At 47.1% G+C, this 144,179-nt stretch overlaps 1 long non-coding RNA gene across 1 annotated transcript; it reads left to right on the forward strand.

The window, feature by feature from the left end:
• The first annotated feature begins 27,414 nt into the window (after positions 1-27,414).
• Positions 27,415-104,242, forward strand: LOC146798775 (uncharacterized). The gene is made up of 3 exons (XR_014968765.1): positions 27,415-27,471; positions 27,576-27,800; positions 103,594-104,242. It is a non-coding gene; the product is annotated as an uncharacterized LOC146798775 (long non-coding RNA).
• Positions 104,243-144,179: the final 39,937 nt, after the last annotated feature.

The raw sequence follows: 144,179 nt of genomic DNA on the forward strand, positions 1-144,179 counted from the left end.
GTTTTTGGCCCGGTGCTTGGCGGCCATCTAGGGAAACCTACCAAACCCACGCATTTCTGAAAACTTGACACCCGGCGGCTTCCAGGGAGGTATGGCTTGAGTGGATCCCCCAACGTTTCCTTACCCAGAATCCCCTGCAAATCTCAATTTTAGCTGAAAAAATCACTTTTTTCACACATTTTGGGGTGGGAAGGTTGTGGCATCACCGGGCTCACACAAATTTACCACCACCCAGCGTTCCCCCAGGTCTCCTGGTAAAAATGGTGCCTCACTTGTGTGGGAGGCCCAAGTACCCGCGGCAGGCAAGGGCCAAAACATTTTTTTGATAGGCAATGTGGATTTCGCCACACTACGTTTTGGGCACTTGCCTGCCGCGGGTACTTGGGCCTCCCACACAAGTGAGGCACCATTTTTACCGGGAGACCTGGGGGAACGCTGGGTGGTGATAATTTTGTGTGAGCCCGGTGATGCCACAACTTTCCCACACCAAAATGTGTGAAAAAAGTGATTTTTTTTCAGCTAAAATTGAGGTTTGCAGGGGATTCTGGGTAAGGAAACGTTGGGGGATCCACGCAAGCCATACCTCCCTGGAAGCCGCAGGGTGTCTAGTTTTCAGAAATGCGTGGGTTTGGTAGGTTTCCCTAGATGGCCGCCGAGCACAGGGCCAAAAACCCAAGTGACCCCCCCTTGCAAAACCAGGTGGTTTGCGATAGGCCATTTTGATGTCGCCTCACTACGTTTTGGGCCCTTGCCTGTCGCGGGTACTTGGGCCTCCCACACAAGTGAGGCACCATTTTTACCGGGAGACCTGGGTGAACGCTGGGTGGTGGTAAATTTGTGTGAGCCTGGTGATGCCACAACTTTCCCACCCCAAAATGTGTGAAAAAAGTGATTTTTTCAGCTAAAATTGAGGTTTGCAGGGGATTCTAGGTAAGGAAACGTTGGGGGATCCACGCAAGCCATACCTCCCTGGAAGCCGCCGGGTGTCTAGTTTTCAGAAATGCGTGGGTTTGGTAGGTTTCCCTAGATGGCCACCGAGCACCGGGCCAAAAGCCCGAGTGACCCCCCTTGCAAAACCAGATTATCTATTGTTCCTACAGCGTGAGAATTTTGGAATAATATTGCAAAGAAAATGTGCCAGACATTTTGAGGTTTGCAGGACATTGGGGATAAAAAAACTTTTTGAATTCACAAGAGAGACATCACCATGAACTCCCATGGGTTTTCGACAATATCTACAGTTGGTGGGTTATTCTTACATGGAAAGTGTACCTTGGCAGAGAAACTAAAGACAAAGATTCCTGCACAACCATCTATTCCTCAAACACACACACATACTGGTTGGATTTGGCACGAGGGCGAGTTATGGTTCAGTGTATTAAATTTTATTAACAAGAGATATCACAAAAATGAAATGCACTGTCAATAATTATATTCACAATAAACCAAACCAATGACTTGCAGCTCGTGAGCTGTAAAGCCACGTCAAGGCACCAACCACTTTATAGGCCATTCACACACCTTTCATACGTGATACAAACAAGACCATTCGCACCACCAGGCACAAGAGCAACACATTACAAAATTCTCAAAAAGGGACAAGGTACACCCTGCTTCAGAAAGTCAAATATTACTGCACAGCCATCTAATCCGCAAGCACACACACATACTGATTGGATTTGCCACGAGGGTGAGTGATGGTTCAGTAGATACAATTGTATTAGCAAGTGATTTCACAAAAATGAAATGCACTGGTAATAATTGAAAGGGCGAGAAACTGAACCATTGACTCACAGCTCGTGAGCTGTAAAGCCACGAAAAGTCACCAAACTCTTTACAGGCCATTCATACACCTTTCATACGTGTGAGACATACAAAACCATTCACACCGCCAGCCGCGGGCCCATCACATAACAAAACTCACACCAGCACACAGCGCCATTCAAGGGCCCATCACTTTCACACGCCCACAATCCAGACACAGCAACTACACAGGCTGATGGATTGCGTGGAGTGGCACTCAGCTAGCAGTGTGTGTAGTGACCAGCAGAAAGTCACTACTCACACACAGCCAGCCGAGCGCCAGTCCACACACACCGCTAGCAGAGCGCCAGTCCACGCACACCGCTAGCCAAGCGCCAGTCCACGCACACCGCTAGCCAAGCGCCAGTCCAGGCACACCGCCAGCCAATCGCCAGTCCAGGCACACCGGCAGCCAATCGCCAATCCACGCACACCGCCAGCCAAGCTCCAATCCACGGACACCACCAGCCAAGCACCAGTCTGCACACACCACCAGTCCACGCACACTGCCAGCCAAGTACCAGTCCACGCACACCGCCAGCCAAGCACCATTCCACGCACACCGCCAGCCAAGCTCCAGTCCACGCACACCACCAGCCACGCACCAGTCCACGCACACCGCCAGTCCACGCACACCGCCAGCCAAGCACCATTCCACGCACACCACCAACCAAGTGCCAGTCCACACACACCAACAGCCAAGCGCCAGCCTACACACACCGCCATCACATTTAGGATTTTTTTAGAAAAAAATAAAAACACAAACAAATCGCAAATAGATACAAATCTTCAAACACAAAACCAGCAACTAAATACATTGCACTAACACAACATCCTCCACCACTCCAACTCTAGGAACACTTGCCTGTTCCACTACAACAAGGCTGCCTATTACAGACTCCTGAAACTTAGCAAAAGTCATCTTTGACTCGGGGCAAGAATCCTGGAACACAACAAAAGCATTAAACATTGCCAAGTGGAAAAGATGGATAGCCAACTTCTTGTACCAAATGTAAGCCTTACGAAGAGCAGTGTAAGGTTCCAACCTCTGATCTACTCTGTCAACACCACCCATGTGCCTATTATAGTCTAAAATGCACACAGGTTTGCGCGCTTCAGCGACCTGACCCCAAACAGTCACAGGTGCAGTGCTTTCATCATGGATGGTAGTCCGCATGTAGACATCTCTCCTGTCTGAAAACGTCACAGCAAGAAGCTCCTGGCAACGCAACGCACTGCACTGTCCCCGCAAAAGCTTTTGACAAAGAAGTTCTTTCGGGAAACCTTTACGGTTAGAGCGGATTGTGCCACAAGCAAGAGTGTCCACTTTGGCCAATTCCCTGAACAACCGCACACCAGTGTAGAAGTTATCTACATATAAATTTATTTATTTATTTAGAAAGTTTTATAGAGCGCGAACAAGATCCTGGCGGATATCAGAGCGCTTTACATAACACTGGCTGTAAGAAGAACAAAACAGAAATATGCAGTGAACAATCATATAAAACCCTAATGAGATCAAATATAGTAGGAATTAAAGCATGGTGGCCTTTGTTAAAAAATCCTCTACCAAGTTCACAAACAATTTTCTCAGTCACTCCAAAAGTGGACGGACAACCAGGGAGGTTAATCCTGGATTCCTTACCGGTGTACACCCTGAAATTAGAGACATATCCAGTCCTACTGTCACACAGCATATACAGCTTTATTCCATAGCGTGCCCTCTTACTAGGAATGTATTGCCTAAAAACCAAGCGGCCCTTGAACAACACCAAAGACTCATCCACTGCAATTTCTTTCCCAGGAGCATAAATCTCAGAAAATCGATCAACAAAGTGATCAAGGACAGGCCTAATCTTAAAAAGACGGTCACACTCGGGGTGATCTCGTGGCAACGCTAAACCATTATCAACAAAATGCATAATCCGAAGCAGAAGCAATTACCTGTCACGACTCATGACTGCCGGAAAACTAGACGTTGCCATCAAGGGACTGCTAGACCAATATGAAGACATTGATGGCTTCCTTAGCAAGCCCATCAAAAAAGTTAAACCCAACAACTTCTTCATCTCTTCAAGATTTGTGGGAGTCCACCGGGTAGCTCTAGAGTGTGGCTTAAGACTGGCACTGTTGTCCCTCAAAAACTGTTCGGCATACAAATTAGTCTGCTCAACAATCTCTGCCAAAAACACATCGTCCATAAACAACTGAAAAAAATTTACCGGCAAAAAGTTTTTAGTATTCACTCTACACCCTGGAACACCAGTAAACTCTGGCAATGCCGGCTGCACCATGCCAGGGGCAACCCAGAGGTCATCACTTTCAAAGGGAAGCCTTGCAGCCCCAGCCTGCAGCCCAGATGCCTCTTGCCGCACTACACCAACGGGAAGCCTTGCAGCCGCAGGCTGCAGCCCAGAAGCCTCTTGCCGCACTACACCAACGGGAAGCCTTGCAGCCCCAGGCTGCAGCCCAGATGCCTCTTGCCGCACTATCGGCACATCAGTCTCCTCCTCTAACACAGGCACTTCATCCGCACTAAGAGTATCTTCATCATCCGATGACTCCATACGGAGAGAAAACTCACTGCCAGAATCGTCCCCTGCCTCCTCTCCCTCAGATGCAGAGTCAGTCTGAACCATGGTCAGAGGAAGACTCAAACAACAAACCAACAACCTGCTGAGCAGTAATCCTGCGGCTAGCCATTATACTTACTAAGATAGAAGACTGCACAAACAAGTCAACAACAACCAACAATGTGCAAACCAAGTAAGTAAAGAAATGTGTACCTTTATCACAAAGATCAATGTACTCAAAAACTATACAATTCAATTACAAGAGACAGCTGCACTCACCAGAAACCAACTCTGCAGTGACACAGCAAAAACCAACGATATCCAACTAGAAAGAAGAAAAAAAAACAAATTACTCACAAGACAACAAAATACACATCGAGCACCAATGCAAAACGTTTTTGACACTCAAAAACCAAACATACTGCTATTATTACACCATTTGCAAAAAAAATTAATGCAGAGAAATCAAACACATTTACATTGTACAAAAAAAGTCTCTTACCAAACTACACAAACAGCAGAACCACCAGTAACAAAACGGCAAACTGAAAAGAGCAAAAGCCTTCACCTAGAACAAAAAAAGTAAAAAAAAAAACATTACAATTGCAATTCACAAAAAATATAACAATAAACATTATAACATGCTATGTCACTACCCAAATGGTCAATCGGGTTGTGTGCCAGGTGGGGCAGAAAACAGCAGGAAAAAAAAAAGGCTACTCTGTCCCGGGGCGGGTGGGCCAAATACATATTATAAAAAATTGCACCCTGGAAGCGAGGGATCACTTCTATTTTTATTTAAACTAATTCCCTGGTGTCTAGTGGGCTTTTCTGCCCCCCCTGGGACCAGAAACGGCTACACAAAAGACCGATCTGCCGCCAGGGGGGGGGCAAAAAAGTCTTGAAAAAAATTTGGCCCCCCAGGAAGCGACCCTTGCCCAAGGGGTCGCTTCCCTTACGCAAAAAAATAACATCCCTGGTGTCTAGTGGGCTCTTCTGCCCCCCCTGGGACCAGAAACGGCTACACAAAAGATCGATCTGCCCCCAGGGGGGGCAGAAAAGTCTTGAAAAATATTTGGGCCCCCAGGAAGCGACCCTTGCCCAAGGGGTCGCTTCCTACAATAACAAACACATCCCTGGTGTCTACTGGGCTTTTCTGCCCCCCCGGGAACGGAAACGGCAAAAAAATTAGACCGATCCAAGCCGCATAGTTCGAAACAGCGGACTAGTGCAGACTCTAAAACAAAAAAAACAACGGCCCGATGCCTTCGGCGCCGACTGACAAGCCACTCTCTGAAGAACTTTTTACGCCTGATCCATTGCAAAAAACCGGACATTTGATGCTCAGCATCAAAAAGAGACAGCTGGACAAGCCTGCCCCAGCTCCACCTCCAAAGAGGAAAGACTTTGCTACCTCCCCTTTGAGAATACCTTCGCCACCTCCTCCACTCCCTCCACCTCCCCCTTCTCCCCCACCTCATCATTCCCCCACACCCTCTCCGAATGATGACAATGATGTCTAGGATGACATAGGGGACGAACCCCATGACCAACCTACAGGGGACCCCACTCCTACAGGCTCCCCAGACCCATGGGACTATAACATTCCTGACATTCCTAACGTCAGCAGGATGAACTCTACCCTTCGAGACCATCCACAACCAAAGACTCATTGGGGTTCAACCACCTACTTCAAAGGGCTGCACACTACCATGGTGTGGATCTCCATACCGACCCCTTGATACTTTCGACACCACACATAGGGCCACCTCCATACTGCCCATGCTCAAAGGAGTTATCAAACACGTGCCGGAGGTCTTTAAAGACCCAGTCAGAGCCAGGGTCATTAACCCTCGCATAGACAAAAAATATAAAGCCGCCCCTACAGATCCCGCCTACATCAGAGAACCAGCACCACTAGATTCCCTAGTAGTGTCTACAGCATGAAAGCGAGCAAACTCCCAAGCATCAGGCGAGGCACCACCACCTGATAGAGTCAAAACTCTTGGACGCATCGGGCAAGCGCACTGCATCCCAAGCTGCCAACATATGGCGCATCGCAAATATACAAGCGCTTCTGGCAAGATATGACAGGGCACATTATGTATGAACTAGAAGCCATAATGCAACACCTCCCTGACAAATATAAAAATAGAGCCAATGAGTTAATTCAGGAGGGCAAAACTATCACCAATACCTCCATCCGCTGTCCCTTAGATGCAGTTGACACCGCCTCTAGGGCAATTAACACCAGCATCCTCCTCCGTCGACATGCCTGGCTAAGGATTTCAGGTTTCAAACCAGAGGTGCAAGCTTCCATCCTAAACCACACTTTTGACCAGGAACATCTGTTCTGCCCAAAAGTAGATGAGGCCCTGGAAAAAATGAAGAAAGACACCGATACGGCGAAATCTATGGGAGCCTTACAATTGCACCCTCCCAGGCGCTCTTTTCGCCGCTCTTCCTTTCGAAGCACATCCAGAGGCTACTACTCTGACACCGCTTCCGCTTCCTATAAAGCCCCTACCCAATCCACCTTTACAAGGGGTTACCTAAGAGGGGGCTACAGGGGCAACAATAACAAAGGCAGAGGCAAGACAAACACCTCCCGCTCTGCCTCCACCCCTACCCAATGACTTCCCTCCACTCCCCCCAGACCATCCCATTCTGGTCGGGGGCAGACTCCAAAATTTCCTTCCTGTCTGGACTACTATCACCTCAGACAAATGGGTAATTCAAATAATTTGGTCAGGATACTGCCTCCAACTAACATCTACCCCCCCCCCCCCCCTCCCCCCCCCCCCCTCTCCAAACATTCCACCCAAGCAACGCCCCATCTCACGGGAACATTTAACATTACTAAAGCAGGAAGTAATCTCCCTCCTACAAAAGGGTGTGATAGAACCAGTACCTACCAATCAGCAAAAAATGGGAGTTTACTCCCTATATTTTCTCATACCAAAAAGGGACGACACTCTAAGGCCCATCTTAGACCTCAGACCCCTAAATCAATATATACACTCAGACCATTTCCACATGGTCACACTCCAGCAAGTACTTCCACTGCTCTCCCAAAACGACTTCCTGGCCACGGTAGACCTCAAAGACGCCTACTTCCACATTCCTGTTCACAACGCTCACAGGAAGTTTCTCAGATTTGTGGTGGACGGCCAACACTACCAATTCAAAGTGCTCCGCTTCGGAGTCACCACAGCACCACAGGTGTTTACCAAGTGCCTAGCGGTAGTGGCAGCACACCTGCGACGGCAACACATTCATGTCTTCCATACCTAGACGACTGGCTCATAAAAGCCAGCTCATACAACCAATGTGTATAACACACCCAAGCCACTATCCAATTATTTCACGACCTTGGTTTTACAATAAATCACATGAAGTCCCATCTGCAACCATCCCACGTAAAGCTATACCTCGGTGCCACCATAGCCACCGCAAAAGCGCTAGCCTACCCCTGTCCGGCCAGGATAGCAAGCATTTACGCTCTCCGTGCCAAATTTCAGCCACAACACTCTCTTCCAGCTCGAGTGTTCATGCAACTAATAGGAATGATGGCCTCTTGCATATTCATAGTACCCCACGCAAGACTCCAGATGCGTCCTCTCCAAGAGTGCTTAGCGCGCCAATGGAACCAGGCCCAGGGTCAATTGACAGATCTGGTGTTGGTTGACGGTCGGGCCCATCGCTCTCTGCAGTGGTGGACCACCACAAACCTTTCCAATGGGCGACCGTTCCTGGACCCGGTTCCTCAGATAGAACTGACAGCAGACGCATCGATCTCCGGCTGGGGAGCTCACCTATTACATCACACCATGCAGGGCAGGTGGACACCTCAACAAAAGTTACTCCACATCAACTATCTGGAGTTACTAGCCATATTCTTAGCACTAAAAGCCTTTCAAACTCATGTCTCAGGCAAGGCCGTCTTAGTCCGCACCGACAACATGACAGCCATGTACTATATACAGAAACAAGGCGGTACACGCTCTCCGCAGCTCTCTCAGCTAGCACAGAGCATATGGAGATGGGCCATACCCCCAAAAAATCTTTCTCCTAGCCCAACATGTCCCAGGAGTCCAAAACACTATGGCAGATCTGCTGAGTAGACAAACATAACAAATTCACGAGTGGGAACTCCATCCACAAGTTCTTCACCCGTACTTTCAAATGTGGGGGCATCCACAGATAGACCTCTTAGCCATCCACGAAAACACCAAAATGCCCAAGCTTCGCCGCCAGATATCCACACCCATTGTCCAAAGGCAATGTGATATGGATGAATTTGTCAGGCAAATTTGCGTACGCTTTTCCGCCTCTCCCTCTCATTCCATTAGTGGTGTGCAAACTACAACAGCACTCCCTCACTCTCATACTAGTAGCTCCAACTTGGGCCAGACAACGTGGTACACCACACTGCTGGAACTATCTGTAGTACCGCACCAAAAGCTACACCTCTCTCCACGCCTCTTAACCCAGAACCATGGAGAGATCAGGCACCAGGACCCAGCTCAGCTCAACCTTGCGATCTGGCTCCTGAAATCCTAGAATTCGGTTATCTAAATCTTCCCCCTGACTGCATGAACGTCATTAGAGAAGCTAGGCGTCCCACCACTAGAGCTTGCTACGCAGCCAAGTGGAAACGTTTTGTGGTCTATTGTCACAACAATAACTTCAATCCCCTAGATGTGTCCATTCAACACATCATAGGCTATTTACTACACCTACAAAGATGCAATCTAGCCTACACGTCTATTAGACTGCACCTTGCAGCCATAGCAGCTTATCTACAAAACAGGCAACATCTATCACTCTTTAGAGTACCTGCCATAAAAGCCTTCATGGAAGGCCTCAAAAGAATAACTCCCCCCAGAGTGCCACCCTCAACTGTGTGGAACCTAAACATCGTTCTCACCAGACTAATGGGGCCTCCCTTTGAACCTCTACACAAATGTGAACTTCTATTCCTAACATGGAAAACTGCCTTTCTTGTAGCCATCACATCCCTCAGAAGGGTCAGTGAGATACAAGCCCTTACAATTCAAGAACTTTTTCTCCAAATGCACCATAACAAGGTTGTTCTCTACTAATCCAAAATTCCTCCCTAAAGTCATTTCTCCCTTTCACCTAAACCAATCTGTTGAACTACCAGTTTTCTTCTCGCAACCACAGACCGTTGCAGAAAGAGCTCACCACACATTAGATGTCAAACGAGCCTTGCTCTACTACATTGAGAGAACACAACCCTTTCGTAAGACCAAACAACTGTTTGTGTCTTTCTCACCACCAAATAAAGGCAACCCCATCTCCAAATCAGGGATAGCTAGGTGGATTGTCAAATGCATTCAGATTTGCTACCACAAAGCAAAACGAACGCTATCTGTTCCCCCTAAAGCCCACTCTACACGGGCTTCCATGGCATTTTTAGGGAACAGTCCCTTAGATGATATCTGCAGAGCAGCTACATGGTCAACACCACACACTTTCACTAAACACTATTGTGTAAATATACAAACTAAGCAACAGGCTAGTGTGGGCCAGGCTGTACTCAAGACATTGTTTCAAACCACTGCAACAGATACTGGTGGTCGCCGCTAGGAGCGAGTACTGCTATATAATCTATGCACAGAGTGTAATCTGCAGCTCATATGCCTCGAACGGCAAATGCTACTTACCAGTATGCATCTGTTCTTGGCATGTAGAGCTGCAGATCTACACACCCCCACCCGCCTCCCCGGCTACCTTTATCTGTTCCAGTTTATCTTATTTAGATACAACACACATGGGCATCTTCACTGTTATTACTACGCTCCATCTTTCCCTGCTGGTGATAAACAATCTGAGGATGGAGCCGAAGCCCATGTGCAATACGATCCAAAGGAGGAGTCACAGACCTCGACACTTTCAAAGACTTTCCAACATGAAAAACAACTGCAAACATCCGGGCCCAACACCAGATGGCGATCTATGCACAGTGTGTAGATCTGCAGCTCTACATGCCAAGAACAGATGCATACTGGTAAGTAGCATTTGCCATTCATGGGGCAGCTATAGAATCAACAATCACCGGGGTAGAGGTGCCTCTGGAAAAGGAAGATCCGCACTTTAAGAACACTCACCCAAACCGACCCCTTCCCCATGTCATAGAACACTTGTGGAGGGGAAGATAATGGATTTCCATCCACAATGGGGGCTTGCAGTAGTCCTGCACAGCGACTGACACAAATTTCGGACCCCTTCCCGAATCAGCACTCCTCCATCTTTCAACGTCGGTTCTTCTACTTAAATAGGGAACTACTTAGGAGTGCCACCGCGCACAAGCCTGCAACTGATTTTCTTCATGGTACCTTATTAACATCGCCCTTGTCCCCTGTTCGCTTAGCAGTGATTTCACACTTGCCAGACGCTTCGCCTCATCTGTCCTTACAATACCTTCTGATTGATCTCTCTTGCCTGGACACTTGTCCTGTCCTGTGCCAAGTTCAGGTAATTGTCCACTACCTGGACCCTCTCTCTCTCCACTTGTCTTGGGCCACTTTTCTCCACTTACCCGACCTTTTTATCCCTTCCCTTTTACAGTACTCTTGAAATTATTTACCATTGTCCTGATGATGACCTGAAATCAATCGGGTTGAAACGCCGTTGACTCCCCAGCATAGAACTTTGGCACTGTTGTGGTCAATTTATGTTTCACATTCAAAATACCAGCATTTTTTGACCACATTGTTACTTTTCATACTACTTTCACCTTTCACGCTGTTTTTCACTCCTGTGTCACTGTGCCGTTCACTATCGCCAGCACGCCCAGCACTCACCTGAGTGATATGGTCACTTGTATATTGAATTGTACTGTAGTGCTGTTATAACTGCTTACAAATAAAATCTTTCCCGCTTACCCTTTCTATTGTGGTCTCCCTTCTTTTCCCCCATCCCATGTGATTTATTTCACTGTTTTAAAATTGCTCTGTTTTAATGATTTCCAGCTGAGACATTGTTTGTTACAAACCTTTGCCCGGTCTCACCTGGGTTAACAGGTCAACTCCTGTTTTTGCTTCTTCTTCTACACATACACCAAAAGGGACAGTCCATCTTGGGCCTCAGGCAGCTCAATCAAGCAATCTTGTATGAGCACTTTCATATGATCACCTCACAGGTTGTTATCCCTTTGTTTTGACGAGGAGATTTTATGATAGCATTAGACCTTAAAGATGCCTACTTCTACATCTCCATCCTACCAACCCATCAACGGTATCTGGTTTGTGGTAAGTGGCCAATCCTACCAGTTCACATGTCTCTACTTCAGGGTTACATCATCTCCAAGGGTTTTAAACAAACGTCTTGCTTTTGTGGCCCCCCATCTCTGAAGGGATGGCATCCACACTAAGAGGTGCCCAATAAAGAGCAACAGTGTGAGCTTCTACTCTGGCAAGTCAGTGGATTTCTTGTGGATTTTATACAAAACAGGGTACCCAGTGGCATTATGTATGTGAGTAATGAATAGTGGAAATCGGGACAAAAAAAGTGAAAACTATCTCCTGATGTATTTATATCTATTGGTTTGCAGCCGAAGCAGAGGGTGAAGAGACTACAACACTGAGGCTGCTCCCCTCCTGCGGGACAAGAAAGGAGGATCATTTTTTTAACAATACAGTATAAACGATTGAAAAATACTGGAGTACTTGGTTGCATATGTGTAACGGTTTCCCTGTGAAATGTGCATCCAAATTGGTGCTAGATTAGAGAGGGCAGGTTCTGATTGAAGCCCATTGCACGCATCCCCGCATATAAATAGGGCTGAAACATGTCGATCCCCAAAAAAGGCCAGAATAATTCTGCTATACTTCTTTTTTTTTTTGTGAGTTTAAGCCTATACACCAGAGACCTCAAATGAAAATCTGGTCCACCAGGAGGCAATTTTAACTTTCTTTTTTATTGTCCCTCTCTCCACTAAGTAGCTTGATCCCTTCCATGAAAGGTACAGGATGTCATCTCCAAAAGGCACTGCTAGCATATTCCCAGGGTAACTGGAATTATGCTGTAATGGAGGACCAAATTATGCAGCAGAGTTTACTAAATCATGCCGGTAGAAAATGCAAAGTATGCAGCATGGTGCAGCACATTTTGTTATATCAGTTAATTATTTTGTCATTTTCACACACGTTTTCACCTCATTAGTACTGATTTAACACCCAAATACAGTAATATCCAATTGAAAGGTGAACAGTCAACCTTTACAACATGTATTCTGCTGCACAGGAACAAGCGTTGCCACATTTTTAGCAACTTTTGATCGGTTTGAGCTAGAAACAAACTATTTTTTGTTCAAATCTGCAAACTATGCAGCAGATGGTGGATTATGTAACAAATCCCTAATAGCAGAATGCCAGTGGCCCTGCATGTACCTCTATAAACCTACACCTGGATCTGGCAGTGCTAGCCCTATACATGTGCAAGACAGAAAATTCATCCTGATTTTTTAAAAACACTATCATAAGTTTGAAGTGTCTCAAAAGGACCCTGTCCCCTAGAATCCTTTCAGGATGTGCCTGGAATTTGAATGTGGTTCTCATAAGACTCCTGGGACTACCCTTTAAAAGTATAAATGTAGCAGATTTTCAATTTTCTTTCTGTACTACTTGAGGTTCTTATCGAAGGTAATTTCTCCTTTCCGTTTGAATCAGACTATTGAGCCACCTGTCTTCTTCTCACAACCCAACTCGGCTGCCAAGAAAGCTTTTGCATACACATCAAAAGAGCACTCAGACGTGGGTCCCATTCCCACTTTGCCACCCCAGTTCAGACACAGCTATATGCTAACAGCCCTCATCAGCCAGGCTAGCTTAAATCCAATGGCAAAGTGAGCTCAAGAACGATGATGGATTCAACCCAGATCTGTGACTGGGGGGTGAGTGTCTGTAAAGATTCAGCGCTCTGTCCATCATCTCCTTGTGTTTTTTTTTTTTGCCCTAAGTTGTCAGGGTATTGCCAGACGTGGGTCCCTTGCTCACCGTGCCACTGGATTTAAGCTAGCCTGGCTGATGAGGGCTGTTAGCCCGAAACCGGTCACAGGATGCTTGTTTCCGGTCCAGGGAAGACATGGCTTGGCAGTTCGGGCTGGACTGTTTCCATGAGGCACAGGGTCAAGACTGATCTACATATAGCTGTGTTTGAACTGGGGTGGCGAAGTGAGCTAAAGAAGGATGATGGATTCAACCCAGATCTGTGACTGGGGGTGAGTGTCTGAAAAGTTTCAGCGCTCCGTCCATCATCTGCTTGTGTTTGCATCATACTACAGGCTCCTACAACAGAGAAACAATGGGTGTCCCTCTACAAAGATATCACCAAATATAATCGCTCTATGTTTTTGAGAGAAGCCCATTACAAAATTATGTATGAATGGTATCTCCACCTCCAGAAACTACACTCTATTTTTCCAAACACGTCTGATAAATGCTAGCGAGGTTGTGGTCTCTTGGGAGACTTCCGCCACCTTTGGTGGGACTGCCCCGCTATTCAACCCATCTGGAAAGAGATCCTCTCTCAAATGAAACAAATACTGGGCTACCAGATTCCTGCTTCTCTAGAATACACACTAAAACAGCAAACACAAGGAGACTGCTCAATTATGTGGCTATGCCTGGGGCGGCCAAGACGGCCATAGCAGCTGCCTGGAAAAAACCCGAAGCCCCCTCTCTGACCCAATGGCACGCCCATCTATGGCGAGCCCTAGCCCTTGAACGAATGACAGATCTCATTGGAGATTCCCGTAAAAGTTTTGACTATATTTGGAGTCCCTTGGTGAGCTACCTGTCGGAGGAATCGCCACTGTTTTCCTGCAGGCCTAGGTTGCGAGCCCTCCACCTATTCCTGGCATACTAGATAGGGCCCCTATTGGGGTCCATGGACCACCAAGCCCTCCAGGTCTTTTACCACTGGGCGCGAGGGGCCGCATACCCCACACTCCACATCATGACTGTGCAATCATGACACCTCGGAAATGTTCCTTTTTTTTGTATGTATGTGTTTTATGTTAGGTTTAAATTGTTAGCTCCCGAAATAGGGCGCAGAAGCAACATGAGACATGTAATGTTACAGTGGTACTTTGTACTGATGGGACTTTCTGCTTCTAGTTAAAACCTTCAGGCGTGCGGGTAACTTGTGATTAAGCTGTACATTCTCTTTAGCTAACTGATGATCTTGACTTGCATTCGTATCTCAGCCGAGCTCAAACAACAAAACAAAGATTGTATCCGTTTGTAAACTCAATAAAAAGATTTTTTTAAAAATAGGAAAATACCCTCCTTCTAAGGGGGATGACCCCTTTTTCATTAAATAAGGCTTCACTAAGCACTCTAAGAAGGCAGCTCAAAAAAAGGACACGGGGGAGGGGGCGGTTATTAGAGCTGGTCTTATAACCTAATGCACCTTCAGCCACTTCCTCACAGGAAAGAAAACTGGAGATTCTTCTGGAAAACATTATTATTTATATATAGGGCGCAACAGCTACCCAAAAATAGTTTCCCGGCGCCCGCCAGAACAGGAGCAAAAGAAAAAGAGGCACTACTTACTGATTGAAAAGCCAGGTTTTAAGTGACTTACGGAAGAATGTGTAGTTAGTTTCGGTGCGAAGAGACTAGGGAAGAGCATTCCACAAGATGGGGCCCGAGTGGTTAAAGGAGCGGCCGCCCATACGGGATAATCTAATCCTAGGCTCCTGGAATTTAGCCTGAGTAGTAGACCGAAGAGTGCGTGAAGGCAGATGGGGGTGAGCTAAGTTTTGCAAATACTTGGGAGCCGTGCCAAGCTTAATTCTGAACATGTAGCTCAGAGCCTTAAACTTAATCCGGTTCTCAACCCTGAGCCAATGGAGGTCTCTCAGGGAGCCAGAAATAGAGGCTGCTCTGGGAACCCGACAGAACAATCTGGCAGCGGAGTTCTGCACCCGCTGTAGCTTGCGTGTCACGTCTTTATTGGCTCCTAGGTAGAAACTGTTACCGTAGTCCAGTCTAGAAGTAACAAGAGCCTGGACTACGGTTCTCTGGGTATGGCTAGGTAGCATCCAAACAATTTTCTTCAGCCATTTCAAAATGGTGAAACAGGTTGCGGCCACCTTCATGGCTTGTTGACGCATAGATAGTAAGTCGTCAATGATATAGCCAAGGTTGCGGACATGGTGGGAAGGCTGCGGCAACGCACCCATTTCTATAGGCCATGTTGAGGACCCCAGAGATCTTTGTCTTTCCCCAAAATCAGGACCTCTGTTTTTTCACCATTGAGCTTGAGAAAATTGGCTTGCATCCAGGATGCAATTTTACTCAGACCGGAGAGCAGATGGCTCTGACACCTTCCCTGCAGAAAGAGAAAAAATAATCTGGGTGTCATCGGCGTATGAAAATAACAACCCAGCCTCCTCAACGATCGCTGCCAGGAGTCTAACATAGATATTAAACAACAGAGGACTAAGGAGAGGAGTGGATCTTTGAGTTGGCTGCAGGAGAAAAGACCTGGAATGTGCGATCAGTGATGAAGGAAGTTAGCCAGCTAAGTGCAGGACCAATGACCCCCAAAGATTGTAAGGCCGTTAGCAACACGGCGTGAGGCACTGTGTCAAAGGCCGCGCTTAGATCAAGTAATACAAGAGCTACCGTGCCGCCGGCATCCAGGCCCTGGCGTAGCATTTCTGTGACACCAAGGAGAGTAGTTTCAGTGGAATAGCCTGTTCTGAAACCAGATTGCGATGGATGAAGAAACTTATGAGTTTCGATGAAATGGGACAATTGACCGTTAATATGCTTCTCCAAAATCTTAGAAAATACTGGAAGTAAGGAGATTGGCCGGTAGTTCGAAGACAGCGTAGGGTCAGAGTTGGCCTTTTTTAGCAAAGGAATGACCATTGCATGCTTCCATTCAGAGGGAACGATGGACTCCTTTAAGGAGGCATTTAAAAGTTCCACGATAGTTGTAAGTGCTGGCAGTTCAAGCTGCTGCAGTACTGTGATGGGAAGGAGGTCACGGGGGGAGCCAGATTTAATACTACCTAGATGCTGTTTAAGGGTAGTGATGTCTAGTGGTGACCAATATTCCAGCTTATTGGTGGAGTCCGTAGTGCGAGTGGAGCGGAATTTGTTGGCTTATTAATGTCCAGAGTGGAATATATTGCTTCCACTTAGTTCGTAAAAAATTGAGCAAGGTCCTCGCATTGCACTTCATTCAGAATGGGGGGAATGGGCTGGGTTGCAGAGCCTGATAATTCTTTAACCATCTTAAATAATGATTTAGAGCAATTCTGTGCATCAGTTATAGTTGAGGAGACATAGTCTGCGTGGGCTGTCCTACAAAGAGAATTATACTTGCTTTTAGCACGTAAATAGGCAAGTTTGGCATCAGGCGCATAGACCCTCCTCCAGCGTCTTTCCATATTTTTGCATTTAGTTTTCTCAATTTTTAGCCTGTCAGAAAACCAGGGAGCGGTGATATTCACCTTCTTAATGGAGGGAGGAAGGCAGATGTCAGTGGCTTTCTGGATCCAATTTGGAAAAGCCACTAAGTCGGAAGTAAACATGTTTTTAAAGATAGGGACATTGATGGATAGAAATTTATTAAAGATAACTATATCCAACTTTCTCCAGTTCCTAATTAGTTTTTGAGTACCACAAGTTGCCACGTGTGAATTCTCTGGAATTACTAGCCTGAAACCAACCAAAAAGTGGTCAGACCAACACAGTGCAGTAGTTGTGGAGCAATCAATGTTGGATAAATTAGAAAAAATGGGGTCTAGTAGATGAGCAGCTTTGTGAGTGGGGCCTGAATTACAGAGCAGAATATTTATTGCTGCCAAATCAGAAATAAAGGAATACTAATAGTACATGCAGGATCCTCCAAATGAAGAGTAAGATCCCCCAGAATAGAAAAATTAGCAGAGCTAAGAAGGAAGGGTGTAACTAGATCCGGGAAAGTTGTGGCCCATGGGCCAGATGGCCCAGGGGGCGGTAGACCAGTTTCCCCGAAAAGGTGAAATGAGGAGTTAAGGTCAATTTAAATACTGCAGATTCGCAGCCAGTAATAAGCAAACGTTCAAATTTACAACTATATGCGCTTTTGTAAATTATAGCGATCCCTCCACCTATTTTGTCATCCCTGTCTTTCCTAACTATGGCATAATTGGGTGGCAGAGCTACGGCTACATCAGGGCCAGAGCTGGCATTGAGCCATGTCTCTGTAAGAAAGATAGTGTCAGGCTGTTTGTCTAATAAGAAATCGAAAATATCAGCTTGGTGCTTTGGAAGTGAGCGACAATTGATGCTGAAGAAAGAAAATTCCTTAATAAGTGGGGTCCCACATTTAGCGTGCAAATTTACTTGCTGTTTGGTAGAAATATTGGGTGCTAAGTCACTGGGTACCCTACATAATCCTATGTGCAATGTAAGGTTGCATCCCAAGCAGGAGTCAGTATCGTCCTCAGTATGGAGTAGCGTACAATTTGGGTACGGATTAGTGCGATACTCCAGCAACTGTTTTGAAGAGTATGTTATAATGCCCTTATTGATTGAACCAGAGGTCGTGGCCCCGGGTCCTGGCCAGGCGCAGACGGGCTTGCCTTTGGCACGCCTGTGGTGCGCCCACTGCACGCAAGTGCCATTGGCTCTTTTTGTAATGCCCGGCTTGGGTAGGGAACGGAAAAACTAGACCGTCCCTTTCCCAAAATGGCAGTTGCGTGTGGCCCAAGCAGGAAGTAGGTCGCTTTTGGTTACCCCGAGACCACCCTCCACTCAAACTGCCCGCTAATGACTGCGGTGGACCAGGGGGATCTCAAGGAGAAAGCGCTATTCCAAACAGTAAGCAGAATTAATAACAATTAGTGCAACATAAAGAAGGTGGAATACAATGTGACTCGATTAAAAGATTATTCAATGTTTAAAATTCAGTCACAAAACAAAAAATTAAATTCTCTTTAACCCTTCCTAGCTAGTAAGTAGCAGCAGTAATGTTCTCCTTGCTTAAACTAAAGCCGTTCTGTTTATAAAATCATCTGCGCACGAGTGCCGTAGCCTCTCTTTGTAGTGCCCGGCTTGGTTAGGGAACGGAAAAACTAGACCGTCCTTTTCCCAAAATGGCGGTTGCGTGTGGCCCAAGCAGAAAGTAGGTCGCTTTTGGTTACCTCGAGACCACCCTCCACTCAAACAGCCCGCTAATGACTGCGGTGGACTGGGGTGATCTCAAGTAGAAAGCGCTATTCCACACAGTAAGCAGAATTAATAGCAATTAGTGCAACATATACAAGGTAGAATACAATGTGACCCGATTAAAAGATTATTCAATGTTTAAAATTCAGTCACAAAACACAAATTTTAATTCTCTTTAACCCTTCCTAGCTAGTAAGTAGCAGCAGTAATGTTCTCTTTGCTAAAGCCATTCTGTTTATAAAATCAAACATTGGGATAAACATCAAACTGCGCAAAAAACAGCATGAAAATGTAGTTGCCTTGACGTCCTATCTGAACAGCTGTCCTCACTGGTGGCTTCTAAGTCATCCTCTTTGATGAAGATTTAAAAAAACACCATCGTCAATGACATTCCCATTGTCACACATGTTATGTTTTTTTTACTGACTTATAAAGCACATTGCTGCCCCGGAATGGGGCTTCCCAGTGCTTGCCTACTACTCAAAGTGATACATCACTGAGCCTACACAGAAAGGACCTATGCTGCGAACAGCCAGGTCTTCAGCTGCTTTCTAAAGCAATGTTGTTACATAACTGTAACAGCAGGTTGTTCCTTAAAACCAGAGACATCGCTCAAAAAGAGCAACCTCCCAGCCGGACTGTTGGTATGAGGTATCAAAGCCACATTCAAATCAGCTGTTTGGAGGGCCCTAGTGTGTATATACGGCTGCACCAGGGATGCCAAGCTAGGTGCCCCACCCCCTGATGGTTCATAATCCAATGAGCTGGGCACACAGCCTTAAACTGAATACATTTATCTATCGGGAGCCAATTAAGTTTACAGAGCAGCTTAGAAACAGCTGAATTTAGGCAGATGAAGGAGTAATCTCACTGCTGCATTGTGAACAATCTGCAGCCTGTTTTCTCTGGCAGTCATACATACACATACGGGACAAGCCTTTTCAACGACTGAATAGATCATTGATGACAAACATGCCCTCGTCAACAACAGCTCTTCAGCAGCAAGACCATTGTCGAAGATGACATTGTTGACCACCCCACCAAGGATGTCTCCTTCAGACAACGACCGAGTCAACCATGACTCATCTTTCACAGTCAATGAATTTTTAGATGCTAGCTACCTTTTCACACATAAGAGACTGCCAGCCTACCCACCCAGATTCTGGACTCTGCTTGAAGCAGATCATCGACCAGGATACCTCGGAGGCGGCCTACAGTCCTATGGAAGTGCGTTACATACCTGAGTTTGAGGAACAGGCTTTGGATGAAGAGGAAGCCTTCCAGGAGTAGGATTATCGTCCACAGACCGTCTCAGCTGACATCATACATCAGTCTTATGTACCTTGTTTTTACTGCAAAGTAGCACAGGTCATGCAAGTGCCTGTTGGCGTTTTCATCAACTTTGGAGCAGATGATGGACATCTTTTAAAAATTACTTCATCAGCCTGCCGGGCAACCTATGCCCAGTCTGCCTCTACCTACGCCACCTGCACCTCTTATGGACACACCTCCTAGAGCTGTCATACTACTGGTCCCGTCAACTCCTATGGGCATGGGGGACAAAGACTCCTCGGATTCCATGTATTCTGATTTGGAAGGAGGTAAATTCCAACAAGGCGATGAAGGAGGTAATGACATTTGGGATGACTATAATATATCACTGGGTGGAGATAGGGCAGGGGGTGGTTTTACAATCATTCTATAGGACAACTGGGAGATTGCCACTGTGAAGCTAGGCCAAATTGGTAACATTGAGGGCTTGACCTTCTGTGTCAAGATCTCACCATCGTCTTCCTTTGCCGGGCTGTTACTATATAGGCTACCAGACTGCCCCATTGTTTTTTTTGCCAGATCTTTGCGACACTAATGCTCAGCTGTCATTGTCACAAGATTTTGTTAAGCGCACACATCACCCGGGGGTCTCAAAGCACTAGCCTAAACCCCAGAGCATGAAGGAAAGAGAACGGAGAGTGCCAGCAGGAAAGATCAGAACAGCCAGGTTTTTAGAATTTTACGAAATTGTCTGTGATTGGTTTCCATACGTATCTGCAATGGGAGCGAATTCCACAGAGTAGGGGCAAGGTATGAAATGGATCTGCCGCCGTTCCTGGCGGTACGAATCTAGAAAGGAGTGAGAAGATATTTGGTTGAGGACCTGAGGGTTCTGGTAGGTTGATACCAGATGAGTTTTATGGCAAGATAGCAAGGTCCGTTCCCATAGATAGTTTTGTGGACCAGGCAATTGATCTTAAAATGGATGTGTTTCCTGATGGGAAGCCAGTGGAGAGCTCTCAGACTTGGTGCCAACAGGGACCATGAGGGTAGATTTAATACAAGCCTGGCGGATGTGTTTTGTAGCACCTGGAGTTTGGTAAGAAGCTCTGCATTGATGGAGGCCATCAGGGCGTTTCTGTAATCGGGCCGACTGATGATTAGTCCTTGAACCAACGGCATCCTGGATACAACTGGGATCCTTAGGAAGATCTTGCGAAGACTTAGCATTAGTCCATAGCAAATGCGCGTCACATGATTAACATGGTCTGTCATAGACAGGTTGTTATCAATCATCACCCCAAGGTTACGGACCACCGATTTTGGGAGATGGACAGGAGCCAAGATTGGGAGGCCACCAATCGTTGGACCACAAAGTTTGAGCTTTCCCAAAAAGAACGATCACTGTCTTACTGGCATTAAGTTGCAGGTGATTGGTTTGAATCCAGATGTTGAGGTCACTCATGCAATTGATAAATCGGAGTTTGGTGTCTGTTGGATCACGGCCGAGAGTAATCAGTAATTGCATGTCGTCTGCATACGACATGGTGTCGAAACCATGCAACCTGATCACTCTAGCTAGGGGTGCCACGTATAGGTTGAAAAGCGTGGGGTTTAGAATGGAACCCTGGGGTACTCCCTTGTCTATCACTTGACTGATCTTTGAAGAAACATATTGGTACCTTTGTCTCTCACAATCAGTTAGGTATCTCCTAAGCCAGTTCAAGGCAGTACTCCTGACTCCCATCTCCCACAGACGGTTCACAGGCGTCCCGTGGCAGATGGTGTCAAAGGCGGCCAATAGATCGAGTAGGACCAGCATGGCTGACTGACCGGAGTCCAGGGAGAGTCTGATGTTGTCAACTACCTCTATCAGTGATGTTTCCGTGCTGTGAGTTGCCCGAAATCCAGATTGGGAAGGGTCCAACAGTTTATTACTGTTAGAAATAGTGGTCTCTAGTTGGCTTGCTCCTTTGTCCAAGTAGGGACCCTTCTTCCTAGTCAGGATAAGGGAGTTACACTCCTAAAATAACCCCTGCTCACCCCCTTGGTAGCTTGGCACGAGCAGTCAGGCTTATCTTAGAGGCAGTGTGGAAAGCATTTACATATAACCAACAGTAATACAGTGTAAGCACTACAAAAGGACATCACAACAGTTTAGAAAATTACCCAATATTTTTATATACTTAAGACAAGACCAAAATTGATAAAAATCCACCATACAGTACTTGGAAATCTTCAATTATCAAAATAACCTTTAAAAACAGTTCCTTGAAGTCGATAGCGCCCTCTGGGCCTATCATGGTGTCATGAACAAACAATTCCAAACAGTTCTGGCTCACCGCGGCGTCGTGGGCCAGCTACTGTGTCGGGAAGACCCGCAAAACAGTACCTTTAGAAATGCAGGGCGTCGGCGACCTCTCCTTGAGCTTCCGAAAGCATGACGTCCGCAGGCGTCTGTTCCGGAGGTCAGTGCAGGAGTCGTTGGGCACTTGAACTCACAAGCGTTGCAGATCGAACTCCTTGCGGTTGAAGTCAGGAATGCTGGCGTCAGCAGGCATCAGGTGCTGCGGTGTGACGTGCAGCAATGCGGCGTGTGGTGCCCTCAGGTCACGGTGCGAGCAGCGGCTCTGTGGCGGCATCAAATGGCGGCCTCGGTGAGACCAGGGTCGTGGTGCGGAGCTCGTTGCGGTGCTGGCAGGTCACAGTGCAAGCAGCGGCGTCGTTGTTGCTGAAGCGCTGCCGTCGGCTGACGAACTGGAGACAATGGCGCCGGTGTCTGTAAGCCAAGGCTGCGGTGCGGGATGAGGGCAGTGCATCGTGTAACTTTACGAGCAGTGCCCTCGAACCATGGTGCAAGCAGTGCCTTCGATTTCGGTGTGGAGCGGCATTGTCGGGGATACCAAGGCGGAGGCGTGAATCCGGGAGATGCAGTGTGCGGTGCCCACAGGTCGCAGTGCGAGCAGCGGCTTATGGCGGCATCAGCAGGTGTCGTCGGTGAGACCAGATCTATCAAAGTGCAAGTCTGGCTCCCTTGCCTGTTTTTTTAGTATGCTGGCCCTATGGTTAGAGCCCACACTAAACCAGATCTGGCATCTATACTGCCGCATGGAAACAGGCGTTCCTGCTGCTATTACTAAAAAAAACGCATTCTGACCCTGGGGTGCTCAGCAATTTCGGACCTATCTCTTTGCTGCCAGTTCCTGCTAAAATCCTAGAGAAGGTGGTTCAGAAACAATTGGTGGGCTTTATAGAAGCTAATAGCCTTCTACATGATTCTCAATTGGGTTTCCGAGCTGGGTACAGCACGTAGACCGCTCTTTTAGAAATCTCCGAATCAGTGAGAGAGATTGTGGACCGGGGCTCATCTGCCATGTTGGTACTTTTAGACCTGTCTGCAGCATTCAACACAGTTGCACAACCGATCCTGCTTGGGAGATTAAGCCACTTGGGTGTGGATGGGATGGCTTCGGTCATTCCTGGAGGACCTCTCCCAATAGGTCTTTCTCGGTCCTTTCTCATCCTCATGGAAAGCAATGGTGTGAGGGGTGCCTCAGGGCTCGGCTCTGAGTCCGTTGCTTTTCAATCTTTACCAAGCCCCACTGGCCACCCTCATTGAATCTTGGGGTATGAAGGTAGTTTCCTATGCGGACAACCCACACTTGTTGTTATCTTTTAAAGAACACTCTGCGGTGGGCTTTCATAATTTTAAGGAATGCCTGAAAAATATTTCTGTCTGGATGAATGGGAACTGCCTGAAACTAAACCTGGAAAAGACCAAGGTCTTGTTCTTCAGTCAGGCATCACCCCCCCATTGAATGTCTGGTGGCCCACGGAGCTGAATCCGCACCCAACTCTGGCCGATTCAGCTAAACTTTTTTTAATTAGACTGGATAAGGATCTATCATTCATGGCACAGGTGTGTCACATCTTCTCTACCTGCTTTTTGAACCTGAGATTCATCAGGAAATGTATACGCTATCTGCCGGGGGAGGGACGTAAGATTACTGTCTATGCTCTGGTGACTTCACAGATGGACTATGCTAACAGCCTATGTTTGGGGCTACCTGCCTACCTGACTTGCAGGTTGCAAATAATTCTGAATACTGCTGCGTTACTTTTTACGATGCATGTGGGGAAACATCTATTACAACGCAGGCATTACATCGTAGTGCCTTTACAACGCATTCAGTACCACGACGCGACACTACCACAAGTTCCATTACAACGCAAGTCATTATAACGACTTTCTTTAGGAACTGTAGTGTTGGACTGGTCGTGGAATTTAAGTCCAACACCTTCTCTACTGATACCGACTGGAGTTGGAATAGTAATTTAAACTATTCCAAAAACCAGTGCTTCTCTAAAGCAAGTCATTGTAATGACTTGCGCTGTAATGGAACTCGTGGTAATGACACAGTCATGGTATTGACTGCGTTGTTAAGCCACGTGTAGTTTTGGCAGGCGTGGTAACGGATGCTATTCATGGATGTGTCCACGGAGGGCTGAGGAGCTCAAATGCAGGAATTCATGACTAGGGAACTCTGGTAATGTGAAGTAAAGATGCTTCATATCCATATCCTTGAGCTGCATATCATAAAATATGGAAGAGGATGTGGCTTAACCGCCAGAGCTGCAGGCTATGGAACTCAGCAACCAGGTCTGAGTCTCGGCCTCAGCTCAATATCCTTTGATTCTGGGCAAGTCACTTAATTGCCCCAAAACAAAATATGAATGTGTCCTTGTGATTTGTAACTGATGCTCATGTAAAGTGATCCAATACCTTTGAGTCGAGTTGGAACTATATAAAACTGAAAAGAAAAAAAAAAGATTATGACTGGGCCTATAATAGTTCTACCCTAGACTTGCAGGTCAAAAAGTCCACATCAGGATAGACAATACATCATCGATGTTTTATATCACCAAGTGGGAAGGAGCAATGTCCCGTCCTCTCTTGGAAGAAAGCCTGGTATTGAACTGGGCCATCTCCCACCAGGTCAACATCGCTGTGGAACATCTATCAGGATACAAAGCAATCAAGTAAAGAGACTCAGTCAAACACTAATGGACTGCCACAGGTGGGAGCTCCACTGGATCAAGTAGATTACATCTTCAACTAGTGGGGTCACCGCACACTGGACTTGTTCGCCACATGGAGCAACAAGAAAGGCTGTTGTTACGCCGGTGGGTTTTAGCAGCCTGGAACCAAGGGCAATGCTTTTTCAATCAAATGGTTGAACATCCTTGCATAAACCTTCCATTTGTTTCCCGCTGATCCCCAGGATGCTGAGGAAGGTAGAACACTGTACTCTGATTCTCACTGCCCTGGTGGAGGCCATGTCAGTACTAGTACACTGTGTTCCTGAAACTATTTGCTGTCCTGGGGATACCAATGAAAAAGCACTCCATTCTCCTTCAGACTCAACGGAGAAATACACCCCCATAACCTCAAGTTTCTGAACCTGACAGCATGGTACCTGATACTTAGAGTTTGGTAATTTGGATCTGTCGGCGGAATGCAAGAGCGTCCTGGCGCTATAATGAGCTCCAGCAACCACAAACACATATAACGCCAAGTGGAATTGTTTCTGTGTCTGGCGCAATGGATTCTATGCAATGTTTATGCAATCCCACCAAATATTTCTATACTTACAGGACGTTACCAAGAGTGGTGTTGAACACTCATCAGTGTGAGTCCATCTAGCGGTAATATATAGATTTATAAAAACGGAAGACACTTTATCCACTCTGGTCTCATAAAAAATCATAAAACCGTATATGAAAGGACTTTTCTGGTTTATATGTCTACCTGCAGACCCCTCACATTTGAATATCCCCAGGTGCCAGGCTGGTTCTGAAACATTTGCAACAGCTCTCCGGCTTTGGGAGAGGGTGCAGGATTTGTTACAGTGTCAGGCACAGGGTTGCAATGTCTTCGTCGCGGCCATAGAGTGCGAGGACCAGTGTCTTGGCATCAGTTAAATTTTTCCTTTTGAAGCCTCTGGAGCTTCATTCTCTTACACACTGTGCAAAACATTTTCTCTCAAAACGTAACTGTTCCTGCCCGATAGGGACATGTAACCTCAGAAGAGACCAGGTTATAAACCATATCATTGGTGCAATGGCCGAATGTCCACCACGGAACTGCACAACGATGGACTCTGGTGCCTTGGTACTAGCACGCGCACCTGAAGGTCATCAAAGAGACTAGGCCCAAGCTTTTTATGGCTTCAGTGCGGGGATTGACCGGAGCCGGAATGCTGGTGGAACAAGGCGGTGACATTTGAGCATTTTGAATAAGCACACCAACCTGGTTTTCCTTTACCAGCATAACTGCTACACACTTTAGACGTTTGTTCAGATCACAACAATCTCTTTGAAGCCCTAGAAATTATGGACTTCAACACAAGTATTGATTACTACCATTTTGTGTCTTGCATTTGCTGCTTGGGAGGTTGCATGCTTGATGCACATTTTAATCTGATGAATTCCTCTTGATGATACAGATATTTTATTGAAATCCTGTGGAGGCTCTAATATCTGATGTTTTGTCCTGATGATGACCCTTTAACTAACAACGGGTTGAAACGCCGTCGACGCCAATATGTGGCTCTAAATGAAGAGGATACATTTTTTGCTATGTGTCTCAGTTTTGTTTTGAACCTTGTTTTTGTAGTTTCCCTCAGCCACTTTTTGTCTGTTTACACGTCATGGTTTATATTTGTAACTCTGTTTGTGTAACTCTACGAGCGACCATTACTGTTGTGTGTATGACTCTTTGATAATACATTTTTCCTATTAAAAGTAATCATCTGTGCATGGGTTTTGGGTGTTTTGCCAGTTGGTTAAGCACTTTCATTTGTTTTTCCTTTGCTCTCATTTTCTAATCGAAGTCTTGTAAATAAAGAACTGAATGCTATTTCAAATTGTTTGTCATTTTTAATGATGCACTTGAAACACTGTTTGGATTCCAGTAGTAGTCTGAAGAGGGTCATTGGGGGCACCGCAGGACAAGTACACGGTCAAGGGCCTGGTCCAGGTCACCATCAAGGTCATTCTCACCTACCAGATTTTCAAAGAAGAATAAAAAGCACTCTTCTTTTCCTCAAAAGTCAGTTATGAATGTCCAACTCTCCTCTGTACCAGTCTGCAGAACTAGAGTGAGTGGAGATTGCCCTGGTGGCTTTGCCAGCACTCCTCAAGCCGGCCCCTTCATCGCCACTACCACCTTCCCCTTCTCCTCAACCCCCATGGGTCACCAATGTCTCAGAGTACCTGAGGGTGGATCTTGTAGGCCTTCGGGCAAGCCATGATTGATGTCTTCAGGAGCTGAACCATTCCACTCTGCAGAGCCATTGGTCCCAATGAGACTGGTCGCAAGCCCATATGGCTTCGTACCAGAAAAGCCCTTGGCAATATATGGATTCTATCGGGCACCGTCCCAGTCTTTTCGGCCTGTTTTACTCCAAATATGCGAGGCTAAAATGCTTTGATTGTACATTTGAGAGTCTACATTATTTGAACTTTTAGAAAAGTAGATGTCTAACATATTGTGCATTATCTCTTAGGTGGATAATCTAACCCTGAAAATCGAACCACAACCATTCTACAGTGGGAATGTTAAGGTAAGCAGTGGGGAAAAGAGAGGCTCGTTGGTAGGAGGAAGTAACAGCAAGAGAAGAGCAAATTGGTTTTCTGACATAACTTAAAATCCCTCCTTGTTTCCTAGCAGTATCAATGAGGCCCTAAAGCTGAAGTACTGACAATGTAACAACAGTGACTAGAGATGACTGCATGGACGAAGCAAGGCTGAGAGGTCTGAAGTTGACCCGCAACTGGAGTTCTTCCTCCCTTCTCATACCTTTCCCCTTTACCTTGTCGGGTTGGCATGATTCCAGTTACTTTCGGTGAAGGAGCTGGAAAGTGGCATCTGCAAAGCCATCTCACCCACTAGGTTAGTGTGCCCCATGCCTGACACTCTATGTACCAATGCAATCCTAAGGCGTTTCCTACATATCTTCCTGAAAGGGAACCCTAAGACTTGAAAGCCATAGGTAAAAATACTTCTTTGGCAGGTAGCTTAGCCCTTCACTCCCTTAACACCACCTGTTCCATTAGTAAGATGTACACATTATAAGAAATTGGGTTATTATTTGCGAAAGATGTGAGTCCTTCACAAGTAATTAGTCTGCAGTTGTCTTTGAGTTAGACTCAGTAGTGAGGCTCACTCACAGCAAAAGGCCACAAACTGGGTAGTCAAAAGCAAACAATCCATGGGAATTAAGTAGGTAGAACCCATTTTGCACCACCCATGCTCTCTCGTAGCCATGGGGATCCCAAATCTCCCAGACCATCTGAAGGATCACTTTTCAGAATCAGTGAGAGATGGGAAGGATGCCTCTCAATATATATTGGGCGAGCTGGCCTAAATATAGCAGACTGGGTGGACAAATCCCTTGGGCGCATCTGTGACCTTAAGAAGCCATGAATGGCTACAGTTCACAGGATTCTTGGATGTGTTTGGCATGCCCTTTGACAGAGACATGTCAAAAAGCAGATGTGGCACTGGAGTGCTTCAAAGAAGGTAGAGTGACAGAATGTTCATTAGGACTGCTGTTTTCTCTTGGTACTTATCATCCCTTCAAGATGCCAAGCTCCTTCTCTAGAGGTTTCCAATAGTAGTCATAAGTCTCCACACCAGGTCAGCAACATTTGAGGAACCCCTTTGAATGGCAAGCAGAGGGAAAAGTAAGGGCTGTGCCAGACAGCTCCCTTCCTCCCTCTTCCTCATCTTTCCCAGCTCCACCAGGGAAACAGGAGGAGTGGGCCTAGGAAGGGGCACAACATGCTGGTGGAAGGAAGTGTTACCCTTTTTGATACAGGCCTGGAAGGCAGTCACTTTGTCCTGCTGGGTCTGGGAACATCTTACCCTTCTGCCAGCATACCACTCGCTGTCCTTCTCATCCTTCTCAGGTTCCAGAAAAACACCTGAGAATCCTTCAGCAGGATGTAGAGATCCTGTTGCAGAAAGTGTCAATACAACTGGTTCCACAGCAAGAAATTGGACAGTGGTGCTACCCTATTTGCTTCCTTACTCCCGGAAATATGGCAGTCTGCAGCCGATCCTCTATCTCAGGTTCCTGAATTGGTTCTTCAGAAAGGACAAGTTCAGGATGCTCTGCCAGGCTCAGGTGTTATTAGCACTGAAACTAGAAGATTGAATGGTGTTTTTAGACTTGTAGGACGTTTACTTTAACATTCCAATCTTGCAATCCCACAGGAAGCACTTGCAGTTTGTGGTGGGTACTATCCATTACCAATTTACAGTACTTCCTTTTTTGATTTATATCAGCACCTTGATGTCTAAAAAGTTTGATAGCAGCTCATCTCAGATGATTAGGGATTGTAGTATTCCCATGCCTGGATGACTGACACAGCAATGTTGCCCAAGCTTGTGCTCCATCATTTGCAGTCGACAACTTCCCTGTTGTTTGACTTGGGGGTTTCAATCAATCCACACAAATCTTGCATTAAGCCCTCTCAGTGCCTCCTGTTCATCAGGGCAGTACTGAATATCAACGTGCTCAGAGTTTTTCCTCCTCCGCAGAAGACATGAGACAATCTTGACATGATTCCAATGACTCAGGTGGGGGCTCAAGATTCAGAATGGCAGGTCCTCCCTTGGCTCGGTCTGTTTGTTTCCTGCATCCTGTTGGTCAGTCATACACACTGGCACACAAGGGCTCTGCAGTGGGGCCTTCTCAATCAGTGGTTCCAACATCTAGGAGATCTGGAAAAACCCGAACTGCAGTGCAGTTGAGACGGTGGGAAAGAGATTTGAACTTCTTGAAAGAAAGACCAGGTCATTCTTATTGCCCCGGACTGACAAGTGGTGTGATATACATACCTTCGGCATCTGTTAATTGTGGCCCCTCTTCTTCGACCACTCAGAGTGAACCTTTTGTCCCAATCAGATCCTGCACCAAAATCTTCATAGCCTACACCTTCATGCGTGGCGAATGAGCAGAAATGGCGGACATGGTCCTTGCGACTTGTCACTGTTCTACAAAGTCAATTTACTCTGGGAGATGGGACAAGTTTGTTTCGTGATGTGCCGAGAGAAGGATTGATACATCAAGTGTCCCTTGCCAACGTTCTACAGTTTGCACTTTTCTTGATGCAACAAGGCTGCACTGTGGCTACAGTCAAGGGATACCTCTCAGTACTGTCTGTTTTTCTCTGTTTACCAGATCAACCCTCCCTGTTAAAGTCTCCAGTAATGATTTCACAAGGTCACACAAACATGTATCCACCAACCCCTTTTATAATGCCTCAGTAGGACATTAATTTGTTTTTGACTTTTTTTTATGGGGAATGCATTTGAGCCCATACATAGTTTCCAGTTGATGCTTTTGACATTTTGTGAGAAGTTGGCCTGGTATATGATGTTCACTAGTTAAAGTGACCACCTTGTACCATGCCAAGCAACCCTTATGGTGTGGTTGTAAGTCAACCTTTTCGGACCAGCTGCCCTAGTGGTAGCGTAGGCTAAGCAGTCTTTCAGGCTAAACTCGTTTTGGCATGTTAAGCAAGCTGTTTTACCATATGTAACCCCCTTTTATACCAATGAAAGGACACCACACAGATATATATTCAAAATATATATGTATTTATTACTCAAAGTATCCCCTAGACTCTTTATGAGCACAGGAGCACAAATCGTTAAACAAGAAAGTATCACAATATACAGAAGTTGCACTTTATATGGATAGGCCCTGGTGGCCGCTCAAACCATATACTAAAATAGTGGTATAAGTACCATGAACAGGAAAGGGAAAAGGCCTAGGGCCTCTAGAATCGCTGGGCCTACAAGGAGCCAACTTTAGTTAGTGACCAGGAGGTCCACGGGTCGCGTGTGCAGTGAGGAAAGTTACACGCGGGCGCCCATAGGTTTTCAATGGGTGCGTAAATGTTCAAAAGTTACTGCTAGAAGGGTCTTCTGGTTGGACTACGAACTTAAGACTTCAAACCTAGACATTAGAGATGTTACTCTACACTTGTGCACCGGAGTGCCAGCTTTACCTCACCCACAGGAAGCGGGTGCATAGGGCTCGAAGTGCGTCGGGTTTCGTCTATCTGTTCAATGGAGCCTGATGACAAAGATGCTGCAGGCGGTCGGTCCAGAAGAGATGCGGTGGATCCAAGGATGGATCGGAAGTGTAGAAGACCTGTAAGCAGAGGGGACAGTGTTCACAGTCACTAGCCAGTGACCGGCGTGGCACCAGGTAGGTACCAGGCGATGTTGGGTGCAAACAGGTGAAGAGGTGTAGCTTGTCTCTGCAGCCACGTGGTCCCTGAAGGTCGACGACGTCCAGGAGTCGGTTCACGAGCTGTCCCACGCAGGCTCTCGCTGTCGGCGGTGTCGGCGACTCAGAAGAAGAAAACAAGCCTTGGCAAAAGCAGGAGTCGCAGGAATCAAAGAAAGCTGTTATCTCTGACCAGCAAGGTCAGAGGGGCTGCTCCTTTGGAGGGAAGCAGGGGCCAGTCTGGAGCAACCAGACCAGCGTCGTAGTTTTTCAAGATGGTCGCCAAGATGGCCACTAGTCAACGGACCAGTAACCGGTTAGGCGCGTCGAGTCGCAAAGTGCAGAGGGGCCCCACGCAGATCGTGGAGATGCTGGAGGGCTCACCTTTGATGCAAATGCTGCTCGGGTGTTGGGCTTCTCAGGACCCAAAGCACAACTCGGAGGGAGCCTCTGTTGTCGCGCTTTCAGCTTAGTCAAGTGTCTTCCAAGGTGGCTGGCTCCACGTGTCTCGGTGCCTCCACGGGTTCCTTCTTTGCAGGGACTGTGGATTGGGCGGTGAGAGGTCTGGAGGTCCAGTCCTTGTCGGTCTCTGGGCTCGGGCTCCGGCGGGAGGCGGCGGCAAAGCAGACGTCGATGTGCTGGATGGTGCTTGCGTTAGCAAGATGGTCACTCCCTGACCATAGGGGAGATTTCCTTCAGTCTTCTGTGCAGCAGAACGTCGAAGTTCCCGTCTTCTTCTTAGTTTCAAGTTGATTCCAGGATGTCTGAAGTCTTAGGACACAGCTCCCACCTTTAAGCGGATTCTAGGGGCCGGACTACCTGCTAGGTCCCTCCCTAAGGGTGGGACCAGGAAGGGGGGTGGTTACACCCCCAATCCTTTGTCCAGCTCGCCCCAGGTCTGGGGCTGGTGTGCCCCAGGACCGGTTTGAACTGGCATATGCACCGAGGCTCCTTGTGAGCCTCAGGCATGTCTGTATTCTATTCAAGCCCTACCTGACCAATACACAAAATCCTGTCTGGGGTGGTGCTCGCACCTCCCCTGGCAGGAAACCCTTTGTCCACGTCTCCCAAGCTGGAAGGACTCCCAGCAGCAGGAGGGCAGACTTGTGTCTGTGGTGGCAGCGTCCATTTTGTGGAGCTGAGGCTATGTCTGATTTTACCCAGGTTTCAGGTTCTGTACATGTCGTGTCCCTCTAGAAGGGTGGAATGCTAACCCCGTCGCCAGAATTGGCGAGGGGTTAGTATTCCAATTCGTATGACACCTTACTCGACATGTTTTGATAAAGCCAAACCAAAGATAGCATTTAACCGCGAGGTTCATAATGCACTTAAGAGTATATGGTATGGCGATATCTGGAAACGGTAGAAGGAAGTTGTTCCGACCACTGCAGACAGGCTCAGCTCATGCTAGAGCACCATCTCACATGGAACCAAGCACTCTGCCTTCAGGATTGTTAAGGCCTGCCATAGGAGTGACTTATAGGTTAACATGTGTCCCATTTAAGATTAGGTATAGGTATACTACACCTAAGTAAGAGGTGGATACACCAACTTACCCCAGCTGAGTGATCAGCCAGTTGTGTCAAATTGCTAGGCCAGGCCAGGGGTGGCACAATACATGCTTCAGTCCCTGGTAGGCCTTAGATACACCAATGCCCTGGGTACCTAGTGTACACTGGTACAGGGGCTCACAGGGTGATCCAGTTCCAATGGGTTATGCACCTAAAGTGCATAGTGTCAATTTAGCAGAGAGAACAGCAGGCTGGGGGTCTGATTAGCAGGCCCACAGCCTCAATATGTCAAAAACCAGTGAAGCAAAAAGCAAAAATTTGGGGTGACCATAGGATAGCAGACCCTACTCTCCTACACATTTAAAACAGTTTCCTAGTTGCCATCACCTCAGCTCGCCGAGTCAGCAACTTGCAAGCCTTGTCTGTCCTACCCATGTTTAAATGTTTCTTCCCAGACAAGTTATTGTTAACTAAAGCCACTTTCCTTCCAAAGGTGGTTTCTCATTTCCATCTGGAACAATCCATCACCCTTCATCCTTTTACCTTCCACCACATTTCTCCAAGGAGGAGGAGAGGCATCACAGTATTGAACCAAAGCTTGCAGTAAATTTCTACCTCAGCCACACAAAAGATGTTTGCTCAGATGACCAGCTCTTTGTTGGATACATTGGCTGTAAAGAAAGAAAGACAGTACTGAACAGAACTTTATCTTGCTGGATCATTTTATGCCTCGAACTCTGCTATGTTCTAGCTAAGAAAGACCCACCTGAAGGAATCTGTGCTCATTCCACCAGGCAAAATCTTCTACGTCAGTCCGTTTTATTCCCCGCTAGAGGAATTCCAGCACATGATATCTTCAAGGTGACTATGTGGTACTCTCCCCCATACTTTTTCCAAACACTCCTGGTGGGATTCAGAAGTGAGGAGAGATGTTCACTTTGCCCAGTATGTCCTTCACTATTTTCTGATTTAATGATCCAGTCTCACCACCCAAGGAGAGTGTTGTTTGGAAGTCTATTCGAAGGTGAGGAATCTGTAAGCAGAATGATTGATCAGAAGAAAAAGTTACCTTAGGTAACAAGCTTACTGGTGGATACTTGATCTACCTGCAAATTCCTCACTGACTCTCCTCCCCATTCTGGAGAAGCCTCATTGCCTTTCCTAATAAGATGCCAAGTTTGTATTGTATTACAACAATGCTTGAATGTCAGTCTTCCATCTCTCTCTTTCTCTCTCTCTCTCTGTGTATATATATATATATATATATATATATATATATATATATATATATATATATATATATATATATAATTATTATTTTTTTTAATTAAATTTCACAAAAATGTATACAAACCAGAGCATGTGGCAGAATTTCACAGTGGTGAGAGACGGTCATAAACATATCTAAAATGCGAAACACAAGCATTTTGACATCTCAAGTTCAGCATGACTCACGAGCTACCAGATGCTGTATATATATTTATATATATATAGATATATATATAAAAATGACCCAACCCTCACTTATGAACCTGGGTTCCCCCTGACTCTCTGGTGGTTCATAATGTCCATAAACAGGCTTTTGCCAAAAACAGGTGATGCCCCGCCGCCTGATAAAGAGACCAAGATGATCGATGTGGCTGGCAAGAGGATAGCTAGTTGTTAAGACAGCCATATGTTGGTGGATAATCAACTCTGTTGGTTTCTTCACCAGATATGATGGGCTCTGGTGTGAGAAGGTGCAGGACCTTGTTGAACATCTCCCAGAGGAGTACATGAAGAGGGGGAGTAAATAGTGCCCTAAAAGCAAGGTCATCTCCAGCGCCAGTATCTACTGTACGCTTGATGCAGTAGACACAGCCTTTAAAGGCCTTAATATTAATGCCCTCCTCAGGCAATATGACTGCCTCTACATCTCTCAGTTCAAACCTGAGATCCAGCAGCATCTCCTCAATTTCCTGGTCAACAGGGAGCAACTCTTTTCCCCTAGTTAACGAAATACTCAAAAAGATTAAAAAGGACACAGAGATTTTGAAATAAATGGGTACCCTGCAAACCTCCTTACCCAAAGGTTCCTTTTGGAAGCAACAACCCAGAAGGCAGGGTTAAACCCAACTTGCCCGACCTGCCACAGTCTTACCAAAGACAGGAACAAACCTTCCATCAGCAGGCTGATAATGGCTGTTCCAGTGGTGGTTCTAGGGGAAGCAATAGAGTTACGGGCAGAAGTGGGTTTGGTAAAGGAACCTCCACCTCCAAGCATTGACTGGTCCTTCCTCCCCCTGATCACGTCACCTGTCAGGGGTAACTACACACTTTTCTTTTTCGCCGGTAGGAAATCACATCAGACTAATTGCTGTTAGCGGCGATTCGCTACAGCAGATACCTAGAACTTCTCACATCCCCTCCCTACATCTCACTCGGCCGATGTACTCAGCAGAGACCATCTTCGCCTTCTTGAAGCAGATATCCAAGCACTCCTCCAGAAAGGCACAATAGACAGACACATCACACCAACAATGGAGGGAGTTTACACCCTCTACTTTCTCATGCCCGAAAAGGAGGTTTACTTATGAATTAGCTCTCTCAATAATAACAGTTGAGACGTTGTTGTTCCACACTTCATTACCCAGATCTCAACCTGGTCTATGAGTTTACTCCTGTCGTTGTTTTCCTTCTAAGGATGATGGCATCCTGCATCTCCATTGTGCCTCATATTAGGTTACATATGTGCCCCTTTCAAGAGTGCCTTACGTGGTATTTGTCACAGGCAAAGGGTCACTGGGAAGATCTAGTGATGGTATAGGCCAGCACCCTTCGCTTTCTGTAATGGTGGAACAGCAACAATCTGTTGCAGGGCACACTTTTCACAGACCACATTCTGCAAGTGGCAATCAGCCTCTCTCACACGGTGGGGAGTGTACCTCAGCAACGTGACTATTCAGGGAGTGTGGTCCTTCACTAAAACAGTCATTACATGAAGTAACTAGAGCTAGTTGCCACAAACATAGCTCTTTAAGCATCCTGGCAGATCATTCAAGGGAATGTAGTCCTAATCAAGATTCCCAACACTACAAAGCACAGGCACAGGGGATTTGGCAAATGGCGATCTGTGGTGACTTACAACTCCAGTGGAATACCTTCTAGGGGTGGACAATGATTTTGCAGTCCTGTTGCAGCAAGTCCATGAGTGTGAACTTCACCCTCAAGTCCCACAAAGATACTTCCAGCACCCCAAATAAAAGACCTGTTTGCCACACCCAAAAAGGAAAAATGCCCAAACATCACCTCCAAGTAACCACAGTCTTGCTCTATGGATGAATTTATGAGGGATCTTTGCATACGCTTTTCTGCCTCTGCCACTCCTCCCATAAATAGTGGGGAAGATGAGACAACATCTCTGTCACTCATCCTGGTGGCTTCCACCTGGACCAGGCAGCCGTGGTATTTAAAGTTCCTGGAGATGTCTATCAGATCCCACAAGAATTTGCCCCTCAAGCAGGATCTTCTCATAGAGATCCAAGGCCAGATTAGGCATCCAGACCCCAGGCAGCTCAACCTAGTGATCTGATACCTTAGGTCTTAGAATTTGGCTATTTAACCCTTGCCCAGGAATGTTTCACCGTTCTATGATAAATGCGCAGATCCAACCAAACAGGACTATTATGCTGCAAAGTGAAAATAGTATGTTCAATACTGCATCAACAAACACCTGGGCCCCTTAAAGCCTAATGTCCAGCACATAGCCTGCTATCCTCGACATCTACAGTCAGACCATGCCGCTACCTCTATATTCTTACACTTAGCTTCTGTTGCAGCTTATATGAAAAACAGGAAGCATTTATCGGTATTCAGAAATACAGTAGTTAAGGCTTTCATGGATGGCCTCAAGAGGTTTATACCTTCCAGAATACATACTGCCCCTCTATGGAACCTAAATGTAGTGCTCACAAGACTCATGGGGTCAACCGTGGAACCTTTACATTCATGCCCCATCCAGTTACTTTCTTGGAAGATAGTTTTCCTTGTTACCATCATTTTCCTCGGGCAAATCAGCGAACTGTAGGTGCTTACTATGCAAAAGCCATTCATTCAGGTTAACAAAGACAGGATTTTTCTCAGGACCCATCCATTGTCCTTGCCGCATAGCATGGAGCCAGTTGGTCAGACCAATTGGATCCACTGTGCTCGCCGCACAGTCCTCCTCCTCTTTCAAGACATCGATCCCCATTGCTGGGTTTCTGTGTGATTTTTCCAGGTTACCCACCTGCCTTGCCCAATTATTACCTGCGGACCTTTCCCTCAGTATAGGCTACTCCTCTGCTGCCTTCTGGAGCCCTAGGAACAACCCTCCCCACCCTTTTCAGGCTGTTTAATTATCTGTATGCACCCACCTCGAGCTCAACGTTCTAAGGGGCATATTTAAAAAAAAATTCACGTAGTGCACTGCAGCAGCTGCAATGCTGTGCTGCACTACACAGAGAGGAGCAAAGCACCCTATTTACTAAAATGAGGCACTCTCCTCCCCTCTCACTAGCGCTGGTGCTGAAATCAGCTGCCGTGCACCACAGAGACACGCTAAACCCAATCGACTTTATTTCGTAAATTGGGTTTAGCTTGAGAAACCTTGGGTGGTTGCATGGGATCGACCCTGCACCACCCTAGGTACGCCCCCATGGGGCAAAGTAGTGCATAGCAGCGCTATGCGCAACTTCACATTTCTATTCCATTATTTTCAGCACTAAACAAGTTTGGCGCTGGAAAGCAATTTGGGGAAAAAAGATTTTGTGACTCCAACATGGCGCAAAATCTTAGTAATTCTGATGGATACTTCTGCCTGTGGATTCCTCACCTTATGAATACCCCCTGCACCAGCATTCCGCGGGAAATTCTTTCCTAGCTCTCCCACGTCGACGAGGACGTCACAATAACATGGCTCCGCTCGCCACACCGTCGGAGCCACAAGAGGACCTCGTCGGCGTGCTGACGTCAGTTCCCTTTTTTCCGTGCCGTAGACGCTGAACGGTTTTTCTTAGGGCTCTCCATTTTCTTTGAGAAAAACTTTGTATCTCTTGTTTGTTTCCTGATGACTACTTCCAGGAAGACCGGATTTAAACCCTAGAGGGGGTGTGGCGGGCATATATCAATCATGGACCCGCATGAAGATTGCCTCTAGTGTTTATCTTCGGACCATGATGTCGAGGAGTGTCGAAGCTGCAGGAAGATGAATCCTAAGGCCATTAAGGAGCGTGAGGCTAAGTTGTTCATGGCCAAAGCCAAAAGGAGAAGAGAGGTCGTAAGACAGCGAAGTCTTCGTCGTCCCATACATCGAAGTCAAGGAAGCATAAGAAGTCCAAGAGGAGGCATGGCTCTCGACACCGCTCTTCGAAGGCCAGGGCCTCGAGGTCGCCGACTCCGGCTGAACGGCCTCGAAGGAAGGACTTCGTTTCACTGTCTCCTTCTCCTCATGTGACGCCGGTTCCATCTCCGACGTTGAAGGGCTCTTTGCAACATGAAGACTCACCGGCTCCAGCGATGTCTCTGGTGCCTAGGGAGTCGTCTCCAGGCCGAGTGTCCTCTCCGGTGCGGGCACCGTCCCCGGCTCCACAGCCTCCAGCTCGACCTCAGGAAGGTACGGATCCATATCCTGCTTTTCCTGCTCCTGGATCAGACTCTTCGCATTTCCTTAATGCGATGTTTGGCATGTTTTCCAGGGCCTCTGCTCCATCCGGCGCGCCTTCGGGCCCCATGGGTCCTTTGGCCTTTAACTTGGGTGTTCCTCAATTTTATCCTCAGGCACCCTTTATGCCATTCTTGCTGTCGACTCCGGCTTGGCATTTCCCGGCGCCGAGGTCTTCCACTCCGGCTCCATGGACTCCTTCGGCTGTTGATTCGGCACCGCCTCGAGTTCGATCGGCGTCGAGGTCGATGCTCCTCCGTCGATGCCATTGATGGCTTCACCGACATCGCATGTGGCGCCGCCGACGTCGTTTCCTAAGCAGCACTCTAGGAGAGAGGCGCAGAGGATCCTTGAAGAGGAGGAGTGTGCACAGAATCAGGAGGAAAGGGAGATTGTTGATTCCATGGATGAGTTTGAGTGCCTCCGTGAGGCAAGTGGATTGGATACTTCTCCTGAGTATAATTTCTCATCTGCTACTGCTGGTGTTGTGCAAGACATTGCTCCTTATCATGTGGTCATAAGGAAGGCGGCTGATTTGCTTGGTTTACAGCTTCCCTCGGCTGAGGTGAAATCTAACATTCTTACAGAAGTTCTTAATACTTCTTCATCTTCTACTGAACCGTTGCTTCCATTTACGGATGCTTTGACAGAGCCAATATTGGAGGTGTGGCAGAAGCCTTTGTCTGCTCCTGCTGTTTCTCGCTCCATTGATAGGAGGTACAGGCCTGCTCCTGGTGATCCAGCTTTTTTATCCTCTCATTCTACGCCGGAAAGTCTTGTTGTCCAGGCTTCTTGTTCAAAGCAGTCTTCTGGTTCTTTCCCTACCATTCTCCGTGATAGGAGTTCTAAAAAGATGGAGCAGGCGGCAACGAAGGTGTTCTCTTCTTTGAGTATGGCTCTTAAATCCACTAATGCTACCTGTCTTCTCGGAAGATATATTCATGCTTTAATGGACTCAGTCATACAGCTAGCTCCTAAGTTGCCTGAGGAGGATCGGGCTAATTTCATGGAAGTCCTTTCTGATTCGCAGGCTGCTGCACGTCAGGTGATTCAATCAGGCCTGGACACTGCTGACTCTGTAGCTTGTGTGATGGGATCTTCTGTGGCTGCAAGGAGGCGGGCTTGGCTTCGTTCGTCTGGCTTCTCACCTGATGGTCAGGCGACTTTGCTGGATTTGCCCTTTGATGGGTCAAAGCTCTTTGGATCAAAGGCGGACTCAGCCTTAGAGCGTTGTAAGGACAGCAGGGCTACTGCAAGGTCTCTAGGCCTCCAGGTGCAGTCCAGAGGGTACGGCTACAAGCGGTATCATGGATTTGGGAGATCGGCTTCCTTTCGTGGCCGTCAGCAATCTCAACAGGGCCAGCAACAGCAGAATCCCTTGTACAAGTCTTACAGAGGCAGGAATAAAAGAGGCCTCGGGGTGCAGCTCCACAGAAATCCTCCTCCTCATCCTCTACTTCCCTTCCCGCCACCGTTGGTACATCGGGAAAGCAGTTCTAGATCCCCCATCTTAGAACATGTTGTTCCGGTAGGGGGTCAGGTGTCCCATTTTCTACAAGAGTGGAGACTGATCACGTCAGATCGTTGGGTCTTGAATCTTGTAGAGAATGGGTACGCCCTCCCTTTTTTGGAGTTTCCTCCTCCTTACCCTCCTCGCCAGGTTTGGTGCTCAGAGGACCACTTACTGCTTTTATAGCAGGAGGTTCTTACCTTGCTTCAGAAAGGTGTGATAGAGGTGGTTCCGGAGCAGGAAAGGGGTCAGGGTTGCTACTCCCGGTATTTCCTGATCCCCAAAAAGGATGGTCGATTTAAGCCCGATCTTGGACCTCAGGGTTTTGAACCTTTACCTCAGACAGGAGAAGTTAAAAATGTTGACCTTGGCTCAGGTTCTCCTTGCACTGCAACAGGGAGACTGGATGGTGTCCATCGATCTACAGGATGCGTATTTTCATCTTCCCATCCAGAGGTCGCATCGGAAGTATCTCCGGTTCACGGTAGGGTCGCAACATTATCAGTTTGCGGTTCTTCCGTTCGGTCTTACTTCCGCACCTCGAGTCTTTACAAAGGTGATGGCGGTGGTAGCGGCTCATCTCAGAAGCTCAGGGGTTCCTGTTTACCCCTACCTGGACAACTGGCTGTTGAAAGCGGAGTCTCCAGAGTTGGTTTGCAGGTAACAGCTCATCTGTTATTCAATTTGGGTTTTTCGATAAATGTACCCAAATCTCACCTAGTACCTTCTCAGCGCAGGCTGTTTATAGGGGCAGTACTGGACACTTCTGTGTGTCAGGCATACCCACCTCCGAAGAGGATTCTCGACATACAGGAAATGATTCCTTTATTTCACGATGGAGCAGTTGTTCCAGTCCTGAAGGTTCTTCGCCTGCTCGGTCTGTTCGCTTTCTGCATTCTGTTGGTCAACCATGCACGCTGGCACAAGAGGGCACTCCAATGGTGCCTCCGCAGGCAGTGGTATCAGCAAATCGGAGATCTCGGGGAGAAGGTCAAGATCTCCAGAGAAGCTGCAGCGGAGCTGATTTGGTGAAGTGTGCAGGGCAACCTGTCTCAAGGAAAGCCCTTTCAGCCTCCTCCACCGGTGGCCTCAGTGATCACGGATGCCTTCACTCTAGGGTGGGGTGCTCATCTGGGGGATCTGGGGGTCAAAGGTATTTGGTCTCCCGAGGAAAGGTTGCTTCATATCAACCTGCTAGAATTACGGGCGATTCATTTGGCACTAAAGGCCTTCCTCCCTTCCGTTCGCGGTCAGTCTGTTCAGATCCTGACAAACAACACTACCGCGATGTGGTATATCAACAAACAGGGAGGTGTAGGGTCGTTTCGTCTCTGTCGAGAGGCTCTGGTCCTGGGCTCAGAACCATCGGATTTGTGTGCTGGATGTTCATGCGGACAGTATCAGTCGGCGTTACTCGCCCGATCACGAGTGGCGGCTTCATCCGAAGGTGGTCCGACGCATCTTTCAGATGTGGGGATCTCCTCGGTTGGACCTGTTTGCCACTCACGAGAATGCACACTGCCTGTTGTTCTGCAGTCTCCAGTTTCCGATGGAGGGAGCGCTGGGGGACGCGCTTCAATTGGATTGGAGTTCACAACTCCTTTACGCGTTTCCTCCCATACCTTTGATTCCTCAGGTTCTGAGGAATATTCGCCAAGACCGGCCCCAAGTCATATTGATCGCCCCGGATTGGCCACAGATCTACTTCACCTCTCATCGCACCCTCCGCTCTGTCTCTCTCTCAGGGCAGACCTCCTCTCGCAGTCGCATGGGCAGGTTCTACACCCCCACCTCCAGAGCCTGCACCTTCATGCCTGGAGATTGAACGGGGCAACCTGAGTTTCTTCTCTCTGCCGCCGGATATAGTGGATGTTATATTATCGTCCAGGCGACACTCCACTAAGTCTGTTTACTCTTCCAGATGGTCCAGATTTGTTAAGTGGTGCGGAGAGAGAAACATTGACCCTTTGAAGGCCCGTTCGTCTAATATTCTGGAGTTTTCACTTTCTTTAGCACAGCAGGGTTATGCTGTAGCCACTGTTAAGTGCTATTTGTCGGCCTTGTCAGCTTTTCTATGTTTGCCGGACCAGCCGTCTTTATTTAAGTCCTCCATTGTCATGAGTTTCATTAAGGGCCTTACAAATAAGTTCCCTCCCACACCTTTCATTATGCCTCAGTGCGATTTGAATCTCGTTCTTACCTTCTTAATGGGTTCTCCGTTTGAGCCTCTTCATACTTGCCCATTGAGGCTTCTTTCTATTAAAACGGTTTTCTTGATGGCCATTACCTCGGCTAGGAGGGTAAGTGAGCTTCAGGCTTTTAGTTCGAAACCTCCTTTCTTGACCATTTATGCGGATAAGTTGGTGTTAAGGACCTGGGCTGCTTTACTTCCCAAGGTGGTTATCCCTTTTCATTTGAGACAATCCATTACTTTACCTACCTTCTATCCTCCCCCTCACCCTTCCAAGGAGGAGGAGAGACTGCATCGTTTGGACCCAAAGGGAGCTGTCAGCTATTACTTGGATCGGACAAGAGATCTGAGGCTGGATGATCAGCTCTTCGTGGGCTATGTTGGGAAGATGAAAGGCAAGGCTGTGCACAAGAGGACTCTCTCCAGGCGGATTCTCTTGTACATCAAGATTTGCTACGCCTTGGCCAAGAAGGACCCTCCTGAAGGTATCAGAGCTCATTCCACCAGAGCGAAGTCTACTTCTTCTGCTTTGGCTAGAGGTGTTCCTGTTGTTGACAATTGTAAGGCAGCAACTTGGGCCTCCCGCCACACCTTTGCGAAGCATTACTGCTTGGACTCTGAGGTGAGGAGGGATGGCCATTTTGCTCGTTCTGTTTTGCAAGATTTTTTGGTCTAGTCAGGTGGACACCCTCCTCTAAGAGGTGTACGGCTTTGGGAATCTATTCATAAGGTGAGGAATCCACAGGCAGAAGTATCCATCAAAAGAACAAGTTACTTACCTTCGGTAACGCTTTTTCTGGTGGATACAGTATCTGTCTGTGGATTCCTCACTGTCCCGCCCGCCTCCCCGTTGTCCACCTGTTTCTACCAAATTTTTTTTTTATCTTAATATGTCTTAATCATGTTGATATTTTAATAATGAGAAAGACTTATTCAGTTGCTATTTCTCTATGTCTTTATTGATTATGCAATTGTGAATTTATATATATCTATATATTTGGTATGCTATGTTTGCATTGGAATATGTGTCGGTCCGCCCGTTTGCCTCGGTGGCACGGAAAAAATGGGTGGAACTGACATCAGCACGCCGACGAGGTCCTCTTATGGCTCCGATGACGTCATACGGTGTTGCGAGCGGAGCCGTGCTATTGTGACGTCCTCGGCGATGTGGGAGAGCCAGGAAAGAATTTTCCGCGTAATGCTGGCGCAGGGGGTATTTATAAGGTGAGGAATCCACAGGCAAATACTGTATCCACCAGAAAAAGCGTTACCAAAGGTAAGTAACTTGTTCATCTCCCCCTTAGAGTCCAGATGATGATCTCCTCTCATTAAGGGATCAAAGCATCATTGAGTTATAAAACGGACCCTATTTTTATTATTGTGTTCGCATTAAATGGGCCGGTTTTGTTTACATGATGCACGTTGATCACTTTACTCACTAGTGTGTTTAGCACTAAAAAGAGCACCAAGCACTTTTTTTGTCACTGGCACATGTTGTATATTTAGATTTATATATATTTAATTAAATGAAGGTACTTGTTTATTACTTTGTCTTATGTATTAGAGACCCTAGTGATACTCAGGTTCTCCTTGGCTCATTTAACCACTGATGTACAATCTGTGCATAATCCCATCTGGCTTTAACTAGCATCAGTGATTCCGGTATTCTTTGCGAGAGCCCTAGATATGAGTAGATGTGTCATAGAATTGCAGACCAGACCAGACTGGAGAACCCGAGAAGTTGGAATCAATAATTATCCCAAGGCTTTTTACTTCAACTGAAACAATAGGTGGCTACCCATGTTCTCTGGGCCAAGAGTATATGTGTTTATAACATTGCCAAGATCCATAGTTCAGTTTGTCTGTTTTTAAGGAGGAGGTTTCATAGTTTTGCCAAGAACCATAGGTGAGTGCATCTGTTTTTGGGGCACTGTTTGATAAATTTCGCTAGCAGCCATAGTTCTACACCAAATAGGCATTGTCAAAATCTTGAGTGTTGAGTTTTGAGATGATCCGAGTGTCCTCAGCTTATTTGTAGCATGAAAGTTTGAAAGAGCTCAACAGTTCAAGGAGAAGAGTAAGGCTGCAATATGTGGGAGCCTGGGGATACCCACTGGACTGATCTAGGGTGCAAAACTGAATGGTGGTAGGGAGACAGTTTTAATCCTATCCTTGGGGAAGCATTTTTATCTAGTTGAAAACTGTACGCTGTTTCCCAGAGTCATGCAGCCTATGGCGAGCAGCCGGTGGTGTGCAAAGGCTGACCGTATGTCAACTTGTAGCAGGACGGTGACCCCATTCTTGTTCCTACCCAGTTTTTGAGGCTGTCCCAGATGGAGATTAATGAGGATTATGTGCTTCTTCCACTTCTGCATCCAAAGTCGGCTTTGAAAACGGCATTGACACCTGTGTTGATGTCAAGTGATCCGACACCCTCCCTAGGACTGGCGGATCAACATGATGTCACGTAGAGGAAAATGTACATTCACCTCTACACAGGGCGGAGCGTACAATGTTCCACATACCTTTAAAAAAAAGGCTTAGAGACTCCAGCCCTACACCTGCAGCGCAGTCACCAGCACACTCGCCTTCACAGCAAGCATCACTGACTCGGACACTGAGAATGAGCCAGATTTTCCTGCCTCCTATGAAGAGCCTATCTTAAATGATGACGGAGACGACCACTGAGTGCACTCCCTGGAAGACCCACTGCTAGAGCCCTATGCAGTGAAAGCTTCACCTCTGGGTGACTGACATGTTAACCCGTCCCCCAGAGGGCTGTGGATGAAAACAAGGTGAAACTGCACGTGTTTGAGGAGGAAGAGTTTCTCTCCAAGACTAGAATAGCTTCAATTATTCCTGATGGTGAAGAGCATGGTCCAATGTGTAGGTGAAAATGTCAAAGACCAGATAAAAGCAAGGGTTGTAACCCCAAGGTTCAAAAATAAGCACAAGGCGGCCTTGGGTGAAGCCTTCAACAAGGGAGTTCATGTACCATTGGACTCCCTGGTGGTCCACACTGCCAGTAAGAGGGTCTATGCCCAAAGCACCCAGGACGCCATGCTACCAGGCACGAAAAGATACAAAACTGATACAACTGGCAGGAGAGTGGGCGTAGGGTCAGCGACACAGATGTGCTTCACCTGCCCAATAAGCCTGGTGTCCAGGTGTGACTGGTACGACTGGGAAGAAATGGAACAGGTGGTAAAACTCCTGCCACAGTCTTACTGCAAAAGAGGCACGAAGTTAGTGCAGGAAATAATCTCCCACGCCAACATCTGATAAACTTCTCGTGCTGCCTATGGTGTATCACACAAAACCAACCCCATTGTCCTGCTTCAAAGACTCGCGTGGCTCAGGATCTCAGGCTTTGGCCTACTTGTCCTATAATGTCCCATTAGATGGCAAACACTTGTTTGGGCCTCAAGTAGACTCCATGCTTGAGAATATTAGGAAAGTGTCAGCCAGGGCTATGGAGGCCCTCCAAACTCAAACTGGCAAGAATGAGCTATTGCACCCAGAGGAAAAGCGTTGGCCAAGGCTGCAGTAACTACACAGCACCCTAGCTTTCAGGAACAGCAGCCCTTTCAAAAAGTACAAGCTCCTGAGACATCCCACAGCAACAGGTGTAACAGCTGCAGCAGAAACAGCTGCAGCAAGGGTTTTAGGAGCCCAATGGAACGTCCCTTCTCCTCCAAAAGAGTGACTTACATTCAATACCCCCTTATAAAACACCTGTCATTGAAAGAATATGTTTATACCTTCCATTTATGGGAGAAGATACCCTCAGACAAGTAGGTCCTATCCCTCGTCTAGCAAGGAAATAGCTTGGAGTTCCATACTACACCTACAAACAAGCCACCTTGCCGTCAAAATATCAGCCAAAAGTATCAAAGGCTGCTGCATAAGAAAGTACAGGCACTTCTACAGAAGGGCGCAATACTCCATATACTTTCTAATTCCCAAGAAGGATGGCACACTCAGGACAATCTTCTCCCCCAGGGCTTTGAACCGATATATTGTGTCAGAGTTCTTCTGAATGACAACTCTACAAGAAGTCATTCTTCTCTGTGTTGGGAAATAAGTTGAAACCCTCAAGCTCAAGGACGTCTATTTCCACATCCCCATCCACCCAGCAATACCACAAGTACCTTCAGGTTCGTGGTAAGTGGACATCAATACCAGTTCAAAGTACTACCCTTCAGAGTCACAACTGCCCCAAAGGTATTCACAAAATGTATTGTGGTATTTGCATCAATAAACCATTCATGCTTTTCCATACCTGGACGATGGACTGGTAAAGAGAAGCAGCCAACAGCATCGCCTTGCCCACGCACAGCAAGCAGTGTCACTCCTCCAAAAACTAAGTTTCACAATGAACGCTAAAAATATCACACCTCTGTCCCTAACAGACACAACTATTCTTGAGTGCTATATTAAACACAGTGACAGCAGTGCATACTCCAGTAGTGAGAGAGTGAAGGCCTAGAAAGGGGGCTTCCCTTTTACCAGACTTCACAACCTCTGAAAGTAAGAATGATTTGAGAACTGCTTGAATGGTGGCCTCTTTCACTGCAATAGTTCCAAACGCTCTCTGTCACATGCGCTGTCCGCAAGAGTGTCTAGCCAGGCGGTAGTCACAAGCGACTCGTCGATGGGAGGATCTAGTAGTGTTGAAACCCAGAGTTCAGCACTAACTAAAATGGTAGACAAAACAAGAAATTGCCATTAGGCAGGCAATCCTCAGCGGCAAGTGACCATTGCCACAGACTCCTTTCTCATGGACTGGAGTGGCATATCTGGACCAGTTCTCCATCCAGGGGAGCTGGTCCTTATCAGCAGCAGAGGTAGCATATTAATGTGGAACGGATAGCAGTGCAGATGCTATTATGTGCATTATACACAATGATTTACTACAAAATTGTGCACACATACTACATGACCACCATGTAGTACATCCAGAAACCTGGGAATGCTCTCACCCCAGATATCAAACGTAACACAAAAGACATGGCACTGGGACCATTCTGCAGGAAAAGGCTTCCTCATTGCCTTGGCCGCACTCAGCAGAGCACCAATGGGGGGTAAATAACAACTTGCAGATCTGCTCAGCAGGACGCATCAGCAGACACATGAGTGGGAGATTAATCCCCTAGTACTTTGCTAGTACTTTAAAAAATAGAAGACACACACAATCCATCTCTTCGCCACTGCTAAAAATACAAAATGCTCAAACTTCTCCTCCAGGTACCCACTCCTGGAATCCATGGGTAATGCTGGGAAGATGAACTGATCAGGGATATTTGCTTATGCTTTTCCTTCACTACAGCTGATTCCGTACATAGTGAGGAAAACTAGGCATGTGCCCAGGAAGCTCATCCTGATTGTACCTACTTGGGTGACGCAACCGTTGTACTCCATCATACTATACCTGTCTGTTCATCCACAGGAGAAGCTGCCACTGCGCAAAGACGGCTCAGCTGCACTACCCAAATGTCAAGACAATGAACCTTGCGGTTTACCACTTGAAGTCTATGGAGCCTATCCACAAACTGCATTTTGTAGTACGCTTATTAGTACTACAGTAGTACTACTAAAGTACTACAAAATACTATTCATGAACCTATGAGAGTAAATATCCACCTCTCTTATATTTTCTATGGGCAGATCCTCACACATGTTAGTTTACTACTTAGTAGTAAATGTGGGACAGACCCGGGGAGTGGCTGAGAAAACGAGCATATGCAGTAATAAATGGGAGGGATTTAAGGAAGGACATGCACCCACTCACAAAAGAGTAAATTATATTTATATAGCACTTAATATCCCTGACAAGCCATTGAAGTGCTTTGTGGCAAGTAGCACACCACTCCAAACAAAATGCAATAGGTAAACATGTAATAGGTTCATAATGCGTTTCATTTTCCTAGTAAGATTATTTGTGTTAAGGTTGTTAAATTTGTGCTCTTGATGCATTTACTCTAGTGTTTTGAGTAGGGATAGATTCATTGAAGTTGATTGATAAAAGGAAGATGTGAGATGTTATTGGGAGTGGCGAACATATGTACAAGTTACTTACCTTCGGTAACGATGTATCTGGTAGAGACAATTCTAGCCGCAGATTCCTTAACGTAGAATTATCCCCAGGCGTGAGACTGGACCCGGAAAACGTTCTTGCCCAGCATCTCTGCGCGCCGGGGGGTGGCACCACGCAACTCCGCCTGATGTCCTCCGCGGGCGTGACGTCAGCGAGGTCACATAAGCCCCACCCCGGCGCGCTGTCAGTTTGCTTCGGAGAACTTTTCCGTGCCACAACGCGGACCCATCACAACAAAACTGAGGAGAGCATGGGAACAGTGTGCGAAAAAACCAGAGAAACAAAAATAAAGAGAAACAAAAGGAGAGAAACATCACCAGGTGGCACCAAGGCACCAGAAGGCGACAACAGCAGGCCAGAGCAGGAAAAGAGCAGAGCACCACCCTGAGGAACAACAGTGCAAGCCAAGGCAAAAGCACCAGGCGGCAGTAAAGCATCAGGAGGCCAGAGTAGCGAGGCCATAGCAAGAACAGCGCAAAGCACCATACCGTGGAACCACCTGGCATGCCAAGGCAAGAGCCCTCCTCGAGGCACAAACACGTGAAAGCACCGTGACAGAGAGAGAGAGAGAGAGAGAGAGAAAGAGGGAGCCTGCAACCACGACCACAAGGGGAAGGGCCACAAGCCCGGAACAGAGGAGCAACAGCAATCCACCCCCCGGATTAAACTGCCAAGGATGGCCACACCTCCTGATGGCAAAGGACAGGCAATTCATCCGCAGACAACAGTGCCAAGGGGGGGGGGGGGTTCCATAACCTCCAAAAGGAGTAGGAAGTCAAAGGACAGGTAAAATAACCCCCAACGAAGAAGACCGGTTGGGGATAAGAAACATCAACATCAGAGGGAAAGAGCAAAAGTAAGCCCTCACACTGGAGAGAAACCAGCTAGAGGGATGCCTGACCGGACGAAAATGAAGAGGACACCCATAGAAGACAAGCCACCCAGAGGGAGGCGACTACAGAAACCCAAGCAGAGGATCCTCGCAGAACGGGGAGGAAGGGTGGGTTGTGAAGGAATCTTCGGCTAGAATCGTCTCTACCAGATACATCATTATTGAAGGTCAGTAACTTTTACATTTGATAGAGACTGCTAGCCGCAGATTCCTTAACGTAGAATAGATACCCTAGCCATACCCAGAAGGGAGGAGGGCCTGCCAGAGAGCCTCCCCACCAGGAGAGACACAGGGCCCCAGCAGGGAACCCGTCACAGGGCCAAGAAGGGAAAGGCCAGGAAATCCGGAGCCCAACCAAGGGAGAACCGCCCAACACCCCGCAGGGGCAGACAGCGCCCGAAAAGCCTCAAAGAACACAAGGACCACCGCAACCCTCAGGGTGAAGAGGTAAAACTGGAGGCAGGGCCCACTTGAAGAAACATATACACAGCGACAAAAAGAGCTGTACACACCCCAGCCGCAAGCAGCTGACAAGGCAAGTACGGCTGCACCGCCAAAAGTGCAGAACGAAGAAGAAAGGCACAAGAGAATACAGCAAAGGCCACAAGGGTGTAGTAGAACAAACAGGCCTGCACTGGCATACACGGCCAGCAGCAGACAACTTCACAGAACGGTGCACCCAGGACAAGCCAGGCGCCAGCCGAAGGCAGAGGCCAGGAAGGGCCAAGAAGTGCCAGGACATGCCCCAAGGGAGGGGCCGGCACACACTGGCCCACAAATGAAATGGAACCAGGCAGAAAGAAAGAGAGAGGGGGGGGACGGACCAAGCCGTACACCAGGACACAACAACCAGGGAAACCAGTGTCCCCCCCGGAACACCAGACAGAGGACCAAGGCGGACAGAAGTGTAAACCGCTACAACGCACTGCCGCAGACAGCAGGCCGGACTAGGCAAGCAACACAGCGATCCAGGAGAAGGATGGACCGGGGCACAACGCAAGCCACTCCAAAACCATCAGCCAGAAGATCGCGCCTGTGACATACCGTGACGCCACGGAGAGCAGAAGCCCAAAGGACAGCCACACCTCCCCAGCACATGATAGAGCTATATAATAGCTACCAGTACCCCACATAGGGCATGTTACGTCCCAGAACGTGGGAACCCTCCTAGGAAAAAATTTCTGCAGCAGAGGACAAACAGAAAAACCTGCGGAGAAAACTGCAGACGGCTTGTCAAGCAGCCAAGAAGGAATGCACAGAAGGCCTAATCTCAGGGCCTACACGGCTTACCAACAGCCCAAACTACAAGTCAAAAAAGGGCCGGACCAGCAGCCAACAGCACCAAAGGCCTAACAAAAGGACCTGAAGGCACATCAACTACACAGAACACACAACCGGGGTACTCGCTACAAGGCCCCAGGAAGACAACGGAAGAACACCTCCCAAAACACAGACCAACTGACAGGTCACTGAGGGGGAGGAGGAGGAGGACGACGACGAAGCCCCGCAAGAAACCTCTGAATGGCAGAATCCGCAGGGGCGTGGAACAAAAGAGTGCCATCAAAGGTAAGTCGACTAGCCGTTCCCTACCGTTCTCCGAGAACACACTATCCCATAGCCAGGCATGCAGATGAAGGGCCACTGAAGAAGCCATGGTACGACCAAGCACCTCCGAAATGTCCAGAGCCGTGCGAAGAATAAATGCCGCCAGCTCCCGGCCATCCAACACATGGTGCCTCAGATCAACACAGGCGCCCTCCTGAGAGGCGGCAGACATAAGGGACTCCACCGAGTCCCACAAGCAAGAGGTGGCCCTAGCCAAGACACAAAGAGTGTTAAGAGCCGGGAAAGCCGCACTGGTGGAAGCGAAGATATTGCGCCCCCAGGAATCTAACCAGCGTGCCTCCGGGAAGGGGGGGACAACACTGATGGCAGGGAGGGAAAGGCAGTCTGCAAAAGAGGCCCACTGGTAAAGGGGTGGAGGGAGAGACAGACAGGATCATGCGGCGCAGGACGGTGGCGGTGCAGAAGTGGCTGGGGCACCGGGTCCCCCGTGGCGGGCCGCCCCCAAAAGAGAAGTGTGGACCGAAGCCTCGAAGGGAAGAAACAGCTCCCGACCACCAGAACCCTGATGAAGGACCTCCAGAAGATGATCCATGGGGAAATGAGCAGCAGGATCGCCTATGCGCAAGATCCCCGCAGCCTTGGAAACAGCCCGAGCAAAGGCAGCACTCGCCTCCGTAGGGCCCCATGGCGGAGAAAGCAGTTCCTCTGTGGACGACGGCTGCCAGCTAAGGCGGCCATCCCCCAGCCCAACCGGAGAAGGAAAGGCCAAGCTCGAAAAGGGGGAGGGTGGAGCGATGAATAGGGGACCTGAGGTGACCCGTCTCCAGAGAAGATGAAACCATCCACCGCCGAACCTCTGGAGAAGAGGGGGCATCTGAGGACGAATTAACGACCCAACGCCGGCCCGGCGCCGTAGAGTCCGCGACCGGCGTCAGGTCAACGTCGACCGGCTCCGAAGGGGACGCCAGATCGACCTCTGCCACAACACGCGGCGCAGGAGACCGAGGCTGAGTCGGAGCCGGGCGGCTAAAGAACGGCGCCGAAAAGGCATCGACTCGACCTCCGATGTAGCAGCCGCCAGTGTGGAGGGACGTGGGGGCGGCCCCTGCGGCGCCGCAAGGGCCAGCAGCCGCCGGCGCCTGAGCGGCGTCACCTCGGACAAGGCCGCGGCCTGCCCAGAGAACCGAGGGGGACTCGAGGTCATGCCCCGAGCCCCGGCAACCTCTCGCGACACCACAGGGACCCCCACGGGGGTTTGCGGCGAGACAGATGTGCCATAGTCCGAAGGAGGGAACCCCGAAGGGCCGCAACCCGACGGCACCACATCCTCCAAACCTGGATCCGAACCAGTCGGTGCCGGGGCCGGAGCCACTGGCGACACCGCAGAAGTCCCTCGTGCGGCAAGGGATCCGCAGACGTCCCAGGTAGAGACAGAGAAGGAGGAAGAGCCAAAGAGGCCTGCAAGGCCGCCGCATAGGCCTCCATCAGGGCTCTGGTCGCCCCCGCGCCGGGAAACGGCAGATAGGGTGGCGACGCGCGGGGCTGCACCACCCGCGGAGAACCCACGCCCCCAACAGGCCGGGGACCGGGCCTCGGGGACAAACTGTGACACTTACCAACAGGTGAGCGACGCCCTTGCGGCCTGGGAGAAGGACGATGTCTTGAAGCCGTCCGCGGGGGACGGACGTGGCAACACCGCCGACCTGGACATGCGTGCCGAGAGGAGTTTCATCCGGCGCTCCCGCCGGGACTTCGGCTTCATTTGCTGAAACGCCTCGCATTCCGTGGAGTCGTGGTGCTCCCCCAAACACCACACGCAAATGGGGTGAGGATCCGTCACCGACATCTGGCGTGCGCAAGACTAGCACGTCTTAAAGCCCGAAGGCATTCGCACACTGTTCTCAAGAAAATAGTCTAAAAGTGGAAAAGAAGGCCTGAAACAGGCCAGGGACAAGATCCGGATCCGTGTTGCACGTGGAAAAGAAGAAAACTGACGTCAGCGCGTCGGGGTGGGGCTTATGTGACCTCGCTGACGTCAGTGCCGCGGAGGACGTCGGGCGGAGTCGCGTGGTGCCGCCCCCTGGCGCGCAGAGATGCTGGGCAAGAAAGATTTCCGGGCCCAGTTCTCACGCCTGGGGATAATTCTACGTTAAGGAATCTGCGGCTAGTAGTCTCTATCAGATGTGCCTGTTAGTGGTATGAATTGGATAGAAAAGATGGAAAAGTCTGGAAAACACGTTTGGAAGCCATGGCCGACAGAAAGGTTTGGGATGAGTTAGAGTGAAGGGAAATGAAGATGTAGAGGTTTTAAAAATAGATGTATACGTGTATATAGACATACACACACATATCTAAAATTATGCATAAATACAGACACATATGCACATTATAGTTAATCATATCACTATACAAGGCATGATCCTATATGTATCCACATGTTCATATGCATATTTGACAATCATGTAAATCCCAATTTTTCATGATTAAAGGGAAGAGCACACACACATTACTACTGTTTAGCAGGGGTAAAGTGCACAGAGTGCTTTGGTCAACAAAATACAGGTTCAGCAGCAGAAAGAAAAAATCTGGGGTGACCCTGCAGAAAGGGCAACGTTTGAATATGACTGCCCCCAGCCAAAAGCCAGAGTAGACTAAGCAATACCTGGATGGGCTTCCCTGCCAGGCGATAGAACGTGGATAGTTTGCCTCCTCTGCCGGGGCACTTGTCTGTTCTATGCCCTTCTGATCCTAAATGTATCTCTCTATCACCATCCCCCAGATCCACTGCACTGACCCATAATGAACCCTTCTCTTCCTCTGCGGACCCCATCTGTGAGACTGCTGACCTTAGCTTGCTCACAGATACATCTCAGTAGGCAGACAGTATCACAATGGCCAACAATGTGATGTGGCACATTCTGCCACTTGGACCAGACTTCTATTTTTCCCTAGCCCAGGAAAAACATTGACAACAACCAACGGAGACCGCTGACAGCTGTCCCTGTCAAGACCCAGGCCCCGGCCATCTACTGCCAGAGGTAGGCTCCAACCTGGGGCATTGGGCATGCCTCACTTCAGGTCCTTGGTCTGGCAAGAAGTTTCCCACTTGTTCTGCAGAGTATGGAAGGGCGCTGAGGGACCTGCACTGCTGTGCATAGCACTCGGCGTCCCTACATACTCAGAGTATATAAGCCTTACATACTCTGTATGTAAGTGCGCCAAAGGGTATACACAGCGTTGCAGTCAGTGTTTTTTAAATAGGGCCTGAAGAGGGAGTTGTCCTCAATGTTTAAAAATCACTGCAGATTAAAGTTTAAATGTGCAGTGTTTTTTAATCATGGAGGGATTGCTCCCTCTTCCAGTCCTGTGTAAAAACAAAACAGTGCAGATAAATTCTGCTGGTGGAGCTGTGACATTTATTAGTGATTTAGAGTTATAAGAGTAATGTGGAATTACTAAATTCCTCCAATTCCGCCAGCGGAATTAAAAAATTTCTCCCACTCCTACCCAAAACTCAAATTTTCCCATGAAATTTCCATAAGGCGTTTTGAACAGTGCTACAGTTCAAATGGTTTAAGCGTAATTAGACCACATTTAGCAGAAAGCTAGATCTTTACCTAGAAAGCATGCCTATGGCAAACCGCAGGCACCACGGGTTAGGAGTTTTAAAATAAAATGTGACAGGAGTGTACATGTATAACGTATGGGTTTACCCGGATTTTACTGTAGTTACCCCTGAAGAAGGGCAACAATTGCCCGAAATGCATTGGGATTTAATTTTCTATGTTGGACTATGTGAAACTTTGAATCTCTGTGTGTCACATGAGTAAAGCCTGGAAGGCACTCGTCGAACTGCAGTGAAGAATGGAAACACAAATGTTCATTAAACCATGGAATACTTTGAAATCATTGATTCATTAAATTGGAATAAATATGGACAAAAATGGAGACAAGTGTTTGAACTTCATTGGATGGCTTACAGTCATCATCGCTGTGCATTCTGGGCTCGGAGGCTTGACGAGGCTCCAGCTGTTTTGGGATATACTCGAACACACACTGACGGAGCGTGCTACACCACTCATCATTGCCTTCAGCAAAAAAGCAATATTGAATAATCACAAAGGATGGTGTGTATTCTACCATTGTTTATGTGTGATATGTACCTTTTCCGACCACCATGTAGTTTGCACCCTGGGTTTAAAGTGAATGGACACAAGGGTTTTGAGCGTCAAGAATAAAGTTACCGGACACTGGAGGTTCATCATTAGACTATAGTCTAATGTATCGATTACATAAACTGAGTTTACCGTCGTATTTTAACATTTGCTGCATTACCATCTTCATCTTTGTGAGCTGCTTGTCACATAGTTTAATTTTCATTTTTTATCTTTGCTTGAACCACATGGGCGTTTATTCTGTTATTTTGGTGCGGATTACACCAATGGCAGAACGTAACCAGGGGGAGCACCGCTGTGGTAGTGTTTCTTTGATTTTGACACTAGGGCCTGTGTCACGTGATATGGGTATGCACGTGACACTTCCAACAATTATCCGACACACCTGCGACGGGCAGAAGCAGAGTTCGCACGGGCTATTGGAACGCGCCTGTGTATGTTATTTGGTGGAGGTATGTCGTAGAGCGGTAGCACTTAATTGTTGAGTTTTGCAGCTTTGGCACGTGCAAAGATGTTTGTTGGGTACACGTTTTGGGGACTTGCATGGGGTTTCTGTTCACTTGAGCTGTTGGGGGAGGTAGAGTTTGGGTATAGCTAGTATGAAGCACATAGACATAGCACAGATCACGGTCGACAGGGCACGGTTGTTGCACAAGGAGTATGTAATGTATGCACACCTTGAGTACTGGTTACATGTTTGGGTAAAATAGTTTTGAAATCAAAACTACTTTTTTTTAGTATAGGACGCTTATGTTTAGGTATTGCACCATGGGTTTGGAGTTGAAATTTTTTTTTTAAATGTGACAGGAGTGTACATGTATAAAGTATGGTTTTACTCAGATTTTATTGTAGTTACCCCTGAAGAAGAGCAATAATTGCCCGAAATGCATTGGGATTTAATTCTCAATGTTGGACTATGTTAAACTTTGAATCTGTGTGTGTAACATGAGTAAAGCCTGGAAGGCACTCGTCGAACTGCAGTGAAGAATGGAAACACAAATGTTCATAAAACCATGGAATATTTTCAAATCATTGATTAATTAAATTGGATAGAATATGGACAAAAATGGAGAAAAGTGTTTGAACTACATTGGATGGCTTACAGTCATCATCTCTGTGCATCCTGGGCTAGGGAGCTTGACGAAACTCCAGCTGTTTTTTGAAACCTCAAGCTGTGCAAGGCCAAAGGCCACTCACGATTGAGGGTTGGCTGTGACCAACCCCACACTGCGCACAGCTAAAGGCTGTGTACCACAGGGGTTGCCACCCGTGGGGTTGGGCGCAGGGGCTGGCTGCAATCCAGTCCATCTGGCCAACCCCACGCTTCGCACCGCTTATGACATTACATCATTCATCAAATGTTCTGTGACCTCATTAATAACATTATTGATGACATCTGAAATTACATCATTGATGACAACACTGTGCATGGCGGGGTGTGAGTTATAGTTACTGAAATAACTAACTGGTGAAATTCATTTTTTTTACTTGAAAATGTTACGCTTAAACTGACATTTTCACCTAATTATAACGTCACTTTATCTTTAGTTTTTTTCACAGAATTTCGTAGTTTTTTTTTATGTGGTGTAGGATATTACCATACCTAACAGTAACGTCACTTTAACCTTTGTGCTTTTTCAGTGTGTGAGAAATGGGGTTGTTGATTGACCGGGGCAGAAGCCCTGGTAAAGCAACAACCACAATTCCCTGCAGGGTGAGCCACAAAAAGTCACTAAATTAACATGTGCTTAACTCTGGGTAGCTTGGCACAAACAGCAGTCAGGTTTAACTTTGAGGCAAAGTGTTAAATATTTATGCAGCAAACAAACCGTAATAAAGGGGAAAAGAAAAATCCCCAACCAATTTAGAAATAAATAGTACATTTTAATAAATATTTGACACCAAAATAACAAAAATCCAATCAGTAGAACCAGAGTTATGAAGTTTTAAAGCTTTTAGTAAAAACTAGTGCCTAAAAGATTAAAGCACCAACCACAGACATCTAGTCACGCAAGACTGGATCAAAGTCAAATAATATGGCTGACCACGATGGAGCATGGTTCGGATACAAGAAGTGGATTGGGCCCAGTAAGTGCTTACCTTTTAGTCTTAGAAGAAATTCTGAGAAAAAGTGTCTGAGAAGGTAAAGTTCATTGGCAAAGCTGCATGAGGTGTCCCAGGAGGGCGCGTCGTCGTTTGATGGTCTCGAGTTGAAGTCTACAAGAGATAGAACACTGTCTGAAAGGAACAACATATCCCAGCATGAACACAAGTTAACTCACCTGTGAAACCTACTAAAGGTCAATTAAAATGTGCTGAGAAGTTTTGCCTTAGAGTATGTCTGCGTGCACCCTGGTAGCCTGTGATCAAGGGGCTGTGCTCCGAAACGCGTAAGGCAAACAAAGAACTCTGAATTATAATTGCTTTATTCTTTTACCAGATCTGCTGTGGAGTGCGTCTTTGAAGTAGGGATGCATTGAGATAGATATATATATATATATATATATATATATATATATATATATATATATATATATATATATATATATTCACTTAAAAAACCATAGGTTTCACACATGTTATAGTTAGCTGGACATTTCACTCGTGAAAAACCATTGAAATTCCCCCGTTATAGTTAGTGCAGGCAACTATAACTCACGCGACCGCAATCCTCTGCTGATGACGTCAGATATTACATCACTGTATTTAGACACTTATTTACCCATGTCTTCTTCCATTAATTTTTAGCTATGCATATATTACAAATATTTTTTTTTCAGAAAGACACATATGTCATCAGTGATGTAATATCTGACGTCATCAGCAGAGGTTTGCGGTCGCGTGAGTTATAGTTGCCTGCACTAACTATAACGGGGGAATTTCAATGGTTTTTCACGAGTGAAATGTCCAGCTAACTATAACATGTGTGAAACCTATGGTTTTTTAAGTGAATTTGCAAGGTTTTTTAAATGCTAATTCCTAACTATAACGTGTGTGAAACCTATGGTTTTTTCAGTGAATTTGTACGGTTTTTTAAATGCTAAGTTATGTATTTTTTTTTTTTTAAGGTTTTTCACCGTGCGTGTACCGTACGCGCACGGTGCGCTTCGCGTACCGTACGCGCGCTGTGGGCGCGCGGTGCACTTCGCGCACCGCACGCCCACATTACGCAGTTCGCGGAATTTTTCCGTTTCTACCGTACGCGCACGCTACGCGTACTCCGCGATTTTTCGCAAAAAAATTAAAGGAAATTTTGGCCCTTGGGGGTCCTTCTGGGACCCCCTGACAAACGCTAGGGGGTCAGGAACTGTCCACCCTGCCCCCTTTTCACGTTCTCCACCTTTGTTTTTCACCCTCTCAGACTGCGAGAGACAAAATGGCGGCCGACACCTGGTTTCGACCGATTCGAATGTTCACTAAGATCTAACAACCAATCAGAATCGCACTCGCGCACGGTAGCGTGCGCGTACGGTAAGTTTTACCGTACGTGCACGGTGCGCGCTTATAGATATATGCTTTTAAATGCTATTTTCTCAGGAAATACTGAACAGATTTACACCAGACCTGCAAAAGGCACATCCCTGACCTCAGGACTACCTCTCTGCCAAATTCCAAGTAATTCTGTTCAGCCGTTCGGGCTGTAGCTTGGACTAAAGGTCCTATGGAAAAATGCATGGGGAAAACGCGTTTTGGGACCCCCCCTTTTTCTCAGCCCCCGCTTGACGAATCCCCCCGAGACTTTCAGGGAAGGAGCGGAGCGGAGCGCCCCACCTATTTTGAAAATTTCGCGAGGATTCGTCAATCGGCGCCAAAGTTATTCCAAATAGAATGTTGCGGATTTCCTATGGAAACACGATCCTAACTATAACTATCTACTGGCGACCGCCAGTAGATAAAATATATATATATATTGGAAATAGAAAATGTGTCCTGCTCTAGTTCTCAGTTCCCTGTTTCCCTCACAGCGAATAGTCCATATAGTACTTCATGTGCTGATAAATACATATATCAAAATTCAAATATCCGTATAAAGTCTTTTATTTCAAGTTTGTCTTCTCTTTATACACTTGAAAAAACTATTTCTTCAATTGGTGTTAAATTTGCGTACAAGCTTCCATAAACTTGATCAGAGTTCTTCATAAAATATTCTAACGTATACAGCCAAGACAACACGTGTTCAATGTTCCCTCTAATTGTTTTCCACTGTGTGCGGCAGTGTAAGATCTCTTTGCGCTGGAGCCAAGTCTATGTGCACCAAGGATCCAATGAGGCATGCGATTGTTGCACTCAGCAATGTAAATCTGTAGCAATCAGTTCTCCAAACTTTTTTTATAACAATAGCAAAAACAGGTACAGTACGCACATACAGCTACATTTAATAAGGTTTTGAGACAGTTTTGTAATGTCGATACACTTCATCATGGCATGTATTGTTTACTCTAGTGGCACCTGCACCCCAGGTTTAGAAAAGGATAGGACCATTATAAGATGTTGCCGAAGGTAAAGTGGTGGTCTGGTGACAATGACCTGAAAGGGTTAGAGCTAGTTAATGCAACCTTGATGGGCCCAGAAGAGTGTGTTGAGGTAGGTGGTATTTGTTTCAGCATATGATTAGAAAACATCCTCCAAAGCAATCCTAATGGTGAACAAGTCATAAGTGACTAACGAAGAGAGTGGTCGTCGTCTTACCTGCCAGAGTGTGAGCCACTCCTTGAAGATCTGAATCATGAGGGTGATCATGGCCCAGTAGGAGTATGGGGTCTTGGCAAGACGTCTGTTGTTTTTCTGCTGCTATATTTTCTCCTTCTTGCCTTGCAAACCCCCCCACCCCCTCCCCTACGAGTGTCTTTCCCTTCAGCTCCTGAGCTCCCCTTACCAGGCTCTCATTCATGGAATCCAGGACCTCCACGGTTGTTAGTCTGTGGACTTTGAAATTCACATTATCTACTCACTAAATCTGTCCAGCAACATTATCAGTGTCCCCTCACTCCTGGACAGACTCACTATACCACTCTACTTAGTGTCATTGCTATCTGCTGATCCACCAAGAAGCTGGAAGCGCAAGTGAAAGTATTTTTATGGCCATGCTGGTGAAATGCAAATAGGGCAAAGTGTGTCTGTGATTTTGAACAATTTTGAGAACTGTTTGACTCCGGCTATCAAAGTCGAGTTAAAACAGGTACTGGCCTAAAGCTGTAACATTGAGAGAATTTGCTCAGAATCCTTGAAGCTAAAATTGAGTGTCTCTAATTCAGTCTGCATAAGACACAGCCTCTACTTGTGAATTGATTGTGGGGTGAAATCCTACAAGATGAGGAGTAGGGGCAAAAGTCGCTATGTAATGCATGGATAGTCATGAGAAGTGCCATTTTAAACAAGGTGAAAGTAAATGCAGTCCTTGCAGGTGATTGTGACACTATAAAGACCACTACTCCTTCAACAAACACCAGTAACAGTTACACTTCTTTTTGCTGCGCCCCTTTTAGAGATTCCCCCACTTTTTCATCCAATTTAAAGCCATCCATGGTGACAAGTATGATTTCTCCTTTTGCTGGCAGCACACTTGACACATGAAACAGACTGAGGTGCGGATGCTCTGTGTCATAGCAGGGGATTAAGAACAAATGAACAACTTTCTGCAGTCCAATGCAGAGTGGGTAGTGAATAGAGGTTGGCGAGCCAACTAATTAAACAGGGAGAGCTGAGCCAAAGATTGGCTCTGGCTCTAAGAACCGCTGCACAAGCAGAGCCCTGAAAATATTTGCCATCTAAATCGCGCTACAAACATTACGTTAGGTTATAATAAGTTGGCTTTGAGATTCATGAAAGAGTATTTCTTCAAAACACAAGCATTTCACCTTAGCACATCAGTATATTTGTAAAGTATTTCTGAAAAGTGGGAGTTTTTAAACATGAACTGAAAAACTTTCCTACCTGGGCCCTGATGACCATGCTATAAGTGAACAAAGAGGCAAGTCAGTTATATGCAGGAAATATAGCCTAGATTCCTATTTTAGACAGAACAACTTTATAAGCTATTAAATCACACACAAGAAAAGATTTTTTGTACAGCACACATCCTGACTCAATTATTGGAAAATGGTCTTGTATGTGATAACGAACAAAAAAGTTGCTCAGTGAAATAATGTATTTGCCTAGAATCACACAATCTGGTCAAGCAGAAACTGATCTCAGGTTTTCCAGTTTCAGGCTGTGCACTTCAGCCACTAGATTAGTATCTCTTAGTGCCATCAAAGGCTAATGCTTTGGGCTTAATTCTTAAAGGATGTGATTAGATTTTGGTTCCAGGCAGAATCCACCTTTTATTTTGTGCAGTTTTACCCAGCGCTTTACAACAGATAACATGAATTAAGTTTTATCAGCGCTCTGCTGCATCAGGCTCCCAGAGGCCACTGTTGCTGCTGAATCCTTGCAGGCCCCCCACTCGACAATAATAAAAGAAATCAGCAATTTAACAACTGCCTGCTCCGAGTGCTGTCATCCACTGTAGCAAAACCCATGCACGTAAGAGAAAGGCTTTCAAGTCCTTCCACACGCGTTCTGGGCTTCAACCCGGCCTTGAAAATTCTGGGTCACTGCAGTTCAGCTGTCACTGCAGTTCAGCTCCAAGAAAGTGAGCTTTTTGTCGCACCGCTCCCAAACCATCTCTTAGTCTTGTATGGAGCAGTGAAGTGCGCGCTGTGGGAGAGTGTGGGCGCGCTGGTGAAAGGCAGTGTGCGCGCCTGCCAGGCGCGCATGCTACAGGAAACAATGCACGTGTTTCGCTTCTTTAGGGCTTCAATCAGTATAATCCTAACCTTTCCTTTCTGTTTTCAAATTCCACCGTTCTTATATTTAAACATCATTAATAATTTCTGGAAATTTCCTCTGATATCTTTCATCGGCTGTAGACATTATCAGTAGAGTCTTGCAATCGATGAGCGATTGTAAGACTACTGATAAGAAAGAAATATTTCAAGCGTATAAAGAGAAGACAAACTTGAAATAAAAGACTTTTTATGAATATTTGAATTTTGATGTGTGTTTCTCAGCATATGAACTAATATTTAAAATTCACTGAAAAAAACAACGGTTATAGGGGGGTGTTATAGTTAGGCTCCCCCGCAATGCAATACTTATGACCTCACATATTTAATCACTCATGACATGGTCAGTGACATCACTGATGACATCTCAAATGACATCATTGATGACCACATCCAGTGATTGTGAGTGCTTTCTAAAAGTTACTCAGTGTGTTAAACATATAGACTGTGGAACTACAAAGGTTAAATTAGTGTACTTTGTGTACTACTAATGAGTGATACTATTTCTAATGTATGGGTGTGTGAGTGGCTGTATGGGTGAATAAGTGGTGTGGGAGTAGCTGTATTGTTAATAATTTTGTGTGTGAGTGGCTCTATTTGTGAGTGAGTAGGTGTAACTATAACTTCCCTGTAACCTTTGTTTTTTTCAGTGAATTTCTAAGGTTTTTCACATTTTATTTTCTAACCTGTAACCTTTGAGAGTGGGTGTGTGAGTGACTGTATAGGTTGGAGTAGTGAGTGGCTGTATGGGTCAGTGACTGGGTGTGTAAGTGGCTGTATGAGTCTATGAGTGGGTGTGTGGTGGTATGGTTGTATGAGTAGTTTGAGGGTGTGTGAGTGGATTTGTGAGTCAGTGAATGGGTGTGTGAGTGGCTGTATGGATCTATAAGTGTGTGTGTGAATAAATGTGTGTGTGAGTGGTTTTGTGGGTGTGTGTGGCTCTATGGGTCTGTGAGTGGAAATGTAGGTGTGTGAGTGACTGGGTCTGTGAATGGGTATGTTAGTGGTTTTGTGGGTGTGTGAGTCACTGTATGGTTGTGTAAGCAGCTGGGTGAGTCTGTGAGTGGATGTGAGAGTGGCAGAATGGGTGTGTGAGTGGGGGGGTCTAAGTGTCTGTGGGTGTGTCAGTAGCTGTGTGAGTGAATGGGCCACAACGGAACCTCACCTGCCCCTTTATCCACCGTTTTGCACAAAATGTCCACCCAAATGGAGTACTTTCTACTGGTTAATTATTAAGTGGTACCTCGTTGGGTAAATGTACAGTGCGTACCTTACACTACATCTGCATAATGGACCATGAGGAAATGTCTTAATTGACCTTGTGTGTGTTTCAGCAATGTGATTGTTTCTTGTGCATCTTTATCCAGAAAACTGTAATAATGATCCAGCGCGAACCCAATAAATTGATCAGGGATAAATATTCAATAAATCACCTATCTTGGCCCATACTCATTCTCCAAAATCCCCGATGCGCTGGGGTCAAGTTTGTTAATCTTGTTTCAATTTTCTCTTGTTATTTAGACACACAATCTAAACATCCTGTACTTTGTGCATCTGAATAAAATAACAATTGACTTTTCATTTACTTGGTCGATGGACCAATTAGTTGAAGAGTTGATGGCAATGGAAATTCTAAGGAAAACATTTAAGTCAATAAACTAACTAAATAACCACAGACTCTCGGTGAGATTTAATAACATTTTATCTAGTAATAATAAATGCTCATATTGATTACTTCATAAATTCAAATACTGGAAACCTCATAAGAGAGAGCAAAAATTCAATCATAGCAAAAATTGAAATATCATTTCAAATATAAGTTGCAAAGAGTGGAAAGATGAAGAGACATTAGATGCAAGTAAAAATATATCATTTAAACTAGCAATTCGGAGGGATAGAAGAGACAAAAAGTACAGAAACAAGAAAAACAACTGCAAAATTAATTTCTGCAATACTAAATTAGATCAAATACAAACCCAAAGGATCTGTAAGGGGACCCCCCCCCCACACACCCAGGCCTAGGTAGCAGTAGGAGACCGATGGACCAAGAGTTAGGCATCAAAGACTCAGGAACCAGGACAGGGACAGCTAGGCCTCTCTGCAACGCGACGATCAGCGGCGCATACCTTACTCGGACACCTTTAGCCTAAGCGACCTGCAGCAGCTAAATCACACCCCTAAAGCACCTCTTCTTATATCCTAAAATTACATGTCCGTCCCACAACAGCTACAAAACTCATAATTTCTAGCTAAGGGATTGGTTACATTTTAGGGGTGGGATGGGATGTCATCCCACCATGAGATCATTTAATTTTGACTACCCCATTGTTCTAAATAATTTTTTATAGTCATCAATACAGCTTCTCTCTCATGGGTACATATGTAACAATTTATTGTACATTTAATAAATTCAACAACTTTGGGTTCCGTTTTCATGATGACACTGGTGTTGGCCGCTTGTCAAATGTTCTGTCCTTCACCAGGTCACGCTTTTCCAGCCTTGCACAATAGTTCAGTCATGTGGTCACATGGTTCCCGCGTGCTCCCAACTTCACCTGCCCTTTATGAGGCCAATTTAACAAAATGGAAGATTCATCCATTACTTAAAGAACGGAAAACAAACATTTATTAATTATGTGATAATGTATTTTCACTGTTTATTACCCACTTTAGCTCTACTTCATTTTATCGGTTAGCCTAGCATGGCATAAGCAAGAAAGCGGCATTAATTATTAGGATAAAGCAATACATGTCATGCTTTTTTACTACATACACATGCGGCCTTGCCATGCGAACCTTCTTAATTCATTCTATACACAAGATTATTACATTTCTGGTTATTTACGCATTAATATTTTGGTTAGTACATGCATTTTGCAAAGAAAACTTCCCACGTATAGTGGATTGTGCACATTAGTTGTCCTATAACTACTTACTGTTAGTAAGTATTATAGGGGTGTTCTATTGAGCAGGTTTCTTTTGCGAAATCCTGCTCCATCAATAACATGAATCATACTATAGGGAAGACAACGAAACTATAAAGAGATAAATCTCAACCAAACAAGGGTACTTCCTCTTAACTATATGAAGTAAGTGCTTCTTTGTTTGGTGGAGATATCCTCATATTCCTTGGCATCAAGAACGCATCCCCAAAACCGGCAAGAAGTGTGCTGAGGGGCCTTTTGGTAACTTGTTCATCAACGTGGGAAAAGGAAGGAAGACCTTGCTTACTACTAAGGAAAACAGGGCTTCACGTTTGTGAAGCCCAAGAAGTTAGAATAATTTGTGCTTTACAGAAGTGGAGCTTCAACTGGGGCACCTGTTGTGCTTATATTTGTAAGTGCTTCCCGTTGAGGTTTAATTTCTGTGAAAATGGATTAGGGCCATAATGGAACCTCATTTTTTCCAAGAAGAGTCCACAGTTTTACCTAAAATGTCTACTGAACTGGAGTACTTTCTACTGGTAGTCAGTGCTACCTCATTGGGTTAATGTCTAATCTAGTGCATATTTTACACTACTGCTGCCTAAAGGATAACTAGGTAACATCTCCAGTGACCTTGTGTGCATGTAATTTTGGCAATGTGATTTTTCCTCGAGCATCTTCACCCACACATTTGTGAGTACATGAATCCTTGTCAAGAGAAAAAGACGAGACTATAAAGAGGTGAATCTCCACTAAAGAGGGGTACTTCCTCTTAAATATATAAATTTGAGGGGAGCTGTGCGCCCCACCTCCCCAGGCCGTTTTCGGCCAAGGCCCCTTCCCCTGGGGCCGCGGTAAAAAATGTATGGCGGAGGGGATACGTAGTCCCCCCACCCTGGGCCGATTTTGTTCCCAGGGCGCCCAGCCTCTTGATACTGGGTGCACCAGGCACCCAGTGTGCAACGTTGGGGACCGTGCGGGGAGCCTCAGTGCCCCCACGATCCCGTCAGATCTCCGCCTCTAACAGGAGCCGGCATTGCTCCCTTATGCAGGGAGCAGCCAAAAATGCTGCTTCCTGCGTGTGGGAGCAATTTTTTCATCTGTTTTCCTGTCCGCTTGACAGTAGGCAGGTAAACAGATGAAAGTCCACTCCCTGCATCCGCTTGGAGCAGACTTACAGTTTGCTCTTGCTTGGTGGGAGCTTTCAAAGCTCTTGCCAAGCGAAAGAAAACTGCTGTCTCCAGAGGGTGGGCAACTCGTGAGATAGGGAGCTGGCCCGGTGTGTGGAGGTCCCAAGGGCCATTAATGGCTCCAGAAGGGGGTCTGCGTGGCCCCCCTTCTTCAGTTACCACTGGCCAGCCCTGGGGAGGTGGTGGTCCCCAGGGTTGTATATGACCCGGGAGGGGGGTGCATGGTCCCCTCCCCTTTATTTAGATTTGTTGCCCCAGGGAGGTGGTGGTCCCTTGGGCACTGCAGGAAGAAGGAGGGGGACCTGCGTGGCCCCTCTCAAATTTAGTTTCAAAGCCCTAGGGAGGTGGCGGTCCCTGGTGCTCCTCTGAGCCAGAGAATGGGATGTCTGCGCAGTCCCCCTCCATATTTCCCATTAATGCCTGGGAAGGTGTGGTCCCCGGGGCTCTTGCATGCACAAGGAAGGGGGTCCGAGTGACCCCACTCCGCTATTTAAATTAAAGCCCTGGGGAAGTGGTAGTCCCCGGGGCGCAAAACAGCCTTAGGAGGGGGTCCGCATGTACTGGTATTAAACATAATGCCCCGGGAACCTGGCCCACTTGGGGTCTAATCTTTAAACAAGCACGGAAGAAGGCGCTAGTTTTTTGTTTTGTTTTTTAAACCCACAGGGTTTTGCGCATCTTTGAGATTTTCCTCACGAAAATGTATCAAATAAATACTTTTTGGCCCTGGGGGACCCCACCACCAGGCCTAGGGGGTCAGGGTATCCCTACCCTGCCCCATTCTCTTTTTAAAAAATATTTTTGTTTGGGACTCAGCTTAGTCCGAGTCCAAAGATGGCTGCCAACACTTCCTGGTTGAAGTGTTGCCAGCCAATCAAATCTCCACCAGATCATTAGGATTCGTGGAGGGTCCGCCCCTCAAGATATACAAATTAGTTTTCTTCTAATATCTTCAAAACTGCTCAAACGGATTTTCACAAAATCACAAAAAGAGCTCTTTCTGGACCAAGAGCTACCTTTTTGCCAAATTAGTGTCATTCTGTCCAGCGGTTTGGGCTGTAGTCGTGTTCGAAATCTCAATGGGAAATTGCACGGGGGACCCCCTTTTTCTCGCCTCCCCCACCCTTGACCGATCACCACAAAACTTTGAATACAGCAGTTGAAGTGAGTGGCAAACTAGTTTTGAAAATGTTGTGAAGATCTGTCAAGGGGCAAGGAAACAGCAGCACAGCTCAGGTATCTAAATCCTTTTATTTCATTTTATATCACCATCAGGTGCGGACATGAGACCAACTTTTTTCAGCCATAGCCTTCAACAGGGTGATAGAGTTTTCAACGTGCAGAATGTATTTTTAAAGGGACAAACCCCTTAACCTCATCACCATTAAAAACAATGCCTAGACTGCTATATTTGGTTTTACTCTGCGCATTTACACCTGCATGTTGTTTCCCAATATGGAATTGTTTGTTTCTTTTTTAATAAATATTCTTAATACATAGTCAAGCATTATACAAACATTTTACAAAAAAGGAGATTCGAAAATATTGAAAAATGCATCTGTCTGAGAAAGGAGTGATAAATAGAAGATATCAGTAAAACAATAGCAATCGAAGATAGTGGAAAAAAAGGTAGTATGTTGTATACATAATTCATCCTGTGTATGGCTATTTCTTGCATTTTCAATAATCTAACCTATTACAGAGTAAATCAAACATGATATGTGATCTACATATACGAAGTATTCCAACCAATCAAGGTGCGAATGCAATTAAGTATATTTCATTACATTAAAACACACAAGATGATGGACGGAATGTTGCACATTGGCAAAACATTCACCCCCAGTCACAGAGCTGGGTTTAATCCATCGTTATTTTGCTCTCCACGCCACCCCAGTTCAGACATGGCCATATGCAAATCAGTCTTGACCCTGTGCCTCATGGGAACAGTCCAGCCCGAACTGCCAAGCCACGTCTTCCCTGGACCGGAATCAAGCAAAGCAATAGTTTACGCTGCTTTGTGTTACTTGTAGGGTACTTTTCAATGCAAAACAAGTTTTGTACTGGAAAGTAAATTGGTAAAAAACATTTTGTGCTGGCTAGCGTCATTTGTGACACTAACCCAGCACAAAATGTTTGAAAATCTACCCCTTGTTGTTCTCATGGATACTTCTAACCACAGATTCCTCACCTGTAGGATAGATAGCAAAGCAGTACCTCCCTGGTGGTGGGTGTGTGGAAAGGCTCAGACCAAAATGCCCAGCAGGACCAACCAGCCAACATGCTCTTCCTGACGGACCTGGCTGTCAATGCTTTAGTGCTTGGTGAATGTGTGCACTGACATCCACATTGCAGCCTGATAAATGTCCATGACTGGCATGCTGCATGTCAATGCAGTGGTAGCAGCCTTGGCCCTGGTGCAATGGGCCCTCAACCCTCTGGAAGCTGCTTTTGGCAATTGAGAAGCAGATCTTAGTGCAGAGGACTATCCATCTGGACAAAGTCATTTTCTACACTGGCTTGCCTTTCTTTGCCCCAGAGAACCCAACAAAGAGATGATCATCCACCTGAATGTCTTTGGTACAATTGATATCAAACCTCAGTTCTCTTTTGGGGTCCAAGCAATTGAGTATCTTCCTCTTTCAAGCAGGGGGGGGAAGTACGTTGGAAGAGTGATCTATTGCCTGACTTGTAAAGCAAAAGACACACACAATTGATGGACGGAATGCAGAACAAATCAAAACATTCACCCCCAGTCAAGAGATCTGGGTTAAATCCATCATTCTTTTGCTCACCATGCCACCCCAGTTTAGACCTGGCCATATGCAAATCAGTCTTGACCCTGTGCCTCATGGGTACAGTCCAGCCCGAACTGCCAAGCCAGGTCCTCCCTGGACCGGAAACAAGCATCCTAGGACCGGTTTCGGGGTTTCACCCTTCAGCCAGGATAGCTTGATTCCAGTGGCACAGTGAGCCCAGGACCTACGTCTGGGCATACCTGGCGCACTTAGGGCGAGAAAGCAAAAGACACACACAATTGATGGACTTGTAAAGCAATCACAACATTTGGGTGATGTACGGCAGCTGGACTGACAGAGCTTGAAGCTCACTTATACAACAAGCTGGGGATATTGCAATGAGCAAGTCCGTCTTCAGGTTCAAGAGACATAGGGAACAGCTATGTGGCTCAAAAGGAGTGCACATAAGAAAAGTAAAGACCAAATTAAGGCCCCACTGTGTCATCACAAAAGATTCAGGAGGAAACATGTGGACCAAGCCTTTAAAAAAACCATCACAACAGCTGATTTGAACAAGGACAGTTGGTGCCTTAAGTGCAAAAAAAGCTGAAAGGGCTGACAGATAACCATTAACAGTGCCCTTTGCAAGTCCTTGCTTGGCCAAAGACAGAACAAACAATTCCACGCCCAACAGTTTAGCTTGCCAAAGATCCATATTAAGGATGCCACACAAAGCAACTAACTTGTCCCATTGTCCGGTTAAACTGATTTTGTAGAAGGACACCTGGCTGCCAAAATGACATTCATTACTTTGGGAAGTAGACTGAATGCAGTCAACTGCTACCACTCAATCTCCATGCACAGAGGTGTAGATTGCTCAGGCTGGAGTGGAAGCCCCTGCTCTGCTGCTGTGACAGAGCCTCCCAAAGCACCAGCCTGATCAGAGGACAGATACTTATGCCCACATGTTCCAGATACCACTCTCTCCTGGCCCAATCTGGATCTACAAGGATTACTTGGGCCTAGTCATTCCTGATCTTCAGAACCCAGGGCCCATAAGTGCACCATATCAGGGATGGCTCAGATGAAAGTAAGCATTTGCGAAGGAATCCGGTGTGACTTCTGCACATTGATAGTAAACCCCAACAATGCAGGTTGGTTCGCTATCAACTGGAGGGGGGTCTGCGGCTGACAGTTGCAAGCCCAACTTCAATAGCCAGTCATCGAGGTAGAGGAAGACTAGTACCCCCAACCTTCGAATATATGCTGTGATAATTGCCATAACTTTCATGAACATCGGGGAGGCACTGGTGAAGTAAAAGAGAGCACGGTAACTTGAAGGTCCTTGTGGACCTCCTTCAAACGCAGTGTGGGCCTGCACGAAGGGGATAAGGAAATAGGCGTTCTGCGGGTCCAACACCACCATCCAGTCTCCTGTATCCAGGTCACACAGAACCTGAGCCAGTGTGAGAATCCTGAAAGTATCCTTCCAAAGGAAGAAGAAATTGAGGAGTCTAAAATAGAGGAAGACCTCTGTCCTTTTTTTGGCACTAGGAAATAACAATAATAAATCTTTCTGATAGTTCTGATCTCCAAGGCCAGGACTCTCTCTATGGCTCCTTGCTGCAGAAGAACCTAAACTTTCTGGTTCAGTTGCGGTCGAGCAGATCTTTTGCAGTCTCCTCTGAAACCTGGATGGAGTAAGAAATGTTCCCTTGGTGCTGGACCCACTGAGACTTCAGATCCCGCTGCAGAGCCTGCATCTGCCATATGACATGGTGAGCAGGCAGGATGCAGGAGTCCAGTAGCCCAAGAAGCTGCAAAGCAATCCTCATTGGACTGAAGCTTAAACATCAGGATCGTAGCTGATTGTCCTGGACTTGTTGTTCCGGAGGAAAAGCCTACAGGTGCACCATACCTGGGATTGCTCAGATGAAAGGGAATCTCTACAAAGGAATCCGGTGTGACTTCTTCACATTAATAGGTAACCCCAACAATGTAAATTGGTTCTCCGTCAACTGTATGTGGTCTCCGACTGGCTGTTGCGAGCCCACCTTCAACACCCAGTTTTCAAGGTAGGAAAAGACTAGTATCACCCGAAGGTAGTCTGTGACCAGTGCCATCAATTTCATGAACACCCAAAGGGCACTGGTGAGGCGTAAGGGAGCACTTCAAAGAAAGTGCTCCTTGACCATCTAGAACTGCAGGTAGCGCCTGTGGGCATGCTGGACGGAGATATAGAAACAGGCTTCCTGCAGGTCCAATGCCACTAGCTAGTCTTTTGAATCCAGGGCAGATAGAACTTGGGCCAATGTGAGCCTCTTGAATTTTTTCTTCTGTTGGAAGAAAAGAGGGGTCGAAGATCTAAAATATGTGGGAGGCCTCACCCTTTTTCGGCACTAGCAAATAACGATAATAACAATCATTATTGATCTCCAAGGCCAGGACTCCCTATAGCTCCTTTTGCCTGAAGTGCCTGAACTTCTTGCCACGTAATAGATAAATGGTCCTCTGAAAGCTGCTTTGATGTAGGTGAAATAGACATGGGGACAGAAAGGAATGGCAAGGCGTATACCTTTTGGACTATCTGCAAGACCCACCTGTCAAATATTATGGCTTGCAACCTGTCTAGAAATAAGTGATCTTGTCTCCCACAGGGTGGTCATGTGCCGCTAAGGATAAGCTAAAGCGGCTGCTTGAAGACTGCTGCTGAAGTGACTGGGGACTGGAAAGTTTTTTGCATCTGCTGGCCTATGCTCTGTCTGCCAGACCCACACCGACCACTATAAGACTGGAGTGGCTGGTGGGCCTTGATGTGTCTGAAGGCAGAGCCCCTACTCAAGCCTCGAAAGGGCCGAAAATGTTGGGGATACAACAGGTCCTCCCTGAACCGGAATACAAGTAACCCAGGACCAGTTTCACTCTAGCTAGAGGTCATCAGCCAGTGATAGCTTGGTTCCAGTGACATATTGTGCATAGCACCCACATCTGGGCTAACGTGACCCATTTAGGGTGACACACAAAAGTATATAAAAAAGTGATGGATGGAAAGCTTGAATTAATCTCCGCCACTGGCAATTACTTGGGGCCACATCCCAAAACATTGTTATTCTGCAAACCATTCCATCTTAGTTTGGACCCAGCCATATTCGAATCAGTTTTGACCCTGCTCCATTGGGAACAGTCCAGCCTGACCTGCCAGGCCCTCACTGAACCGGAACACAATAACCCAGGACCATCTAATAACCATGGCAATAGAAGCCCACGGGCCTCTTATCGGTCCATATGAAAATTGCCATTGTAATTTTGTGGGGCAAGTTAGTCCCCACAATCATTACCATCCTCACCAAGGTAGAGACGGATTTGGCTCGGAGTCAGAGAAAAGTATGAGCTTGATATCCTCTTCCTGCATCTGTGCCGGCATCCACATAGAAGGAACATGTTGCAGGATGTGGAAGTGGCTCAGCTGGTTCAGGAAGTACAGCCAGCACCGAGGACAGGCCCACTGGTGGTACCACAGCTGGAGTCCTCTGTGGATACATGGACCCAAAGAAGCCCCAGATGGAGCCCGGAGGGTGCTAAAAATACAGTGTGGCCTCCTAAAACACCTCAATGGTTTTGTCGTCACCAGTGGACCCAGGCACACCTCGTGGGGTTCTGTCACAGACATTTGTTTGTGACAGTATCTACAATGCATAAACTCTGTAGTTTTAAGAGGGGACATACTCTCTTGCACACTGCAAAAGAATATGGGCAAAAAAGGTTATCAACTGGCAAGAACAAAGTAGGAGCTAGCTTAGGATCCATGTACAAAGGTGCAGAAAGAAGGGAACGGATGTCAACGGCTTGGGTATCGTCTTTATGTGGCTCTAGATGTCACTTCTGGGGCAGAGTGAAATTGGCGTGGATCCCTACGATGCCACGTACTGGCATGCAGGGGTTGTGCTGAAGATCTTTCAGATCCAGTCTGCCGCCAGGTGATAAACTACTGGCGAGGAATCTGTGTACAGGTTCTTACGATCTATAGTGAAGTCAGCTATTGAGTCTAGAAGGGCTTCTGTGAAAGAAACATTGTGTGGAGGAAAATCAATACAATGGGAAGAATGAGGCTGCGGAGGTTGCAAAATAAGAGCAACAATTAGTATTGATTTGTATTTTGAGACTGAAGTTTTTTGTGTCTTCCAATGAGGTTCTGAAGAGAGAGAGGTATCTTTCAGGTTTTGCTTTTCGTATTATGGAACCTGTATTTTCGCCAGGACATGTTTCAGTGATAATAAGGAGGTCTAGTTTGAAGCCCCATAGGTCTTATATGTGACTTTTTTAAGGAACTTTGCATTGATTAGCATGCATGATTGCTGATACAAGTCCTGCTTGGGCATGATTACGGCTTGTGGCTGGTAGAATCCTTCTGAGTTTTGGACATCCAGCAAGAAGCAGTTATTTATCTAATTATTGGCGTTTTTATATGGCAGTTTGTGGGCATGTCATCTGCTGTCTGCAGGAGGTTTCTCCAATTGATGTGATTGCAGTGTTTCGGTGAGAGATGGGTCACAGTTATGCGGTGAAGGAGTAGATGTTTTCGTTTTCAGCCCCTCGTGTCAGTTTCTGTTTCAGCTCTGACTGGTGTGACAGCAGTGGCGTGAGCATAACCTATTGCACTGATCACCCAGTTGCCCCTGTCTGCCAATTAGTGACTTCATTCGTTCTGTTGTTTTTTTGTAAACGTTTTATTAAATATTTGGCACACATCAATACAGTTGCAGTATAATAACATCTATTCAGTGGCATATCCCAGCAATAATCAAGGCATACATATACATGGCATCCCACAATACACTTGACAATACCTCCAGCTACCCGCCCGTGCCCCTTGGGTGTAATGTAATGTGGCAAGCCCTGTCTCGCCCCTCCGTATTGGGCAGTCGCTATCGTCAGATACCTGCTCGAGTGGGGGAGGTTCGCATATGTCACCCCAATAGTGATTCAACTTTCACCAAATCCGTGTCCATTTCTTAGGGCATCCTCTGTGTATGTATATAGATTTCTCTGTTACCATTGTGTGGTCCATGTCTCGACACCATTGCCGTGACGTCGGGGGTTGCTCCGAACCCCAGCGCTGTGCTATATTGCGTTTGGCCAATGTCATCCCTAATGTCACCTAGTCTCGATCTGCATGATTCAAGTCTGTGGCCTCTCAGATATTAAGTAGACAACATTTTGGAGTGAGCAGGATGACTATGTTGGTGACCTGGGACATGGTGCGTACCACCGAGGTCCAGTAAGATGCGACCCGTGGGCAGACCCGAAGTGTGTGCAGAAAGTACCCTCGGCATCGCACTGTCGGAGGCAAAGTGGAGTGTGCGCCTTACCTATCTTGTGAAGCAGGGTCCTTGTATAATAGATTTGGTGTAGGATTTTTAATTGGAGTAATCTAAGGGTGGAGGATATCACCACCTCCCTCGGGGACATCAGGGCCGTCTGCCAGTCCTCCTCATCTAGGTCGCCGATCTCCGCCTTCCATTTCCCCTTTAAGGACTGCTGTTGGATCAGGTTGGTTGTTTATTATTTTTCGATACGTCAAGGAGATGGCTTTTGTTTGGAGGTGGTCTGTGAGAAGGCTGTCCTCTAATGGGGAGGATTCGAGTAGTTGTGTGTCTGGTGGGATCGCTGCCTGTAAGGTGTGTCTTATTTGGGCGTATCTATAGCGTTCGGTTTGTGCCAGTTTATATGTGTCCTGTAGTTGAGCAAAAGGGACGACCCCGCCCTTCTGCCACAAGTCTCCCACCCTGGAGATCCTGATTAGGTCCCATTGTTGGAATTCCTTTGTGTTTCTCAGCCTCCCGAGTTTTCGAGTGTCCCACAGTGGTGTCGCCTGTGTAAGAATCGCTTCCCACCCCATCGCCCTCTGTGTCTCATGCCAAACTTGTGGTGTATGGGCCGTGGGGCCGTGTAATGTTGTTTCTTGGTGTTGTTATACAGGGCTCCCATTATTCCTTCTGCGTCAAGGAGGTGGCAATCCATACGGAATGCGGGATCGCCTTGCGGTGCGTGTAGCCACTGGTTTATTGCCGTGAGTTGCGATGCCCTGTAATAAGTATGTATATTTGGGAGAGCAATCCCTCCATCATACCATCCCCTAATGAGTTTGGTCATGGTGATGCGAGCTGTTCCGCCGTCCCAGAGGAGTTTGGTTACTTTGGCGTTTATCAAAGTGAAAAAGGAAGGGGAGATGTGGAAGGGGGTATTTTGTAGGACGTACAGAATCTGGGCAATGTCATCATTTTGAAAAGCACAGCTCTGCCCAGCAATGTAAGTGGGAGAGAGTGCCAGTGCTTCACATCGCGGCGGAGGCGTGTCAGCAGTTTCATGATATTTTCTTCAATGAAGTGTGACTCCTGGGGGGGTTATATATATGCCGATGTACTTAAAACCTCATTCCGCTATCTGAATGTCACAATTCCGCGGCAGTTTAGGAGGGGGGCCATGGAGGAGAAAAAGCAATGATTTCGACCAGTTCATGGTGTAGCCCGAGGCTCTGCCATAGGCCGCACAGATGTCAAGGAGACAGTTCAGTGATCTGGTGGGAGACGCCATATAGAGTAAGATGTCATCCGTATACAGTGATATGGGGTCCTCCCATCCCATCGCCCACTTGAGTCCCCTGATGACAGGGTCTTGGCGGATCCACGCCGCCAGCAGTTCAAGTACTATAGCAAACAGGAGAGGGGAGAGCGGGCATCCCTGTGTCGTTCCTTTGCCCAGAGGGAAGTTCTCTGAAGTGCGACCATTGGCCACCTGTGCAATGGGTTTGGTGTAGGGAAGATGTATCCAGGCGCAGAACTAGGGGCCAAATCCCATGTGCCGGAGCACAGCAAAAAGGAAGGGCCATTCCACCATGTTGAACGCCATGCGGGTGTCCAATGAGAGGATGACCGCATCCTCCGCAATTGTGGGAATGCGAGCTATGACTCCCTGAAGTCTACGAAGATTCAGGGCCATGTTACGGTGGGGCATGAAGCCCGACTGATCAGGATGGATCAAGGTAGTGAGGTATGGCTGGAGGCGCAGTGACAGCACCTTGGCCAGAATTTTTGCCTCAGCATTAATAAGGGAGATTGGCCTGTAGGAGGCACATTTCCCAGTCTTGTGAATTGCGACTATTGTCGCTGTGCTCAGGTCCTCTGGGAGCTCGCCCTTTTCTAGACTGGCTTTGTACATATTGAGGAGATGGGGCGTAAGGTGTGTTGCCATTTTTTTATAGAGTTCGACCGGCATGCCATTTGGGCCCAATGCCTTCCCAGGATGGAGTGTCGCAATGGCAGATGCTAGTTCGTCCTCCGTTAGCTCGGCTTTAAGCGCCGAAACCGCATCGTCTGGCAAAGAGGGCATGCGAATATCTTTTAGGAACGCAAGGTTATCTTCTAGTGTGTTAGTGGCTGTCGGTGTGTATACCTCCCTATAATAAGAGGCGAGTGAGTCCACTATTTGCTGCGGGTCCCTAGTTATCTCTCCGTTCTCCCTACGGAGCTGAGCCATCCACCCACTGGCTCGATCCTTTTTGGCCAGCCAGGCCAGTAACTTTACCTGCCTTGTCCCCTGCTTCATATAGAGTATGTCTTGTGGCCGTGAGTTTTGCTTTCGCTACCTCCTGTGCAAATGTTTTAAATTTCTGCTGTGCGAGATTCAGCGCATGTAGGGAGTCCGTTGTCAAGTCTAGTGCATGATTTGCCTCTGCGTCTGCCACTTCCCTCTCAAGATCTTCCATTTGCTGTCTCTGTGTTTTCTTGTGCCCGGCTATCAATGAAATCGCCTGTCCGCGCTGTACTGTTTTATAGGCTTCCCAGAGTATTTCTGGGGAGGACACGGATTGCGCATTTTTGGCAAAATAGTGTTTTGTTGTTGCACAGAGTACCTTGCTTATCGTGGGGTTTTGGAGGTAACCCGGGTGTATGGGGAATACTCTCCGTCGCAGAATATGAGGAGAGGAGAACGTCATGTATAGTGGTGAGTGGTCCAATATTCCGTGGGGTAGGTGTTGGACCTCCGCTACGTGATTCATCCCCGCCGCGAGCATGAATATGTAATCAATCCTGGAGAGGCTACTGTGTACACCCGAGTGAAATGTGTATTCCTTATTATCTGGGTGGGTAGTTCTCCATACGTCTATTAAACCAATGGCCTCTGTACATTCCGTCAACTTTACATGAGCGTGACAGGAGTCTCTAGTGGGATGTTTGTCAAGAGAGACATCCATCACTGCATTGAACTCTCCCCCTATAATAGTGTCGCCCGCCGGTAAGGATAATAGAAATGTACCGGGGGCTGTGTGGTGTAACGCTGGCGGTACATACACCGAGAATAGGTTATATGGCCTCCCTTCCCATTGGCATGTTAGTCCCGCAAAGCGCCCTTGGTCGTCTGTCTTGGAGTCAGTTAGTATAAGCGGAAAGCGTTCATTAAGTAGAATCCCCACCCCTCGGGAGCCTGAGGTGATTTCCGAGTGGACCGCCATGGTGTATCCCCATCTATCAAGGGCCTTGGTGGCAGAGCCCGTTAGGTGCGTCTCTTGCATCAGGACTATTGCTGGACCTTTGCGCTTGATATACTGAAGGACGAGTCCTCTTTTGATCTCATCTCCCAGGTCATTCACGTTCCATTAGAGCACTGTTAGGGGGGCCAGGGCCCGTTGGGCTGTGGGGCTGGCTATCCGAGGCGACTTTCCGCAGGTTAGTGTGTGCCATTTATGGTTTAGCAGTACTGGGGATGGGAATTGCATGAGATGTCTGCCATAGTCTATCGATTTGTGTGTCATTGTAGAAATCAATTTAAAAATAATAAACCAGAAACCAAGAACTGTCCCTTTCTTCCCCCCTCCTTCCTCCCTGCCTCCCTGCCCGGCGGATCCCAAACTACCCGCCTCCCCAACTGAGCAGAGTGCTTTGATCCCATAACAAGAACTTGCATGGGGGGTGAGAGATTGTCCAAGAGCAGCTGCAGACCCCTCACTTGACGTCGTAGTAGCGGCTTAAGTCTTCCCCTAAGTCTCAATTCTTGCCCACAGATTCATGGTGTTGTCCATCGGCACACTGCGTGCGCGAGTTGCGTACTGGCGAAAAGGTCAGTGCGGCCCCCTCTGGGGGCGACCATATAATCCGCGAGTCAACAAAGAGTCTCGAACCGCCGTTTCGTGATTGTTTAGTCCCCCTTGTCACTGGATGCCGCCGATCCGGATCTCTGCGATTCCTGGCATTGGTGCTGTTGCTGGGTTCTGATCTTTGCAGGTTTCACCGCTGGGCGACATCCGTCCAGCCAGTCTCAGGCCTACTCCCACTTTCCCTTAAGACTGAGTCCTGTCTTCTGCCTTTTAGGAAATCCCTGAAAACCCTGCTCTTCTCACACTCCCGTTAAGTTTCTTCTGTCCTACCTTGGTAGTCTATCAGCGCCAGGAAACCTATGGTGACAGTGCGCTCAATAAATTCCCCTTAACATTAACATTAACATTAACGTTAGGCAAAACCAAGCCTTCCCCTCCGCTTCCACTCTTAGTTTTGCAGGAAAGAGCATGGAGTATTTGAGGTCTCTGGCTCTTAGTTCCTTTTTAACATCCATAAACCCTCGATGTTGCTTGGATACTGCCGCTCTGTAATCCGGGTACATCGTGATCACTTTGTTGTCCAAATGAATCGGCGGGGTGATTCTGGCCACCTGCAGGATCACGTCTCGGTCGCGGAAATTAAAGATGCGTGCCAGGATAGGTCTGGGGGGGCCCCAGGCCTGGGCCTCCCACCGGGTACTCTGTGTGCCCTCTCAACCGAGAAGAAGCTCGATAGACCTCACGGTTGCAGTTGATTTTTGACCAGGTCTTTGACGAAAAGGTCTAGGGCCAGACCACCTGCAGTTTCTGGCACTCCAATGATGCATACATTGTTACGCCTTGAACGGCCTTCCTGATCGTCCAGCTTAGCGGGGATATGTTTATCTATTTCCAGCTGGCGTACCTGGCGCTGGAGTTGTGCTGTGTCAGTGGTCAGCACCTTTGTCGTGGACTCCACTTCCGTCAGTCTCCCTGAAAGCTTGGAGAAGTCAGCGCGGATCAGAGAGATATCAGTGGAGAACGTGCCTATAGAAGACTGGACTAGCTGTAGGGCAGCCATGATGTCCATGAGTGTGACCGAGTCTGCGGCTTGCTGTGGTAAGGTCTCTGTCTGGGCAGGAGTTGCCTGCTGCCTTTCGCCCTGGTCTTTAGTGTAGGCAAATTTGTCCAGCTTTCCAGCCGGTGCCCCTCGTGGGCCTCGTCCCGCCATCTTACTCGCCGTTCGGTTGATCCTCCAGGTCTTGTAGGAGAGGGGGAGGGGCGGTAGTCACCGCTGCCTGCCGCACTGTCGTGTGCAACGCGCGGCCTTTCGGGTTTTTTGCCCCTCAACCCCCTGCAGCGTATGGCAATGAGGAAGAAGTACGTTAAGTCTTCACACTACTGGATGTCCTTGCGCCCACAGTTTGCCAGCGGATTGTGCCGGTTGGTGCGTAGCGCCAACCCGGTGAAGCAGGCTGAGAGAGACAGGCATCTCGGCACTCCTGTTGCGCATCTATGGAATTATGGAACCCCAGCTCCAGCCACTTGCCTCAAATCGCCGTCACCGGCGCTACCTACAACGTGCAACCGGCTGCACCCGGCCTGCCTGTAGATATGGCCTCTAAGGATGGTGAGGATCCTGGCATCACGCAGTCTTTCTGCTGGTCTGCCGTGTCTTGTTCGTGTCTTTGCGCCAACACGGCTGCACTGTCTTTCCCTTCGGTGGGCCTCGGCCCTGGCCAGAGCGATTCCCCCAGGCACCACGGCTCACTCCGCGACCCCTGGCGCTCCGATCGAGTCAGCGGTGTTCCGTTTGCAGTCGCGGACACCGATGATGTGTCTGTGGTGCAGGCGCCGTCACCCACGTCAGCTACGTCGGAGGGCCGACGCTCTCGAGGTCCCGGCGCCGATGCGGTCACTAGGCCGCCAGGTCTCCCATGCCGATTCCTCCGGAGCTACACGTCTCAGAAGACCGCGGGACGCTGATCTGTGCCGCTAGAGTTCCGATTGCTGTGCTCTGCAGGTACGCCGTTCTAGGTCAGGATAAATGTGCGGATTAGTAACGGGGGCCTTCTCGCCCTCGGAGCTTCTTTAGGTTGCGGCCATCTTGCCGGCTGCTAGCCACGCCCCCCCAACTTCATTAGTTTTGTGGGCAAGGAGAGAGTTCCATTAAAAGTACTATGTGAAGAGTGGATAGAAGGGAGATTGTGAGCAACGCTTAAGGTAGCAGGTAGGCAGGCAAAAGGTGGAGGAGTATGGAGTGATTGGTGAAGAGAGAAGGGTGAGCTAGATTTTTCTTAAAGACCCAGGAGGTTCTGTCAGTGGTCTGGATCAGCGTCTTGCATGATGTTTATTGTGGATGGTGGCATGCGTGAGTGGAGGTGGAGAGAGGTATTGAAGAGGTACTTTTGGGGTCTGAGCACAGGAGAGCAGGGGGAGAGATGTCTGGGGTGGCGGGGTGGTTGCAAGGCGGGTATGCAGTGGGGGATTGCTAGATTAGGTTGAAGAGCTGAGAGTGTTTATCGGTAGAGTTGTCTGAGGCATAGAATCAACAAGGCGCCTTTATGGAGGTCTAAAGATGTACAGTGAGAGCAGATCTGAAAGAGACACGTTGGTGATAGATTCCTTATCTTAGAATATCCCCAGGCGTCAGACTGGATCCGGAAAGTTTTCGTCAGCAGTACCCCTGCGCATCGGTGGGCGTCGTCGTACGGCTCTGAGCACGCCGCTGGCGTCGTAGATGCCAAGATGACGTCGTCGGAGCTACTTGGACGCGCCCACATGTGCTGACGTCAGTTCTTTCTTTTTCTGCGCAGATCCGAGAGAGAGCGGTACCCCTAGTTAAAAGTTTTAACTTGGTTTCTGACAACTTGGTGCAGGAGGGATGCCCGGGTTTAAGTCCTGTAGGGCCTGCCATCGGAACATGTCGGTAGCCGACCCACACAACGTGTGTCTCTTCTGCTTGGGGCTCGCCCATGACCCCGAGGCGTGCCCCGATTGTCGGGCCATAGCGGCGAAAGCTTTGCAGGAGCGTTCCCGAACGTTGTTGGGAGGTCCAGCAATCGGTTCCGCGCCGATAGAGGTCCCGCTCCTGTGGGAGGTCGAGGGACCGGTCGCGGAGTCATCGGCATCACTCGCCGGAATCAGAGATAGGTTAGTCTAGGCGCCATAAAAAGTCGAAGAAGCGAAGTCGCTCTTCCTCTACCCCTCACCGGTCACGGGACGCAGTGGAGGGGGCGGGCGGTCACTCCCCCGTGACTCCGTTGGAGCCTCCGTTGTTGCCTGCAGCCTACCCACCCTTTCCGGGACCGCACGTGACTTCGGACGAGGTACAGGCCTTCGTGTCGGCCTTGCGCCATTTGTTTGCCCCATCGGGTCCCTCCGGAACGCCTTCGGGCTCTGTGGACCCGTTGGGTGGGTCTGCCCCCGTGCCGCCTCCTTTGGCCTCGGCTACGCCGGCACCATGCCCTGCTGCACCGCCGGCTCTGGCCTCGGCGCTGGCGCCACCGCTGACGCCTGACGCCGCCGAACCGGGACTGGTATCTTACCCCCCAATTCCATTTCTTGGTGGGGAGTTTGTCCCATTTCCCCGGGCACCTCGTCCTTACCGGCCTCCTCACCAACCGGTTGATGAAGGGGAGTACTGGGAGGGGTCCGAGGACCCTCTTGCAGCTCACTGCCAGGATGAGCCTGAATGGGAAGGCGACATGGAGGCTCCAGTGGATCTGAATTTCTCTCCACACCCTGGTACACTGTCTCCTCCTTCCGTGGCTACGGAGGAGGTTGGGACTTTTTCAGTGGGGTTGCGTCAGGCGGCTGAGGCTCTTAACCTCGAGCTCCCTTCTGTACCTTTCAGGACCAATCTCCTACCCGAGGTGCTGCAGCCACAGTCCTCCTCTGTGGAGCCGTTGCTGCCCTTCAATGAGGCGCTCACTGATATGCTGTTGAGCACCTGGAATAAACCTAACACAGGGGTTCATGTAGACAAGGGTGTGGCACACCGCCATCGCCCGGCACCAGGTGATCCCAGCTTTCTCACACAACACCCGACACCTGAGAGTCTGGTTGTCCAGACTTCTGCCTCGCCAAGCGCATTCCCTTCTGCTCCTCCGGACAAGTAATCTAGGAAACTGGAGCAATTTGGGAAAAAGATTTTCACTTCTGCCAGTTCCGGGTTGCGAACGGTGAATACTGCGTGCCTGTTGGGCCGCTATTCCCATTCTGTGTGGGATACTGTGGCACAGGTGCTGCCTCAGTGCCCTGTGGAGGCACAGCGGTTCCAGGCCATTACAGAGGGACGACATGCTGCTAAATTTACCATCCGTTGTGGGCTTGACACGGCCTATTCTCTCGGCAGGGCACTTTCCACAATGGTGGCGTTATGCTTGGCTTAGAACTACTGGCTTCTCTGGGGATGTCCAGAACACCTTGCTAGACATGCCCTTTGATGGCACATGCCTTTTTGGTGGCGGATGGCACCCTGGAACGCTTTAAGAACTCTCGGGCTACGGCCCAGTCCTTGGGTCTCGCCACCACGCGTACTCACTCGGGATCTGCTTTTCGCTCCTTTCGAGGTCAGGGTCGAGGCGCCCAAGCGTGTTCCATTCAGACCCGCCAGCTTGCGTAGCCGCAGTCTCAGCGCAGCCGCGGACTTGGGACCTGAGGACATCGGGCGGGTCAGTCCACCACCGCCCCTGCCGCCGCTGCCTCAAAACCTTCCTAGTCTGGTGTTTCAGGCCCACCAGACGCCAGTGGGTGGCAGGATTCGCTATCACCTTCCCCACTGGCGCACCATCACCTCGGTATAGGTGGGTTCTGCAAATAGTCCGAAGGGTCTGCTCCCTTCCCTTCGAGTCTTCCCCTCCAGCCATGCCACCTTAGTACCACTGCATGTCGGGCAGTCACTTGTCACTTCTCCAGCAGGAAGTGGCAGCCCTCTTGGCCAAGGGGGCCATCGAGCGTGTTCCGACACCAGAAGTAGGTTGTGGTTGTTATTCCCACTACTTTGTGGTTCCAAAGGGCCTGCGTCCTATCTTAGACCTCCGGAACGTCAATCGCTTCCTCTAGAAGGAGAAGTTCCAGATGCTCACACTTGCTCAGGTCTTGTCTGCCCTAGACCCGCAAGACTGGCTGGTAGCGTTGGACTTGCATGATGCTTATTTTCACATACCCATCCTGCCAGCCCACCGGCATTACCTGTGGTTCACGGTAGGCCACGAACACTTTCAATTCACCGTGCTCCCTTTCGGCCTTGGGTGTTCACGAAAGTGATGGTGGTGGTCGCAGCTCATCTGCGCAGATCAGGGGTTTCAGTCTTCCCCTATCTCGATGACTGGCTGTTGAAGGCGGGCTCGCCCCTGGCAGTCTCCATGCCAGGGCGGACGAACTCAGCCACAGGTGCATGTTGGATCACGAGTGGCATCTTCACTCAGAGGTGGCGCAAGGTCTCTTTCAGCAGTGGGGAGAACCTTGGTTAGATCTATTCGCCACCGAAGAGAAGCGCAATGTCAGCACTTCTGCGCGATGGAGTTTCCAAGGCAGCACTCGCTCGGAGACTCTTTTCGACGCGAGTGGAGTTGCGGTCTATTGTACGCCTTTCCGCCAATACCACTTCTGCCCAGAGTGCTGAAGAAGATCAGACGTAACCGGGCCCAAGTCATTCTTGTGGCACCGGACTGGACTTGAAGAGTTTGGTATCCGAAGCTATTCAGTATGAGCGTGGGTCCCCCGATCAGACTGCCTCTTCGGGAGGATTTCCCGCCGCAGCAACAGGGGACGGTCCTCCACCCGAACCTGTCCAGCATCCACCTCCTTGCGTGGAGATTGAGCTGCGACAACTGATGCCATGTGATTCTGGCAGCCAGGCGTCCCTCCACTAAAACGGTATACGCCTGTCGGTGGAAAACATTTGTGGCATGGTGCACAGCGAAATCTAGATCCTCTTGCTGCCCCTCTTTCTGAGGTCCTTTTATTCCTTCTCTCTTTGGCCCGGCAGGGCTCTGCTCTGGGCACTATCAAGGGCTACCTTTCTGCTCTTTCAGCCTTTCTTAGGCTGCCTGATCAGCCCTCTATTTTCAAGTCCCCGGTTGTTAATAGATTTCTCAAAGGCATTAGTCACCTTTTTCTTCCTATTCCTTTTGTGATGCCTCAATGGGACTTGAACCTGGTTCTCACATACTTGATGTGCGCTCCCTTTGAGCCTCTTCGTAACTGTCCTTTGCGGTTATTATCTTTGAAAACTGTCTTCCTGGTGGCCATCACCTCCGCTCGGCGGGTGAGGGAGCTCCAAGCTCTTTCCTGCAAACCCCCTTTTCTGGCGATTCATCCGGACAAGGTTGTGCTTCGACCTCGCCCATCCTTTCTACCAAAAGTAGTCTCTGCCTTTTATCTCGGGCAAACTGTCACTCTGCCCACCTTCTTTCTGCCTCCGCACCCTTCGAGAGAATAAGAGAGGCTCCACCGTCTGGACCCAAAACGTGCACTTTCGTTCTATCTCAACCGCACACAACAGTTCCGGGTGGATGACCAGCTCTTTGTTGACTACGTCAGCGCCAAGTAAGGCGGGGCTGTGGACAAGCGAACTCTTTCCCGATGGGTTGTCTTGTGCATTAAAGCCTGTTACTCTCTGGCTAAAAAGGAACCTCCGGTTGGGCTCCACGCCCATTCTACCAGGGCGACGGCAGCTACTACAGCGTTGGGACGTGGTGTCCCCCTGCAAGACATCTGTCAGGCGGCCACTTGGGCCTCGTTGCATATTTTCACTAAGCACTATTGCTTTGACAGTCTGGTCCGGAGAGACGGCTTCTTTGGCCGTTCAGTTCTCTGTGACTTTCTGGTGTAATTTCACTTCGCAGACCCACCACCGGGGTTGGTATTGCTTGGGTATGTATTCTAAGGTAAGGAATCTATCACTAACGTGTCTCTTTCAGATGCACAAGGTACTTACTTGTGTAACAATATATCTGTAAGAGACATTAGTTAGTGATAGATTCCTTACCGCCCGGCCATCCTCCCCGTTCTGCGAACTGTTCTCTAGGGTTCAGGTCATCCCTTTCAGGGCCCTAGTTCTATTGCACTAGTAGTCGGTCTCTGGCATGGCTCTGTGCTTCTGGGGCGGAAAAGTTGTGTACAGAAATAACGTCAGCGTGCGTGGGCGCGTCTAAGTAGTTCCGACATCGTCATCCCGGCGGCTACGATGCCAGCGACGTATGCAGAGCCGTACGACGATGCCTACCGATGCGCTGGGGTACTGCTGACGAAAACTTTCCGGATCCAGTTTGACGCCTGGGGATATTCTAAGGTAAGGAATCTATCACTAACTAATGTCTCTTACAGCTATATAGTTACACAAGTAAGTGACTTGTGCATCAGCAAGAGAGGGGAGGGTTGGATAGGCGGGAAAAGGAGATTAGATTTGGTCAAGAAAAACATTTGAGGGACAAAGGTATGAGTGAGGTAAAGTTGGGAGGTTGGTGGGCTGGCAGATGAGGTTAAAGAGTTGAAAGTGAGGAGCCAAGATGGCGACCGGAGCAGACGCTTGAGCGCCCGGCTCCGCCGGCCCTTGGCCTCGGACTATCATCCTGATTCCTATCCTCGCCGATTTTCGAGGTGCAACGTGCGCGACGACGCGCTGACCGCGCCGCCGCTTTCCCGGAGTCTGAGCCCGCCCGGATGCCGGAGCTCTTGGTGCCTTTGTTCTCCGCGCTGGACCCCTGCTCCATTGTGGCCTTGGTCGGCCCCCTGGAAGCTCCGCAGTCACTGGACCCCCGGCGCAAATCAGAGCCCCGCGGCCCCGATCCCGCCTCACACCACGGACTGTCGCCAGACGAGCCGGGGGAGAGACGCCCGGACACCTCCTTCACCTTTCACCTGACGGGCTGGAGCTATAGGGTAAGCCCCGGTGTGGCGGGTCTCCTGCCCCGCTCTGTGGCCCGCGCTGTGGAAGGCTGCAGACCCCCTTCTTCTATTGCCTAGTCGGCTGCAAAGAGAGTCCGAGAGAGGGGAAGCGACTGTTGGCTTTCACCTGTTGCGGCGCAGACCTGCGGGGAATTGCCTCCTTGTTACGACCCCCCCCCCTGGCCACTGTACCGTTCAGCGGTAAAACATGGCGTTGATTGCCTGCTCGCTGCTGGGGGGTGATGCTCCGGTATCGCCCGCTGCCTGCTTCGCCCTCCCTCTACCAGACTCCAGCTCCACAGTGCCGTCCCGGATTGCTGCCGATGTGGGGGCGCAGCTTCCGCTGACATGCGGCTCCGTTCTGGCTGCCCTGCGGGACTTTCGTCTGCAATTGTGTGTTGGCTTGCAAACGCTGAGTGAGCGGTTCGACTCCATACTGTCGGCTGCGGGTCGTGAGCGCCCCGCTTGTTCTCAACAAGACGTGGGTCTGCCAGTGCTTCTGTCCTCTTGCGGGGACGCAACGACTGGGTATAACCGTGCTGCACTGGTGTCTGCATCTGGCTTTCCCGGCACCCAGGATCAATCGATCTCCTGCTCAATTGTGGACACTTTGTTTCCCCGTTCATTGCTGCCTGCTTTGTTGTTGCCTGCCTCACCGCGCCCGCAAGAGTATCCAGCTGAGCGACACCTGACGTCCTCGAGGAACTGTTCACGGTGGCCTACGGCTTCTTTTATGTGGAACTCCTGTACTTTACAGGCCAGGTCTGGATTTTATATGGTGCACAAGGGGACCTCAATAGATGATCGGCGGCCATTTTGTGACTCTACTTCTCCATCTTCTCCCAAGCGGCCATATTGTCTTTGTTTGCACGGGCTGCGGGGCCTTCATGTGGGGGCTAGTCTAATCTTACGCCCGCGATCGGGCCAGGGCTAGATTGCTTTCTATCACCATGGTTTCACGGATGGGCTGGACTGGGACTGGAACTGTCTGCATAGGTTGTGCGCACTCGTCGCGATTTGTCTGCCTTCCTTATATTGTTGTGACACGTTATCTTCACACGACCGCCTTTGGGTGTAGTGGGTTCTCAGTGTGTGGAGACGTAGTTGGCCGGTGGTTTCGGGCGCTCCGAGGTTACGGGGGCTCCTCCCCGCTTTCTTCTTTGTTTTCTTATTTTCTTCCTTTATTCCTACTTTCTCTCTTGTCTATATTTCGGGTTCATTGGGCGACAGGCACTATGCTGGGGGGGGGGGGGGCAGGCCGTAGCCTCCGCATTGGTGTAGGGTGGGGGGGTAATTAACTGTTTCTTTTTAGTTCTATGGGCCTTTTTCTTCTATGTCTCTGCGCTATCCTTGTTTCCGATTCGGGGTCCGGGTGTGGGGTGGATTGAGTGGGGGCGGCTTTGGAGGGGTGCGTATTTACTCATGTGACTATCCTGTTATATAACTGCAACGCCTCACTGTCTGAGATTTTCTATGGCCGTTTCTAATGATGCTGCTGCTCTCCTGTGTGATGAAGCCATCTTGCGGACTCGAATCTCCTTGGTTCTATCCTCTACTGACTTTTTTCCTCGATAAAATTATTTTGAAAACCTTAAAATTAACCTTTACTTCTCCTTCCCCTGGTGTCAAGGATCTCTCCAGTGTATAACTCCTGAATCGTTGCTAATCTTGACCATTGATACACAGGGGATGTAATGTTTGTCTCAGTGCTTAACCGTTTTGTGGCCGGCCTGATGGTTGTAGGCCCGTATTTGTTCTTTTAATATGCACAAATAAAGGTTTTTAAAAAAAAAAAAAATAAATAAAAAAAAAAATAAAGAGTTGAAAGTGGTTTGAGCTGAGAGAGAGAGAACAAGGTCAATGAGTCGCCTGTAGTTAAGCGTAAAGATAACGGGTGAGAGGTAGTTGGCAAGGGAGGGAAAGGTTGATAAATATATTATGGTTGAGAGGCAGGGATTTAGGTTAAGGTATGAGAGGGGGACAGAGGGGGGGCTTTGGAGAATTAGGATTACATTTTGGTGTAGATGCATGTAACTTGGAGCACTCTCATTTGCGAGAATTGAGATGCTTCTGTTCGAGGCATATGAGCTGCAGATTATACACTGTGCATAGATCGCCATCTGGTGTTGGGCCCGGATGTTTGCAGTTTGTTTTTCCTCTTGGAAAGTCTTTGGAAGTCACGAGGTCGGTGACTCCTCCTCTGGTTAGTATTGCGCATGGGCTTCGGCTCCGTCCTCAGATTGGTTTTTTCCGCCATCGGGCTCGGATGTAATACTTCGCGCTCCGGTTCCGAACTCCCCAGTTCACCGATCGACGCACAAATCCTCGCTCATCGAGCTTCTTCAAAGATATAAATCATCTTACTCATCTTCTCTTCGGCACTTCTTCGATTCCGGTGGTCGACGGCGGCCTTCGGGCATTCGGGCCTATTCCGGCTCCGGTTTCGGCTTATGGAAAGAACTCCCTTCAAGAAGTGCCCTCGATGTGGGTCCAAGTTTCCCCACACCGATCTCCATGAGGTGTGCAACCTCTGCCTCTCCCCAGAACACGAGGCCCGAGACTGTCCCGCCTGCAAGTCTTTTTGCTCAAAAAAGACCATTCAAGATCGACGGGCTAGACGCAACATGGCGCACTCCTCGACCTCCGCTCCAGTCGACATCTTCAGGGACGACGTCGAAGCTCCGGGACAGCAGGACATCGAACAGGAGGACGACGACCTCGTCAGCGCTTCCGAGGCCGACGACTCAGATGTGGAGGACATCACCCCGGCGCAGCGGGTTGTGAGTACAATTCCCCCTCCCACGCCGATACCGAAAAAGGCTTCGGTCACACCTTCGCCTCCGGGCCTAGGCAAGACCAAGGACACTGCTTCTCACACCCCACCTTCGGGCCCGGTAAAGAAGCCTATTAAGCCTTCCGGCAGCTCGGGCTAGAGCCAGCCGACCACCGGTGCCGAGAAACACCCTTCGGCACCGAAGAAAAAATCGGCCTCCACCTCCACACCGAACCTGGCACCGAAGTCTTCGGTGTCGAAACCTGCTCCTCCGGCGCCGACCAAACATCACAAGACCCTCGGCACCTACACTCCCGTGCCGAGACCTTCTTCGGCACCGACCAAAAAAACGGAGGTTCCAAGGAAGCACGGCTTCGACAAACCTAAAACGCCGTCGGCCCCTAAACCTTCGGCGCCGACCGAACAACCAGTGTCACAGGAGCTTTTCACACCGGATCCTTTGCAAAAAACCCTCACCAAGGATCCAAAGACTGGACACTTGACATTGTCTTAAAAAAAGAGACACTTGGACAAGCCAGCTCCACCTCCACCTCCAAAGAGAAAGGACACTGCTACCTCTCCTTTCAGGGTGCCTTCCCCACCTCCTCCACCCTCTCCACCTCCACCCCCTCCACCTCATCGTTCCCCCACCTTGTCTCCTGTCCCAGACGATTTGGGGGACCTTTACTATGATCCAGCAGATGTGCCACAAGATCCCACCCCTACTGGATCTCCAGACCCATGGGATGATTATAACAATCCGGACATCCCAGATGTCCCACAGGATGACCTTTATCCATCTAGGCCATCCCCTCCTGAAGATTCCTTGGGTTTTCACCATTTGTTACAACGGGCGGCACACTACCACGGGGTGGAGTTACATACCGACCCAGTGGAGGAGGATTTTCTCCTAGACACCTTTGACGAAACACATAGGTCCACTGCCATTCCACCTATGTTAAAGGGCGTAATTAAACATGCCCCTGAGGTTTTTAAAGACCTAGTCAGGGCCAGGGTCCTAAACCCTCGGATAGAGAAGAAATACAAAGCTGCCCCCACAGACCCTTCTTACATTAAAGGCCCTGCACCATTAGATTCCCTAGTGGTATCTACAGCTAGGAAGCGCTCAAATTCTCAGGCGTCAGGCGAGGCGCCCCCACCTGACAAAGAGTCCAAGCTCCTAGATGCGTCAGGGAAGCACACTGCGTCACAAGCGGCCAATATATGGCGTATTGCCAATACGCAAGCACTGTTGGCCCGATACGACAGGGCGCATTATGATGAGCTAGAGACCATCATGCACCATCTCCCTGAAAAGTACAAGACTAGGGCTAATGAACTTATTCAAGAGGGAAAGACAATAACCAATACCTCGATACGATGTGCCCTAGATGCAGCAGATACAGCCTCCAGGGCCATAAACACCAGTGTCCTTCTCCGTCGCCATGCCTGGCTCAGGGTTTAAACCAGAGGTTCAAGCCTCTATATTAAATCACCCATTCGACCAAGATCATCTATTTGGCCCTAAAGTAGACGAAGCCCTCGAAAAAATGAAAAAAGATACAGACACGGCGAAATCTATGGGAGCCCTACAAACACAGACTCCCAGGCGCTCCTTTCGCCGTTATTCCTTTCGGGGCACGGGCAGAGGCTACTCCTCGGACAGTGCATCCACGTCCTATAAATCCCCTCCTCAATCTACCTTCACGAAGGGTTATCAAAGAGGTGGATACAGAGGCAATAATAATAAGGGCAGAGGCAAAACAAATACCACCCGCTCTGCCACACCTCCTGCCCAATGACTTTCCCCCGCTCCCTCCAGACCATTCCACTCCGGTCGGAGGCAGACTACAACATTTCCTTCACGTCTGGGAGACAATCACCTCAGACAGATGGGTGACACAAATTATTCAGTCAGGGTATTGCCTAGAATTAACATCTACACCCCCCAACATTCCACCCAGGCACCGCCCTATGTCGCAAGAACATACTGCGCTGCTAACACAGGAGGTGATCTCCCTCCTGCAAAAAGGAGCAATAGAGCAAGTCCCCATAAATCAACAAAATTTAGGAGTCTACTCCCTGTATTTTCTAATTCCAAAGACGGACGAGACCCTACGACCCATCTTAGATCTCAGACCTCTAAACACCTACATTCATTCAGACCATTTTCACATGGTAACCCTCCAACAGGTTCTTCCACTTCTCTCCCAGAACGATTTTCTCACCACTCTAGACTTAAAAGACGCGTACTTTCACATCCCAGTACACCAGTCTCACAGAAAGTACCTCAGGTTTGTGGTAGACGGACAACACTACCAGTTCAAGGTGCTCCCGTTCGGGGTAACAGCACCAAGGGTTTTCACCAAGTGCCTGGCAGTAGTGGCTGCACACCTCAGAAGACAGCATATTCACGTCTTCCCCTATCTGGACGATTGGCTGATAAAAGCCACGTCCTACCAACAATGTGTGCAACATACCGCCGCTACGGTCCAACTACTTCACCAGCTAGGTTTCACGGTGAACCATCAAAAATCCCACCTGGTACCATCACACACAAAACAATATCTCGGTGCCACCATAGACACCTCAAAAGCCATTGCCTATCCCAATCCTGCCAGGATTGCAAAAATACAGGCGCTGCGTAAAAAAATCCTATGTCAACACTCTCTCCCAGCAAGAGTGTTTATGCAGCTCATAGGGATGATGGCCTCTTGCATCTTTATAGTGCCCCATGCAAGACTCCAAATGCGTCCACTCCAAGAGTGCTTGGCGCGCCAGTGGAACCAGGCCCAGGGACAACTGACAGATCTGGTGTTGGTAGACGGTCGCACCCATCGCTCTCTGCAGTGGTGGAACACCACAAACCTTTCCAGAGGTCGACCGTTCCTGGACCCGGTCCCACAAATAATCCTAACGGCAGATGCATCGCTCTCCGGCTGGGGAGCTCATCTGTTACATCTCAAAGCACAGGCCACGTGGACGCCGCAACAGAAGTTACTCCACATCATCCATCTGGAGTTACTGGCGATCTTCCTCGCCCTAAAATCCTTCCAGGCGCAGATTTCAGGCAAGGCAGTCCTCATTCGCACAGACAACATGACTGCCATGTACTACATTCAAAAACAGGGGGGCACACACTCTCCACAGCTCTCTCAGTTAGCACAGAGCATATGGAGATGGGCAATTCCACAAAAGATTTTTCTCCTAGCCCAACACATCCCAGGAGTACAAAACACCGTGACAGAACTGCTGAGCAGACAGACACAGCAGATCCACGAGTGGGAACTTCACCCACAGGTTCTTCACCCGTTCTTTCAGAAGTGGGGGCATCCACACATAGACCTGTTCGCCACCCACGAAAACAAAAAATGCCCAAGCTTCGCCGCCAGATATCCACACCCATTGTCCGAAGGCAATGCGATATGGATGAACTGGTCAAACAAATTTGCATACGCTTTTCCACCTCTCCCACTAATTCCATTAGTGGTGCGAAAGCTACAGCAGCATTCCCTAACTCTGATCCTAGTAGCTCCAACATGGACCAGACAACCGTGGTACACCACACTGCTGGAACTCTCAGTAGTACCACACCAAAAGCTACGCCTCTCGCCATGCCTCCTAACCCAGAACCATGGAGAGATCAGGCACCCGGACCCAGCTCAACTCAACCTTGCGATCTGGCTCCTGAGGTCCTAGAATTTGGATACCTTAACCTTCCCCCTGATTGCATGAACATTATCAGGGAAGCTAGACGCCCTACCACTAGGGCGTGCTATGCAGCAAAGTGGAAAAGATTTGTTGTTTACTGCCACAACAACGCAATCAATCCTTTTAAATGTATCCATACAGCACATTATATGTTATTTACTCCATTTACAAAGGTGTAATCTAGAATATACTTCCATTCGGTTACACCTCGCTGCAATTGCTGCCTATTTACAAAATAGGCAGCACCTCTCACTTTTCAAAGTGCCTGCCATCAAAGCCTTTATGGGAGGCCTCAAAAGAGTAATTCCACCTAGAGTGCCACCCTCACCTGTTTGGAACTTGAATATAGTCCTCACACGGTTAATGGAACCCCCTTTCGAACCATTGCATAAGTGCGAGCTGCAATTTCTCACATGGAAAACAGCTTTTCTAGTGGCCATCACTTCCCTCAGAAGAGTTAGTGAAATACAGGCACTCACTATACAGGAACCCTTTCTTCAGATGCATCACAACAAGGTTGTACTCCGCACCAATCCCAAATTTCTACCCAAAGTCATTTCTCCATTCCATCTAAACCAGTCGGTAGAATTACCAGTCTTTTTCTCGCAACCCCAAACAGTTGCGGAAAGAGCCTTACGCACACTGGATGTTAAAAGGGCTTTACTTTACTACATCCAGAGAACACAACCTTTCAGAAAAACCAAACAGCTATTTGTTTCCTTCTCCCCACCACACAAAGGCAACCCTATTTCCAAATCAGGGATAGCTAGGTGGATTGTAAAATGCATACAGATTTGCTACCACAAAGCAAAACGAATGCTATTGGTTCCCCCTAAAGCCCACTCTACAAGGAAGATAGGGGCTTCTATGGCTTTCCTAGGGAACATACAACTAGATGACATCTGCAAGGCAGCGACATGGTCAACACCGCACACCTTCACAAAACATTACTGTGTAGATGTGCAAACCAAGCAACAAGCTAGTGTGGGCCAAGCTGTACTAAAAACACTGTTTCAAACGACTGCAACGGATGCCGGTGGTCACCGCTAGGGTTGGGTACTGCTATATAATCTATGCACAGTGTATAATCTGCAGCTCATATGCCTCGAACGGAATATGCTACTTACCAGTATGCATCTGTTCTTGGCATGTAGAGCTGCAGATCTATACACGCCCACCCGCCTCCCCGGCTACCTGTATCCGTTCCAGTCTTATCTTATTTAGATACAATACACATGGGTTTCTTTACTGTTACTACTACGCTCCATCTTTCCCTGCTGGCGAAAAACAATCTGAGGATGGAGCAGAAGCCCATGCGCAATACTAACCAGAGGAGGAGTCACCGACCTCGTGACTTCCAAAGACTTTCCAAGAGGAAAAACAAACTGCAAACATCCGGGCCCAACACCAGATGGCGATCTATGCACAGTGTATAGATCTGCAGCTCTACATGCCAAGAACAGATGCATACTGGTAAGTAGCATATTCCTTTTTATCAAGTGACGTTTACCATTGTAGTATGATCACAGATAACACCCAAGCTGGATACAGTGAGGGTAGACTGATTGGTGATTTATTGATCAGGTTATTAAAGAAATAGTAAACAATTGTGAACTTGGGAAACAACCAAGCACCTCAGAGGTAATTGACTTTTGTCTAGATCTGGAGTAGGGAGACCTATATACAATAGCAGTGGGTCTGTGAAATCTACCCAAGAGTGGAGTTAGGGTGACCAAGGCACAATGGGAATAGGTGTGTGAGGACTAATCAAGAGTGAAGTTAGGTGGTCTTGCAGGGATTAAGACACAATGGTAGAAGGTCTGCGAGGTCCTCCAAAGAGGGTATTTAGGATGACCCATAAGAGCACCATGTCAAAACTGTGGAGTTAGGTGATCTAGTGGATTTCCGATATTCTGAGACGCCTAATCAAAAGTGGAGTTAGGTGATGGAGTTGTTGACCAAGACACTACGGTAGTTGGTCTGGGGAGACTAACCAAGAGTGGAGTTATGTGACCTAGAGAGGGATCTCAATAAAATAGAAAGCTAGTGGTACCACCTTAGGTACTTCATCCTAGCGGCATCAGCAAAGCTTAGGTGATAGGAAGGATCATGCATTTGAACTTTTTATGAAGACAGACATTTGGTTAGCTCTGGCTTCCTGCTTTAACCACCAGACTTGTGTAAATACTGGCCCCTTTGAGCCAGTAACTGCATTTGATTGTACTTTGCAGAGAACTCCAGTGTTCACTGAAGAACAAACTGGCCTTCACAGTTGGCCTAAGCCTGGGATCTTGCACGGCGTCTTGACTGCAGTGACCTCAGTACAAATGTGGATTTAGAAGTGTTTGAAGGAGATCTCAATGGAATCCAAGCAAGATGAAATCCCATTATCTGTCATCAACTGAGCTGAGGAACTGCATCGTCCCCTATGTGTATCAAGCTGGTGAGCCTGCACAGTGTCTTACCCACACATAGCCTTAGGTTGCCCGTTGCTCCTCTAGTCTCAGAGGGACTAGGAGGTAGCCCACCTTTACAGCCGTAGCTTTGGGTACAGTTTGTGTGACTAAAGTAGGTTGTCTTAGTACTAAAATTATTTGAACCATCATTCTAGGCTGTATAGTTCCAGAGAAACTGACATTTGAAGTTGTGGTACAGACCATAACCCCAGAATCCAGTTGCCTTTGGTTTATGTGGCGGTCCCTTCTGCTGGAATATTTTGTTGCAACTGGTCGAATTTGTGGTTAAGGGGTCTAAAGTACGACAGAGTCAAAGAAGTACAATGTAAATCTAGGAGTTGGATTCATGCCAGGTTGTCGGGAGAAAACTATGGAAATCAGTTCCACAAATATTCACTGTATGTACATTTATTCGTAAATCGTGAAAATTATGGCTGGTTCTGGACATCCCTAAATTATGGCTTCCTATGGAGTTAAATTATCTTAATTTCTAGCAGTTACATTTAAAATGTCCAAGTTGCACTAAACAGTATAACTTTGCATTCAAGTGATCTCTCGCTCCCACAAGGAAACACATAAGCTTCCAAAGTTTAGGTATAATCTGGCGAGGGAGCCAGATCTATATCTGGCTCCCTAATCTTTCCTAATCTTTTCTCCATGGGAGCGATCGCTTTAAACCCTTAATGCAAAGAGTACCCACATACTACCTTGAAGACCAGAGTCCAATTTTTTCACCCATGTTATTGGCAATTGTAAGAAGTTAATAATTTGTTGTGGAATTGCAGAAAATGATTTCGTTGTCTGTTGATGTTTTGTTTTTTATTACAAGAGAATCTAGAAGTCATTTATGCATGTTAAATGAGCTTAATTTTGTAGTACCTTATGTAGGTCTGTGAGGATAAGATGTGGAAGTCAATTACTTTTCTTTTTTTTTTTTTTTGCATCCGGTAATTTGTTGTCCACTGCTCGGCTGGAGTAAAGTACTTCACAAGTCAGGGATGTAATTGTGATGTGATGTTTTGCACATGAGGGTCTGGTATATTAATGCTGGTTGTATCAGAGTTGTTGTTGGGCATATATTGCCATACCTGACTGCGCTGTTGGTTTGTCAGCACTTTCACAACTATTTGACTTTTGTGCCATATTGCATGTCTAGGATCTGTTGTTTGAGGACGACCATTTGATGGTGTTGATTAGAGAATGGAGTTGGATGTCCAGTAAAACTCAGGCGATGATGCATATAGTGTGTTGATGGCGTGTCTTTAGCAATGTCCAGAAAATACTGATAGGGAGAATGCGTGGTCTTTTCTTTATTTTTGACGGATTATGCATCCCAAAGAAATGCATTTTATAAGCCAAAGCTGCTTTAAATGCTTTTGATGCCATGATCTGAAGGGTGAATAGGAGAGGGGCAAAGTACGTATGTCAGGCAAATAAAGTAAAACATTGCAGTTTTAGAATCCCCACTACTGTGTTAGAAGAGGTAGAGCAGAAAATATGAATAAAACATTGTGTTAACGTCTGAGTGAAGTTGATGCTCTACATACTAAATGCAGTGAGAGTCACTGAATTCAGAAGGAGAAGCAATCCAGGTCCACATGATAAGAGTATGACAGCTGGCATTGCCCCTTTTCTAGTCCCTCCAAGCCAGCACCTTTCTTCCAATCCTGGTTGGAAGTGGTAAGGGAAGACCCGACGCCATGGGTAACTTGCCCTAACCATTGGAGATCATCAGCACTCAGAACTGCTCTCAAACAGATCTACTACCATCCCCGCTATGTGTCACCCTGAGAGGACCATAGTAAGCCATCCTGCTCTGGTGGCACATCCACCCTCTTCAGACCTACACAGGGGACTAATGCCAATGCTTGTAGGGCAGGGATATATTTTTTAATCTTGGCAAGAAGGATAAGCAAAATTGCGTATGCCATAAGGGCAGAGGAAGAGTTAGCTACCTAGCAGTCCTGAAGATTGTCCCATCTGTGTCCCCGTATCAAGGTGCAAAGTTCAGTCATCCACAGTCTATTCCTCTTTCACAGATCTTAGCGGCTCATCTCTCATGCAGGCCCAGATAATGCTATATCTACAAAGATTGGCCTTTTCGTAGTGCCATCTCTTGCTCTGATGCTTAATTGAGGCTGCCTTATGTGACATACAGACTTGCACTGTGGTGCAGAGGTGAGGGTGCGCTATCTAGTATACGATTTGTACTGGAGGCGTCAACACATTTCTGTTTGCTGGCACCACCTTCAAGTATACATTAGTTTATGATGCAAAGCCTGAAGTGGCTGTCTAAGTAGATGAGGCTTTGTGTCAAAACTATGCATGTCCTAGTAGGGCCTCCTTCAAGCAAAGCATTTTTTGCGCTGTGAAAACATCACCTTTTCAGTCCAAAACACCTTTTGTGCTGGAGAGTAAATAGTGTGCACTAATTTGCATCACACTAGAGCTGACGCAAAGCCTTAGTAAATCTGAACCAGAATGTAGTTGGCATGCCTGGACAATAGGAATCAGGATAACATTATGGAAAGGATACATTCGGTCGGTCTCCCTCCCCCTCCCTCCAGCAAAAGAGGAATAGCCTCCATTAAGTCACTCTTTAAAATGCTCTTATGAAGAAGTGTTTGAGGAAAACTGCAGTAGCTACCATATCCTTAGGGCTCTTCGTTTGTCAAAACAAAGGCATTTTGGAATTATAAAAGGCCTAAAACTTGGTAACTACTCAGGATTCCGCAGCACCATCCTAAGGATTTAAGGGTCCCCGGGCAAGACATATTTTGGGGTTCCCTCTTCTGTAGAACCGCAAAATGTATTACTCATTTTCTGCTTCGTCTAGCCCAATTGATGCCATACAATACTGAACTATAGTTAAACTTTCATTAACATGGTTGCACAAAAACAGTTGCAATATGTCTTGCCCAGTGGACAGAGGTGAAATAGAGTGAAAGTGTGCTTTCCCATGAGGCCCCTTGGAAGGTGGGAGCCCGGGGCAATTGACCATTTTGCCCATGCCTTAAAACGTCTCTGGTGTTCTCTGCTCTTTTTTTTTTTTTTTTTTTTTTAAACCGTTTATTGCAGTCTGTAAAAACTTACAGGTATGGGCCTACAACCACCCGGCCGGCCGCTAGAGTAACAAAAGCATATTGCATACATACAGTAAGAGTCTCTTGGCAGTGCAGAGTAGCGAAACAGGAGATAGCAAAGTTGCAGGCCACATAGCTCCATGCCCACAGTACGGTTCCCTTTTCTCAAAACAAAACAACACGAAAAACCCACACCCGCAAGGCAACCCGCGATCCAAATGACAGCATGTGCTCCATAAGTGGGGGATCCAAACCAGCAGCAGAACTCTGACGAGGGGAATGGGAGTAGATCAGGGACTGGGGGACCGCGTGCCCACGGCCGAGGGAGGGGGGCCATCTAGGGAGACGGAGCAGGCGAGGCAGCCGGTAGCAGTGGCGGCTCACAAATACCCCCGCGGTAAGCGTTCCAGGGGCCCCAGATTTTCACCCACGCCCCAGGCTTACCCCTCGCCACATACACCACCTTTTCACGAAACATACACCAATCCATATGTTCTTTCCAAGCCAACACCGCAGGGGGCCTCTGGGATCCCCACAATTGAGCAATATCACGCTTAGCTATCATGTATCCCAGAGTCACCCACCGCGTCTGCGGGACCGAATAGTCATTTGGTTCCCACACATTCAGCAGGCATCTCCTCGCTTCAGGCAACAGCGCGACACGCGTAACCACACGCAGGACCTCATGCACACCACGCCAGAATCGCTCCACCTTTGGGCACTCCCACAGTATATGCATGAAAGTTGCCAACGCACCACAGCCACGCTTACACAGTCCGTCACCAGCAAAGCCCATACGTAGAAGCCTTGGCCCCGTCACGTAAACCCGGTGAAGGATCTTAAGCTGGACAAAACGAAGGCGAGCCGGGATGGCCACCTCTTTTGGAGAGGCCACCGCGGAAATCCAATCCTCGTCGTCCAGCTCTAGCCCGTCGGCGACCCAGGCCTCGCGGAGACTAGTCAGCAGGCACGATCTGTCGTTGATCAGTTTTTTATATACGAGGGAGATCGTGCTGTCTGGGACATGGCCATCCAGCACTCTGTCCTCCAGGGGGGAAGACTCCGGAATGGACGCGACATCCGGGAAGACGGAGCCCAGCGCATGGCGGACTTGTAGGTACCGAAAGTACTCACTGCCCTGCAGCTGAAACTCCGCCTGCAGCGCCGCAAAAGTCTTGAATCCCCCCCTCGTCCAGAGATCTCCCACCGTGCTGATTCCGATCGTGTCCCACTTCTCAAAGCCCTTCGACGTCCTCTCTGCTCTTTTTTGCATAATTTATGCAACACTCTAAACTTGAAAGGCTTTCTTTTAACATATACTGGTTGCTCCCCTGTGTTTGGACAAAGCAATGCATCTGCCCAGCACTAATAAGAGCAAAACACATCAGCAGTTGCTTTTATGCGTTCTGATTTAGCTTGGATGGTATTTTAGCGATCCAAAGCTGTAATACTGTGCCTGGAATGTTGAAAGGCTTTTTGTCATTTTTCAGCTCAGAGTGGATGGCACTGTGCTAATTCTATGCTTAAAAACGTTGCTAGGAAAACGGATATTTGAGGTGAGCAGATATGGTGTCATTGGTGTTGTAGAGTGTTCAATATAAATGAGCTGCTTTCAGCCTGAAACTTGAGAGCTACCTAGGATTCCCTGCTCCTTTTTGCACAACTAGCAGGGATGTGCCACAGCTTTACACTCTATGCACAGCATGTAACCTGGAACTGCATGTACTGCAAACACAAAAATGCTATTTATCTGTAAAACTTGGGTTGCGCTATTAATGTTACAGCTTCACATGGGCCCGCCCACCTTTGCTGGGAGGTTCTCGAAGAAAGTGGCTTTGTTTTTTAACTTTAATCACAGTATTCTCCGTGCCAATTGTGCGTACACTGTCTTCCCAAGGAGAACTTTCCTAATCTAAAGTTGTCTGTGTCCTTGTGGTTTTCAGAGAAGCGATTATTGGTCATTTGCCACATAGAAACCAAACGCATTACTCTAGGTTTCGTCTGGTACGATTTAAGACCTACATCAAACCTACCATCCCCCCCCCCCCTCACCCATGGCAAACTCTACCTGACACTAGCGGGGGGATGCCCTAGCTGCAGACAGGCTGCTGCTGACCTACTTCATATGCTAGAGACCTGCCCGGTAGTGGTGGACTACAGGACTAAGGTGATACCCCAGTTGAGAGTGGAATGCTACTTGAAACACTGTGTACGAAGTCTTCACCCAATTTACAAAAAAAGGGAAAATACAGAGCCAGTTTGCATCATCGATGTTGCTGCTGGCAAAACGCAGAATCATGATCCACTGGACACAGCCTTGTGGTTCTTCTATAGAACGGTGGTTTGGAGATGGCCGGGAATGGCTGCTGGCCGAGCAGATATGGATCACCATGGTAGGAATGGGCAAAAGGGTCCAAGAGGATATTGAAGACTGGTGCACAACGGCTAACACCCAATTGGAGAATGATCCTAACCGCCCAGCACTAGCCCCCTGAGTGCAGTGTCCCATCCTCTGGACTGAGCAGCCTACCGGAGGTGTATGTGGGAGGGATTCTAGTCGGTACTTTCTAGAGCAGGGCACCCTTTAAATTGAAAAGATTTGTGATGTATCGCAAGTATGTTGCACTGTCCTGGGGATCTTTAGATGAGAGCACTGTCATTGTTGTTTTGATGTTACACAAAATGAATAAATAAATATTAACAAAAAGGCATTACTGCATAAAACGACTAGGGTGCATACCTTATTAATCTACTTCAGCCACAATTCGAGTGTGATGGGAAGGTAGAAGGTTTCTTTTTCTTTGATCCATACAGAACATCAAAGAAAACATTGCGCAAAGGCTTAGCTACATGAAAGAGTGCTGTCTTTTCAAGATGTATTCTATGATCAGATTTTTGTCTCAACATGGTATGCAGAATTTAATTGAACGAAAGAACGATTTTGTATCTGGACTTCCTTTCTATTAAAAAAGAGCTGCACTCTAGAAGAGAGTTCTTGTTCCTACACTGCAGTTATTAGGGTGCTATGCAGAAAAAACATCAATTAAAGTACATTAAGCAGATACTCTTAGATGGGAGACTTCGAATACGCAGTAAGGTTCTGTGCAGCCCTATGAAAACAGCACATCCGGGCAGAGAAATGTTATACTTAAGTCGGGCTATCTCTAATCATCTTTATTGTGTGTCTGAAAAGAAACACAATCCGCTAATGAATAAAAAGCATTTTTCTTGAAGAAGGACAAAGAAAGCATGGGATCTAATGGTCAGATTTACTCCATGGTTTGCGCCAGAGCAAAGTCATGTAATGTGAGCAAAGTACCACAAACTCTTGTACTCTGTAAGGATTGTGGTGTTTTATATTGGGGTGCAACCTTACAGTTTAATACACCAAAAAAATGTCTTGGGCCCTTTCAGGCGCATTTGTAAACCCTTTAGCTCAACCCTGGGAAGGTGTTGCTTCGAGCAGCAAGTCTTAAACAAAGGAAGTATTGTAAACCATTTAGAAACACCAAACAACGAAATACGTACGTGTCACAACACGAAAAAAAAACGCCATGAATTTATAAAAATAGATTATATTTTTATGAATTTTTAGAGACCAACCTGAGCAAAATCCACCAGAATGTTCTAGAGATGTAGATTTTGGAGTAAAATATAAATCTCAGCTTTTTAGTTCAAATCACAAACAAGCATTGTTAACTGTAAAGTTTTAAAACTTTTGAAAAGTTTTAGAGTTGTGTTTGGCTACTCTGGCCTGAGTGGGGTCACAAATTCTGGCTTGGAGAAGGTCAGGGGTTCCACAAAGGAGTATTTTGGACAGTTACCTGGCCACCAAAGCAGTCTCAAGTCCAGTTCCACTCTCTACATCAAATCCACCATAGACTTTAATAGAGTGGTCCTGATGCTGGGAATGCTGGATTAGTGTCCTAGGTTGCCCAGCGGCAGTCCGTGGCAATTCCAAGAATGGGTGGGCTACTTCAACTTTGATGGCCCTGGTGCTGGTTCCAGGTGTTCAGCCGACTAATCCTTGGAGTCACTTCTGTGGTCTGGGGATTAAGAGCAACTTTTCCATGAGCCAGGAGCCACAGATACAATCCTCTGTTTTCTATTCCACGTGCGACAGGTGTAGTCCAGCAGTCAGTGCAGCCTCTCTTGCCAGAACCAGGGGTCAGCAGGGCAGTCCTTCTTCGGTCTTTTCTCCAGTTCTGTTGCAATCTGAGGTTCAGGGTGCCATATTTATGACCAGAAAAGGCCTTTGTGGGGGATGATGCGGTCACTAGCTAATGGGCTATTTTGATCCCTCCTGTCCTGTGATGACCACTGGCTGTGTGGCATCTAGCAATCTCAGAGTGCACTATTCTGCCCACTTTCAAGATATCCGAACCCGTCCTTGGATGGTAGGAGCTTTGTAGCCCACCCTAGAGGTGTGACTAATTGTGGGCTACAGGCCCACAGGAAAAATAGTTTGGCCCTTAGTTTGCCATCTCTGTTCCCGCCACCAGCCTGTCTAACTGAACAAAGGGGCAAGCCTTCAGGAGTGTGATTGCCATTGCCCACAAAAGGCTGCTATGCATTTGAAGCTTGCCCCCTGGGCCAATACCCTGAGTTGCTTTCTGCAAGAGGGAGTTAACACCTCTCCCTGTAGCAGGCTTTTATTGTTCCTGAGCCTGGGAGTTGTTCTCACTTCTTTCCAGGACAGCAGAAAGCTCTCTGGTGGCCAGCAACTGTGTGAGGATACTGGACAAACTGGGCAATAGTGTGGCAACTTTCTAAAAGTTGCCCTTCCTTAAAAGCGATGGAAAATTTGACTTGAGCATCAAGTTGGGTTTAATGGCACTATTCATTTGATACCTTGCAGTACCCATTGTAGTAGCCCCATTCAGAAGATAGACAGAGAGCAGTCTGTTATCCAATGGGGTACTCACTTTTCAACAGACAGCAAAAACAACAATTTGGAAGTTTTGATGTTAGGACATATTAAAAGTATATGTCCTACTAAATAATAGATAGCTCCCTGCATTGGGGATCCATACGCCTTCCTTAGGAGGTACTATTTATATATTTTAAGGGAAGTGGGAGCTTTGCCATTGTTTTGAATGACAAAGTCGAACTACCAGTTTAAAACTGCAGTAGCAAGCTGGAAGCCTATTTGTACTTTGTCACACACAGGGTGGCACAACTAGCGCTAGAGCCCTGGGGGACACTCTGTCTTGCATGCCCTGGGTACACTTGGTACCATATACTTGGGACATATAAGTAAGCCAGCAAAAGCCATTTGGGGTAGCCAATTCAACATATAGGTTGTAAGGAGTTAGAACACTGGCATTGCCGTCTGGTTAGCAGGCCTCAGTGCTTTCTCAGAGTCGATCAACCAGCAGCATCAGTCCAAACCGTTGGGCATGATCATGTAAAAAGAGGCATTTTCCTACATGCCCCCCCCCACCTCCAGATGAAAGGTGATGGGCAACTAACCCTTATCCTGGTAGTATTCATCAGCTAAGTGGAAGAACCTAGAAAGGCCATATGCACCAGCATGGCCAGTCCCAGGTCTGTGTTACACTTTAAAGTCCATACCCTGTAGGGAAAAGGATCACCTCAACAGTTTGGGGTTCTCGCCTCTCATCTGCATCAACCACCTGAGAGGTCTGTGGCCAGTTTGATCTCTGAAGTGAGTCCCAAACAGGTAGGATCTCCGCTTCTTCAGGTACCAAATCACAACAAAGGCTTCCCTCTCAATTGTACTCCAACACTGCTCTCTGTGGAGGAGCTGCTGGAGCAGAATTTTCTGTTGAAAATCTATTGGGTTTTTAAGCTCTGGTTTGTCTATTTGTCAAAAATAAAAATATTAATTCATAATTACTAATTATTTGTTTTGTGTAAATGTTCTGACTAACCAATACGAATTAACAAGAAAAAACGACACGTGGGAATGCGTTCGTATTGCTTATTAATAATGTGCATGTTTTATTAAATAAACGTTGCTGAGTGCTGTTTGTTTTAAAGCACAAAATGCTTTTGAATTGTCGTGTGCTAATGCTTTTCTGTGTTGCAAAGGCTAGATAATTACATACACATAAGGGTATTAGTGGGGTTAACACTGTTTAGTCACTATGCTGTGGTAACGTTGTTTTTGTCTCTTTTAATTAAGATGGTACGTTTTGGCCTAGTATAAAATGGCTGCCGTTTGCAGCCTGGGCTCGAGTGAATGATTTGTGATGAGAAGGCCTTGCTGAACATGGTCGAGAGTCATCTGACCACAGTCTTCGCCTGGTTTGAAAGTTTTCCGTGAGGACAGCAGCTCTGGGCGAACATCCAAGTACATCTGAGTAACCTTGGAGGACAAAGGAGCCATAATGAATGAACTCTGAGATCATAATGCTGGTTCTGAGGAAATATGAACATGAGGAGATACATTCGAAAGTTTAGTTCCGTCTTCCGTCTTTTTATTTTTGTGATTTTTCTGAGCGGAGATTTTCCAAATGTAGCGATGCTACATCCTTTCCTGCTCGCTCTGCTCGGCGGTTCAGCGGATATCTAAAACATTTTATGTTGCTTTCTTTTGTTAAAATTATTATAAATATTGTTAGCCTAGAGAGGGTTTTTGCCACTTTGCCATTTTCTTCCCAAACCTGCGTTGGTGAGGATCTATGCTGTGAGGACGGCGACTCGGGAGACTTCTACTGAGAGACCTGTCGTGACCCATTCTGACATTTAGCTAGAATAGGTAATTATGAGAAAAATGATTTACTCTGATTGATTTTCATTGACTAATTTTAGATAAAGTACCATAATTTTAAATACAGTGTTGGTGGTTATTTCTTGTCAATTATTGAGTACTCTATTTTTGATTATTGTTGTATAGATTGTTTAGATCATGACTCAGGACAGTTACAATTAGGTCTTATCGACCTCAGTGTAGATGCAGGGTGTTTAGGAGTTTTTCTTTCCACAGGTTCAGTACTGATAGAGTATTCGAGCGTATGTTAGTAAAATGGGCCCAAGCGTATGATGAGTGTATGTGCGCGTATCTGTGAAATTACTCTATCCGTGGAAGTAGGGAGAATTTGTACACCCCGATCTGCACCAATTTCCTGGTAGCAGAATGTGATGGTTATTGATGATTGTCTTGATCTGATTAGATTGCTTGTACATTGGCTTATTGATTATTGATTGATGTTGGTATATGCACTAATACTATATGTTGGAGTCGTCGTGTTGAGTTATATGTAGTGCTTCTGGAACTTGGGAGCTAGTAGCAGTTCCGTAGTAGGGCAGAGGGAAGTATATACTGCTCTCGGGAAAGACGGGATTCTTGGTCCTGTATGTATGCAGTAAAAACGTGTGACAATTGAAGTTGCGCGTCACATTGTCTGGGTTCGGAATCAGTGACATTGTCGTATGTTACTATTAGAATATATTTCTGGTATAAAAGGAGTGCGAATGGTAGCGAAGGTTATCTGTGAAACTCTGGTCTTAAGTCCCAGGGATCCGTAAGGTTTACCGTTAAAGCTTATTGCGGTAGAAGTAATAGGTATTCTCTGAGCTTGTTTGAAGGACTGGGCAGAGGTAAGCTGCTTGGTTAACGTGTGTTATAATTCTGTAGGGGGACAGATTGTTCGCTGTTCTCGGGAAGCAGGATTCTGTGTGTATGTACTATATTTTTCTTGTATGAATGTGCGTGAATGTATGAGCATTTAGTTGATTGTAAAACTCTTTGGATAAGTCCTAGAGGAAGCAGTTAATGAATGCATGTTAGAAGGGCAGAGTAGAGGGATGTGCTACTGTGTCAACGAGAGTATTAATTCCGTACTGAAACTGAAGTGAGTGAAAGACGGGATTCTTGTGAAATAGATTTTTTCTTTATTATTCTATGGTTAGCGAAGCAGACAATGGAGATGATTATATGTTGTAACTAATAGATTTTGTAGGAATTTGACACGAAGTCTACTGAGAAATTTTGTAAAGGAGGGGTAGACGAGTGACAGGAGACAGAAGCGACTGCAGCGACTGCTGACGTCAAACAGACCGCGCTCTGATTGGATATTGGATCAGAATAGTGTTCGCGCTGGGATTGGTGCGTTGGTGTGAGCCGCGCAAGGATTGGAAGAGGTATTCTAGTGACGTAGACGCTCCAGGATTGGTGCGTTAGTGTGAGTCGCGCTGTTATTGGTTGAAAAATCGTATTGTATAATTGTAATACGGAAGGGATTAGAAAGTTTTGGTAAACGTTAAAATGTATTACCAAGAAGAGAAAAAGAAAAAATCTTTGTTCGGAAAAAATAAAGCGCTGGTTTGACAAGGATAAAGATGTTAAAACAAGAGAGGGTGAATTGTTACCTCCAGCGAAAACGCCTGCATCCTTCATGGCTGCGAGATATGGGTATCCTACCTGTATATGGTTGGAGAATTGGGTTAGGTATACAAAGGAAGATGGTGTTCTAGCATTTCCAGAACATGGTTCATTTAATCTGGCCGTGTTGAGAAATTTACGGGAAAAGATGTTATGTCTTGACCCAAGACCAAGGCCGACACAGTTTGAGGCTTTAGTGGAATGGGAAGAGGAAGTACATGAGCGAGAAAAGCAGAGGTCTGGAGGCAACTATAGGTATATGTTCGGGAGGAGACATGATCGTGAAACTCATCATGATCGAATGAAAAGATGGCGAGATGCTAGCATGTCAGAGGGATTATATCCTATGAGAACAGTTGAAGAGAGAGAAGAAAGGAAGGGAGCAGAAAGGGTTCCTGAGGCAGAAGTGAGAAGATATGGAGTTAATGAGTATGAGGATGAGGTCTTGAATGACATGATTTACAAGAGACCACCTCCATATAGACCAGAACCAGACGAGAGTACACCAGTTGTTTCTCCAATAAGAGATACATTGCGTATTATTGAGACAGAAAATGTGACACCTGAGTTAAGAAGTGGTAATCCTTTCAGGGAGAGAGAGAATCGATGTGGTGACGAGAATACAAGAGAATTAGCCAGAACTACATCAGAACTGACTGAAAAGATTAGAGAGCTGACAAAGAATCTGGAAGCTGTTACGGTGCCTGTAACCATAGGTCCAGTTATGCCTGTTTTTGATAAGCAGAGGACAGGTGAAAATGGTATGGTGATTCCATATGTTGGGAATAAGATAACAAGTTTAGCTGGTCCCTCAGGAGATTCAGGAAGAAGGACAGAAAATAGTGATCTGAGACAATCCAGACATGACACATGTAGTGAAGGATTAGAGGTACAGTCTAATTCGAGATTGGATGCTAGTGAAGCTAGTTGTTCAGGGATGCCGATTATAGAACCGCAGAAGAAAGTGGTTCCAGTGAGAGAAACTACTGAAATAACAGCTGAAGATTTGAATGATTGGATGAAAGTTCTTCAAAAGAGGGATAAAGATTCACAGGCAATTGATGTGGCTAGGTTACGTGTAGAATTAGAAGAGCTTGTTGCAGGAACAGTTCCTACAGAAATTCTAAAAAACCATCATGATGGTGAACTGTTGTTTATGTGCAAAAATATCACCTGTATAGCGAATGAACAGGGAGTTGACATTGATAAGGTGAAAGCTCTGCAGAAGTCTTACAGGATGGATTTTACAGACAAAGACATTGAAAATTTGAATGGTACTGGTAGAACAGGACAGATTAAGGAAATGGTTGCATTGTTGCGAAGATGGGGTGATGTAGAGAAGTGGAAGGATAGGTGGTACAAGAAAAGAGAAGAATCAGGGGACAGGACTTATTCAGCATTTCCTGTGAGATAAAAAGAGAAAGCATCCACTGCTGCTTATCCTATGAGAGAAATACCTGGAGGAGGATATGTACATGTTCCATGGACCAGACAGGATATTTTATCATTTACGAATGATTTCCCTCGACTGAGAGAAAAGCCCGTCGAGTGGTATAGGCAGGTAGACAGGTTTGTGAAATTGTCAAAAGTGCTGTGGATTGACCTGAATAGTCTGTTTGATATAATTGTTCCAGCAGACTTGTGGACTGAGTGTAAAATAGTTGTGAGTTGGCCTACTGAGGAATATCCAAGAGATCAGAGAACAGGAGCACCAGATCCAGAGGTAATGAGAAAGTATGATCAGGTGATGGTATACCTGAAAAGTAAAGTACCTGCAAAAGAGACAGACTGGGTTAAAATAGATCGAACACAACAGGAAGCAAAAGAATCAGTTCATGCATTTTATGAGAGGCTGATACTGGCTTTTAAACAATTCAGTGGGGATGAACACCTGGGTGACAAAGATTTGAGTCATTTTGTATACAGATTTGTATATGGCCTGAGACCTGAAATTAGTGAGAGAATTCGTGAGCACACAGTGGACTGGCAGAGTAAGAAAATAGATGAGATTCTGAGACATGCAAAATACTTCAGTGATGAAATTGAAGCAAAACAGAGAAAGCTGAAAGAAAAAGCAATGTGGGCACAAGTGAAAGTTGCGGAAAGACAGGAAGCACAGTTGGTGGAACAGGCGAATAGTGCAGGAAATAATGCAGGGAATAGGCCCAGGTATGCAGGGAAAGGAAAGGGGAATCTTGAGGAAGCCAAAAAGAAATTCCCATGTCACAACTGTGGCCAACTGGGACATTGGAGATCTGAATGTACCAATCCACCATTAGTGAATAATGAGGGTAAACCCTTAAATCAACAGGTGCAGAACGAAGGGAATAATCGACAGCAGCAACAACCTTCTGTTGTGAGACAGCAGAGTCAAGAGCCAAAACCGCCCTTGCCGCAGAATAGAGGGTCACAAAAGTACAATCAGGATTCAGGATTCTACAATGATGAGCAGGTAAACACACAAAGGCGTTCTAACCAGGTACAACAGTACTTGTTAAAGAATGAAGGGAGGGGAGGAGCCAAGATGGCGACCGGAGCAGACGCTTGAGCGCCCGGCTCCGTCGGTCCGTGGCCTCGGACTACTATCCTGATGCCCATCCTCGCCGATTTTCGAGGTGAAACGTGTGCGAAGACGCGCTGACCGTGCTGCCGCTTTCCCGGAGTCTCAGCCCGCCCGGATGCCCGAGTTCTGGGTGCTTTTGTCTTCGGCACTGAAATCCTGCGCCATTGCGGCCTTTGCTGGCCCCCTGGAAGCTCCGCAGTTACCGGACCAGCGAGCGCTAACCTGAGCCCCGCGGTCCCGATCTCCCCTCGCACCACGGATCGCTGCCGGATGAGCCCGGAGAGGGACGGCCGGACACCTTCTGCACCCTGTGCCGGCCGGGCTGGAGCTGTGGGGTGGGCCCCGGTGCGGCGTGTCTCCTGCCCCGCTCTGATGACCGCGCTGTGGGATGCTGCTGTCCCCTTCACCTATTGCCTAGCCAGCGGCGAAGGGAACCTGCGAGAAGAGAAGCGACTGTCGGCCGTTCCCGTTGCGGCGTAGACCTGAGGGGAATTGACTCCTTGCCACGACTCCCCCCCCCCCCTCGGCCATTGCAACGTATAGCGGCACAACATGGCGCTGAGTGCCTGCTCGAGGCTGGGGGGTGCTACTCCGGTCTCGCCCGCTGCCCACTTCGCCCTCCCTCTTACGGACACCAGCTCCACGGTGCCGTCCCGGATTGCTGCCGCTGTGGGGGCCCAGCCTCCGCCGACATGCGGCTCCGTTCTGGCTGCCCTGCGGGACTTCCAAATACAGATGTGCGCTGGCCTGCAAGCGCTGAGTGAGCGGCTTGACCCCATACTGTCGGCTGCGGGTCGTGAGCGCACTGTTTGTCATCTACAGGGCGTGGGTCTCCCGGTGCTTTTGTCCACTTGCGGGGACGCAACGGCGGTGTATGACTGTGCTACACTGATGCTTTCACCTGGCGCTCCCGGCGCTCAGGGTACACCGCTCTACACCTCAACTGCGGACACTTTGTCCCCCTGGTCATGGCTGCCTGTCTCATTGTTGCCTGCCTCGCCGCGTCCGCTGGACTATCCTGTTGAGCGATACCTAACGGCGTCGAGGAACCGTCCGTGGTGGTCCACGGCTTACTTTTTGTGGAACTCCTGTACCTTAATTGCCAGGTTTGGATTTTATGTGGTGCAAAGAGGGACCTCAACCGATGGATGGCGGCCATTTCGTGATCCTACTTCACCATCCTTTCACGAGCGGCCATCTTGTCTTTGTCTGCTCGGGACACGGGGCCTTCATGCAGGGGCTGGTTTAATCCCACGCCCGCGATCGGGCCAGGGCTAGACTGACTTCTATTGCCAGGGTTTATGGACGGGCTGGCCTGGGACTGGAACTGTATGTCTGTTTTGCGCGCACTCATCGCGACTTGTATCCATTCGCTTACACTGTGGTGCCATGGTATCTTCGCATGCCGTTTTTTGGATTAGTGGGCTCTCAGTGTGTGGGGGCCATGACTGGCTGATGGTTCGGGGCGCTCTGGTGTCCCGTGGGCTCCTCCCCGCCTTCTTTTCTGTTTTCTTATTTTCTTTACTCTATTCCCACTTTCTCTCTTCTCTATATTTCGGGTTCATTGGGCGACAGGCACTATGTCGGGGGGGGGGTAGGCCGTAGCCTCCGCATTGGTGTAGGGTGGGGGGACAATACTCTGTTCTTAATTAGTTCTATGGGCCTTTTTTCTTCTATGTCTCTGCGCTCTACTTTCTTCGATTCGGGGTCCGGGTGTGGGGTGGATCAAGTGGGGGCGGCTCCGGAGGGGTGCGTACTTGCTCATGTGACTATCCTGTTATATTTCGGCACCGCCTCACTGTTTGAGTTTTTTTACTTCCATTGTTGTTCTTACTGATGTTGCTGCTCTCCCGTGTGGTGAGGCTATCTTGCGGACTCGAATCTCCTTTGTTCTTATCCTTCATTGACTTTTTTCCTTTGATAAAATACTCTAAAAACTTAAAATTAACCTTCACTTCTCCTTCCCCGGGTGTCAAAGATATCTCCAGTATGTGACTCATAACTCGTTGTTAATCCTGACCATTGACGCACGGGGGATGTAATGTGGGTATCAGTGCTTCATTGTATCGTGGCCGGCCTGACGGTTGTAGGCCCGTATTTGTTCTTTTAAGATGCACAAATAAAGGTTTTAAAAAAAAAAAAAAAAAAAAAAAAAAAAAAGAATGAAGGGAGTGAGTCTGAGGGTGATTATTGACGGTGCCGAAGGGAGGAAGAAGAGTGCATACTTGGTGCAACTCTAGAAATAGACCAGGCAGGACCATTTGTAGATGGGAAAATAAATGAAGAAAGTGTTACTTTTTTAGTAGACACAGGAGCGACAAGATCAACTGTCAGGTCAATAGATATTAGAAATCTTCCTCTCTCGGATGAAGCAATCCAAGTAGTTGGTGTAGCCAATACACAAATAAGGACACGTCTTACTGAACCAGTAAGGGTACAAATAGGGAAATTTTCAGACATGCACAGATTTATTGTCTGTGACACTAGTCCAGTGAACCTGTTAGGCAGGGATCTGTTATGTAAGATGAACTGTACAATTTTTTGTACACCGGATGGAATAGCTTTTGAGACACCAGATGAGGATGTTTTGTACCGAATGACTCTAGGAAATAGAGAGAGTGAAATGGTTGGTGCATTTGCTGTGTTTGATCCGGAGGATTTACCTCGAGAGCTGAGAGATACAGTGAAAAGGACAGTTTGGGATTTTACTGGAGAGGATGTGGGATTGAGGAATAATGTAGATCCTGTGAAAATTTCAGTGAAAGAGGGAATTACGTATCCTAACATTCCTCAGTACAAAATGACACCAGAAATAATTGAAGGAATAACTCCTATAACTGAGAAAATGATTCAGCAAGGAGTTCTGAGAGAACTACTGAGTAGCCCATGTAATTCACCGATAATGGGGCTAAAGAAACCTAATGGGAAGTTCAGGATTGTACAAGATTTGAGAAAAATTAACCAAATTGTGGTGGTATGTTGTCCCATTGTGCCAAATCCGTCAGTGATTTTGTATCAGATTCCACATGATGCTGAGTGGTACACAGTGATTGATTTGTGTCATGCTTTCTTTTCAATTCCATTGCATCATGACAGCCAGCCGATTTTTGCATTTAGGTTTGGCCAGCGTATTTTAGCATGGTGTCGTATCCCACAGGGGTATACAGAGAGTCCTTCGATATTCAATCAGTTATTGAAAAAATCATTGGAGAGCTTGATTATGCCTGAAAACTCAGTACTAGTGCAGTATATTGATGACCTACTTGTGGCATCAAAGACACGTGAAGCTTGTGAAGTAGATACTATAGCTTTACTGAATCATCTGGCAGATGGAGGGTTAAAAGTATCTCCAGCCAAATTGCAATTTTGCAAGAAAGAGGTGCATTATCTTGGACACAATATTGAGAAAGGTCTGAGAAAGGTGACTGATGACAGGATCAAAATCATCAGGGGAATGAAGGCCCCAAAGACCCAGAGGGAAGTGAGAATGTTCCTGGGTATGGTGGGTTATTGTCGTCAGTGGATAATTAATTTTTCTCTGATAGCAAAGCCACTGATTAAGCTGACAAAAAGTGAGATGACAGACCCATTGCAACTAGATGGAGAACAAATGGCAGCATTTGAGGAGCTGAAGAGCAGAATGTGTGAAGCCCCTGCTTTGGGTATGCCAGATTATGAAAAGGAGTTTGAGTTGTGCTGCAGTGAGAGAAATGGATGTGCACTTTCAGTGTTAATCCAGAAGCATGGACAGCTGAGAAGGCCTATTGCGTACTTCTCATCGACACTTGACCCTGTAGCTGTAGGTTTACCAGGTTGTTTGAAATCTGTGGCTGCAACATGCAGAAGCCTGGAACAGAGTGAGGGAATCATAATGGGATATCCTGTAAGGGTATTCGTACCTCATAATGTGGCAATTCTTTTGACAAGAAGCAGAACCCAGTACATGTCACATAGTCGGCTGACTAAATATGAGAAAGTCATTCTGGGAGCATCAAATGTAACTCTTGAGAGATGTGTGAATGTGAATCCAGCGACATTATTGCCGGATATTGAAAATGTGGGTGTGAAAACAGAAGATGATCACAATTGTTTGGATGTGCTTGATTACTGTACAAAACCGAGACCAGACATAAGGGATCTTCCCTTGCTTGAGAGTGATCATGTGTTGTTTGTGGATGGATCATGTCTAAGGAATGATGAGGGTGTGCTGTGTGCAGCATATGCAGTGTGCAAGGTTTCAGAGGTTATGGAAGCATCACCATTGAAAGGAGTGAAATCTGCACAAGTTGCTGAATTGGTGGCATTGACAAAAGCTTGTGAAATTGGGAAAGATTTGAGAACGACTGTGATAACTGATAGTCAGTATGGATTTGGAGTTGTGCATGATTTTGGCCAGCTTTGGCTGCAGAGAGGTTTCTTGACGTCGAGTGGGACTCCAATAAAGAATGCTGAAGTGATTGGAAAATTACTTGAGGCGATACAGCTGCCTAAAGAGTTAGCAGTTGTGAAATGTGCTGCTCATGGACAAGGAGATGATTTTATAACTGTTGGCAATAGATATGCAAATGACATTGCTCAGTATTGTGCAAAGAATAACCAGTCAATTAATCGGGAAAGTGAAATGTCTTTTTGTTCTGTGATGTTTACTAATGTCCTAGAGACGTGGGATGAAGGGAAACAGTTGCAGGATGAGGCAGGAAAGGAAGAAAAGAAAGACTGGATCAAGGCAGGTTGTGCCCCAAGAGAAACAGACCATGTTTGGGTCTATAGAGATGGCAGACCAGTCATGCCGAACTCTATGCTGTCGACAATGGCAAGGATGTATCATGGCCAGGGACATTTGGGAAGGGATGCGATGATCAGGTCTTTTAAGCAGACTTGGTACAATGCAAAGTTCAGGACAATTGCAGAAAGTATCTGTCAAAGATGTTTGATTTGCCAGCAATTTAACACTGGGAAAAAGACAGTGGTGAGTCTGGGAACAATAGGCAGAGAAGGTGGTCCTTTTACGAGAATGCAGATTGATGTCATTGAAATGCCCCAAGTGAACAGACTGAGATATGTTCTAGTGGTGGTCTGCTTGTTCTCAAGATGGGTGGAGGCCTATCCGACTAGGAGAAATGATGGAGTAACAGTGGCAAAGTTACTGTTAAGAGAGTTGATTCCTAGGTACGGGTTTCCAGTAACGATTGAGTCTGATAGAGGTGGACACTTCTATAATGAACTCATGAGTTTGATTTGTGAAGCATTGAGCATACAGCAGAAGCTACATTGTGCATACAGACCAGAGGCTTCTGGTGTTGTTGAGCAGATAAATGGCACGATCAAAAACAGGATTGGTAAGATGTGTTTAGCCACTGGAATGAAATGGCCTGATGTCTTGCCTCTAGTGCTAATGACTATTAGATCTACTCCAGATAGAACTACTGGTTTAAGTCCGCATGAAATCTTAATGGGACGTGCAATGCGGCATGCATATGTGCCTGTCAATAAGTTGATGACAATAACTGATGACATGATTTTGGATTACTGTAAAGGCCTGGCTGACGCAATTCATTCTGTGTTTCACCAGGTTGGAGAAGAAGCTACCACACTTGAGAAGAAGCAAGCTCATGATCTGAGTCCAGGGGACTGGGTGAGGATTAAAGTGCACAGAAGAAGAAATTGCTTGGTTCCAAGGTGGGGAAGGCCGAGACAAGTCATTCTGACTACGACAACTGCAGTGAAGTGTGCTGGTGTGAAAAACTGGGTACATGCGAGTCATACTCTGAGAGTTCCAAACCCAAAGGATGGGACTGGTAAGGAGTATTTTGAAGAGTCAGATTCCAGTGATGATGAAGACACAGAACCAGTGAGAAAAGAAGCAGAAAAGGCTTCAAGAGAACCATTGAGAGTCTCAGAGAGGAGATCAGATTCTGTAAGAGAGCCTGAAGTTCCGAAAAGCAGTGAAGGGAAAAGAAGAGAAAAGAGCAATTCCACAGAGACTACTCCTGAATCAGAAGAGGAGGAGATCGAAGAACCACTTGAGATTGTACCTGAAGAAGCAGGGTCAGAAGAAGATAGAGAGGGACAGATTACGGAAGACCCCCGAGGAGGTGTAGGGAACATTCCTGATAAGTTAGGTGAAGGGACAAGTAGACAGCAAGAAGATTGCGTGTCGGAGACCCGAGGAGGGACAGAAGTAGGGGAGTCTCAAACAGTGGTGAAAAAGACTGTGGAGCGAAAGAAAACTGCTGAAGAACAAGAGGCATTTGAAACAGAATCGGATGAAAGTGAGAATGAGAAATCAGAGGGTCGAGTTCTGAGAAAGAGAACTTGGATTGGAGAAAGAAATAATACAGAAACAAGGCCGAAAAAGGTTATAAGAGGAGATCTTTGGCCTAACAACAGAATAAAGAGGCTGAGATACAGACTGATAAGAGCAAATACCTCGAAAGCTGAACAAGTGAATGAGGTGTCGAGTCAGAATCCAGCAAGAGGTGAAAAGAGAAAAGAGTCAAAAGAACCAGAGGAGATCAAAAGGATAAGAAAACCTAACCAGAAGTATAGGTCGCCGGAATGGACGTACGTGGCACTGTCAAGGAAATCCAGAGGAGACCGTACGAGAAGTGGTTGAGGAAGATACAGGTGAAATCCTGAAAGTAATCTTGACTGACATTGATGAAAAGTCGGATACTGAGGATATTGTTGGAGATTTAATACAGTTTGATGTTGAAGAAAATGAAGTAAAGAGTGATGAGTATCCAAATTGAGTGAACAGAAGAAATCACTTGGAGAAAGTGAAAAGAAGAAGAACTGAAATTAATTGTTTGAAGTAATCCAGAATTTAAGAGACTCAAGTAGTGGAGTAGTAGAGGCTAAGTCAAAAGACACGGTCAAAGTAGTAAAATGGCTAACATAGAGAATAACCAAAGTAGATGTGCCTTCTTAAGAAGATGGTGTAAAATGTGCTGCTGCTGTACTGGATTATTAATGCTACTATGGGGTGTTTTAGCTTTATTAGTTACTTTTAGAGTTACAATAGGTACATTTGAGATGCATACAGAGAATGTGACAAATGCAGAGAAGAGTTCACAAAAAGTAGTTCCGACTAGAATTAGTAATACTCACATACATAAAGATAGGTCAATTAATGATTTTTCTAGTAATGTTTTTTCAAAGTTGTTGTACGAATATGTGAAGACAATGGAAGTTAGGGATTGCTACGTTTGTATGCAATTACCTGCATCCGTTTCAGAGGGTGTTACTTATCACCATTTACCAGCTACGTATGGAATTTCTTGTAGTGTATTAAGTAGTGTTTTTTATTTGTTAGGGAAAATAGATTATGAGATGTCTAACAAAGATAGTATTTTTGGGCAATTGCCAATGAACAAAAAGCTGAATCCAGCTAAAGAAGCTAACATTTTTGGTGAGATTTTTATTGAAAAAGAAGAATTAACTTTAGATTACATTTTTAAGAACAATTTAACTTGCAGTCTGAAAGAAGAGGAGAAAGCTTTCCTAAATATGGTGGAGGAAAGGAGATTGAGCATGCATGAGAAAGCAGGGAAATATAAAGTGAGTGAGACAATTTGGGACATTGAGATGGGAAAAGAATTGAGAAATGGGGCTAGTCCAACTTTAGCTCTAGATGCACCACAGAAGGGTAAGCTGTGCATTACAAGAAGAAAATCCCAATATGATACATATTTTGTTGGGACTAGTGAGTGTCATGATACATACTTCATTGCAACAGGATGGGGTTTCAGAGGTGGAGAAGATACAATTTTTCCAGGAGTGTATTATGTTTGTGGGAACAAGGCTTATTACAAGTTGCCTGACCATTGGTATGGCACGTGTTATGTGGGCCTGGTCTTTCCAAAGATCTTTCATATAGATAGAATAGAAGATGTAGAACATATTAATTTACTAACGCGTTTTAAAAGAGAAACTTGGTCTGAAATAGTGGGTGACATTTTTGGAGCTTTAATTCCTGCAGTGGGAATTTCTTTGAATGCTTATGGAATTCGGAAACTGTGAACAGTGGTGGATCGCTTATCGACAAATACCGCTGGAGGGTTTCTTTTGGTGAATACGGAATTGATTGCCGTACTTGCCATGTCTATGCAAAATCGACTTGCCCTTGATATTCTATTAGCTAAGGAGGGTGGAGTTTGTGGAATGCTGAAAGTTCAACATTGTTGCACTTACATTCCAGACGAAAGCAAAGACCTGAAGGTCTATATCAAAAATATTACTGATTTGCATGAAGAATTAGTACCACTAGAAGCTGAGAGTATTTGGACTAAAATAGCTAATAAAATAGTTGTTGTTAAGAGTTTTATTGCAAAAATAGGTAGTACTATTATAGGTAAGATATTGTTTCCTTTGACCTGTATAATTGTTGCTTTATTGATACTAAGATTGGTGTGTTTGTGTTGTAAAAACAGGGGAGGGAAAAAGAAATTAATCAAAAGAAATAATGAAAAGAGAAATAAAAGGTTGAAAAGAGAACCACAAGAAATAGAATTAGAAGAATTGAGGGAGAGTGTTTACTTGGAAACAAAGAGGGATGATGAAAGGGTGTCTGGTGTGTAGTGTTGTGTAAGGAGAAAAAGACATTTCCAATTTCTCCTAAAATGGGATTAAATTTCACTAAAATTTTTTTTTTTGGGTTGTTTATTTGGTGATAATATCACCAAAGGGGGGATTGCTGGAGCAGAATTTTCTGTTGAAAATCTATTGGGTTTTTAAGCTCTGGTTTGTCTATTTGTCAAAAATAAAAATATTAATTCATAATTACTAATTATTTGTTTTGTGTAAATGTTCTGACTAACCAATACGAATTAACAAGAAAAAACGACACGTGGGAATGCATTCGTATTGCTTATTAATAATGTGCATGTTTTATTAAATAAACGTTGCTGAGTGCTGTTTGTTTTAAAGCACAAAATGCTTTTGAATTGTCGTGTGCTAATGCTTTTCTGTGTTGCAAAGGCTAGATAATTACATACACATAAGGGTATTAGTGGGGTTAACACTGTTTAGTCACTATGCTGTGGTAACGTTGTTTTTGTCTCTTTTAATTAAGATGGTACGTTTTGGCCTAGTATAAAATGGCTGCCGTTTGCAGCCTGGGCTCGAGTGAATGATTTGTGATGAGAAGGCCTTGCTGAACATGGTCGAGAGTCATCTGACCACAGTCTTCGCCTGGTTTGAAAGTTTTCCGTGAGGACAGCAGCTCTGGGCGAACATCCAAGTACATCTGAGTAACCTTGGAGGACAAAGGAGCCATAATGAATGAACTCTGAGATCATAATGCTGGTTCTGAGGAAATATGAACAGGAGGAGATACATTCGAAAGTTTAGTTCCGTCTTCCGTCTTTTTATTTTTGTGATTTTTCTGAGCGGAGATTTTCCAAATGTAGCGATGCTACATCCTTTCCTGCTCGCTCTGCTCAGCGGTTCAGCGGATATCTAAAACATTTTATGTTGCTTTCTTTTGTTAAAATTATTATAAATATTGTTAGCCTAGAGAGGGTTTTTGCCACTTTGCCATTTTCTTCCCAAACCTGCGTTGGTGAGGATCTATGCTGTGAGGACGGCGACTCGGGAGACTTCTACTGAGAGACCTGTCCTGACCCATTCTGACATTTAGCTAGAATAGGTAATTATGAGAAAAATGATTTACTCTGATTGATTTTCTTTGACTAATTTTAGATAAAGTACCATAATTTTAAATACAGTGTTGGTGGTTATTTCTTGTCAATTATTGAGTACTCTATTTTTGATTATTGAGGTATAGATTGTTTAGATCATGACTCAGGACAGTTGCAATTAGGTCTTATCGACCTCAGTGTAGATGCAGGGTGTTTAGGAGTTTTTCTTTCCACAGGTTCAGTACTGATAGAGTATTCGAGCGTATGTTAGTAAAATGGGCCCAAGCGTATGTATGTATGTGCGTGTATCTGTGAAATTACTCTATCCGTGGAAGTAGGGAGAATTTGTACACCCCGATCTGCACCAGAGCCACCTACTAATAAAGGTAACTAGTTGATCCTGACCCTGGTCATTCAACTGTCACAACACTGCTTCTATCCTATGTTCTGAAGTATCAGTCTGGACAACAAACTCTTTGCTAAAATTGGGTGCCTTTAGGCAGGTGCTGAGCACAAAGCTTATTTTAAGGTGTGAAAGGCCTTTTGACACTGGTCAGTTCAGATGACTTTTCTTTGCTGTTTCTTGGATGTTAGCTTCGTCAAAGGTGCCACTATGGTCCCATAAACCGACCAATCTTCTGTAATACCCATTCAGGCCAAGGTAGGCTCTGACTTGGGTCTGTGTCTTAGGAGCTTCCCAGGCCAGAATTGTCTGGATTTTGGGCTGGAGAAGCTGTACATGGCCTCCACTTACTTGGTGGCCCAGGTACACAACAGAACCTTGCCCTATCTGGAATTTGCTTGCTTTGATAGTCAACCTTGACCAGGTGTAATTAAATAAATCAATATGATCCTCCCAGGTATAACTAAATACAGCAATATCATCCAGATTAGCTATATTTAAGTCTTCCAAAACTGTGAGTACTCTTTTCACCAACCTCTGGAAGGTGGGAAGTGCATTTTTTAGCCCAAAGGGCATCATTTTGAATTGAAAGTGGCTTTCAGGAGTTGAAAAAGCAGACCTCTCCTTGACTCCTGGTGTGAGGACAATCTGCCAATAACCTGACGTCAGGTCAATGGTGCTCAGATATTTTGCAGGCCCCATCTTGTCATGAGCTCATTACCTCGTGGTATGGCATAGGCGTCCATCTTAGTGACTTCCTTTAGGTCCTTGTAGTCCACACAAAATCTCATCTAAGGTTTTCCACCCTTAGAGTAGGGCTTGGGCACCAAACGTTCTGGGGAAGCCCATGGAATACTAGAGGGCTCAATCACCCCAACTCAAGCATCTTTGTAACTTCAGCTTTAATGTTTGCTTTGACCTGGTCTGACAGTCTGTAAATTGTATATTTGACAGTCAAGCTGTCACCTGTGCCCGCATCATGGGTACACCATGTTTTCATACCTGGGATCAATTCAAAAAAAGACGAGCAAACTACTGAGCAGGTTATAACTGTCCGTCTGCTGTTGCTCTATTAAAGTGGAAGAGAGGTCTATTCCCTCCACTGAACCATCTTTGACATTGCTAGACAGGAGGCCAGGAAGAGTCACTTTCATCCTCTTCTCTCCCATCTGCCACTGTGAGCATTTTGATATCTGCTCTGTCATGATGGAGCTTCAGCCTATTAACATGCATCACCCTTGTGAGGGTGTTTGGGGGTCCCTAAGTCCACCACATATGTGACTTCACCCTTCTTTTCCAAGAAACGGTAAGGCCTAGTCCATTTTTCTTGGAGGGGCTTAGGGGCCACAGGCTCTAAGACCCACACCTGTTGTCCAGGTTGGTACTCGACCACGGAGTACTTCTGGTCATACCACTGCTTAACAAGCTCCTGTTTGCTTTCTTCATGTACTCAGCCATTTTAGAGTGAAGACCTAGCACATAGTTCAAGAAATCTTGTTTGGGTTCTTTGAGAGGTCTCTCCCAACCTTCTCTCACCAAACTCAAGAGACCTTTTACAGGGTGCCCAAAGAGTAATACAAAAGGACAAAACCCTACTCCCCTTGTAGAATCTCCCTGTATGCAAACAATAGGTATGGTAGGGCAACATCCCATCTCCTTCTGAGTTTCTCATGTAAACTCATAATCATGCCCTTAATGGTCTTACTGAATTGCGCTACAAGAAACTTTCCTTGGGGATTGCAGGGGGTAGTGAGCTTATAAGTCATTCCACACACATCCCACAAGGCTTTCAGATAGGCAGACATGAAATTCATGCCCCTCTCTCAAATTACCTCCTTATGGAATCAAACCATGATGAAGATGTGAAATAGGACTCTAGCTACTGCAAAAGCAGTAACTATCCTAAGGGGAATAGTTTCAGGGTATCTGGTGGCATTGTCCACTACCACCAAGATGAACCTTTTGCCAGAGGCAGTAGGTGGGTCTAGGCGACCAACAATATCAATCCTTATCCTCTCAAATGGGTCCCCACCACAGGCAGTGGTATAAGGGGAGCCTTTGGCTTGCCACTGCCTTGACAAGTGACAGACGAGCGACAAACCTTCTTCACCTTTTCTGGCATTTTGGGCCAGTAGAAGTGATTGACCAGCCTTTCCCAGGTCTTTGGCTTCCCCAGATGTCCAGCTAAGGGGATGTCATGGGCCAGGTTAAGGTGGAGCCCTCTGTACTGTTGGGGGGCTGCCACTCTCCTGGTATCCCTTCGCTTGGGGTCCATTGTCTTACTGTAAGAAATTCCTTCCTCCCCGTATGCATTATGGGTTTCAGTGACATCTCCTCCTTCCTGTCTGACAGCCACCTGTCACAGGCCATCTAGAATGGAACAAGTCTTCAGGCCCTGGGTAAAGTAATCTCTGGATGGTCCACCTGCTCCTCAGAGTTCTGTCAGGTCAGGCAAACCTCTCAAAGAAGCAGCCTCCTGTTCAGACATCAGACCTTCCCCCTTAGGGTTAGGCTCCTTCTGGGCCTGTGGACTTTAGGAAGTGGCCTTGCCAGATTTCCTACCCTTCCTCCTGGAACTAGGGCCTTTTTTCCAGGTTCCAAGGTCCCTCCGCTTTTCATTTTGGCTTTCGGTGCTCTAGTGGAAATACATACCCACTGAGAGAGATCCAGAACTGCTGCATGAGTCCTTGTCTCCATCTTTGCCTAGGCAGATGTTTCAAAGTCATTGCCTAGCAGACACTCCACTGAGATGGCAGGAGACACAGCTACTTTCTTAGAGTCCGTAACCTCTCCCCACTCTACCATAGCTGAGATGAGACTTTATAACATTGTCAGAGTTAACTATCTGGTGCACCTTATCAGGTATGATCTGCCCTGGGGACACCAGCTTGAGCATACCCATGGTGATGCTGGCACCTGTATCCCTTAGGGCCTGGACCGCAACCCCACACATTTTTGGCCACTGCCTGTATTTCACCATACTGGCAGGCATGTGGGCCAAGGGTTCAACTTCCTCCCCAACCAGGAAAATTAAGTGGCCTCAGTGTATGCCTTGTAATCCCCAGGGACAACTTCTACCTCCATCGCTACACTTGCAATGTCTTTGGGATGGTCACCAGTGGGTGACTTCTTGGTACACATAGTATCTCTTCTCTTGTGCCCTGGCTGTTTACAGTCATAGCACACCCCAGCCTTTGCAGGGTCAAAATTCTTTCCCAGGTATCCCCTTCATTTTGAATGGGACGTGGCTATGGGCTCCTTCCCTTGAACATCTTTTGTGGACTCTTTGGGAGCATCTGGATGTTTGTGTGGCCTCATCTTTACCCTCATTTGTGGCCTGTCTTCCGTTCTTGCGATCACCATCTTAGGATATCTTGGGGCTTTTTGGGAACCCTAATGAGTACCCATTCATCAGCGATCTTCCTCAGCTCTTTAGAGGTAGATAGCTTAGAATGTACCAGCTGCTGGTGCAACTTCTCTGAGGTACAATTTGTAAGTATCTCTTTTACCACCAAATTGTAGATCCCCTCAGAGGTATCTACCCAATACCTTTGATCCAGCCTTCTAGTGACTTCACAGAAGCATCTACAAAGTCTAGCTATTTCTGAGTTGACCCCTTGTGAGTATTCATAAATGTTTGCCTATATTCTTCAGGTCTTAGACCAAACAGCTTAATGAGTGCCCCCTTCATGTGTGAATATAACTCTGCCACATCACTTTCTAGTGTCATTAGCCTATCCCTCCCTCATGTTAGAATCCGTTCCCACAACAGGGATCCCCAACGGCAGGTACCCACCCTTCTGATCCGGAGAGCCCTCTCATTGGAAGCTAGCCATTTGTCTATATCATCCCTCTCAATATAATTTGGCATAATAGCTTTGGGCAACCTAGGGTCATAGGCACCCCCAGCATTTACCTCTGTGCGTCTGTTGCTGGCACCATGTCCTTAAGACTTCAGTACCAGGTTGACCCTTCTCTCCTCCAAGGCCTATTTTCTGTCTTCTAGGGCCTGCTACCTCTCTTGGATCTCTAAGAGATCTCTAGGTCCCTGGGCCCCCTCACTGAACTGGAACTCTTCTCACTCCCAGTTGTGAAGGAATGTCTTGAATGAACTACTCTCACTGCCCCCCCCCTTTTTCATGAAACAGGTCTCTGCTATCATCCTCATCCCCACTGTGAGGGGTGATTTCCCCTGCAAGTTGGGCTTCAGCTCTTCTGGTTTCCTCCCAGGCTCTGAGGGCCTTCTCCAGGTTCTCTTTATTGGCAGTGATCCCGAGACTTATTTTCCTGTCACTGCAGGGCACCCTAAAATCATTGATTTTACGTGTGGGCAGGATGGCCAAGTTGATTTCCATGTTTTCTATCCTTTAGAGCCTCAGAAAAAACATTCAACAAACTTTTTGTAACTTTTGCCGACTTGTGACTTTTTGCTGCAAGTAGGTAAACTCTTGGAAAATGTGCATTTGATGCACAGAACTTTGCAAAAACATTTGAAACTTTTTCTCAGCATCAACTTGATGGATATTTGGTGGTTACCAATTTATGAATTGTCTGGTACAGCTATACACAAGTTCTGGATGCACAGCTAGGCGCCAATGTGAGGATTGTGGTATGTTATATGGTATGGTTGTGCGACCTTACTGTGTAATACACTTGCAAAACTGTCTTGGGTCCAGTCTGCCTTGTTTGTAAAACATTTAGCTCAACCCTGGGTAGCTGTGGCTACGTGCAGCAAGCCTTAGATAAAGGAATTAGTGTAAAGCATTTAGAACCACCAAATAATTAAATAAGAAAGTCCCACAACACTAAAAAAAAATCCAACACACATTTATATAAATAGATTGTATATTTATGAATTTTTAGACACTAAGATGAGCAAAATCCACAGAAGAGTTCCATAGATATAGATTTTTAAGTAAGACGTGAATCTCAGGTTTTATTCAAAAGCGCAAACAATCCTTGGTAGCTGCAAAGATTAGATTTTTGGGGGGATTTTTTTAAAGAGTTGTGTTCCACTTCACAGGCCTGAGTGGGGTGACCAATTCCAGCAGGGAGATGGTCGGGGGGGCACTAAGGAGTATTTGGACAGTTACCTGGTCACCAAGGCAGTCCCAAGTGCATTTCCACACTTTACATCAAGACTGCCATAGACTTCATTGGAGTGGTCCGGATGCTGGGGATGCACGACGTGGAGGATGCTTAAAAATGCTCTTGGTGCTGTGCAGTCGATGAAGATGTCCTTACAGTTATTCCTCGATCCACAGGTAAGGTGAGGTGCTTTTGGCCACAGCGGTTGGAGTCCCTCGAAGTCCTCTTTGAGCAAGTAGAAAGGCAGATGGAGCTGGGCTACTGGTCTCTGTATACAGCGGGTCGAGCAGTATCCTTTGGTGAAAGCTGGTGTCCCTATTTGGCAACCAATCTGGACTCAGACAACACTCCCACTTGGGTTGGCCAGTGGTGGTCAGCAGCAATTCAAATGGGGCTACGACTAGCTGGATTGGGCTACTTCAGCTTTGATGGTCCGGATGTTGGTTCCAGGTGGTCAGCCGACTGAGTCTTCGAATCACTTATTTGGCCTGGGGCTCAGGAGTGACTTTTCCATGAACCCCAGGCACAGACCTCTCTTTGCTGGCCCAGTTTGCAGCAGGTGCAGTCCAGCAATTGGTGCAGCCTCTCTTGCCAGGTCCAGGGGTCACCAGGGCAGTCCTCCTACAGTCCTTTCTTCAGTTTTGTTGCGATCTGATGTTCAGGATGCCAGGGGTGCCATATTTATGCCCAGAAAGTGCCCTGGGGGATGATGCAGTCACTTGCCAATGGGCTACCAGGATCCATCCTGCACTGTGACAAGAGTTGTGACTACCTGTGGGCTACACACCCATGGGAAAACCGGTTTGGCCACTGGTTTCCCCTCTCTGTTCCCGTCACCAGCCTGTCTACCTGAGCAAGGGGGTAACCCTTTAGGAGCATGATTGCCTTTTGCCCACCAAAGGCAGCTTCGCCTTTGAAGCTTGCATCCTGGCCAAATCCCTGAGTAGCTTCTTGCAAAGGGAAGTGTGACGGTTTCCCGCCCGCAACGGAGGAGACGGACCTCTCTAACATGGCGGACGACGAGACCCAAGCCGGAAATAGTCTGCGCGGTCTATTTGTGCGGGCCGCGACTCAGCTGCGGGCAATTGGGAGTCCCGCAGAAGAGGCTAAAAGCGCGATACGGGAGGAGAACAGGTCGTCGGGAGAGTAATCGGTGTGGAATGCTGAGACCAACACGGACCATGACGAGAAGGAGAGACGCCCGATACTGAAGACCGAAGGAGAGGAGCCCGAAAGAGACAACCGCTTTAGGAGCAGCGTCCTAGAGTCCGGTACTCCAGCAAGGGAAGCGGAGGCTGAGGCTCCCCTCCCCACGGCCCAGCAAGTGCCGGGCTCTTTTTGATTTCGGGGTTGGTGGGAGGAAATACGGGGCACGGCACACTAAGACACAAAATGCCTTCCCTCACTTAGACACCCCACAGCTAGGACCCGGTGGCGGTAGCACAAATCCCCATGAACCCTTCTGACCAAAGGAGAAAGACCTGATACTCTTGTTTTTTTGTTGTATTCTTCTGCTTCCCTGATTGAGGAGATGGACACCCATAACCCAGAAGCTGACCAGACCCGAAACGACTCCACAGAAAAGACCCGGAGTACAGAAAGAGACCTGTTGACCAAGAGACTTTCACGAAAGACATTTGAGGAAAAGAACCCCACTTTTTGTTGGGCCGCATTGTTTTTTTTTTTCTTTCATTTTTCTTCTTTCCTCCAATCTGACAAACTCTGATTTCACCCGGGGACTACTAAATATAAATACAGAGAGCCAAACCCCCTCTTAAGTTAAAATAAAGGCTCCACAATTCCCCAAAACCTAAGGGCCCGATTCACAGGACAAACTTAAGACAAAATCCTAAACTTACTACCATTTTGGTATTCACAGAATGCACTTACTACTTCTGATATTCACAGAATGCACTTACTACTTCTGGCCTTCACAGAATGAACTTACTACTTTTGCTATTCACAGAATGGATTTACGACTACTAACTTTACGTCCGCACTCGGGCCGGAATTTCCGCCTCCGAAGCAGAAGTTCCGCACCCGGAGCAGAACGTCCGCTCTCGGGCCGGAAGTTCCGCTTTCGGGCTGGAAATTCTGCTCACGGGCCGGAAATTTTGCTCTCGGGCCGGAAAGTCCGCTCTCGGGCCAGAAGTTCAGATTTGGGGGCCAGACTACATTAACTGTGGCCATTGATCATTTGAGCCAAGGGTTAACACCTGTCCAAGTCCCTACCATCCCCCACCAGGCATCAGCTGACACACTCCAGCCAATCCCAGCCAACAGCTCCAGTTTGCCATGATGTTGCAAGTGCCTACCATCCCCCACCATGATCCAGCTGAAGCCAATTAACACTAATTGACCAGCAGCTAAAACATTTAAAAGCAGCACACAGTGAATGAACAGGTTTGGCCACAGAGAGTTTGTGTTCGCAGGCTGACACTGGCTGAGAACAATGGAGCTACTGAGAAGGAAGAGGAATTTCACAGCAGAGGAGACCACCATGCTTGTGGAGTTCATAGTGAGGCACCACAAACGCCTCTATGGACTCCCACCCTACTGCACCAGTGGGACACAGAAGGCAGCCCTGTGGCAGCAATTATCCTCTTCTGTCACAGCATTGGGGGAGGAGAGGCGCACAGTCCAGGACATCAAAAACAAGTGGCATGATGAGAGGCAGAGGGTGAAGGAGAAATAATCCCGAATTGAATTAAATCGGATCCTCCCTGCTGCATACTCTGGACCCCGCATCCGCCTCACCCCACTGGAGGAGGATATCCTGACCACGATACACCGCCACTTGGTCCATGGACTGCCTGTTAGTGACGTCCGCTACGTGGTACCAGGTAAGTGGTATGAACAGAAAAAGTGCATGAAAAGATTGTCTGTGTTGCACTGTCATTGTGAATAAGGAAGTAGTCCAAAGTGTATATAAAAATTATAGTCAGTCAGAGACTCATGTGTCACCCTCTGTATGTAGCACCACAAGTCCCACAATCCTTAGCGATGGAAATGGCAAATCCCTCCCCCACTTTAGAAAACATGGGCACTGTACTGTTGCAGTAATACACCAGCCTGCTAAGTAGCAATTGACAAATATCAGCAGAGATGCGCCAGTAACAATGCGACACGCAATCCAACTCTTGTGCAACCGCGGATGCGTCACATTTACAATGCGGTGCACTGTGGCGCAGGGATAGACAGATGTGTGTTGCATCTGATGGCATTAGAGGGGTGCTTTGCTGGAGTAGTGTCGCTAGTGTGACGCAAATCCAACAATGTCCATGGACCGCCTACACCTAACGTTCTGTGCCACTCATTACATGTGCCTCAAGCAGGCGTAAGTTTGCATAGCACCACCCTATGAAAAGTGACTCTGTGAAATCTCGTCGATTACACTGCATCACATGTACGAGGCATAACCAAAGAAACGCACACCCTGCCTACATCAGAGCTGATGCATGTTTAATGTTGCGCAGGACTGCACAACGTGACGCATCCCCATAGATGCATTACGTTGTGAATAAGTCTAAATGTGTCACCTGTATTACCCCACCGCTGTGTCACAGAAGTGACGCAACTGCGGTGTAAATGTATTACAAGGGGCGTGTCTGCGACAGTACTGCACAACACTGTTAGCATGCAGAAGAAATGGGGAAATCACAGTCAAGTCAAGAATACTTTATTCGGTTTTAAAGACAAAAAACCATGAAAGTTACAGCATTAAATTACAATTTAAATACAGACACAAGAAGATATAAAAGGGAGAAAGGTAAACTTAAAATACATCTAGACTCAGTGATTTCCTAAGTTTAAAAACGTTTTTTAAATAAGTTAAAACTGCGGTAACAGTAAGAACAGTGTCCATTCTCTGAAGCTCTAAAAAAGCCAAGCGACATTTGTTAATTTTCCATTCTTTGAGGAGTGGAATAATATATGTCTTACGAGGTAAGGTATAAAAAGTGCAGAAAAACAGAATATGAATATCTGACTGGGATGAAAAGTCATCACACGGACATGATGGTAGGCTCGATGGCCAAGAATTCATAACTGGAAAAGACAATAATCTAAAAACAATAGACAATCTAAAACGAGTCAAAATAAAACGTTCATAATTAGACATCGGCAATGTTAAGTAAGGCTGCAGGCTACTGCTCGTTAGAAGGGAAAAATGCAGAGACACAGTTTTTTTCTTCAATTCCTCTTGGCTTCTATTTTCTATAAGGTAGTCCAGGGATAGTTTGGACAGAAGATTCCTGGATAAACCTTCCATTGAGGATGGATCTGCAAAATGGTGTTGGCGACCAATTTTGGCAAAAAATGATTTGATGTAGTTTAGCCAATCTAAACGGTCCACGTTTTCCAGTTTTATAACATCCTGAAGGATGGCTCGATTCAGGGAGCACTCATCAGTTGTCCAAACCCTGTGCCACAGAAGAATAGGTTGAATTCTGATCAAATCAGATATATAGTTTAGGCCAAGTTCAGAATGACAAATATAGGTCGCGACACTTTGGGGGACTCTCAAAACATGTCTCAGAAACCTATTCTCAGCTTTCTGAAGTAGATCAATGTTAGTGTGGCCCCAGAGTCCCGAGCCATACATAGCAACCGAGGTACATGTAGCTTTATAAATAGTTAAAATTTCCTTAATTGGTTTCTTTCCCAGTTTTTTAATAAAATTCATTAGGGCCATTATAGTTTTTTGAAACAGGAGAGTTCTTGCCTTTACCGCGTGAGACCATGCCCCAGTTTCATGGAACAGTACGCCAAGGTATGGGAAGATAGAGGTAGATTCCAATGGAACGTTATTTAAAAACATTCTTTTTGCATGATTACCAGATTTAGTGCCACAGTTCATTGAAAAAGTTTTAGTGCAATTAACTTTTAAGTCTAGACTAGACATATAGCACTCAAAAGATTTTATCAAATTTTGTAAAGCCACGGGAGTGCGGGCCATTAAAACTGCGTCATCCGCATACAGGAGTGCGGGGATAAACCTCCCCCCAACCCTAGGTATATCCCCGCGATCGCGCAGAAGATGACGCTCAAGGCCATTAATATACAACAAAAATAAAAAGGGTGCCAGGACGCAGCCCTGGCGAACGCCCCGGCCAACCTGGAATGACCTTGTGCATTGGCCCTCACGGCCGTAGCGGACCGAAGCTGAGGCACCTGAATAAAGATCCTTCAAAAAACAAACAATGGAATCTTCCACGCCTATCTCTCTTAAAATGGTCCATAATTTAGCATGGGAGACGCAGTCGAACGCCGATGAAAGGTCGACGAATGTGAAATAGAGACGCTCCCCCTTGATCCTCAGGTATTTTGATTGTATAATCATTAAGTTTAGGCACTGTTCTTGAGTTCCAATACCCTTTTGGAAACCATATTGTAAATCGCTCATTATTTTATTTTCTTCTGCCCAGGTTTGCAGTCTGACCAAAATGATTCTCCCAAGAATCTTGACGGACGAATCTAATAGAGAAATTGGTCTGTAGCAGGCGCAGGATTGCCTGTCGCCCTTCTTATAGATAGGTACAATCACGGAGGTGAACCAGGACGGATTTAGGCCCCTAGCCAGAGCTGCATTAAATAATTGCACAAGCATGGGGCCCCAGAGCTCAACATTATCTTTAAACAGGTCAGCAGGGATACCATCAGGCCCTGCAGCCTTGCCACCCTTCGTTGCATTCAAAGCCAAGTTGACTTCCTCCAAATTTACAACCAGTTTAACTACCTTGTCCGCTATATGGACCCCGGGAGAAATATCAGTAATATGAAGATTGTCATGCGGTGTATAAAGACAAGAAAAATGCATAACCCAATCCTCCTCAGTGATGGCATTTTCTATACGCGCCTTGGTGTTATCATAAAGAAGAGGGGTATTAACAGCCTTCCAGAAGGCAGACGCATCCTTCTGTTGTGACGCTTCGCATAGCGCTTCCAGGGCCTCCTTTTTTATGACCATTTTCCTATTTGTTAGGGCTTCATTATATGCTTTCCTGCAGATTCTTATTTCAGTAGTATTACGTGGTACTTGGTGGATAGCTCTTTTCAGGGAGGTTAAGGAGCTGGTGCAAGCGTTGTCAAACCAGCTCCTTTTACCCTTTGCCCTATCATTTGCCACAACCCATAAATCTTCCTTAATAGTAAGAGCTATTAAGTTAAAATGTTCCATTATAGAATCAGGACTAGAATTATCGTCCAAGCATGTGGCAAAACTGGTAGAGCAGGTACCCAGTAATTTATCTAAAAACCTTTCCGGGACCACCTTATTCCATTTTAAGCTATACCCGTTTTGTCTACCAAGGACCACGTCCGAAACTGCTTGAAGCAAAGGCGCGTCCGTTTGTTGGTCCAAAAAAAGATTTTCAATTTCCATAATCTGAGGCAGATGGTCACTCACTGGCTGGTCTATAATGTTAAACTTAATAATATTGTGGCGACAGCTATTAGGGGCAATAATAAAATCAATAATAGACAGTGCTCCTCTACCGACAAAAGTTGGCACAAAGATAGAGGGCTTTTGAGCAATTTCATTTACAAAACCTAAATCATACATAAACAATATGTCATTTAGTAAATCCCCAATCAGAGAATGTTCAAAATGAGTTGAATTTGTTTCCTGTTCGATAGTTAAACCGCATAAACCCTGTTTACCTTTAGTGCAGAGTTTACAGTTAAAATCCCCCCCCCAAACAAGCATAACTTCTCTATCGGTTTTGTCTATTTCATAATGTATATCATCCCTCAGCGTGGATAGAACGCTGGGGATTTCTTTCCTTGGTATATTATTATAGAAATTAATTACAGCGACATTTAGTCCCTTGCTATTCCTTAAAATTATTAAATGATAAAAACTAGATTTAGGAGAAAACCGGATAACCTCGTATTTAAGCTGATTGGAAACTAAGGTTAATAGACCCCCCTTAGCTCTTCCATGGGTGCTCCCCACAGCCGGGGTGAAAAAACTTCTGTATCCATTAATATTTACCGGATCCAAGGACCAGGTTTCCTGGAAAGCCAGGATATCATGGCCCTCAATAATGGAGCCCCATGATGGATTGTTGATTTTCTCCCTTAAACCGGCCACATTCCAGAATAAGAATGTGCAGGCTTTCCTGATTACTTTAGTACCTTGATTACTTTGGGAGGAAGATACCTTTGTTTCCTCAGGTTGAGTACAAGTGGAGGCACCAATAGGTCCCTCAGCGTTTAATTTGAGTAAGAAGAGAGCCTTGTGAGTGTTACTACAGCTAACCTCGCTTATATTGTCATTAATCAAAGTCTGGGTAATTTGTACCGGGGTAGCGTCCTCAGTGAGAGGTAAGGGGGCCTGAATTTTGGGGATCAACGGGACATTATCGAGTTTAGGCCCTAGCCTAATGGAAGAATTGTCACATACAGTTTTCCTATGTCAATCCACAAATTCCAAACCTGAAAAAACATCAAAATGGTTTTGAGTAGGCAAATTATAAATGGACGGGGCAATGTCATTCCCGTCCCATGTATAATTATTCGGGCCTCTATGCAAGGAGTGAGGGTGTCTGAAGTACTGATGGTGATTGTATGGACCACGAGGTTGTACAAAGGGAGTCCGGCTATGACCATGATGAATACGAGCAGACCTAGTGACTGTCTGCCATCTATCCGCCTGGTTCATAGGGGATGGAGTTGGCACATATGGATAAAAATAATTCAAGTAATGTGTAGAGATAACATCACTACTACTGTGGACATACCAGTCCCCAATGTGCCTAACTGCCCTATGATCTTTAAAATTCACAATAATTACGTCCCCTTTTTTGTCTTTGGGACGCACCCCCACCCATTCACAACGCCTCACGTGCAATATTTCCCCATTAATATAAGCAGGCAAGGATCTGTTTTTGCGCAACCAGTAAACAACTTTGTTCCGAAGACCTTGAAAATCTTCCCTGGTCCCACTAGGGAGCTCGGGAACGCCAGCTAAAATGATTACATACGGGGCAGCTTCAGGAGGAAGGTCCACTATTGCGCTATTTTGCCAGTCTTTATTAAGGTCACTTCCAATCCCAAAGTTTTTAGTGGCTGGGTTATCAAGACTTTGTGGTGGGACTGATTTTGAGTCTAGACTTGGATTAACCTTAGAATTATCAGATGTTTTACTGTGTGCAATGTTATTCGTTAGTGTGGGTATTATAGGGGAAAGAGGATGAGATGGCAAGTAACCCTTCTGAGTAGATGGTAAAATAGTAGGATGGCTTGGAGGTCCAGAGCTAGTATTTGTCAAGGCTTTAGCAGGTATATAAAAAGAAGTGATGTTTTTTAAACCTGACACGCAGCCCGAAATAGCAAGAGTATTATCTGCCAGCTTTTTCTCTATAGAATCCAAGCGAGTGTTTAATAGTGAAATATTATCCAGAAGGGGCTGTATTAGGGATTTCATCACTTGGTCGATTTTGGCCAAAGTGTCGGTCGCAGTCGTGCAACCATAATTGGTCTTTAGAGGCTGATTAAGAACAGACACTTGGGCCATCGTATCCATCAAAATTGGGGTGATAATTTTCTTCAGGTTCTCGGATAGCCATTTTGAAGTTGAATCTTCAGAACCATTGTCACAATTAGTCCCTTTAAATTCCCCATTAGTTAATATAGGAGGTGAGACAGGAGAAAAGCTGAGCAAATTTGGAGAGCCTTCATCAACACTGCTAGAGCAAAAGCTCAGCAGAGATGCAGAAGCATTGATGGGCGTGTTTAAGGGGGAATCAGTTACAGAACAATTAACCACGCCTGACCCTGTAAGATCTTCAACAGCAGATTTACGAGGTGAAGTAGGAAATAAAGGAGAATTATTTGGTTGGAGCGTAAAAAATGGCACTGCATCCAAATGCCCTGAGGCAGGGTTTTTATCCAAGGGAGACTGTATTAGGGAGCAAACTTTTTGTTTAAGGGTTGCTGAACTTTGTTGTGCATGCTTCCCCCTATGTCTGCGTTTTACCTTTGTATATTTTCTAGCCGTTTTAGCAGGTGGCAGTGGGAGCTGTGAAGTAGCACTAGAATGCCTAGCGTTATGCACCTGAGCGGTAATCGTGGTACTCTTTTTTGCTCCACAAGAGATATTACTAGTCATGATAGTCGGAGACAGTAAAGGAGGGGTTATGTCTTCAAGAAGTCTAATGGGACTCACCTTGCCCAAGGAGGCCCTCCTATCAGTGTTAATCTGACTTACTTTTTTAATAAGATAGCTATCCATAGGGCCTGTCGTGTGCAAATGCCTCTCGTCTTTGCCCTTAGTCATCTGGGCAGGTAATTTGCCGACGTCGGTCATTACAATCAGGCAAGAGAAGAGAGGAACTGCACCCAAGGCAAGCCCGCTAAGCCCACAAATATAGTGGGATAAATAACCCCCTCAAATAGACTACCAGAACATGTAATAATACACAGCTATGAGTTATAATTGTTGTACGAAACACAGCTGCAAAGTACCTGGCCCAGTCCAGTCTCTTCGGGCCTCGGAGGGCCACAGAGGGCCCGCCCTTTGCCCGGGCTTAGCCCGGCGCTGCCCGCGCGCTGTCCCGCGACGCGGGGGCCGTGATGATATTTAAAGCGCCTCCAGGCGCGGATGATGCAATGCCGGCTTCCGGTGCTAGGGAGCCTGGGGATTGAAGTCCCCCTCCACACGGCGGCTGCGAAATTGTAGGATGCGGCGGCGGGAGGGAGACAAGGCGGACACAGGCAGGCACAGGTTAGTGCAGAGTCCCTCAGCAGAAATGCCACAGACTGATTACGGCGCCCGCTCCACCGGGGCCGTGATGATATTTAAAGCGCCTCCAGGCGCGGATGATGCAATGCCGGCTTCCGGTGCCAGGGAGCCCGGGGACCGAAGTCCCCCTCCACACGGCGGCCGCGAAACTGTAGGATGCGGCGGCGGGAGGGAGACAAGGCGGACACAGGCAGGCACAGGTTAGTGCAGAGTCCCTCAGCAGAAATGCCACAGACTGATTACGGCGCCCGCTCCACCGGGGCCGTGATGATATTTAAAGCGCCTCCAGGCGCGGATGATGCAATGCCGGCTTCCGGTGCTAGGGAGCCTGGGGACTGAAGTCCCCCTCCACACGGCGGCTGCGAAATTGTAGGATGCGGCGGCGGGAGGGAGACAAAGCGGACACAGGCAGGCACAGGTTAGTGCAGAGTCCCTCAGCAGAAATGCCACAGACTGATTACGGCGCCACAGAAAAGTCCCACAAGCACATTTCCCATTTGTTTACTTTTCTCTCTTCTCACCCATTGACACATTCATCCAGAGCACAGACAACTGCCGTAGCAGATGTCCCTGCATCTACTGGGAGGAATCTCCATCTCCATCGTACAGAGATAGGCATACCACCCTCACCGACTGGTAAGTCAAAGTGGCCAGGAGATGGTCAAAAAGCATAAATTGTCAGGAGTGACAGAGGGACATATAGTGCCCACATATGAAAGTCAACCAGAGATGAAAAAATAGCTGCATTACTGTTGGAGTTGTCAATGGACATCCACCTTTAGCAAATTATAATTGCGAACAGCGAAAGACAAAATATTAAATGTCTTGGCTCATCAAACCTTCGTAATTGTGGAACATGACATGTTTTTCAGCAACAGCCCCAGACCTGGGAATCCAATCCTGTTATCGAGTGCCACAACTAGTCAAAAGGGTGTCCCCACTATGTTGTAATGGTGTCTGTAGACCTAATCAATAAATCTAATTTGCAGAAATATGGCAATGATGAACAAGAAGTGAGATACCAGGGTCAGTAGTATTGACAATGCATACACTCTCCAACTTTGAATGTTTCCAATATAGATCAAATGCCCAGTCCACACAGCTGGTCATGTGCCACTTACATTGGCTGGCTTTTGTGTTGTCCATCAACAAAACACGATAGTGGACCTCACATCATGATCCGTAGACATGTCATTGTGATATAGGTTGCATCCAGGTAGTGGGCCCATTCGAAGTTATGTGGGAGCAATCATGATATTAAGTATAACACACTTCAGCAACGCTGGTGCCCACAACTGCTTGTGCTCATCCTTTGTGCCAGAAATCTAGTGCATCACATGTGGCTGCAGAAATGTAAAGTAGCAAAACACACTTATCATTGTAGGAACAACGAGGTCCTCCCATAATCTAAGACACACACTGACTTCTGCTACAAGGTTGGCTGTGACATTTGTTCAGGGCCCACACACTGTTCTGGTGCTGGGCCAAGGGAAGTAAACCCAAGAATAAATCAGGCTGAATGTTCATTAAATGTGCCTTTCACCTCCACCGTATGTTGTATGTGTTGTACAAAACTGTTGTCCTGCATCACAAAATGCTCACATATGGCATTTGAACCCATGCAAGATCAGACCCTGGTGGCTAATGAAAGGATGACACAAAATGTATGCCAAGTGAGTGCAGAATGCACATACAATAGTACAATGTGTCATATGAAGTGACCAAAACGCAACCGGCTTGCAATTCAATGATCGGAAACACCATGATGAAAATAGCATGGCTGAGGCCAACACTGATGCCAGTTGTGTACCTTTGAGATGGATGTAGGGGCTGCTAAGGTGAATCTTCATGCAGTTACACCTGCAAAATGACTTGGCTGAAGAGCAACACTCTAATCCAGTGCAGGCGGAAGGCATCAAAGCTTCTCAGCCTATCCGCAATGTGTGAGCATAACCAAATGTTACATTCTGCTTGCCTCCTCTCCTACCGTATTCACATGTATAGGTGAGTGTTTGACATATGAGGTTTGGAATTCTGCTGTACAAGACACCAATCGTCGTCCGCTAAGTAGTACCATGATATTGGAAATAGAGTATGCAAAGAGAGGACACTCAAAGGATGGACATAAGAAATCTGTTCTCTCATTCAAAAATGAGCTGTGTGACTACATGCGTGGGGAAGCACAAATGAGCAACATCATGTCCCTGACTATTGCACATCTCACACATGAACCCCTTTCTGACTTGTCAACAGACATTAGACTCTTGAAATATGTAAGTCTTAATGGCAAAGGTGAAAGCAGTGTCATGCGGAGGATTCCGGGTCATTTATCCCTTCCTATCAGTAACCTTCTCATACAAGTGTATCTGTTGATGTGTCATCTTATTGATGTCAGTGCTGTGTGGAGGTAACGGCTGGCAACTGCTGCATGTGAGCAGGTGCCCACGTGTAAAGTTCAGGAGCTAAACATGCTGCACATTGTCCTGGAGTACCCACAAATGGTCATTGAGAATGACATGTTGGCTCAGAGCTACCATCTGTTGTTGAAAAATATAGACCTGTATGTCTCATCACAGCTGCTGACAGAATGACACCACAGCAGCGGACACCATCCCGGGGACTGCATGACATCCTGGCTGCAGCAGTGAAACCCTCGTGCACCTGTCCTTCAGGTAATTCTAGCATGAGGTGTGTCTGTTGATGTGTCATCTTATTGATGTCAGTGCTGTGTGGAGGAAACGGCTGGCAACTGCTGCATGTGAGCAGGTGCACACATGTAAAGTTCAGGAGCTAAACATGCTGCACATTGTTCTGGATTACCCACAAATAGTCATTGAGAATGACATGTTGGCTCAGAGCTACCATCTGTTGTTGAAAAATATAGACCTGTATGTCTCATCACAGCTGCTGACAGGATGACACCACAGCAGCGGACACCATCCCGGGGACTGCATGACATCCTGGCTGCAGCAGTGAAACCCTTGTGCACCTATCCTTCAGGTAATTCTAGCATGAGGTGTGTCTGTTGATGTGTCATCTTATTGATGTCAGTGCTGTGTGGAGGAAACGGCTGCCAACTGCTGCATGTGAGCAGGTGCCCACATGTAAAGTTCAGGAGCTAAACATGCTGTACATTGTTCTGGATTACCCACAAATGGTAATTGAGGATGACATGTTGGCTCAGAGCTACCATCTGTTGTTAAAAAATATAGACCTGTATGTCTTATCACAGCTGCTGACAGGATGACACCACAGCAGCGGGCACCATCCCGGGGACTGCATGACAGCCTGGCTGCAGCAGTGAAACCATCGCGCACCTGTCTTTCAGGTAATTCTGGCATGAGGTGCGTCACTAGCTTAGACTCCGAAGCCATGACAGAGATCCAGATTCCCCTCCGCATGTAATCAGCAGTTGTTGTTTACAAAGTGAAATACAAATCAGGAGTGTCATGTGCCTGTCTGTCAATTAGTGATGCAGATCATTGAGAATGTTGTCACTTTTCTCTACAGCTGCTGGATCAGGGACAGCTATGTCTACAAAAGCTGTGAGGAGACAGGTCCAGCAGGTGACACTAGGGGGGGGGGGGGGGGGGACACCAAGGGACAGAAAGTTGTGGCTGGAGCTGGTGAGTTTGCTTGTATCATGTACATCTCTGTGTAACACCTCAGTGCTATGGTGTGAGCTGTTATGTTATGTTATTAAGTTTTGTAGAGCGCGACTAATACCCTAGGGTGTCCTAGCGCTATAGAAAGAAGACCATCCTAAGTCATGGCGGCGGCGTAGAGACTTAAGATGTAAAAAGGCTGGTCTTAAGTGCCTTCCTGAATTCTAGATGGTTAGATATATGTCTAAGGCATGGCGGCAGAAGGTTCCAAGGCTTGGTAGCTTTTGCCAGGAAGCTGCGTCCTCCCCAGTTGGCTTTCTTTACCCTGGGGGCTGCGACCAATTTGGCCTTGGAGGACCGCAGGCTTCTTCCCGGTGAATACCATTGAAAGAGCCTTATTAGATAGAGGGGTCCTTTTTTGTGTAGAGCTCTATGCGTAATGCACAGAGCTTTGAACAGTATTCGTTTATTTACTGGCAGCCAGTGAAGTTTTTTTATCTCAGCCGAGATGGAGGCATATTTCGGGGTGCCAGATATCAGTCTTGCCGCAGCATTTTGCAGTAGCTGCAATTTTTTCTGAAGTCCCTCCTGAATGGTAAGGTAAAGACTATTGCAATAGTCTAGTTTAGATAGGGCCAAGGCCGAGATAACCATCCTGTGCGACTCTTTAGGGAGAAGGGGCAGTATCTTCTTACATGATCTCAGGATAAAAGATGTGGAGGAAATTACTGCATTGACTTGGTCCTTAAACAAAAGTTTATCGTCAATGATAATGCCCAAGTTCTTGACTTTCCTACAAGGTGTGGGAAGAGGACCCTGTGAATCTGGCCACCAGGTAGGAGTCCAGAAACTTGGGTCATTTACAAACAAAACCCCCTCAGTTTTGTTGGAGTTCAACTTGAGGCAGTTTTGGGTCATCCATCTGCCTATTGCAGTCATGCACTCTTTGAAATCTTCTGCTACGTTTGATATGACTCCAGGTAGAATCAATACCACAATCTGGGTATCGTCTGCGTAGGAGGTAAGGTTGAATCCAAAGGATTCTACCAAGGGTGCAAGGTGTTTCACGTACACATTAAAGAGTGTGGGACTGATGGAAGATCCCTGTGGGACCCCGCATGGTAAGGAGAAAGCCTTGGCCGTAAAGTCTCCCAACGTGACCGCCTGTATTCTGTCTGCTAGGAAGGACTTAATCAGCCTCCATGCTTTTCCTTTGACGCCCATTTCATGTAATCAGTCCATCAATATACCATGATGGACCGTGTCAAAGGCTGCAGACAGATCCAACATGATCATTGCAGCCTTTCCTCCCTGATCCAAAGTAGATCTAATTTCTTCGGTTGACTTGACTAAAGCAGATTCAGTGCTATGTCCTGTTCTAAAACCATGCTGTGTGGGATCTAATAGCTGGGCCTCTTCCAGGAATCTGCTGAGTTGTATATTCATGAGTTTTTCAATAATTTTAGCAGGTAGAGGGAGCCTAGATATCGGTCTGAAGTTGTTAGGGTCCAGGGGGTCTAACTGAGGTTTTAATAGCGGAAGGATGGATGCTGATTTCCAAATCCTGGGGAAATATCCTTTAGCAAATATCGAATTAAAGATAGACGTAAGAGTTTCAGTGACTGGTTCAGGTGCTAACTTAAGTACGGATAGGGGACAAGGATCCATGGGGGAACCCGATTTAGTTGTCTCCAGAAGTTTGAGAACCTCGACGGAAGATGTGGGTGACAAATTAGACAGCGTTATTAGCCAAACCATGTGAGTCCGCTGACCCTGATGTAATTGTGACATTAGCTGAGTGGGTAAATGTCATTTGTGGTGGTACCCTACACAGGTCACATGATCCTCATCTGTTGATGCAAAGTACAGTTAATACAAACCCTTGTGTTGCACCACATGTTATACCAGGTCAATCCCTAATACGGTTGCAACCTCTGTTCCAGGGGATGCTGAGGACGAGGATGACAGGCCTATGACCAGTGCGGGCCAACGGGGAATCGGAGGGGAGAATCCCCTGATCCTCCAAGCAGTGATGTCAGCAGCAAGTACTGCTCAAGAGGAGGAGGATGAATTTCCTGAGGACGTCGACTTGGTGGATGATGAGGACAACATGTCTGATGACGATCAGATGCCAATGCGAGCTTTCGTGCCAGATTGGCAAAATCGGTCAGGGCATCACATCCTCTGCCAAGCAACGTTCGTCAGCCTCCTCCCAAGCAAAGCATGGCCTGTCCCCAGCATCGAGCAAACCAGCCACAGCTCCCACGCATCACAACACAGACATCACTCCCTCACAGCCCTCCCGTCTAGGACCAACATGGTGGTTCCCCTACCCGCTCTTCCCTAGACAGTGTATCCCTGCCATCCTCTCCACCATCTGGGGGAAGTACCAGCCCTGTTGTGGTGCCGGTATCCCCTGGGCACCATTCTCCTGCCCACAGGCTCCCACCTGCCACCCCCTCCCCTGCTGTTGGACCTGCTCGTCCCATCCATGGCAGACAGCTGCAGAGAGGGCCTGCACCTGGCTATGATGGCCAGTTGGAGCAGGACTTCTACCAACAGCAGACCGATGTGAGGCAGGACATTTGTGCCATAGGGGCTACCCTGTCCGACATGTCGGAGTCCCTGCAGGACATGGTCCACTTCCCTCAGGTGGTGGACAGGCTGAGCCAAGTTTTGGATAGGATGGATAGGACTTGGCAGGCCATGTCCAGAAATATGCGAGACATGATATCCATCCAAAGGGAAGAGGGTGCAAGACACCATGCCTTGGCCATGAAGATGATGGAGGGCATATTGAAAGTGATCCAAAGTCTCCCTTCACGGTCAACGCAGGGAGGGGAGCCATCATATCTGCCCACAGGACAGCACATCCCCACACCTGTACCAACTGCACAGCAACAGAGCAAAGGTACACATCCACACCAGCGGGCTGAACTGGCACTCCCACCACCAACCCCTATACAGGCACTCCCGCCACCTGCACAACCACCACCAACCCCTGTACAGGCACAGCCACCACCTGCACAACCACCACCAACCCCTGTACAGGCACTGCCACCACCTCCACAAACACCGCCAACCTCTGTATAGGCACTGCCACCACCTGCACAACCACCACCAACACCCACCCCTGTACAGGCACTGCCACCACCTGCACAGCCACCAATAACCCCTGTACAGGCACTGCCACCACCTGCCCAACCACCACCAACCCCTGTACAGGCACTCCCACCACGTGCACAACCTGCCCTTGCCCAGGAACAAACATCAAGTGTGCATACACCATCTGCCCCAGCACATGTAGATGACCCTAGACAGTCCCAAGGACAATACCCACCTCCACGTAGGCAACGAGCCAGACCTGACCACTCCGAGCGGTCATCACCCCCCAAATTGCGATGTCGCAAGCACGATCGCCAGTGACAGGAACCCCAAGACAATTTAACCACGTGAATGTGTGTTGAACAAATAAAGACCTACAAAAAAAAGATTCTGTTATGTATCATGTCCTGTGTAACGATGTAGATGGCCTAGAGATGTGAGAAGGTATGTGGTAATTAAGGCACCCCATGTGATGTACTGGTTCAACTGCCCAGGTCTCCTGGAATGCCATGATATCATGTGTGTCCACCAGGTCAATCCACTCAGCAGTGGTGATTTTACTCTTTAAACCTGCGATATTCCAGGATACCAGGGTGTGCAAATGGGTGCCATCATCAGAAATAATAGAAGGGAGAGGCAATGCCGGTTGGGGAGCATAAGGGCCAATTTTGTTTATATTTCGGCATCCTAGGTGGCTGGTAACCTCAGTCATACTACCTCCACAATAATTCTCCACAATCTGGACAGTTTCTCCTATCGCAGGGGACAGTATAGGCAGGTCGGAGGGAGTTCGGGCTATGGAATCCACAATAGGGACAGCAGAAGGTGAATAAGTCTTTCTTTGAGGGGTAGGTGAGTACATAATGGATGCTAGGGAGGAGACCACACAACTGTCACCCAGATTTACCCAGTTAGTACTTTTGCTATTGTTATTTAGTAGTATTATTTGGGCCACTGTCTCATTAGCCTTGTGCCAGCTCGCGATACCGTTCCTTTTTCTAGCACCCAGTCAGTCGACCCCCTCCAAACCACTATACAACTCAGTACGGTTTACCCGGGGAGGGGTGGAGACCTGGAATGGAGCAGAATGTTGGTATCTGGGTACTATATCCCACCCATTATGTGTAACAGAAAAGTGGTTGTGGTGAAAACTTGGGAAAAAGTAGTTCAAGGTTAAAGTTAGGATTCCTACTTTACCCCGCAATTCCCAATCATGACAAATATGCCTTACCACTCTGGGGTCCCTGAAGTTGACGATTATACAGTCGCCCTTTAGGTCCTTGTGTCTCCCACCCAGCCAACTCACCCTTCTCACAAGCAGAATCTCTGCATTTATTTTTTGCGGAAGTGGGCGATTCTTGTTTAACCAGTGGATCACCTTATTCTTTAGATCCCCATGGGTCTCTAGTTTATCTTGATGGATTTCGGGGACATTGGCCAAAATAACAGTGTAAGGCGCGGATTCCGGGGGGAGGTTAATACAAGGGAGCTTAGCTCACTGTACCTCCACCTCTGGATTCCGATTTTCTCTAGGGAGTGGGCGACTTCCGCACACTATGTGCGCTAACTTTTCCATACCAACTCTATCCTCTCTAACAACATCCTCCCTTGTATAACCTGTGAGATGGATTTGTGGTGAGGCATTTGTAGAAGGTTTGGGGTGTGACCAAGTACTTGGGCTAGTTTGTGCCTCTACAGATGTTCCTAATGTAACACTCTGGACAGCGGAGATCACAGACCTAGATATTTCTTGCCCAGATGCTCGTGGGGGTTCCACTATTTTATTGATGGACGTGGTAATTGATGCTACGGCACTTTCCAACTTTACCATAGAGTCATTTACAAGTTTAACCCTCTCGATCAAGGGGAGCAACATATATCTAAAAAGTTGTTCTATAGTTTCTAGAATACCTTTTAAGGGTTGATTTTCATAGTGGCAACGAGGTGGTGACTTTAATGGCACTAAAGGGGGGGGCGATGGAGGCAGTGGGTACGGATATATAATTCGATTTTGATTTTTGGGGTGCGTTTGCTGCATTGATTTTAGCTTGCTTTGCACTTCTACCATTTTGGGACCCTCCTCCTCGCTTTCTTTTGCCAACGGTGTGTTGAGACTTATTGTTGTTCCCATTTTTAGGGGGATATAGCGCATTTGTATGGGCCTTAGTAGGGGCATTCAAAACTTTTGGATCAATGGGGCTGCTAGGTAAGATAGATATGCTATCTGAAGTTGAAACAAGGGAGTTGCTGATTGATATGGCGGTTAACCCACCCTCTCCAACTCCCTCCATGCATAATACTGAACTGGTAGCATCAATTTGCCGAGGGTGCTCAGGGGTAACTGCAGACATAATAGCACCCAAAGAAGAGCGTTTGGACATTAGCTCAAGAGACAACCTTTTTTCGGTAAATGCAATTTCTTTTTCTAGAACGTTTGCTGCTCTAGTGATGAACCGATCCAGGGTTCCGGATACAGAGCCCCCATGGCTAGTTGGTGTAATTTTTCTGCCATTTCTAAGGCACAGCGCCATAGTGGAGCAAACCTAGATGGATATATGTAACACAGCGGTTCACAAACAGTTGACTGCAAGACCAAAAACCAACAGCACAATGGCCGGAACAACAATACCCAAAGTCGACAATGAATAATTAAATAGTCTCACAGTTCCAGGAGGTGCGGCATCAGGGGGTGGCCAGCCCAGCCACGTCCGGCCACAGACGGCCCGCCCTTTGCCCGGGCTTAACCCGGCGCGACCCGCGCGGCGAGGGACTAGGCGGCCCTTTAAGCGCCTCCTGGCGCGTGTGCAGTCTCGAGCAGTCCCAGGGAATCCTGGGTGTTGTTGTTTTTTTTCGGGGCCGGCGGAGCCAAGCCCGGCCGGCCCCGCGTTACTGCAAAGGGGGCGAAGCCTGCAAGGAGGGCGGAGCCAAGCCCGGCCGGGGGAACAGCGAGACAGCAAAGAGCAGGCGGAAGATGGAGTCCTGGCAGCGACTTCTGGTGCCCAAAGGAGGTGAGGAAATCAGGGGGCTCTGCACTAGGCGGCCCTTTAAGCGCCTCCTGGCGCGTGTGCAGTCTCGAGCAGTCCCAGGGAATCCTGGGTGTTGTTTTTCGGGGCCGGCGGAGCCAAGCCCGGCCGGTCCTGCGTTACTGCAAAGGGGGCGGAGCCTGTAAAAAGGGCGGAGCCAAGCCCGGCCGGGGGAACAGCGAGACAGCAAAGAGCAGGCGGAAGATGGGAGTCCTGGCAGCGACTTCTGGTGCCCAAAGGAGGTGAGGAAAGCTGCAGTCGTGGGGACAAAGGGCAGACCGTCAGGAGGTTTAACCTTCTGGATCAAACAATCTATGAATTTCCAAATCAAGGAATTACATGTGCGAAGCCCAGATATCATAGCCCTTAAGCTGTCCCTGGCAGATGGTTTAGATGGTTTTGAGCTTTACATAATCAATGTGTACAATAGACCCAAGCCTGGTGGGCGTGGTTCCGATACTTTCCCAATATTGGACTCTCTTAGATCTGACAGCAATATAATAATTGTAGGTGATCTAAATTGCTCGTTCGAGCCTTTAAACTCGGATGGGGAATCTTTCATGACAGAGGAGGATACCGTGTGGAATATCCCCCAGCTAGACCTTATACCCATCAAGAGATGGACAGAATCGGTCCTGCAGTGGATGGGTCTTTGTCTTGAACGCGGCTTTAGGGCTGCAAATGGGCGGTCTGCCTCTGATAAAATGGGTAGGGCCACCTTCGACAATGGCCGTTCCAAAAGCAGAATTGATTACGCCCTCATAAAAATTGAGTATTGCTCTACACTAAATGACATGGTGATCATGGACCACCCAGAGAGTGACCACAATCCGCTTATATTGGGACTTTTGCTAAAAAATGATGGCAAGCTTGAGCCCGCAGCCAAGGTAGTTACCGCAGAAGCCCTTCTTACCAATAATTTACGCATGGTGCGTTGGTCTAGGATTGCCGCTGACCCCGTGGTCCTGGATGAGGTTTCCACCAGGTTAGTTAGGACTCTGGGGGTTCTGCAATTGCTCCCAACTCAGGAAGATATAAACAGAGATATAACCAACCTCCATGATGAACTATTTAGTGACCTCAGACTGTATTTTTCAAAACCCGATATATCAAGGAAGCCACCTAGTAACCCACTGTGTAAATCATGGTACAATAAGTTGTGCAGGGAATCCTATAGTAGATTAACCCTAGCTATCAAAACTAAAATAACT

This window comes from Triturus cristatus, chromosome 9 (genome assembly GCF_964204655.1).
Source record: "Triturus cristatus chromosome 9, aTriCri1.1, whole genome shotgun sequence".
In the NCBI taxonomy this organism is placed as follows: domain Eukaryota; kingdom Metazoa; phylum Chordata; class Amphibia; order Caudata; family Salamandridae; genus Triturus; species Triturus cristatus.